We start from the raw sequence: 118351 nt of genomic DNA on the forward strand, positions 1-118351 counted from the left end.
TTGCTGGTGTAGTAGTGATTGGCAGCTCGAACCCTGGGTCCATTTCCCTGAAGAGAGGTCTGAGCTAGAGACATGGCTTTGGAAGTCATCGGTGGATCAGGAGTGTGGTTCAGATTCTCCAGGGACAGCGCAGAGCGGAGACCAGATGTAGGATGGGACCCAAGGGCACTCACCTTTCGGGGCAGGTGAGGAAGGAAGAGGCAGCAAGGAGGACTGAGGAGAGAGAGCCAGAGGAAGTGGCACTGTGTCAGGCAGGGGACGGGTGGGGTGGAGGCCAGACTGTGTAGTGAGGAAAAGCATCAAGGGTGAAGAAATTTAAAAAAAAAAAGGGGGGGGGGGTGAAAAAGGGAGGGTGGTGAAATGGAATTGGGCCGCTGAGACAGTTACCGGGAAGGGACAGCCGGACAGCACAGGTGAGTCGAGGTGAGGCATGACTCCATTTGGGTGGCGGACACTTGAGCAGGCTTTTTGGTTGTGGAGGAGAAGCCAAGGGAGAGAGCCTGAGGGGGTGATGAGTGGAGTAGAGGAAAAAGAACGCAGAGTCGTGCCAGAGGAAGAACCCGCCTTCCCCAGAGCCAGGTAGGGTTAGGAGAGGAGCATGGGAGGAGGTCAGGGAGTCCCCAGACCAGAGCAGTCCAGGGTCAGGATCAGGCCTGGGCCAGGAGCCAGCAAGGGGTTGTACAGTGTCATCAAGGAGCCCTGAACCAAGAGTCCAAAGACCAGGGTTCAGGTTCCCATGCTGCCCACCTAGTAGCTGAATGTCTTTGAGGAAAAGTATATTCTCTGAACCTCAGTCTCACTCTCTGTAAATGAAAACAATAGGCCTCCTCTGCCAGTCTCCAACTGAGGGCTCACGTTTGATAATGGATTCAAAGGAATGGGTGGAAGGCGGGTTACAGGGCTGGTGACCATAAACCTGGTAATAGCTGCCTGCCCTTCCATTGAAGGGGAAAGAGCACCCCCTGGTGGAGAAGGGCAGGAGGGCAGGACTAGAGGGAAGGGCTGAGGAGAGACCTGACTTGTTCTTGTTCCTTTGGCTTTCAGCCCCCAGATCCTCTGCTTGTCCCCTCGAAGCAGCCCATGCCCACCTAAACTTTCATTGCCAAAGCAGGTGGTAGCCCAGTTCAGTCAAGTCCAAAGACATTTACTGAGTGCTGTCTACATGCAAACTGCTGTGTGGGGTAGCGGGGAATGAACCAGGTGATGTGCTTGTCCTCAAAAAGCTCATATTCCAGGGAGGGCAACAAGCACAGCAAAGGATGGCTGGGATGGTGCCATGATGGTGCTACAAGCAGAGCATCAGGCAAAGCAGAAGGGAGCCTTCCATAATGAGAGGAGAAGGCAGGGGCCTTGGGAGGTAGTGTTTGACCTAGACCTTGAAGGCCCTTAACAGGCAGGTGGCAGAGAAAGGAGGCCTGAAGGCTGAGAGCTAGGGAAGGGGTGGGGCCCAGGTCTGGCAGAGCCCCAGGCGTCACAGAGAGGGGACCTCAGACCTCATCAAGCTCCTTGAATGGTGTAGGGTGGGGCAACGGTCCACTCCACTCGAGATCATGCCAGTCTCTACCCTCATCCCTGCTGCCAGGTCCCTGAGGAATCCTGGATAAGAGGGATCCCACCTGAACACACCTCGAGGAGGGAGGTACAGCCCCCTGGCCCGAGGGCTAAGAGGCATTGGCAACCTGCCAAACAGCTGGGGCCCCAGCCCAGCAACCTTTGGACAGCTGACTTGGGGTGGAGAGAGAGGCTGCAGCTTCCTTGGGCTGGCAGCAGGGCAAGCAAGCCACACCCAGTGAAACCCTGGTATCAGGACAGGGGGTGGATGAAAGATGCCCCACCCCTGCCGCGTTCAACTGGCAGCCCCTCAGGGGAATCATGTTGGGGAACGTACGTCACGGTTGGGGAAGAGGAAGAGGTTTGGGGCTGGGGTCTCAGCCCCGAGGGCTCTCCACTATGTGACACCGGGCAGTTGAAGAGCTGGTGGTGAGGACTGTGTGTATATGAGCGTGTGTGCAAGACTAAGAGACGACTTATGACGACCGTGACATCACCTAGCAGGGGCTTGAAAACACCAGGATGGAAGGGAAAGGAATTAAAATGTGTTGAGCACGTACTATGTGCCGAGCTCTTTACAAACATTGCTCCCCATGACAACACTGTAAGGTAGGTGTTATTAGCCTCATTACATAAATGAGGAAACGGGCTCAGAGAGGTTAAGTAATTTTGCTGAAGTCTGACAATAAGCCCTTACTCTTTCTATGAAGCACGACCCCTCTGGGAGGAGCTAGGCCATGTACTCCCTTCCAGCTCCAGGATGCTAAATTCATGATTCTTTGGGAGGGCTTTTAAATTCTGCCAGCAACTGGCCTGCAGCCCTGCTTCTGCCACAGGCCCTCAGACCCTGCCTCGCTCTACCTGGCCCCTGCAAATCCCTGCATGGAGGAGGGGCAGCTCCACTCTCCTCCCTGTCTCCCTGCCCTTCTGGGAGGGTGGGGGTGGGGAGAGGAGGAGAGAAGAGGGGAACCTAGAAGCAGAGCAGAGAAGGAGGGAGGGGAGGAACAGAGGGGAGGGGCGAAAGGAGGAGGGCAGGGGTGGCTCCCACCGCCCCCTGGAAGCTCTGGAAATCCCCAGCAGCTGCTCCCCCCTCCCCCCACCCCCACCCAGCTCCTCTGTCTGGCCCTGAGCCAACCCTGGGAGGGAGTGAGGGGAGTTAAATGGAGAGAAAAGAGGGGCAGGGCACTGACCACAGGGGGGCAAGCCCTTCAGTCTTGGCACCCACCCCGCCCAGCAATTCCAGCCCCTGTGAGAGATTCCAGGCGTGCTCCCCTTTAAGGAAACCCTACATGCCAAAATCCACACATACCAAACAGACACAGCAGGGCAGTCCTTGCACTATAAAAGGATTCTTTGCTTTACAAGAGGGTTGGGCACAAGGGAAACTTAAAATAGGCGCTTCCCCTGGTGTGGTGAAAGAAGCTCTGATTTCAGAAGCACCCCATACACACCATGCTTCCGGCATATCCAGAAAGCTGGCAACACCCGCGGGGCTGGCAGGGCTGCAGCTGCCTTAAGGCGCTGACATCAGCGCGGGCACCTCCAAGGTTGTGCTGATCATCAGAGTCCCCTTGTGGGTTGTGGGGTGTCTCACAGTCCAGGGGACAAGCTGGCTGCTGTGCTTCGCAGCAGAGGTGTCTTAGGACACCTAGAAAGGACTGGAAAGCCACGGCTCAGCACAGCTGGCAGGGATTTCACAGCAGCCCAGAGAGGACAGATGTCCAAGGGCTCCCCGTGTCCCTTTGATGAGGCCACGGCAAGAGCCCAATGTCCTTACTCTCCTCCATGGTCTGTCCTCCCTTCCACGATGCCAGGGCACAGGGGAGCCAGGCTCTGCCTCTGGGAAAGGGGAAGCACCTGACCCCCAGAAGAAGTATGAAAGGCTGATGGAGGAGCAACTCAGGCCATGCTGCAGGCCCAGTGAGATGCGTTCAGGGTCCTCTAGGCAGAAAGTAATAGTGTCCCCTAGCCCTGCCCCTCCTTTTTTAAAAAAATTGAGGTGAAATTCACACAACATAAATTTAACTATTTTAACGTGAGCAATTCAGTGGCTTTCAGTCCTGTCCCCCCAACCCCTGCTTTTTTGTGCTCAGAGTGGAGTTGAGTCAGTAATGACAATAGCAGAGAATGACAAATGGAGTCCCCTTCCCCCTGCCAGGCCTGGTGCTCCAGGGAGCTGCCACTGGCCATTTAAATTAACAGCCAAGATGCCCAGCAGGCCTGGAGACTAGACCAGCCCACAGCTCTCCCCAAACATCACGCCCAGCCCAGGGAAGATGCCCAGAGTGCTTCATGACTCCTCAGAGCCCCTCTTCAACCCCCACAACTTAAGATCACCCCATCCCCTGACTCCACACCCTCTACCCCTCCCCACACCCCTCCTCACCACCATCACAGGGAACACAAGAACCCCTCTGCCACAGAGGGGAGGGTGTCTCAGAGCCCAGGGCCCCAGGCCACCACTTTAAGCAGAGCCTGGGAGTGTGGGTGGACACACACCCAGGAACAGAAAACCCTTCCACTCCAGATCCCACCCCAAGACCTCTCACCGAGTCGGGATTAGGAAGGGAGCAAGGCAGCCCTCCCTTCAGCCCACATCAGGATTCTGTCCATCTTAGAACAGGGGGCTGCAAGTCAGGATAGAGGGCCCCCCACTCACTTAGGGGACCAGCCCCTCTTGTCCAGGATTTGCTAAGCTCTGTGGAGGGAGTGAGGTGCTCTGACCTGAGGGGGCCATCACCCTGACCTCCTCTGATGGATACTGTGTGAAAGACAGCCCTCCCAGAGCCTGGCTGGGGCTGCAGGTCTCTATCTGGGGGGCATGTGAAGAAGCTGCCCAGCCCACCCCATCTTTTCACTGCCATGAAATGGTGGCAGCAGTTGCTGCACCTGCTGTAACTGGGAATGGAGGGGGACCCTGGCTGGGAGAAGCCCCTTGATGTATAGGGGGGAGGGGGATGGTTGTATCTTGAGGTTCCACAGGGTGGGGGCGGTCGGGAGGGTCCGCGGTAGTTTTACGACCACCTTCTGTCACTCCTTCATTATGCAGAGCCTGCTAGGATCCTGGATGGAGCTGGGACCTTACCGAGTGGGGAGGGGGGCTTCTAAATGCTCTCCTTCTGGAGCGGGGATGGGGAGCGAGGCAGCGTGTGAGCCCTCGGTGAGCGCCTCCCTATTTGTCAGTGGTGGGGGAGTACTCGTGTGTGTGTGTGTGTGTGTGTGTGTGTGCGCGCGCGCGCGCGCGCTCACCAGCTCTGTGTCACACCAGCCGTATCCCTTCCCCAGAGCTCCGCCCGGAGCTCCAGGGCCCCAACCCCTCCCAAGGTGGCGGGCCCCCCTCCCTCTCGGCGCACCCACCCTCATCCAGTCCTCACGCCCCCCGCCCTCCCCTCCCCGACACGCACCCGCGCCCGCTGACCTGCTCCATGCTGCCGCCCGCTATGCAGTCCTCGCCGCGTCAGCCCGGAGGGGCGCAGTGGGCGGTGGCCCCTCCATGCGCCCAGTCGGTGCAGCACCCGGCCACCGCCGCGCGCAAGGAGCGCCTGGTGTAGGCAGCCTAGACCCCCACCCGGCCCGCCCCGCTCCGGCCCCGCCCGCAGACCCCGCCCCCGCCCCGCCCCTCCCGCCCCACCCCACCCGCGGGTAGAGGCACAGCGCTCACACACACAGACACACAATGCACACACACTGCTCACACATCCAGGGACGCATCCCTGCCAACACCCACTGTTCTGCCTGTCCTGGGGGCACTGTTAGTCCAGAGAAGATCCCCTCCAAGGGCAGCCCCTTCATTTCTGAGGTTATAAGAGTCGGAAGTGCCCCACACAGCAGCTTGGTGACAGAGTTGACCCCATGGCCCAGGCCACTGTGATTGCCTGAGAGCAGGGCAGAGATACCCACAGCACCTGGACCATAGGGAGACCCTGCCCTGGTGAGCAGGGTTCAGAGCCATGTGACCCCATGAGGACAGGAGCTGGTGTGGAGGGCCACTCCCTGTTGCCAGGATTCAGCCTCTCTTCAAATGTGTTCTGAGGCCCTTGGGTGGGTGTGGGGAGCAGGAATAGAGATTCCTGTCGCCCACCGTGTACCATGCCCCAGGCATGTGCCAAGCAGGAGGAGGAACTGAACTGTTTGTCCACTGCCAGAGAAGGGTCATCTGAAGCTCCAGATACCAGCTGGGGACCTGACTTGTGGGCAGTGGAGCCACCAACTCTGGTGAAAGCCAAGGAGGTGGCAGAAAGACTGCCTCCCCCACTGAGACCCCTCTCCCCCATCAGGGGTGGCTCCTGACTGCCCACTGCCCCTCTGTCCTGCCCATGTCAGGGCAGGGCCACACCGAGGGGGCTATCACATGAGCAGGCATGTGAGAGGAGGGCATGCTGCCCAGGGCAGGAGTATGGAGTCCCGGAGTGTACAGGGGTGGGAATTAACCTGCCCTGAGGCGGGCAGTGGGGTTGGGGCATCGGTGTGCAGGCGCTGGCTGCCCAACACCCCTGGGCCAGTGCCCAGGCGGCATGAAGGGGATTTCACACTTCTCACTGCGCCCTGGCCTCTTTGTTAGGCACCAGAGTGTGAGGGAGCAGGGGGCTGGAAGCTGAGATGGGGAGAGTTAAGCTCCTCAGTGGGCCCAGACAAAGGGGGCTTTATAGGCTGGGTGTAGGGGGCATGCTAGGGGGAGGAATTCAGGAATGCAGACTGGGGAGGCCCTGAGCCCCCCGGGCAGCCCGTTTGGGGCTGAGGTTGGACTCCCCCAGCCCTCCCATGCTTTGGCCCTGCAGAGTATTTGCTGCTTTGCTCCTGGGACTGCAGCCAGGAGTCCCGGTGGCCCTTCATCCCCAGCCGCCCCTCCTCTCAGGGATCTGGGGGGCACTACCCACGCACTCCCAGTCTTCCCCGCCCAGCTGGCTGCAGCCTCTCTTGGCTTCCCTTCCATGCCCTCTCAGCCGCCTCGTGGCCCTGTCTGCTACCAGAGTGAGTGCCCTGCTGGCTGCCAGGGGAAGGGAGGGACAGACTTGGGTAGGGTCACAAGGCTATGGGGTCAATGGGGCCCTTTGTCCCTTCAGACAGAGTCTGTCCTGGGCTAAAGAGATAGGACACAGAGAAGAGTCCTAGCCAGCAAGCACATGCCCCCAACCCTGACCTGGCCTCTCCCAGGCCGTGGTGGAGCTGGACCTTGGGCTGTGGAAGGCAGGCCCGATTCTTCCCGGTTGGTTTCCCTCTGGCTCTCTTTCAGGGCTGAAGCAGCCACTGAAAGTGAAAACAAGGAGGAGGAGGTGGCCCAGCAGCAGCCACCCATGCTGGCCTCTGAAACGGCTGTTGCTTGGCTAGGCCTAAGGTCTGGGCTTGGGCTTTGCAAGGTTGAGAACTGTCTGTCCCCAAAGATGCTGATCTGGCCCTGAAGAGTAAACTCCTACTAGCCAAAGTCATGGTAGCTAGATTGCTAGACCCTGAAGCTATTTTATCAACGCACCCTGAGCACTACAGGAAGCTTCACAAGCAGAGAATCCCAGTGAACGGAAGTGATGGTACTGCCCACCGTCTCTGCCCAAGCCTGCAGGGTCCACATGTGCAACCACCCCAGGCCTCCCTCTTCCCTGGCATGCTGGATCTCCGACAAGCTCCTACTCTGATTCCTGTAGCTACTGTGCATGGGTCAGAACCTTCGACAACAGCAGTACCTCAGAGGAGCAGCAGTAGGGGTGGGGGCAGGGCCCAGCTCAGGTTGTTGGACAGGTGTCTTATTTCATCTCCTTCATAAGATTAAAAAGAGGAAAGTCTTATCTCTTGATGAGCGTCTTGGGCAAAAGTCTCCTTTTAGGGGGTAAAGAAAATGTCCAAGTCTGGTCAGCATTGTACTTTCCATCTCGTTGAGAGGTTTCAAGTAACGGTGGAGGGAGGCCCGGGGTCTGCCGTTTATGGTCTTGGGCAGGTATTCTCACCTCTCTGAGCTCTAGCTTCCTCACTGGTAAACCAGGAATGATAATAGCACCACCTCACAAGGCTGACGAAAGATTAAATGAGATGCGAGTATAAAATGCTTGGTCCAATGAAGGCCCCATAAATGATAAATAAAAGTTAAGTACCGGGCTTCCCTGGTGGAGCAGTGGTTGGGAATCTGCCTGCCAATGCAGGGCACACGGGTTCGAGCCCTGGTCTGGGAAGATCCCACGTGCCGCGGAGCAACTAGGCCCGTGAGCCACAACTACTGAGCCTGCGCGTCTGGAGCCTGTGCTCCGCAACAAGAGAGGCCACGACAGTGAGAGGCCCGCGCACCGCGATGAAGAGTGGCCCCCGCTTGCCACAACTAGAGAAAGTCCTCGCACAGAAACGAAGACCCAACACAGCCAAAAATTAAAAAAAAAAAAAAAAGATAAGTACCTTCTACAAAGAGCTGAATGAATTCATCTTATACTGGTTATTGTTAGCTTTAGTTCAGCAGGTGAAAATTTCCGACCTTGTGCCCAATCGGGGAGACCAGACCCTGGTTACAGCCAGGTGCTCCTTCTGAGGGTGGCACCGGCCTTTAGCTGGGGTCGGGGAACAGAAAAGAAGGGCAGTTTCCAGCCTGGTGCTGATCCCCCCCCACCCCCAGCCTCCTTCTCTTTGCCTCTGTAGCCTCCGGGCCTCCCTGGGGAGCGGGAGGAGTGGAAAGGGAGCTGAGAGCCACCAGGTAAGGAAGAAAACTCCCCCGGTGCCGTGGGCCTGAGAGGAGAGGAAGGAGGAGGAGGACCCAGGAGGGAGTAGAAGGAGATGAGAGGGAAGGGGGGCGGTGGGCAGCGGGCCTCACTCCTCCACCTGCTGCTCTGCAAACAAAGCCAAGAATGATGCAATCCTGGCCTGGTGCAGCTGAGGCTGCAAAGCCCTGAGAGGGAGAACTGGGCACTGGGGGTGGGGAGGGCAGGGGCAGCAGGGCAGACGCAAGGGGCCTGTGGATGCCGGACCCTGGAGTCCCAGCCCAACGTGTGACTTCTTCCTGTGGCTCCTGGCCACCTCCTGAAGCCCCTCACCCTGGGTCAGACCCCGCCCCAAAGAGTCACAGCTGCCTTCGAAGCAGGAGGCAGACATGATGCAACTAGGACATCATTCCACAAGGGGCGGGAGATGATGAGAGACCCAGACATCAAGTTGACTCCGAAGTCCCCATTGGGCCCTTCACCAGTAGGCCTGGGGCTGCAGGCCTCTGTGTCCCCTTCCTCTCATCCTGGAGACAAAAGGCAAAATCCTTCAGAGAAGGTGGGATGGGAAGGCTCAGGAGAAGCTCACCAAGGGCTTGCACAAAGTAGTATATATTTATAGAATTAAATAAAAACCCAAGGCAGACACTGCTCCAGATCTGGGCCCCCAGGAGACCCCGGCATGCCCCTGGGGCAAGTGTACCATTAGCAGCCATCAAGCCAGCAGAGGTGGGGGTGGGGCGGGAAGGTGCCCCCCCGCCCCCCGCAGTGCATCTGCCTCAGTTCCCCACTCTGCCTGGAAGCCAAGAGAACAAAGGCTTCCCCCTCTTCCACCTGGAGAAAGGGGGCTTGTCCCACATGCCAGGGCCATGCGGAGGATGTGTCACGGGCCAGGGTCCCCAAGGGGACAGGGCATTAAATGGGGGCAGCAGAAGAGGACTGCAGATACTGTGTTCAGGAATATTTTAGCCCAACCTCGCCCCACTGCCACCCAGACCCGAGGGGACAGCTGGCTGGTGGCCTAGCCCAGAGGAGCCACTAGGTGGCAGGAAAAGCCCAACAACTCAGCCAGCTCCACCTGCGCCCACCACCGGCCCCAGAGCCCTACCGGCCCGCAACCTCCCCTTCTCCTCCCTCCTCCCTCCAGCCCATCCCTCACTGCGCCTCCCGTGATGGGGCCCCTGAAGTCTTTTCATTCTTCCTTCCGCCTTTGGGAAGGGAAAAAGCTCTCAGTCCTCCTCAAAATGTGTTAATAATGATGATAATAATCAGTGCCCATGGCTGTTTATTGAGTGCTGAAGAGGTTCCAGGCATCTTACATGCATTATCTCACCTGCTCACACATGAGGTAAGTTAAAAAAAACTCTCCCTTTTTTCAAGAAGAGACAGCGAAAGCATAAATAGATTGCTGTCAAACCCAGGGTCCTCGTTTGGGAGTGTGATCAAGTGGGTGTAGGCGTGGGGAGGAGGGGAAGGACCCATCAGATGCATCTGAGTTTTGTCCACCATCCTTACCACCCCCCTCTCCCCTCCCCCACCCCTTGAGAGTCTAGGAGGGTGTCTTAGTCTTGGGGTGAGTGTGAGGTTTGAAAAGGCTACCCAAGTGATTCAGGCTCACAAAAACCCCACCCTGACTGAGAACCACTGCACCCTACCCTGCTGCCTCACCTCCAGGCTCCACAAGGCATTCTGGGTTCTCCCCTTTCCAGCCTCGCTTCCCATGTGAATTTCTATTCCAGTATGGCTGCCCCCCATTCAGGCCCAAAGGTGATTCCAGCCCAGAGGACCTTTCTCCACTTCCAGTTCCACTTCTGGCCTGGCTGTCTTTGACCTCCTGCATGGTTTTCAGCAAACATTCATGGGGGGTATTTCTCCGTGTGCTGGCATACCACTAGGTCGAGGGGGTGGAAGACAAGCCGAAAACGAACAAGACACAGAACCCACTCGCCACGTGCAACAAGAGTTTCACATGTCTAAAGCTGGGCCTACAGTCACTCTGCATATGGTGTCCCATTCAAAGATAGCCCCATATCCAGAAGAAAAGGATACCTATCTCTATAGCTGTTTTCTTCACAGTATCGGGGCATTGGAAAAGGTGGCAGCTGTGGGGAAGGGGCACCAGTAGATGACACCCAATGCACAATGAAACCTTTTTTCTTTGTTTTTTGGCCGCGCTGTGGGGCATGCGGAATCTTAATTCCCCGACCAGGGATCAAACCCCGGGCCCCCTGCATTGGAACCATGGAGTCTTAACCACTGGACCGCCAGGGAAGTCCCACAATGAAACTTCTTGAAATCTTCTTTAACTCTGCCAAATCTCTCACCTAAGATAGCTGTTGCCAGGCTCTCCCGTCCCATTCCAAATCTTCCAAACTCCCCCCAAGCTCAGCTGTTTTACCTTCTCACACTTATTTTTCTCTCCCAGGATAAACCTAGCTATCCTCTCCTATTCTCCTGCCTATCCCATCACCCCTCATGATTTGCAGAAAAAAGGCCCAGAAACAAAGCCATGTTTCTCAGAAGGGGGAAGGGGGAAAGCCAGGGATGAGATGAGAAGCCCATGTGAAGAAGGGCACCTGAGCTGAGCTCTTTTTTTTTTTTTTTTTTAATGCTTCTGTTGATTTTTTTTTTTTTTTTTTTTTTTTTTTTTATGGCTGTGTTGGGTCTTCGTTTCTGTGCGAGGGCTTTCTCTAGTTGCGGCAAGTGGGGGCCACTCTTCATCGCGGTGCGCGGGCCTCTCATTATCGAGAATGACCTCTCGTTGCGGAGCACAGGCTCCAGACGCACAGGCTCAGTAATTGTGGCTCACGGGCCTAGTCGCTCCGCGGCATGTGGGATCTTCCCAGACCAGGGCTCGAACCCGTGTCCCCTGCATTGGCAGGCAGATTCTCAACCACTGCGCCACCAGGGAAGCCCTGAGCTGAGCTCTTTAAATGCAGGGTTTCTGTTAGGTGTGAATTCAGCAGGGGGGCAGTGGGTGGTTCAGTGCAACCTCTGGTCCCTGGACAAAGCCTGCTGACCCTACATCGGTGGCGTCTTCCACCTAAAGGGCAGCATCTTCTCTGTCATTCTCTCTGACGCCACTGGCACCAGAAGGAAGCGGTCCACATGCCCCCTCGGGAATATCTTGAGTTACAGCTATGTCACTTAGTTCATGCTCTTATTCCAGCCATGAAAAGTCCAATCCCTTAAGAAGATTCTGAAGAATCCTGACATTCAGTTGCTAAAAAAACCCACCCATACCTCCAATCGAGTTGTCCTGTGCAAAAGGTGAAAATCCAGGTTCGAGTCTGGCTGACTAGGAAAACAAGGCAGCACTCCAGGGTGGGGGCTGACCTCATCTTTCCTCTACCACCACCACCTTGGCACATCAACTCGACTGTGCCAGCCCTGGGGGCAGGGAGAGAGCTGAATAGGACACAGTTTCTGTCCCTCACAGACCAGAGGTTACAGTCGAGTAACCCGCAGACACATGAACAACTATTTTAACAGAGGAAGGAGCATTTGTCTGGCTGAGATGGGTGGTGAAAATTCCAGAGGTGACCCTGGAGGAAAATCTTGAAGGATGAGCAGTTCTGCAGGTGAAGAAGGTAAGAAGTTAGGGTCCTCCAGGCAGACGGGACAGTATGAGGGAAGGTGGAGTGGCAGGAGAAGGGATGCCATCATCTGGGGACTTCGAGTCAGGCTTTGTGACCAGAGTGCATCCTGTGTGGCCGGCGAAGGAGAAATGGCCTTGAATGTCAAGTTGAGGAGTTAAGGTTTTCTTCTCTAGGTTAAAAGTCATCAATGATTTTAAACTAAGGAAGTGACTTGAGCACATCTTTATTTTGGAAGGACTTTTAGAAGGACTGGAGAGGGGAAAGAGGAAGCAGGAAGGCCAGTTGGGAAGTTGCTGAAATTGTCCAGGTGAAAAAGGGGAGTGCCTAAACTAGGACATGGCAATGGAGGAGGGATGCATGATGAGTCGCAGCTTAAATGGGGATCCGTGCACAGGATAAAATTGCAGTCAAAATTCCTCTTGAGAATCTCTTGGGAAGGAGCTCCATTAGACATCAACGATAACCCAGTAAGTGCTTCTTCAGAACTGGAGTCAACTCTTGCGCCTTTGGCTGAGCACCAGAGGAAAATGGTTGGTCTTCAGAATCCACACGGCACAAACAGGCACTAGAATCCTTATGCACAAGATGCTTGCACTCTAAGAGACTGGAAGGGAATCAAGACAGAAAATTCACTTTTCCCATCTCACCCTCAATCGGGGGACACAAATGAAATGGAGGAGGGAATCTCCTGCACAATTATGATTTGTCATATGCTTATAATTGAATTCAAGTTAGATACATGCATGATAAGACACCACTGAGAGGTGAGATGGAATGAAAAGTGGCAGCTGAAAGTAGACAGGAAACATAGGAGATGAAGGAGGTAGTTTCAGGTTTTGGGGGTGAAGAGTGTGGGAGGGGACCTTTTTATTTATTTTGGGCTTCCTGTTTCCAAAAGAATGCCTTTTCTTCTGTGCGCTTTATCATCCAGGCCAGAGGGGACTAGTACCTCTTTCCTAACAAACCTAACACAGCATCACTAATATGAATGATGCTGATTTGAAATGATGAAAACCTATGTCTCTACTTTCAAGAGATGCCTACTAACACTCTTGACTGTTGGTGTTGGCAAAGATTCTTTATGATCGACGAGCTGTGTCCAAACAGGGGACATTAGAGCATTTGAATTGCTGATTCCAAGTTAAGCATTTTCCTTTGTAATGTTCTTCACACTTCATGGCTTGGAGCATTTCTTCTTCCAAAAGGGAAGAGAACTTTAATCAGGAGTTCATGCCTTCATAGAATGGCTATCAGAATTGATAAGACACTGTTTCATCCTAACGTGGACCTGTGACTTGGGAATGAGCTGAATAGGGCAAGTGGGGATTCCGACACTCCCTCCTGGGGCACTTCTAATCAGTCCTAAGAAAATGCAACTGCTGAGAACTAGGGTTTCATCTCACTCAGCATGCTTTCTACTCTGAGGATGCAGAAAAGCTGCCAAAAATTCTCCAAAATGTGCCAAGGTGGTACATTGGCCCTCTAAGTGGGGAACTTGGAGAGGGATTGGGTGGGAAAGTGAAGAGGGAAGATTCGAGCAGCTCCAAGTACACACAATCAGAGAAACATTTCTGGTCCTTTCCTCTCCGAAGAGGACAGCTCAGGAGGGAAGGGGCTAGAAAGGCAGGAGGGACACAGGTCAAACTTATGAAAAACCTTGACTGCCAGCCTAGGTATATACTAGGAATGACTACTATGGTAAAATATGAACTCTCCCAAAGTAGAGCAAAAAGGCCCCAGAAAGCTCTCTGGAATTCTCCTGCATTTCCTGGGGAAGGAGAAAGCAACTCTGAGCAATGGCCATCAGCCTCAGGAATTTTTCAACATCTCTAATTCCGACAAGACCAGTTCTGGATGTGCTCTGCTTAGCTGACATCACAGGGATTCTCCAATTGCCAGAGGTGGGTCATCTGACCCTAAGTGAGTGGTGATGGTGTGAGGAGTCATACGAGATGAGAGAGGGATTGAAAAACAACCACCCAAATAACATGAAAGAATTTCTAAACATTTTTATTTCAAATCTCTTTGCACCCCTTCCGCAAAAAGACATGGGTCAGTACAGCAATCATAAAAAGGAGATACAAACACAAGAGTCAAATGTCTCCCGCACTGACACTTACAAAAAACCGGGAATTATACATGGGGTTTCCAAACAGGACCTGCAGCAGCTAATAATGTCCCTTTACAAGAGTCAAACATGCCTATGAATACAGTATATACAGACACCCCATTCTGGAACTAATCTACAGGGACATCCCAACACCCTCCCATCTATCCCCAGAAAAATACCAAAACACACCCAAAGTGCATTTGTTTTGTTTATATCAAAACATCTTTCCCTTTCCCCAGCCCACCCTCAGACCCTCCCACCCCATTTAAGATTGGCCTGCAAGTCTATTTTAACCATTTAGTAATTTTTTATCGTTTATGAAAATAAATTATACAGCAACTATTTTAATAAATTAAGCACAAAAAGGTAGAGGAAAGGAGAAAAACTAAATGGGAAGACAAAAGCCAGGCCACGCTTTGGCTTGGAGGAGGGTGGGGTGGCCGAAGAGGACGGAAGTGGTTGCAGGGGCGATGTGGCTCCCCTTCTGGCGAAGAACTGGCAACCACCCCGAGCCCAGAACGACACCCCTCTTCATTGAGTTTCTTAAAAACCACCAAAAACTGTACAGCAGTGGCTGTGGCACGGGCAGCACCAGTTTGGGCCTTCCAACAAGCAGCCTGCCCACGGAGCGGTGCCTGGATTATGCTTGTCCCTTGGAAAAGGTTCTGGGCCTAACAGTGAGGGGCAGGTCCCTGTTCAAGGGAGCACCAGAGATGGAGTAGTCAGACCAGCCTTCCTGCTCCACCTGAGCTGGGTAGGGGGCTTAGGACGAAGCTCGGAGCGGGGCTGTGCGGGTTTCTGATCTCCTGGGTTCTGATCAAGAGTGTCCTAAGTCCACCTGACACTCCATCTCCAGGAGCAACTAGATCGCAGTCCGGCTGCGAGCAGACATTCAGGTCTTCCGCTGCCATGACTGGCTGCTTTTTGCCTGCCCCTCTTGGCATTTTGGAAGAGGGAGTGGGAGGGGGAGGGAGCAATTCCAGGTACCCTCTAAGGAGATGAAATGAGCGTGAAGGCATGTCACAGACTCAGCATGCAGGACTGGCTTCCTGGGAGGTGGATGGGAGTGGGAAGGAATGAGAGAAGGGGCAGAGAGGACAGGATGGGAAACAGGAAGAAACTGGGGGCACCTACCAGGAAGGTCAAGAAGCCATGAAAAGGACAAAGACAATATGGAATCTGTATGTAAAGAAAGGTCTTTCCCTGGCAGATTAGAGAATCAATAATTTAAATACAATTCCTTACTCTATTTTTATAACTGCAGCATCTGAGTCCCCAGTGCCTCTGTCTCTATGCTCCAACCCCCATCTCACACCTCCCAAGGCTTCGCTATCTTTTCAAGGCCTCCTGTCGTTTTGTGCTGAGCATGAAGACTCCAATGTCAAAAGAGGATAGATCACGGGGACTGGCAGACTTGACTTTGCTTTCTTGAGCTTTGTGGCCCAATAATCCTATAGCTATCATGGGGGGAGGGGGGTCACGATTTTCTTTCTTTTTTTTTTTTTTTTTTTTTTTTCTTTTTTAATAAAAAAGGTTTTACTCCCCAGGAGCAAATAAATCATTTTGAACTACTGATAAACACTGCTGCAGTGAAAAGAAAGATGGCTACATGTATGCAATAGCACAAATTCAGTGTAAGAACAGCTGTGTTGACAATTACAGATAAAAATCATTTATCCATTTCCCCCTTTCCCATGAACCAAACCAAGAGGATTCCCATAGGGAAAATGTCTAACTCAAAAGCTCCTCCCTTAGGGACAGGGGGCACGTCATTCTCTTAAAAGTGGACAACAAACGGCAGGTCTCCCCCCAGTGGAGATGCTCTCAACACCCCCACTGGTGGCAAAACTTCTGCAAATGAAAACACACACACACACACACACACACACACACACACACAATGACTTTCAGACCTCCTTCCAGCAACCACAGAGCTATATATGCCAGTGCCTAGGCCTCCAACTTCAGGGCTCAAAGCCAAGGGAGAGGCAGCAGGGCGGGGGGGAATCTAACCTAGAGGACAAGTTTCTCCTATCCCCATTTCCTGCCAGGGCCAAGGGCTTCAAGCAGGCTGTGCTCTTCCAGTCTTCCAGGGCCCGGGGTGAGGGCTGAAAAGGCTGGCACCCGGGGCACCCGGCTTTCCTCCAGTCTCTCACCCCGGATCTGAGAACACTAACCACCCTCCGCCTTGCCAGTGCTTCCTGGATGTGCACCGTAGGGGGGTTGCCGCGCTCTCCACACCTCTCCCAACCTTAATAAGGGGCCTGCGTAATCAGCCCCGGTGACAAGGAGGAAAGGAGGAGGAGGAGGAGGAGAAACCACGGCAGCAAGCTCCCCACCACACCTCCCCCCCTCAGGAGGCTGGGTGCTGCCGCCCAGGGCTGGCCTTCCAGGGTGTCACACTCACTGCACCTAGGCACAGGCAGGCAACCAGGCCAAGATCATCACCAACTGCCCCAAATTCCTAGTCGTCACCCATTTATCTAGTCCCCACAGCAGAGCCCCCACCGCCTTATGCCCTGCAACCACAGCACACGAATTTCAAGTAATAGCAAGTTGTAGCAGTAGCTGTCACTAACTCACAGTGGTTCACGCCTGTCCTGAGGAAGGTTACAGTAGATCAGTCATAAACAAGCGAGGGTTACACAGGCAGGGCCTGAGGATATTGACATCACCCATCCACAACTTAAGACACCGATGATGACGGGTCCCTAGAAGTGAGAACCTTTTCCAGTTTGTGACTTGAAAATACAATGACCAAAAAGCACTGAGTTCCCTCTGTAGACTGCATTTCAATTAGCACTACACAGAATCAGCGGGGGGCAGGGGCCGCAGGCAGGAGAGGTGAAGGGGAGCTGCTGACGAAGGCCAGCTGCCCCTGCCCCTCCCTGTTTACTCTGACCAGGCTGGTGCCCTTCCTCCTCACCTCCTGATGAAGGCTGTTTCCTCCTGCACAACTCTGTCTTAGAGCCCACTCTACTGAGGAAGGACCAGGCTACGGCCTGGGCTGTGACTAATGCACAGACAGATCACGGGCACAGTAAACACTCCCCTTCCCGGGAGGAGAAAGGATGGTGGTGAGGGTGGGTCACGCCTCCTCAGCTGGTTTGGTTTTGTACCTGAGAGTATGGATTCTCCACTGGAAACCCCTGGTACCACAAGGGGTCCAGGGGCTCTGCCTTCCTCACCCAGGCTGTGCTGAGAGCAGTGAGGTCCCTGGCCACAGGCAGGAACCTGGCTGACTTCTGGCTTTGGGCTCCACCTCGCCATCATAACCCCTCAGCATTCAGACCTGCCTGATGACTAGGAAGTTTCGGTCTAGACCACAGCACAGAAAAAGGATTCTTTGATGCCCCTGCTCTAACTTGGGACTGTGCACTGTTCAGTACACACCCTGCAGATTTCTGCTTCCGTGCTCCTGTTCTTGTTTCTCATCTCACTGCCCTGCCCTCACCTAAAAACCAAAGTCTCACAGCACCAGAGCTTTCCTAGACCATCTGATCTACGCTGATCTTACCCACTCTGAATTTCTTTCAAGACAGCCCTTGATTCTCTCTGCCATGCTGAGTCATTCTCCAAATGCTTCATGTGTGGCAGCCACCTAAAAGCTCCCTTAGGCCAGATAATATGTCTTCCGCCTCCTGTGTTTTCCACAGTAGCTAGCCCAGAATCAGGCAAATGAACGCTAAAAAGTAGTTAAAAAAAATAAAGAAAAATGATCCCACGTAGCCGCACAACAGCCACTCGAGGATCTCAATGGATTCCAGACAGCAGGCTCTACAGTTGGGTGGCACTTTCTGCAAGATGGCAAGTTAATTTGTACCTTCAAGAGGCAAGACCCATAGGTTAAGCCAATTCCCGGGATCACAACCTTAACTGGTTGGTAATACTACCACGGCAGCCAAAGAGAGAAGCGGTACCACACGACAAATCAAAGGTGGGTGGGCTGTGTTTACGCTACAAAGCTCATTTTGTGGGCCACCTCTTCACAGCCAGGTAACAATGCAAGTTTCCTCCCTATTCAGCTATAAGGAGGAAGAATGGTCATTCCATGCAGGACGTAAGGCAGAAGGCCAATGCTCCCAGATGAGGCAGTCCTATAAATTACAAGACACTGGGGCCTCACCCCAAACGATCAGGAAACCACAACCTGACAATATTATTTATCTCATGCGATGAGGCAGATATAAGCAATAGGGGAACCAAAAGAGGCAGTCTGTTGGAATACTTACTGCAAAAGAGTAATAACGATCAAACAGCTCAATTTTCACATCTTAATAGCAAACCTCTCCTCAGAGTAACTCTATAGAAAAGCAAACTCATAATGTTATATGATTTGACAATGGCCAAGTTCAGAAAATCACTGGAGTTTTCTCCCTCTTCCTCCACTTCCATCTGGAAAACAGGCAACTCTCAAATCAGTATCTGACAGACTTCCCAATGAAAGGAGGGCAAACAGGATCTAACTCAGGAAAATGTTTGGGTTGCCAGAAAGAACTCAGGAAAATAAAGAAGCCCTTGCTACCTCCTGCTCCAGACAAACCTAAGAACATGAGCTGTAATGCTCTCCTCCCTCCTCATTGATCTCAGACACGCCATTAAGGCTGAGACACTAGGGAGCTTTCTCTAGGAAGAGCACAACAGCTTCGTTTCTCACCTTCCTCCACATTCCCTCTCACTAGCTGACAGACATGTGGAGGTAAGGAACACTGACTAAGTCATGGGTATGGTTTGCCATTAAGAATCTGGAAGCACGCTCCATTAACTTCAGCAGCCCGGGACTGGAGCTCTGAACCGTTCAGGTGATGAGAAAAACTATTGCCTCGACAGACGGTGGAAGCAATAGGAATGATGTTACCATGACCAGAGTGAAAGGTACAGTTATCTCGAGGGAATGGGTTGAGGGTAGAGGAAGAACAGGGCTAACTTGAGGTCACAGAATTTAGGAATTCAGTAAAACAAAACGAACACAGCTGCTATGAGAGGTGATTCTGAAATCAGGTTCCTAAACCTTAAAAGCAAAGTATGCGAGGAGTCACTACTTCCCCCAGCAGAGCTATGTGCCAGTTCTGTCCAGTCATCATCTATTCGAGACTACCCACCCTCCTCTCTTCCCTGCTCCTGCTGAAGCTACCCATGCCTACAGAGAAGCAGATTCTCAGCCCTCAGAAACTCCCGACTTGATTTGCACTTCTGACTCCTTCTTTTCCCTTCTTCAAGGTCAATGGTGGAGACTCGAATTCTGCCTTTGGCACCACCTGAATGACCCTCACTGGCAATGCCCTCTCCTCCTCACCTCTCCTTTGGATATGCTCACCCTTGGCACCACTTCCAATCCAATGCACACAAACCCCAGCTGCCTTTAGGGTGAGTTTTCCATACTGAGAAATGCAAATATCCAGAACAAAACTTCTGAAAAAGGAACAGTGTTGAGACTTCTTCCAGTTTTCCAAGGAGTTCATCCAGTTCCAGTAGCACAGGGCTGGATGTGACAAGGTGGAGCCCCACTCAGAGAGCCTGGTCGTGTGCTTCATCCAAGCCCCAGGGCGGCGAGGGGAACCAAAGTCTTTGCACAGAGGATCCCAACCCTTCCTATTCCTCTTGTTTTCTTCACTCCCCTTTTCATGGTAGCTTCATTTGGTTCTTCGAAACTGGAGCTTGGCAACCAAATGCCTAGGTAAAAAAGGGGAATAATTAGAGTGGCTCAATAGAGTGGAACCAAAATGGAGTGAAAGAACAGCCTCTGGAGGTGGAGAAGTACAGCTCAAAGGGAGAACGGGGCCTGGAGAGCCAAGTGCTTCCACAAACGCTGCAGCTGGCTGGGGATGCAGCAGTGGCCTTTGTCACGGGGACCTGAGCAGCCTACAACCTGGTCGCCAAAAAAAGGTCCTAAAATGACTAATAAAGATGTCCTACACACTGCCTCCCTTCTCTCTTTCCCGTTCCCCTTCAATTTCCACACACTTTCCCCCCCCCCAACTTCTTCCCTAAGGCCCACCTGCTCTAGGCACTGAAAAAAGAACTGAGTCCCTGGAGTAACCCCTGGTGAGCCAAGCTAGAAATAGTTGTAGGCCCTGTGGCTTCTGGCTATTGAAGAGGGCTGACATATAATCACAAAGGCCAGTGCAGCTTCTACCTTCTGATTTAAGAAGGGCACTGTTCCAGCTGTTACCCTAACTGTGCCCTAACTCCAAGTACCCTGGCAAAAAATTCTCCAGGTAAGAGCACACACAGACCAAGTGGCCCACTCGGAACTCTGAAATTAAAACCAGCCTGACCAACAAGAAATCACAATGGCCGAATTTCACACCTGAAAGGCCTTTCCCTTGGGAAGTGTTACTTCCCTTTTTCAAGGGGTCCTAGGAGCAAGTACAGCATGATGCTTATTCTTTGCTACAAGCAACAATCCCAGTGTCACAGCAAAAAGAGGCCCCGGGAGTTCAGTGCAATCCTTTGCCAATACATGACTGCCCCCCCACACTCGTGGCAAATGGCTAGCCCCAGCCTATACCTGATCAGATCAGGGCCTTTGTACTTATAGGATCCCCTGCCTAGAATGCCAGCTTCCAAGATCCTCTCAGGGTTAACTCCTTGATATTCAAATCTCAGCTGAAATGTCACGTCCTCACAGGAGCCTTCCCTGATCATTCAAACTTGAGTAGTACGCTACCATTAACCACTAAACTTCACCCAGTTTTATTTTCCTCATAACATGTACAGTCAACTGAAATTAACCTATTCACTTACTTACATGTTGCTGTCTGTCTCTCCCTACAAGAACTGCAGCTCTGTGAGCACAGGGCCTTTGACTATCTTGCTCAGCACCCTCTTCCCAATTCACACTGGCTACTTTATAGATGTCTGCTGAATGAATAAACAAATGATGGGGAACTCACTAACTCCTGTGGAAAACCATTCCATATTTGGATCTGTTAAAAAGCTTCTTCTAAAGTTGGACAGAAATCTGTTTAAAACTTATACTGTGGTCCTTCTCCTGCCCCTGGAACCACACAGAATAAGTTTAATCACTCTTCCTTAGGAAAATCCATCAAATACTTCTTTTGGCCACCAAGCCCCTCGTACCCTAAAACTTCTCTGGTCCATGATAATCATTTATTCCCCACATGATGAAGTGTGGAGTCCCCCACCATCCTGAACCTTTCTCTGAATGTACCTGTGTTCGTGGGGGCCCCTCCTAAGGCACAGCACCCACAGAAACAGTGCTCTAACTGAAGGGTCCCAATTACTCCTCAACAGCGCAGTTGGGTAGGTGGGCCCCCCTAGTTCCCCACCCTAATCACTGCAAAGCCACCAAGCAGAGAAACCCTCCTAGACGTTAGAGCACTAAGATGTTTTAGGAGACACTTCCAAGGGCACAGAGCTCACCGATACAGGCACACCTCGTTTAACTTGTTTCGCTTCACTGCACTTCACAGATACTGCGTTTTTACAAATTGAAGGTTTGTGGCAATCCCACATCATCAGATGATGGTTAGCATTTTTTAGCAATAAAATATTTTTAAATTAAGTTATGTAGAATTTTTTAGACATAATGCTAGTGCACACTTAACAGACTACCGTATAGTATAAAACTTATATGCTCTGGGAAACCAAAAAAATCATGTGACTTGCTTTATTGCGATATTTGCTCTCTTGCAGTGGTCTGGAAATGAACCCAAGGTATCTCCAAGGTACGCCTGTAACTGAAGACATGACAAAGAAACTGTACATCCAGCCCAGGATCCTTTAAGTTAAAACTCCGCAGCCTCCTGGAGATACCATTCCTTGATCTCTCTTCTTCATTCCTTCTCCCCTTGCTAAACCTGGCTCACATGCTCTCCCCCACAGTAGCACAGGATCAGGGACTACCAGAGCCAAGAGGAGACACACAGCTGGGTTCACCTGAGCCACAAAAAAACCCACAGGACAAAAACACCAGTTGTCATTTTCTCCCATTATGAAGAGAACTGAGAAGGTGGGGAGAATTAAAGCCCCCTTTTCACTCTAAGGCTGTCACTCCTGTGGGTTATTCCCCTTAGTTTGTTTTGTATGGGGGATGGGATTGGGAACACAGGAGGTTAGAAGAGAAGCAGAAGAATTCAGTGCTTAAAAAGGACACTCAGGGGTTTCGCTGGTGGCACAGTGGTTAAGAATCCGCCTGCTAATGCAGGGGACACGGGTTCAAGCGCTGGTCCGGGAAGATCCCACATGACGCGGAGCAACTAAGCCCGTGCACCACAACTACTGAGCCTGCAATCTAGAGTGCATGAGCCACAACTACTGAGCCTGCATGCCGCAGCTACTGAAGCCCGCATGCCTAGAGCCCGTACTCCGCAACAAGAGAAGCCACAACAATGAGAAGCCTGCACACCGCAACGAAGAGTAGCCCCCGCTTGCCACAACTAGAGAAAGCCCGCGCACAGCAACAAAGACCCAACGCAGCCAAAAATAAATAAATAAAATGAATAAATTTTTTTAAAAAAAGGACACTCGGGACTTCCCTGGTGGTCCAGTGGTTAAGAATCTACCTTCCAATGCAGGGGACGCAGGTTCAATCCCTGGTCGGGGAACTAAGATCCCACATGCCGCGGGGAAACTAAGCCTGTGCACCACAACTAGAGAGCTGGCGTGCTGCAATTAGAGAGAAGCCCATGCACCACAACTAGAGAGAAGCCCAAGCGCCGCAACAAAAGATCTCGCATGCCACAACTAAGACCTAACACAGCCAAAGTAATTAATTAATTTATTATTATTATTATTTTTTTTTTTTTTTTAAAAAGGACACTCCTCAGTAAAAGGGGTTGGGGGCGGTCTCTGCATCCCAGCAGTAGATCAGTAGAATGTGAGATCTTGCACATAACCCACACTACCAAAATCACCATTCTCTGGCAATTTTGTTCCCTACTCCCCTCTACCTTTCAATGTTCACATTAGTGCAATTTAAGAGGACTTTTTTTTTTTTTTGGCTGAGCCCTGAGGCATGTGGGATCTTAGTTCCCTGACAAGAAATCGAACCCACGCCCTCGGCACTGAAAGCGCGGAGTCCTAACCACTGGACCGCCAGGGAATTCCCAAGAAGACTAATTAGAATTCATATGTGCAAACCAGTATTCCAAGATATTTTATGGGAAAATAAATGAATACTCAGTGTAGCAATGGGAGAAGAGCCTCTTAGATAAATGAATTCCTTAGTTAATTCATTTATTCTTTTCAACAATTTACTTTTCAGTGGCCCAGATGGAATTCTAAATAGAAGAGCGAGTTGTTTTTTCCTCATCCCCATATTCCAAGCCGTGGGACAGAGTGGAACTCTCACTGAAGTGCATGCCTATTACAATTAAGGGCATTTTGCGTTCCCTTTGATGAAGTTTTCTTCCCCTTTGCTTTCTTGCTTTATATGTCATTTGTGCAATATCAGGGCGATCAGCCAAAGTAGGAGAGAAGGCTGCACACTTAGCTGCGCTTGTGTGTTTTCTTTATATATATTCAGTGATTAACTCGCTTGTTGCTTGGCAAATACTCTTTAAGCCTCTTGTGTCTATCTGCTCTTCTCCCAATTGGGGTATGTGCCTCCCTGGGACTCCATGATCAAATGTGGCGACTCTCTGGACAGATGCCTGGATCAGGGTATACGCATGGGGTGAGAGGAAGGGGGACGAAGCCCAGTGCATGATAACCGCCCAGGAGGAGACTAGGTGAGTGGTGGCATACCCTTGGTGGTGACCAGCATGGGGCCCCTCGCTACGTGGAGGGTTCCAACACCTCTTGCTTCTGTTTGGAAATGAGCTGCGCTTCCTTTAGAGACAGGTATACCTCTTCCTGAGGATCATAGTAGTAGAACTTTCGGATATAAGAGATCAGAGGCCTACGAATAACACAAGAGGGATACACACAAAATGTTATACATAGCTTATAAAAGAAAGACCACCTTTATTCAACCCTCCCTTCTTTTCAATCCCTGTATGGTTGAGACAACACCAAAGACTCTTTGTTGCCCTGACAAAATTCTCACTTTCTCACTTATTATAGTTCTGTCTCCCTCCCTCTTAGCACCTCCACTCTACCCTTCACAGAGTCTGCAGAAGGGAAGCCAACACACACACACACCTTCCTCCTTCCTGGCTGTAATGTGACATTTCTAGGTTAGGTGCTAAGACATAGGAGAAGTGAAAGGACAACGCCTGTGAGTTGCCAGGCTCTGCCTATACACTCAGCTTGCAGGCCTCACTAACACTGTAACTAACCCTCCGCTCCTGCCCCACCTCTAAAGACCCCATTGTACTTAGGCAGTGGGAGATCCGGGATGTGATCTATCCGGACGAGCTGTCGGATTCGGAATCGGCAGAGGTGCTGGAGGGATTTGACATTGCTGAATCGGGACACTGGATAGAGCAGCTGGACTGGAGTTGGTGGCAGTCCTTCAAGAACGAAAACCGAGAGAAATATTCAGATGACACTATACAGCTAACTATAATTTTCCTTATGAAGAGAATCCAGGGAAGGGAAATGGGGCTTCTTTACAGTTCATCTATGTGTTCTGTGCAAAAGCTCCCCTCCACAAAGGACTGCTGATTTCCATACCACCACTACCGTATTTCATACTCAAGGGAATCTATGCTCCCCTGCTGCAGGCCTCCCCAGCTTCACTCTTAACAGCTAAGAGTCTTGCTCTTCAGAACAGCTCAATGAAAAATGCCGAGTTACAGACTTTGCTCGGAGCCAAGTGGCCAATCCCAGGCCCAAGGCTCTCAGTGAAGGGCAAGAATCAAAGGTATCCCTATTGGGAATGGGAGACACTTGTTTAGCATCTAGAGTACCCTGAAGGTGAGGACTCAGAAAGGCTGTTCAGAGGGGTCCCCACCAAATTCCACCTGAGAGGCTGGTAAGCAGAAGGCAACAGCTAGGATCAAATTTTATAAGCCTGTCACTCCTGCCATTTACTTCAAGCCGGGACAGTCAGGTTTAGCTACCTCTTACTCCCCACCAACCCTCTACCCCCACCAACCACCCTCCTTGCTTCTGAAATTTTAGGTTGGGTACAGGAACAGAAAAAAAGAGGATGATGCTTTTAAAAGAAAAGCAACTACAGTAGCTTGGGCAAGCTGGAATTGGTACTACTCCGCGCACAAGTGCCTGCTGACTAATGCCAGCCACGGCTGATGGGAGCCCCACACTCTTATGTTTCATCGCAATATCAGCAGACTCTGTGCTGGGAAATTCCAACCCCCCAGGGGTCAACACCACAGAATGGAGACACCCAGAATGGCAGGGACACTGAAACAGATTCAGGGGAACAAAGAATACCCTGGTTTCAATAAACAAAGGGGCTATGGAAAGTAAACAAGAAAAGTGCTCTCAGAAAGAATCTGAGTTGCAAAACCTTTGAAAGAATTCTTTTCTCAGCCATTGCCATATCAAAAGAAATTCTGTAGACAACTTGTTGGGAAATAAAATATCTAGTATTTTTGGAGTTTAATTTCAAACAGTTTTTAAATTTTGTTTGAAGGCATGAGAAGAAAAAATTAAAGCTTGCAGATTGCCTCCCAAAGCCCTTTCGTGGTCGTTAACAACTGACTTTCTAAAAAAAATTGAAATACATGTTATGCTAAACAAGTAAGCTTATCTTAAAATCATTTAACTCATTTAGTCTTCAAAGCCCTATTCAGACAGATAGCACTATTATCCCCATTTTACAATGAAGAAACTGAGGCCTACTGAGCTTAGAGAATGTGCTCACAGCACAGAACCAACAAAGCTGGCCTTCCTTGAACACTTGCTCTGTCTGAGGAAGAGTTTAGCCCAGGGAACCTCAAAGGAGGGTCCTCCAGGGGTCTCCCCAGAGTGCCTGCCCCTGTGACTGTCTGACAGGGGGGCTGTCCAGACAGTCACAGCTCCTTGATTCAGGACCACCCTCTCTTAGTCCTTGACGTCTCACCCCCATCCCTTCAAATCTAAGGCTTATATTTTGAAGCACTGTAGCCCTCCTCCACCCACACACACCATTAAAAAAAAAAATTCACACATGGATTTTTCTCTTGAATATATTTAAACTCAAGTGGTTTTAAAATGATTGGGGTTCAAATTCCTCTTTGAATTTTACCCTTTCTCTCATGTTTTAAAAATAGTCTTTAGTAAATTAAACTCTGACAAACAGAAAGCTTCCTGGGGGGTTGGTTGTAATACTGCTAAACTCAACAAGACGTTTCAGAGATAAAAGTAATTTATGCACCTAATTATTTATTCCCAAAGAAGGACTATAGGATTTGTGCTTAAAGAGGTCAGGATAATAAGTAGCATACAATTATCTGATTGTTTGCCTACTTGAATTTTAATGACCATATATACTTGCCTATTTAATTGTGTTACTTTTAGCCTTAAGTTCACAAATAGCAATTTGAAACCTGTTAATTCTCTGATATTCCCTGGTGTCAACCTGACCACTTACTGTTTGCCCCCAAACACAGCAAATGATTGAAGCTCTCACATCCAGAGCTTGTTAACAGATGAGGTCAGAAATAGAAATAAATCCAACATAAGACACCAGTGCAGTGAAAGTGAAAGACAAGGTAGAAGAGTGATCATCAAGAACGTTCCTCTGGTCCTCATGCCAGGGTCCTGGGCACAAATCCAGTTTCTAGCCACTTGGCTATTTTCTCTTCCCCCAAAAAGGAGCAGGTTAGGAGTGACAAACTTCTTTCAGGTCTGAGCACCCAAACACCCAGGTCTTCCTCCCACAACAAACTGTTCCCTGAAGGCCAGAATTATCGAGCCCCAAACTTGTCAATAGGGCCGAATTGAGAAATCCTAGGATACAAGGAAGACATAGCCCTAAACAAGTAATCATGGCCTTAATGATGGTTACAAAAGAGGAAGCGACCAATTTCCTTAGAGTTATCCAATTCAAAGTGTGATTAAAAAAACAAAAAGTGTTTTCTCTTTAGGTACTTCACAGATGATGGAGATTCTCCCAACTAAGAAGGACACATTCACTTTGAGTTCTGGCTCTCACAGCAACAGGAGTTTTGTACTAATCCAATCACATTCTCTTTCTGAGATTGCTGCTTGGTGCTAAGGGTTTAGTTTACAACTGTGAAATGGACCAGACTGAGATGTAATCAGCAACCTCAGATTTACCATGACCATGCTCCAGCACTGCCCTGAAAAGAGATAAGGGGCAAACCAAGCTCAGGTGCCATCATTTCTACCAACAATTCCTCCCCCAGATGCGAACTATTCCACTTATTAAATTCCTTCTGCTCCTTACTTGCCACCATCCAGAACTTTCCCATTAGTCCCAGCTTTAAAATTCCCATAATCCCTGACATCCTTTTACAACAGTCTGGATGTGCTGCGACTGCATCCAGCTCTAGATTTGAGCCAGAAAAACGTGACTTTGCATCCTGACTCTGCAACTCACTGCACATCAGTTTCTTAATCTGTATTTAAAAAAAAAAAAAGGGAGACTGTAACATCCCTTCAAGGGATTTTGTAAGGGTTAAATGAAATAATACTAGCCCCTTGTAGGCATTCAGTTATAATCATCCCAAAGTCTAAACAAAAGGGCTCCTTTTAGAATCCACCATGTTATAATCCCTGGTGCAGGCTGACAGAGCTCAACCTACATTCTAATGACTACCACTTCCTCACAGGAATCCTCCCCCCTAATAAAGTCAGCCTCACAGAATGCCTAGACCTCTGTGATAAGCAAAGGAAGGCAGCAAACAATGGTAAAGGAGAACACTGGCCTTGCCTTCTTTGTCCCAATCCTTCAAAGAGAGGTCACTTACGGTCTAGGGGTAAATACTAATTCGCTTTGCCTTGTCAACCTGATTACAGTTTTAAGTGCAAATGGATATCCTACCTGTAGCATTCCTCACAGTTCCTAGAAAGACAGTCTCCACTAATAAACACAATTCTGACTTCTTTATGTCCTCTCCACAAATCCCAGCAAACTCAACCTGCAATTGGCTTACTGCTATTTTTTTCCCATAACAGAGGGTGGGAAATAAAGCATAAGATTTGGAGTTAGTTTGGCCTCAGTTTGAATCTTGGCTTCAGCACTGAGTAACCTTTAGAGTAAGTGGCTTCACCTTTTTTTTCTTCTGAGAAAGTCTTTATTCCTCCTTTATTTTTAGAAGATAATTTTGCTTGATACAAAATTCTAGGAGAGTGGTTTTTTGTTTCAAAACGTTAAATATTTCAATCCACTCTTTTATTTCTTGCATGGTTTCTGAAAAGAAGTCTGATTTAATTCTAATCTTTTTTTTCTTAATAGATCTTTATTGGGGTATAATGGCTTCACAATACTGTGTTAGTTTCTGTTGTACACCAAAGTGAATCAGCCATATGCATACGTATGTCCCCATATACCCTCCCTCTTGAGCCTCCCTCCCACCCTCCCTATCCCACCCCTCTAGGTCATCGCAAAGCACCGAGCTGATCTCCCTGCGCTATGCTGCTGCTTCCCACTAGCTACCTAATTTTACATTCGGTAGTGTGTATATGTTGATGCCCCAGCTTTCCCTTCCCACCGTGTCCTCAAGTCCATTCTCTATGTCTATGTCTTTATTCCTGCCCTGCAACTAGGTTCATCAGTACCATTTTTTTTTTTTTTTTAGATTACATATATATGTGTTAGCATACGGTATTTGTTTTTCTCTTTCTGACTTACTTCACTCTGTATGACAGACTCTAGGTCCATCCACCTCACTACAAATAACTCAATTTTGTTTCTTTTTATGGCTGAGTAATATTCCATTGTATATGTGTGCCACATCTTCTTCATTTTGGGGCCTCACCCTTAAGTTTCCTCACTGACAAAATGAAAATAATCTTTTTTTTTTAAGTAGACCAATCTATTAGCTAACTTTAGGGCTGTTGCAAGAAATTAGAGCTATTGAAATAAAGAACCTGACAAAGTACCTGGCACATGATAGGCACTCAATAAATAGTAGCAATCACTGCAAGCTCTAACCCTTAACAATGTTAAAAATCTTACTTAAAATTTCTGCAGACAGGGCACATTTGTGGAATGAAACGTGCTATACCTGAGGAGTCCAAGATTCCATGAAGTCTCTCAGTACTCTGCAAGTAGATACATGCTCCAGACTTCGGAATCCTCTGAGAGGATTTCCCTGCTTCACCCACAATCAGAGCTCATTACCCACCCCGTCCTTGTCAATCACTGTCATGTCTTGTATTGACTTTAACATGTGCTCTTGCCTTTATCTTCCTACCTGTCCCCTTTTTTAAGCTAAGAGCTCTCTGAGGGTACAGAAGTGGCTTATTTTTGATACTGAGTTTAAAAAATAAATGTTTGTTGATTAAATAAATACCCCCAAAAGCCACAAACTCTAAAGATTGCTAAGCAGAGTCAGTTCCTGTAAGAAAGGATTCTAACATTTTCCTTTTAACCAAGTCAACTGCATGAGACCCAACTGTCTTGACAGCACTGAGGCAAATACTAAATGAAGTGAGAATTAATACAGTTCGCACCCTGTCGTGCCTTATTGAAATCACCAAGATTATAAAACACACTCCTGTAACCTGGTTCAATCCTGTTACTGATGTTCCGCTGGAGGCTTTCCTGTAACTTCTTTTTAGAGCAATTTCTTGGCACCCAGTTTGTTTAAGAATCTTAATTTGATTCAATGGCAAAGAATGAAGTTCTCATTTTAAGTTCTGTTTGTATCTTACAAATTCCTCAGTTAATGTGCTTGCCATTTTACTTTTTTCCAACACTATAAAAGCAGATTCCTGCAAACCATCCCTTCTCCGCCCCTTCAATAGAGATTATATAGCTACCTCCCTACTTGGGCAGAAAGACTACATAACCACACCAGCAAGGATGGGAACTGCCCAGTGCTCCCAAACGGAGACTAGTCTCTGTATTCAATACTGGTAGGGCTACAGGACACAACAAAAAGTATCTACTCTTTGGACTTCCTTGGTGGCGCAATGGTTAAGAATCCACCTGCCAATGCAGGGAACACGGGTTCAAGCCCTGGTCCGGGAAGATCCCACATGCCGTGGAGTAACTAAGCCTGTGAGCCACAACTACTGAGTCTGTGCTCTACAGGCCGCAAGCCACGACTACTGAGCCCGCATGCCACAACTACGGAAGCCCTTGCACCTAGAGCCCGTGCTCCGCAACAAGAGAAGCCACCGCAATGAGAAGCCTGTGCACCACAACGAAGAGTAGCCCCCGCTCGCCACAACTAGAGAAAAGCCCGCATGCAGCAACGAAGACCCAATGCAGCCATAAATAAATAAATAAATAAATAAAAAGTATCTACTCTTTGAAAGTTTCGTACAAATGGACAAAATCTAGAGCAGACTGCTATTAAATTCAGCCTCCTTGACACTCACCATTTCTAGTGAATACTCTTTTACTTTCCCTGTTCCCCAAGGAAATGACCTAAGAGCTCTCTGTTTCACATGTAAGTGTGAGATGCCTGGATCAGGGACAACGAGATACCTCTGCAAGTTAAATATTCACATGACTCCTGGACATCAGTGGTGGGATCAGTTTTTTCATTCATATGATCAAAGAAGCAAAGATTCCTTCTCAATATGTTGAGGGATCAATTCCTTCTCAATACAAGGGCAGGAGATTAGCCACTGGGCTCTAGGAAGAGTGGTTGCTACAAGAGCCAGGAAGAAAAGCTTCAGGTAAAAAAGCTTCAAGTAAGTGTTTTTGGTTTTGGTTTTTTTTTGGGGGGGGGGTGCAGGGGTGGGGGTAGAGATCCTACACTGGTTCGTACCCAAGTCAGTTAAATAATTAATGTAACTATAGCCTTACCTGGAACCCTGGATCTCAAGAAATAGAGAAACTTCCCATTCTTGGAGTGCATGATGGCTCTCTTAATGAACTCCACCACTGATTGACAGCGATCCTCAAACTTGGGATGACACCACAGGCTGAAGGTTCCTGCCATGGAAAGTTAAGGAGAGGTAAAAGTGCAAAACTTACTTCGAAAAGATTTGAGAGGCTGGCTTGAACATTTTAATGATTGTCACTTCTGGGAGGGTAGTTTGTAGTCAAGCTGAGTCAGACAAAGGTCCCTGTTCCTGCTTGTTCCACAACTAATGGAAAGATGTTGCCTTTAATAAGACATAAATTAGGTCTTACAAGGTTTTTGTTAAACAATAATAAATTCAAGTCAGAAAAAGAGATATAAATAGATTTTGTTGGCTATGAACACGAATCTTTAAACCACAGACCATAAAGAAAAGACTGCTATAGCAAAAGAGAGTTTAAATGACATACTCTCAAAAAGATCTAAGTCTTCAAGTATGCATGGAATAGTTCAGAAAAGACAGGAACAGCAGTTTTGTGGGTCTCACTCATTCATATGTGTGTTAGGCACAAAAATCAAATTCTAAGTCTTTTCTTCTGTAACTTCTAAAATCTCATGCTCCAACATGTTACAAAGATCCCACCCCAAACTTTAGAATCCCGAAGGCAAAAGGGAATCTGAACTCCCGTGACTTAAAAAAACAACAACAAAAAACTCCAACAACTATAGCACTAAATCCAAAGGAGTCACAAAAGGGATACTAATCACTCAAGAGAACTGTAGATTTGAGTCTCCCTAGCTACTCTCACAGGATCACTTAAAAAGACGAAGACAAATGTTCCATTGCAAGTTGGCAACTGAAAGGCCCACAGGCTTCTATTAAAAATTCCATTTATTCAAGGAAGAAAAGTCCCTTTGAACAAAAAGTAACTGGAGAACCATTTGAAAACGCCCTCCCATTCCTGGCATCTCACCTATCAGGAACCTAGAGGTCAAGCATTTATTCATCATTTCCATGGCCTAGTCACTTATCATTTTAATAGGTTTATAAAAGCACTTCACTCTGAAATGCTTTGGTTTTTGTTTGTTTGTTTGATTTTTGATTTTAGAAACAGCAGGAAAACAGGCAGCAGTCTACCCCACAGTTCTCTAATTCTCAGGTCTTTGGACTGAAGTTCCTTTCTCTTCATGCATCTCCAAAGCAGAGGTGGAGGGGCTTCCCTGGTGGCGCAGTGGCTAAGAATCTGCCTGCCAATGCAGGAGACACGGGTTTGAGCCCTGGTCTGGGAAGACCCCACATGCCACAGAGCAACTAAGCCTGTGCACCACAACTACTGAGCCTGCGCTCTAGAGCCCACGAGCCACAACTACTGAGCCCGTGTGCCACAACTACTGAAGCCTGTGCACCTAGAGCCTGTGCTCCGCAACAAGAGAAGCCACTGCAATGAGAAGCCCGTGCACCACAATGAAGAGTAGCCCCTGCTCGCTGCAACTAGAGAAAAGCCCCGCGCGCAGCAACGAAGACCCAACGCAGGCAAAAATAAATAAATAAGAAAGCAGAGATGGGGGCAGAGGAAACCATGGACAAAACTATGCTGACCTAAACAGGTACTTCCTGCCTAACAAGAGAAGCAAACCAAATAAATCCCGCAGAACATGGCTGAGAGCAGGAGAGACACAGTGGTGCCTGAGAAGAGCATGAAAGAGCCCCTTACTTGAAATGCAGTATCTAATATAGCTCATTTGAAGTTGATCACATGTGGGAAGAGTATGAGGGATAGTGGGGCAAGTCCCTGAAACTCCCCAGAGTTCTCCACACTTTTTAAATTTGTAGCATATTACAAATTTTTGACAAAGGATGTATTAGCCAGCCCTACCACCAATGACCATCACAAGTTTGTGGCCCAAGTCAAATACAGAATGCCCATCCAGACTGCAGTATTGAACAAGTCAGCTTCTCGACATCACTGGAATATTAAGCACAACCAGACCACAGAGGGGGAAGTACTGCCAGGAAGGAAGATAGATAGTCTAAAGTACGTTGATCCCACAAACTCTCATAGAGTTCTGATGACTATTTCCTATGAGACTACAAAGCTGACCAAAAGAAGACATAATTATCACCATGCTGCCTGGCAAGAAGAGCTGATGTGACTGCCAGGCAAAGAAATTCAGAACAGAACAGTCACAGGATCAACAAAGTCTCCTCTTTGTATATATGATTTAATAGTAAATATCTCTAGATGGTAAGTTTAATTATAAACCAAAGTTTGGAAGAATGTGTCTAATGGTCCTAGGTTATTTCTTCCTTCTACCAAGAGAGTTTTACTGGCTTTGTTCTGTTCTTCAATAGTCTTCTTCAGACTCTCCAATTTAGTAGACAAGATGCTGAGAATACTTTTAAACGGCACCCTTAGGCTCCTCCCAACCCCCACCAACATTTCTTCTACTGATCGAAACCAGTGCCCATATCAATATTCAATTGAGTCTACGAGATTTTCCTCCCCATTCACAGTTCCATTTCTACGAATTCTTCCAATGAAAAAGTCAGATAGCAAAGGTAGGGAAAGGCAAAGGGGGAAGAAGGCTTCCTTCAAATGCCAGCACCTCTCACCTCTGTAGTGCTCCATTCTGGTGTGATGGGTGATACCCTGTGATCGGAAACTGAGGCTCAGGATATAACGAGGATCAGAGCTGTCTCGTACCAGGAAAGAACCATCGGGCTTGCCTTTCAGCTTCATCTCTGCATCTTCCCAATTCATCGGCCCCCAATACCAACCACACTATCAAAGAAGAAGTGGTCAAGTAGTTAACAGAACAGAGAAATGTCAAGGTTTTCAGCACAATTTCTCTTACCACAAGAACCCCGTTTCCAAAACGCTGCAATAGGTAAAAGCTGCTAGGAGTGTCTCAACCATTAGCAATGAACACCAGGTTCATCACACTTTTAGGCCTCCAAAGTAACAGAAAGATAATTTTACAATTCCATTACCAAGGCCCTACAAAGAAGAGAAGAGCAACCTGGGTTAACTACGTAAACATTTCTCCATAACCTTTCTTCATCACGTTCAGATTTTTTTTTTTCAGATTCAATTTTACAACATCTCTTATAGAACTAATAATAGCAACATATTGTTTTGTCACTGTAAATACAGAGGCAAGGAAACTACTCTTCCTCTAAAAATAATAAAAGGGGAGCTGGTACAGAATTAGGAGAATGCAAGAGGAGGCACCACCTACCTTCTCCAGCTCTCGAAGGCTGGCTGCAAAGCTGCTCGAGTCGGGCCGGTAGAGGGGACACTGGAGGGGTGGCAGGGGTTGGCTGTGCAGGGATTCGGCTGCTCGGAGGGGAGCGATCCGGGGAAACGCATCTGCAGGGCAAGAGAGTGGCGGTCACTTGTCGACCCTCATTGTTCCCAACCTCAAGCAGACCCTCCCCCCAAAACAAAGAGGCTAACTGAAGAGGGGCACGGCATTAGAAGATAAGCTGGAAAGGGTGGAAGCCAAAGCAGTGGGGAAGAGCTGGATGGGCTGGGACAAAAAGCTGTGTGGGCTCGTGTAAGCTGTGAAGGATGAGTGGGGGCGTTTAACCCCAGGAAAGGGGTAAGGAGCAGCTCACTAACCTGACTAAGGTGACTACTTCAGGGCCTTCACCAGCCTAGAGCGATTCCAACTTCTCCCACCTCGAGGTGAAGTGCCGGTAAAGCAGCCTTGGAAATAGTGACTCGCTTACTTGCCCGGGAAGAGCAACGATTTTGCCAGGCAAGTAGATTTTGCCAGGCGAGTAGAAAAGAATTCATTTCATTCATTTTATTCCTTGGGTACTGGAGGCTGGCAAAGCAGGTATGGGCTACTGAATGCTTGGTACTTATTTACAAGGCTGCAGTAAATGCTAAAAGCTTAGAAAAACCACAGAACTTTGAAAACCAGCAACATATTAAACCTCCTCCCTCTACTAAAATTAAGGCAGTTTCCTAAGTGATACCGACTCAAAGACTGCAAAACAGTTTCAGCAGCAAAGAGACAAAAAAATCCAATAGTCTTTTATCTCTACCAAAAATCAGATTCACCTCCATAAAGAAAACGGGTTAGAAAAACCAGTTCTTGGCCTCATTTCCAAGGAGTTCTGGTCCAGCCAAGGGGATATGATTAAAGCTTTCTCATAAATTCTGTTATTTCCATAAATAAATTTCTCCCATCCTTCAGAAGCATATCACTTGGTACTCCCCACTCTTGCAAGTCCTGCGTCTAAGCTAAGCTAACCTGGGGCATGAGGTGGAGGAGGCGGAGGTAGGGGGAAAGACTGCAGGGAAGACCCCATCGGAGCCACAAGGACAGATGTAGGCAGCGTCCCACTGATATCATCTAGAAGAGAGAACAAAAGCAAGAGGTTCAGAAATATGGGCACAGAATGAGCAAGGTGAAGGCAGAGGAGAGGGAGAAGGATCATCAGGCTGCCCTCGGGGGCAAGATGGCCTGACCTTCACCCTGTCTTTTTGCACACAGGGCAACAATCATCTTAATCTGGTTGCCTTGGCTTGAAAGCAGGAAAGCAAGGATATCCCTAAAGCTGCCCACTAGCAGTAGATTCACAGCAAGATAAATACCCTTTATAAATAAAGATCGAATCAATATATGGACAGTAGATGTTACAGCATGCAGGTAAGAGACCCATTTAACCACTTCGGGAGAGGACAGGGGTGCTGAGAAAGGGATAAGAAATAATTGGGCCATCATTAGAAACCCAGGAGCTTGTTTGGCTCCTGGCAAAGAACAACAGGTCCATGGAGCTCACCCTCCCACTAGGGCAAGAAGACAGAGAGGGGAAGAAACTATACCTAGGAGGCTGAGGCTTCTTCTTGGAGGAGGAGGGGGAGTTGGAGGGTGTGGAGAGGTCAGGCCCCGCTGAGAGATGTCCACGTCCACAAGTGACACTGTTTCACCTGAGGGATTCATGGAGCAAGCATGTTACAGTAGCACCTTGCCCAAAGCTGAGGCCAGGAAGCAAAGGGAAACAGAGGGCAAGCAAGGGAGGCTAGAGAGGTCCATGGCTCTCAGAAAGCTCAAAATCTAATGCTCCTTGGCTGGAGTCCCACCCCCCACCCAAAAAAAACCACCTGAGAAGTCAATTTTAAATTCCATCATTCCTTTACCCTGTTAAAGATCAAGGATCTTTAAGACAAAAACATGGGATTGACAGTTGAAAAGCCAACTAATCCTGGCTCTGCCACTGAGGATATAACCTTGAATAAGAGGTCTTCTTTATTCAAATAGAACCCACACCATTTATTTATTTATTTATTTATTTTTAAATTTATTTATTTTATTTATTTTTGGCTGCATTGGGTCTTCGTTGTTGCGCACGGGCTTTCTCTAGTTGCGGTGAGCGGGGGCTACTCTTCGTCGCAGTGCGCGGGCTTCTCATTGGGGTGGCTTCTCTTGTTGCAGAGCATGGGCTCTAGGTGCGCAGGCTTCTCATTGGGGTGGCTTCTCTTGTTGCAGAGCATGGGCTCTAGGTGCGCAGGCTTCAGTAGTTGTACCACGTGGGCTCAGTAGTTGTGGCTCGCGGGCTCTAGAGTGCAGGCTCAGTAGGTGTGGCACATGGGCTTAGTTGCTCCATGGCATGTGGGATCTTCCCGGACCAGGGTTCGAACCCGTGTCGCCTGCATTGGCAGGCGGATTCCTAATCACTGCGCCACCAGGGAAGTCCCACCACACCATTTATTTTTTACAGATTTGTATACAAATTTTTGCCTCGGAGAGCAAGGCAAGCAGCTTGTTACAAGCCGAAATGGACATGGAAAGCAAGTGCCATTAAAATGTAAGAACTGTTAAGCTGAATGCAGATAAAGGTGCCAATGTTAGCTCCGACTTCTTCCTAAATGGCTTTCCACATTTAGATTTTCCAGGATATTCACTCATAAGAGAACCAACCATTTCAGATATCCATTAATTCCTAATAGTTGAGGCTGCAAAGGCCGAAAAGTGCATTTACAACCCTAATAATTAACTACTTCTACAGTCAGCCAAAAGTCAGGCACATGGTTTCCTTACTTCCCAGCATGTCACGCAGTTCTGTTCTCTGCCATATACGCTCCTTCTTGCCACCCAACCCCGTCTAACCTCTCTCCACTTGAATCACCAGAGAACGAAGGGTATTTTATCAACAAAAGGTTGACAGCCAAGAATAAGTTTGTTTTGGTAGGTCTGATCCACAAGTCAGAATTTGGGATTTCTGTAATTTGGCCCTTAGGGTGTTATTTCCAACACCTTTTTCTTATTTAGGAAGCTGAATTACCCCTCAGCTAGAATTTTAATGTTTCCCAGTTAAGAAAATGAGGTAACAAATATCTCTAAAAGGCCAGGAGCTGGGTTTTCAGAATCTAATATGGTTTTTTTAACAAAGGTCTTGAACACTAATTAAGATAAGCAGAAAAGCTCTTACAAAAGTCATCAGTGGAAGTTCTAGGAACTCATCACACAGCTTAATGACTGAGGGCCTAGCTGCCCAGAGCAATGCAATGAGCCCAGGTTTCCTGAAGGGTCAGAGAGGTCTAGATTGTAGGCACTTAAAGGATGTAATTCAAGAGAGCTAAGCCTCTTTGAAATAAGAACGTGGAACCTGAAACTACAAATGTGGGTTTCATTACTTTAAAAGGGAAACAACTACTAACTAAAAAGACATTCTGCTACAGGATAAGATCCTTTAATTCTTTGCTTGGGATAAGAACAGAGGGGATATGAACAGAGGACCTCCTTCTCCACCTGTGCCTATTGCAGGCACCAACTCACCTGTCCTGACAGCTCACAGCAGTCTACCCAGTGATGGGGGTTCCACTAGCCTGCTTAACATTTTCCTGGAAATATCCAGTCCCAGGTCATAATTCTTGCAATCATCTTTTTTGAGGGACACAGTATCCAAAAGAGTTTGAAATTGGGATTCGGTTTAAAGGCTTCTCAGCCATGCCCAGTGACGAGCACTCAGTTTCTGAGATTTGAGGCTGTGTGCTCCAGACTTCCTTTTCTACAGCTCATTCAAGCAGGAGCTTCACACCTGACTCACATAACAAAAGGTCTCCCTCTCAGAAAAAGCTCCCCTTTAAAGGAGAAGGCAAAAAGATATTTGACCGTTTTCCTACTTTAGCAACTGTGTTCCCTGCTGCAAGAGGAGAGACTTAAATTAGCTCCAACGAAGAACTCTTTAACAGCTGCAAGAACTGCTAGCCCCTAAAATGGGTAAGACAAGAGTTCATGTGATCCCCTTTGCCCAAAGTCTTTAAAAATAGACCAGATCATCATGGATCATGTTTATTAGATAATCCATGAACTCCCTTGGAAGCAGGGACAGGAACTGTATGACTTTTGGGGAGTCCTTTATGCGCTATGAGGCTATAAATTTGTAATTCCCACTTTTAATTTATATGTGATGACCCTGAACTAAAGCCTGCATAACTGCCAGGGACACCTAATTACCAGCAAGCAGTCTCTACCTCAAACTATAAAGCATCCAAAGTCAAGAATACATTTCACACCATAAAAATAGCCTCACCCCAAACCCAGCAGGCACGAAATGAAGAAAATAACTGCAGACATGCTTGAAGCTCCCTCTGAGATGCATCTGCAAGTGTTTCCTGACTCGTCTAAGAACACTCGTGCTTTCAGATGTCAGAAGAAAAAGAAAGAGATCACCCTTACCTGTGAACAGGGGGCTGAAGGAGACTGGAGAAAAGGCACTTTGAGTTCTTGTCAACCTGGGTTTCCTGAGGGGTGAGAAGCACACAGAGAATGAGGTGCAGAATGAACACACATGCATTTAAATCACTGCAACAACAACAACAACAACAACAACAAATCACTGCAACACTCAATTCCAGATGCACCAAAAAACAAAGCAAACCCTAGTCATTGTCAGCCACACTTTTGTAATAAAGCCTAAAATTTAAAGGGGGAGAATAAAATAATTAAGGCAATTCCTAAATAGATTTGGCTACAGAATTCAGCAGCCTACAAAGCAATAAGAAATCTCTTTGGAGCTTTCCATACCCATCTCATTAAAAGACAAAAACACCTTGAGTGGTAATTAGTAAGTCCATTTCTAGAGGAAGCAAGTCAGACACAGAGTTGATTTTCAAATGGGAGCCAAGAAAAAGGTTCTTGACCTGAACAGGTGCCACCTCAGAGCACCAGCTTTCCCTCTGGGCCTGCTCCTAGGAGCAGGAGGTCCAAAAATGAACCAGGCAAGATTTTTGGACTTGAGAACAGCACTATAGGATACACATGCAATCTTCAACCAGTAAGAACTCTGATTTTTGCAAAATGCCTCCAAGCCATAGGTCAAAGCCAAAGGGGAGCCTCTTCAAGTTAGGAGCTCTGCCTGGCACCCAAAGGAGACGGCCTCTTCCCCTTTCTGAGCTGCCAGTCACAGCACTCCCCCCAGGACCGCTCCTGATACTGCTCCCAAACCAGCTGGAAAACCCAGATCTCCAGTGAAGACACACCAAAGGTCACTTCACTTTGCACCAGTTTCAACTGGCTTTTGGGCGAGAAATGAAAGAAATCCAAAAGACTCTGACAAAGACTTTCTGGCTAGAAATGTGCTGAGCTCAAAAAACTCATTTCAGAATGATTGAATTGACTAAAAGGGAAAGAAGTTGTGGAGGTGATGAGAATATGCTATACCTTGATTGTGGCAGAGGTTATGATTTTGACATTTGCCAAAATTAATAGAACTGAGCAACTTTAAAAAGGTGAATTTTAGGTGGTATATAAATGATATCTCAACAAATCAGCCTTAAAAAAAACATTCTACCACCAAATTAAGTGCTTGACTGACTCCACACCTTGTAGCTGGCTCACTTTCCAAAATTACTCTCACCCAAAGGTTGAAATAAAACTTCAACTTCACCAATAGACAGGGGCAGAAGCAAAGAAAATCCAAAATGAAATCCTATTTTAAAATATTTGACTTTGGAAGATCTTTATTCATTTATGTTTTAACAGAGATGTCTGTGCTTCTCAGAACTCACTTCAAACAGAATTTCAAAACCATACTGTGAAGACCTTACTCAGAAATAGCCAAGATGCCGGATTCCCTCTCCTGACCTATCTCACACGCCCTCTGCAGCCGCCTCCATGCTGAGACTTGAGAAGTCTGATGATGGTGCCCACTGTCAACGCCCCGCCCACAGCACACACAGGAGAGGTGGCTGCATCAGAACAAGACGCAAGCACACACAGTCCCTCTATTTATAAAAGTTGCTCATGGCAGGCTGCAGCTTAGTTGCAACACTCCAGAGGGCTGGAATGGAAAGTTAATTCCACTGGACATTAACTTTAAGACTGAAGAGCTTTCAAGCTGATTTTTATTCAGTAACTTGTGGATACAACATTAAACTCAGCAAGCAGAAACCTAAAGCACTGGCCTTTCGAAGGGTTCACACCTCAGCCATTTGGCGGTTTGCCTCTTTTCAAAGGAAGCTGCGTTACTCTGCCATCTGCCCATACTGGGGACGAGACTCCTCAGTGCCAAGCACTGAAGAACAGCAGTACCCAAATGCACACATCTTGCGGAGGCCTTCTCACTCCAGCTCATCTTCTCCCCGCCCCTGGCATTTTGAAAAAAATCATAGTTTCTAGGATCTAGAAAAAGAAATACATACGACTCTAAACCCAGGCAGAGCCATTTGAGAGCCCTAGGATGGCTTTTTCTGGCAAATAAGGAAGGTTAGAGAAGTAGAAGGTCTAAGAGGCTGAAAGGCTAATAATAAATATGAGTGCTTCCTTCTCTCTTTGGGGAGATATTGTCTAACTGAAAATCCAAAACAGTTTCTGTCTCAACGATCCTGAGAGCATTCTAATGGCAGTCACTCATGAAAAGACCAATCTAGACAACTATAAAAAACAAAGCAAGGGAATGATGAACATAAAATTGAGGATGGTGGTTGGTTACATGGGGGAGGGGGAGGGGGAGATGTAATCAGGAAGTAACACACAGGGGTCTTCAGAGGTACTGATAACATTCTATTTTTTAAGCTTAGTGATGGTTACCTAGGTATACATTTCATTATTATTGTTGTACATACACTTTATACATCTCTTCTTGTATATATGAAACATTTAAAATGATAACCATTCTAAGCTGGATGTGCTGTTTTTTGGAGAGCAACATGAATGACACGGCTCCAGATAACATTTTTAACTAACCCTTCTATACTACATTCTCATATTATTCTATTCCTCCCCAGACCACCTTGACAAGCATTAGGGTACAAAGTTAAGCCACTGTAACTCTGCCAGTGGGTCACTTGCATCTTAGCAGCAGAAAGAGCCGACGGGTGGTGTGGGGTAGGACTTGGTGGGCTGTGCCTCAGCTGGCAGAACAAGACAGGGGCAGCAGAAGACCTTAGGTGAAGGTCTTCTCTGAGACAAGTAGTCCTTTGTGTCAGCTATACACTGCTTGTGCTGCAGGTAACAAAGAGATAGGATGCCTCTGTCCATTTCCACTCTGCAAATTAGTAACTGTATGGCAACAGATCTGTGGGATAAAAGGAGTTCACTAGACTAGACAGGCTGACAACACATTGATATAACCACTGGCCACTTTTCAAATTCCTTGAAGCCTAAAACATAAACAATGAAATAGTAATGCTCTCCCTTTCTTGTCCATAAATCCCCTCTACGGTGTCCTAAGACTTACACATGTCCTTTTCTAACTTCTAAAGTAGGATGTCCAAATATCAGGTTTTGCGGCCACAATTTACCTCTGCCCCTGCTAAAGCACACAGTGCCAAGTCAGCCAGCCTGTGCCATTTCCAACACATCATAAGCCAGTGTCTGTTCATGAGCTACAGGCACAAAAACCACGTGTTCATTTTTAGTTCCAATACACAAACATCTGTGCAACAAGGTCAGATCTGAAACTCCACCATAAACCAACTAAAGAACCTATGGAGGGAACTTCCAGAGAAAAGCCCAGAGGTGTAGCCCAAGGTCTAAAACCTTAGGAATGATGTCAGTGGGCAAAATGTTAAGAAGTAAAAGACACAAGACTCAAATGGACAGAGATTTCTGAAGCCAGGCTGCTCATTCCAAAAGAGAGCTTGTCAACCACAACCACTTCATGGAAAAATAGTTTAAAAGATCAACAGAATATGGACCCAAAACCCAAACATAAAGTCAGACCCTCCTTGGGACTTCCCTGGTGGCACAGTGGTTAAGAATCTGCCTGCCAATTCAGGGGACACGGGTTCGAGCCCTGGTCCTGGGAAGATCCCACATGCTGCCAACTAAGCCCGTGCGCCACAACTACTGAGCCTGCGCACTGAGCTCTGAGAAGCCCGCACACCGCAACGAAGAGTGCCCACTCTCCACAACTAGAGAAAGCCTGCACGCAGCAACGAAGACCCAATACAGCCAATAAATAAATAATTTAAAAAATAAAAACACTTGGAGTTTAAAAAAAAAAAAAATCAGACCCTCCTCACCACACCATAAAATCATTTTGCTCTCAGCATGTCATGCTCTTTCTCAAAAAGACCCCTTAGATCTGAAGACCCAAGAAAACAGAGAAAAGGGTTTCTCATGTCTGCCAGGTCTGTCCACGACAGCAGGGCCCCAAATTGATGCCAAGGGAGCCTGCCTCTCTTTCCAGAATTGAATCTTTTTTCCCAGATAGGAAACCACTACAGAACTGTTCTCCATTTTTCCACCTCACAACTATGAAGACTGCCAGTAATATCCTCAACTGGTAAGTAGGAAAAAAACAAACCTTGAGAAATGAACAAGGTACCCATTTCCAACCAAGTATGTATTATGTGATGATTCAAAAAAGTAGGATCAAATGTTATTTCTCACCAAACACAAAGGAAGACAATCAGCAAAACATATGTGAAACAGACAAGGGAACTTCACTGGTTTTCCTGAAATAGCAATCCTATATAACACTGAAGCCCACGGGCATCAAGCCCAGCTCTCTGAATTCCAACATATGTGTGTTACACGGCCTAGCCCAGTTCTCCAGAACAGAAACCTGATTAGCTGGTGGGCCCATTTCTTCCTTCACTTCAAAAGAGTTCTCTAAGCTAACTCATACTAGACCCAAGACTCTGTATATCCAGGAAGGTCAACTTAGCAGACTCTAAAGCATCTGAAAGGAACTAAAGTTTGCTTAATGTTAAAATATGGAAACTGTTAAGCCTTATTAATGATTGTAGGGGGACTTCCCTGGAGGTCCAGTGGTTAAGACTCAGCGCTCCGGGCTTCCCTGGCAGTGGTTAAGAATCCGCCTGCCAATGCAGGGGACATGGGCTTGAGCCCTGGTCTGGAAAGATCCCACATGCCGTGGAGCAACTAAGCCTGTGCGCCACAACTACTGAGCCTGTGATCTAGAGCCCGCGAGCCACAACTACTGAACCCGTGAGCCACAACTACTGAAGCCCGCACGCCTAGAGCCCATGCTCCGCAACAAGAGAAGCCACCACAATGAGAAGCCCGCGCACCGCAACGAAGAGTAGCCCCCACTTGCTGCAACTAGAGAAAGCCCATGGGCAGCAATGAAGACCCAATGCAGCCAAAAAAAAAAAAAAAGAATCCTCCTGCCAATGCAGGGGACACGGGTTCGAGCCCTGGTCCGGGAAGATCCCACATGCCGCAGAGCAACTAAGCCCATGTGCCACAACTACTGAGCCTGCGTTCTAGAGCCCGTGAGCCACAACTACTGAGCCCGCGTGCCGCAATTACTGAAGCCCGTGTGTCTATAGGCCGTGCTCCGCAACAAGAGAAGCCACTGCAGTGAGAAGCCAGCACACCACAACGAAGAGTAGCCCCCGCTCGCCACAACTAGAGAAAGCCCGCACGCAGCAACGAAGAGCCAGCACAGCCATACATACATACATACATACATACATACATATGTACATACATAAATAAATAAAAAGACTCTGTGCTTCCACCACAGGGGGCGCAGGTTCTAACCCTGGTGAGGGAACTAAGATCCCACATGCCGTGCGGCACGGCCAAAAAAATAAATTAAATTAAATTAAAAAATGATTGTAGGAGGTACTTTCTAGTGATAGCTGTGGGGAAGGTAAATGCTGAGAAGAGCAAAGAGAATCACGTCCAGAGGTTACTGTAAAAGCCCCAAATTATACAGCAAAGACTGCAGAGACTCATAATCAACTCCAACAATAAGAAGGCAGGCATATACCTTCTGGCAAAAGACTGACATTTCTCATGGCTTCCAGGTCCTACCAATCAAAACAAGAGCACAAGCTAAAAATCCAAACTTATCCTTCCTCCCAACAGGGCGGACTTACTAAGGAGGTGCAGATCCATAGAAATCACAACTACCCTGGCCAGACTTATCAAGCTTCTCACAGCTGCGAGGCTGCCAGCAAGACTGGCACATAGTAAGCTGTGGAAAAGCTAACAAGAAAATCTAACAGCACCAAATCCTAAGCACTTAAAAAAAAAAAAATCACCAGTTCAATCTTACTACTTCTCCTCCAAAAGCACAAAATATTCCATCTCAATTTCTCTTGTCTTCACTCTATTCCTATAAGGACAGGAACAAGACAGGAATCACTCCCATTTTACAGATTAAAAAAAGGGGGAAGTATGAAGAAGACAAAATTGGCCCGCATCCCGCAGCTGATGCTGGAGTCCTACGTGGAATCTAAATGTTCACATTCCCTGTACAACATGCTGCCTCCTAACAGCAGTCAACCAAACGTTCATACACGAATACCTAGCTCTTCTCCAATTCATCAGAAAAAGCTCTTGGACCAAAAAATGTAATTCTCCAGTGCCCTGAACTAAGCTTCTTTGCAGAGCTACAGCCCAATTTGCTCTGCAGTAGAAATCTGTATTGTGCTTAGTGTGAGGGTTGGTCACAGAGCAGCCAATGACCATTAAATTCTGCTTCCAAATGCAGAAAACCGTATAATGTTATATGCCTTTTCTTCCTCCTAATCTATTAGACGTAGCAGCTAATTTCACGCCACACCTCTTATTTGGCGTCTCTGGAATCTTAGACCAAGTCCTGGTCAATATGGAACAAAGGCAAGACAAACCACAAGAAAACTAGCAATCTATCCTTTGTCATTACCCACAGCTTCAATCCTGCCCTCCCCCCAGCTGATGAAAATTTCACCTACACTGGTTACGTGGAGCATCGAATGCAGAGCCTACCACAAAAAAGATGCTTCGGCAGCCACACTTTTCCAGACCTGAGCTCCCAGCATGAGTTCACTGGGAGGCAAATGTGGAAACATACATCCACCTGAAGGGGCAACACGCATCAACCTACTGATTTCCTCAGGAAGTCTGGGTTTGGTCTGATCCCCAAGATAAGCCCCTGGCCCAGCTGTTCAGAAAAGGCAACAAAGTCAAACTGACCAAGGGAATTCCCTGGCGGTCCAGTGGTTAGGACTCTGCGCTTCCACTGCAGGGGGCACAGGTTCCATCTCCGGCTAGGGAACTGAGATTTCCCCGTGCCACATGGCAAAAACAAAAAAAAAACCAAAAAAAAAAACTGACCCCATACTTTCCTCTTGAAGTACAAGTTCCTTTGAAAGGATGAGTGGTTTCCAGTCCAGATCACACCTTAGGACCGACTAGGGAGCTTTTTAAAAATTCAAATTCTTGGCCCTCTGATCTTTTCCCAAAGCTCCCCACATGATTCTGGTGAACAGTCGTTCTCAATTTATCTGTTTACCTGTTTTTCAGCCTTGGGTTGTGGCTACCAGTGCATCTCATGAATCCATCACATGAGCTGCACCAAAACCAATTCCAATCTTTCTAAGAAGCCACTCAACAGTGCAAACCACAATGGCAGTTACCACAAGGGAAGTCTCATTTCATTGACACAAAAGTTGACAGCTTTTCTAAACCGATGTACAAATCTAACACTGGATGTCAGAGAGCCGTCCACCCTTCAGAAATGCAGGGAAAAAATGTTTAAGTTTGGAATTTTCATCAATTGGCCTAGAACTCATGTACTAATGTACATGAGTATACCTCATACTTAGACTTCTCATGTGGGTTTGAGAGCAAGGCTATTTTCTATTCTCACAGTGGTCAGCATACAGGCTTGAGATACCAAGTATATCTAAGAAACCAACCAAGAAAACATTAAAACTTTGAACAGAGATGCCCAACTGACTGCTGGCCTACAACTACACAAGTCTGTCACATCATCTGCACGCGTGAGTGTGAAGGGGGTGCTGGTACATAGAAAGAGTAAGCAAGGTGGTCAAACACAACACCAACGTTTTGCCCCAAAGGCTACACCTTTCCAGCAAGCCCCCTGCCAGGGGTAATGGTAGACAGACACCTTGGAAAAACTTTAAAAGCTGGGCCAGGGTGGGCGTGGGGGGGGATGGTTTGGAATCATCGCCCAACTAGAGAGAGGCTAACCAGCTGATAAGTGTCACCGCGGGAGTGAATTCTTAGAGTGAAGGCTGCTCCCACAATCAGCTGTGACCTAATGGGCAATGTCACCACCTTTCGCCCCAAGTCTCCGCCTCCTTATGAAGACCATATCTTAAGAACTGTCAGGATCGTGTTAGCAGTAGAATAAAAGGGACATGAAACAAGAAAAGGAATTCTGTCAGCCAGCCCCACCGCCGCCCAGCCGGTCTCACCTCCCCGCGTCCAGCTCCCGGCCCGCAAAGCCTCCCACGTCTGTCAGGCTCGCAGCTGAAGCAGCCAGCTCTCCGGAAGGCCTCTTGCCGGCCCCATCCCCACCGCCGGAGCCACCGTTGCAGCTCTTCGTGCGGAAGAGGCGACTGAGGCGGATTTTGAGGGAGCTCTTCCGAGAAGGGCCCGCGAGCGGCCGGAGGGGCCCAGGAGGAGGCGGGGGTGGGGGAGCTTGCTGCTGCTCCCCTCTACTCAAGCGCCCTGGAGGGACCAAGTCCTGCACCGGGAAGGGCACCGGGGGTAATTCAGGGCCCGGGGGCTGCAGCAGAAGCCGGCCGCCCCCTCCTCCTCCGCGGCCCGGGCTGCTGAGCTCCTCTTCCGAGCAGCTGTTAGTCTCCAGGCTCTCGGCCTCCGACTCCAAGCCTTCCAGGACCAGCAGCGCGTCGCTCGTTTCCGTGGGGTCCTCCCCGGCCTGCGGGGCGGCAGCAGGCGGCTGGGGCTGCGGAGGGGGCGGCTGCGGGGGGCACGGGCACGGGCAGCAACCCCCGCCGACCGTCTTGACCCCGGGCCCCGCAGGCTGCCCGAGCCCCAGAGCCGCCAACTGCGCCTCTAGTCCAGCCGCCGGGCCCCAGGTCCGCTCGAGCGCCAACCCCGGCGGCAGGGCCTTGGGGTCCAGGGCACAGCGGTGCCGAGGACACAGCAGTTCCGAGGGTCCCGGCTCCCGGGCCGCCTCCGCGTCCTCCTCCTCCGGCGGCCGACCCACGTTGCGGAACACCATCAGCTGAGGCGGCCGGGAGCCCCGCGGGCCCGGCCGCGCGAGGAAGGGTGGCGGCGCGGGGCCATGGCCCGGGGGCGGCGGCGGCGGGCCTGGCTCGGGGGCCGCCTCTCCATAGCCGAGCAGGCGGCTCAGGACGCGGTACGAAGCGGCCGCCGCCGCCGCCTCACCATCCCGGAGCTCGGCCCCCTGCATCGGGGAGAGGGAGGGAGGGCGGGCGGCTGGGAGCCGGGCTGGGGTGGGGACTAGGCCGGGCCCCTCCGGAGCCCCGCCCGCCGCGGGCCCCGGAACGACAGTGCTAACGTCCGCCGCGGCCTCTGCCTCATAGAGAGGGCGGGGGGCGCGCGGAGCCCAGCGCAAGCCCACCCTGCGCGGCGCCGCCGAGCACCGCCCCCGATGCGTCACTTCCGGGTGATGGTGGCCACGCCCTTTCCCCAGGGCGTGCTCGCGCCGGTCTCTCCGAAGAGTGACTTACGCGGGGCCTGGGCCGCTAGTGGCCGTGAGCTGCTTCTCGCCTAGCCTTTAGTCCGGTACCCTGACCCTGGTTTTTCACTTCCCGGGCCCTCAGGCCGAAGCCACCCTTCCGGGTAAGGTGGGGTGGCCCTGGAAAGCTTGGTCTAGTCCTGGAAGAGAGCTGCTGGCCTTGGGAGGACAGTACCTTTGGCTCTGGTCCCGCCTATGCCGCTTGCGATGTGTGACCGTGGCCAAGTCGTTTGTTCATTGACTAACTGTATGCCAACCGCCTTGGCATCCAGTGAATATTTATGGAGTGACCCATGAATAACACGTTCTAGACCCAGTGCTGTGCTGATAAATGTTGAACAGCCGACTGTCGGGAGAAAAGGGGACTGTATGCATATATATAGGTACATAAGGATGTGTAGCACAGAATTTACAAATAATAATGTACATTTGCAGATTCCTTATAACCAATTTTTTCTCACAGAATGCTTTCACTGATTTTTTGCCCAACTGCTGTATGGGTAGCCAACCCGTGGTTTCAGTTGACCGGGGAATGTAATCGCGACATGGATGTTGGTTGATGTCCTCTGTGTCAATGTAAGAGGAAAGTGAATAAAGACGTCTTACCTGTCAATTATGGGAGCAACTTCTTTGCTGAATAGGAAAACAATTTTCAAATACTGAAAGAATATTTCCTCAAGTTTTGTGCTATACAGAATGTAATGGCTACAGACATAACACATTCACTTAAAATCTGAATTATTTACATTTTCTCATCACTTTCTTAAATCTAGATTATCGACAAAACAATAAATCAAGTCCCTATTTGTAGCGCTTGCCGATTTCTATGGTGTAAATCCTCCCACCAAGGCTGATTTCAATCCACCATCTTGACTTTACTGAACACAGAGCATACTATTATGCAGTAGTTTCATACTATTATGTAGCAGATACAATAACACAAATAACCTCAAGAGCACAGGTAAATAATAATAGTAAAATTATTAGGAAGTGATGAGTTTTGAGAATGTATTAGCTTTGTTTTTAATATATTTAATGTTTGTATAATTTAATTTTTAATAGTTGGCTGTGTTTAGCAACTGGCTTGTAGGGAATTCCCTGGTGGTCCAGTAGTTAGGACTCTATGCTCTCACTGCTGAAGGCCAGGGTTCAAGCCAAAAAAAAAAAAAAAAAAAAACCAACTGGCTTGCAAAATTTATTCCACGGCCCCTGCAGTGGGAGTGCAAAGTCTTAACCACTGGACCACCAGGGAAGTCCCAAAATTTCTGAAATTTTAACAGTTGGCTTTCACAAGCCTGTATGAGCCAGTTCCACAGTACCACTAGACCTCAGTTTTCTCATCTGCAAAATAGGGATAAGGATTGCTGCTTTGCTTACTTGCAGGCATGTTGTGAAGATCAAGTAAGTTCAAGCTTGTGTAGAGGAGGTGTGACTGGAGGCAGGGAGACCAGTTAGGAAACCATTGCAATCTTCCCATGAAGAGATGTTGAGGGATGCAAAGGATAAGGAGGAAGGATCAGCCAGCAGAACTTAGCAACTTTAGTACCTGAAGGTGCATTTAGGGGAAGATGATCCAGGGTCTGCTATGAGTTCTACACCCAGAGAGAACTTTAAAAAAAAAAATTTACTTATTTAGCTGCATCGGGTCTTAGTTGCAGCATGTGGGATCCTTAGCCACAGGCATGTGAACTCCTAGTTGCGGCATGTGGGATCCAGTTCCCCGACCAGGGATCAAACTCGGGCCCCCTGCATTGGGAGCACGGAGTCTTAGCCACTGGACCACCAGGGAAGTCCCCAGAGAGAACCTTTTAAAATGAATATTCACCAATAGCCTGTGATTATAACCCTTCACGGTTTCCCACTGTTCTTAGGCTAAAGACAAAACTCCTTAAGGAGGCCTATGGGGTCCTGTGTCATCAGACCCCCGCCTCTCTGGTCTCATCTCCCACCAGGCTCCACCTTGTTTTCTCTGCCCTGCTGTTCCACTAGCCCTGTGTCAGGCTCAAAAACATGGCCATTGCATAAGCGATTCCCTTTTCTTGAAAGGATTTTTCCCTCCCTTTTTGCTTCATAAACTCCTACTCATCCTTCAAATTAAACTTACTTCTCTCTACCTCAGGGAAATAAATCTCCCTGCCTGGGTACTTCCTCCTCACTGAGCTCCAAGACCACTCCTTTGTTGCACTTCATTGCACAGGTGTGACTTGTTATCTATCTGTGAGGTTATTTGATTAAAGTCTGTCTTCCCTATTAAGCTGTTAGCTCTGTGAGGGCAGGGGCCTCGTCTGCTTTTTGCCCATCATGGACTCTCCAATGCCAAGGACTGCCTGGCACGGAGTAGGCCCTTGATACATAAGCATGGAATGGTTGTTCCATGCTTGTAAGAAGCTCCTGATACAAATTCATCTCTAATTCTGCACAACAGAATTAATAATCTCCCTTGCCCATGAAAAAACTGAAGAGTTACTTACCTAAGGTCACACAGTTCAAAAAGGTGAAGTGGGATTCAAAACCAGCTCTGACTCCAAAGATTATATTTTCTACCCTCTCTCCAATACCTTTTAGGTGTTACTTAGGTTTCTGGAGAAAAGAAGAGAAATTGCTATAGGACCATAGCACACCGGAGGCCTAAGAAGACCACCCAAGATCCCTGGCTGTCTCTGGAAAACTCTGGCTCCAGAACAGGTTACCCCCACGAATGCAAGGTCTGTAAGCTCCGCAGCGCCCTCTGCTGTCCAGCTACTTGCCTGGCCCCAGAGGGAGGCAGACCATGTCTGCCACCTGGGGTATCTCCACCTGCCCTGAGCACACAGAGGCACAGGGGGACACACACAGGCTCTTCCTAAGGCAGAGCAAGGAATGCTGCCTTTCTCCATTTCCTGAAATGTCCAGACCTGTAGCCCAGTTCCTGGAAAAAATATTGAAAATTAAGCTCCAAGCAAAGGAAGTGTATCTTTGTATGAGCTGGATTTGTGTGTGTTTGTTGGGTAGGTTTTACATCTACATATACCTGTTTCCTGAGGGCTATATAAGTGGTCCCTGCAATGGTAGAACCCTAGTTTAAAAGGTTTGCAAAGAACAATTCAGAGAATCTAAACCAGTCTTGAGTTCACTCAGTCATTCAGCAATGGGCTAGACTTCAGTGATGAATGAGACAGGCACGGTCTCTGCCCCTCTAGAGCTTGCCATCTAGTTTTGAGTCCTAGTCATGCCATTTCCTGGACATATTACCAAGAGCAAATAATTAAACATCTTTGAACCTGTGTTTCATTTGTAAAAATAGGTCAATAATAATCCCCCCTTGATAGAGCTGTTGTAGGGATTAAATGAAAACTTACACGCAAATGCTACAGCACTATTCGAACATTAGTTATTATTATGAAAAGCTTCTTGGGGGAAAAACAACTGACTATTATGTCTTCACCCAAGGTGTTCTGTTGGCCCTGGACTAACAGTAACCAGTAATAATACCAAGAACGTGGAACGGAGCACTTGCTCACCCCACCCCACCCTCTACCATCCCTCTTTCTGTTGGCACACAGGAATCAGAGAGGCAATGGATGTGTGGATGTGTGATACAGGTCTGACCCCAGACCACTCGCTGGCTTTGTGGCCTTGAGGAGGTCACTTAGCTGACATTCGGTTTTAGTTTTCGTTTCCTTCTCTATTAGAGAAAGGTCTGGGATATAGGCACTCTTAGTTCTGACATCGTAGGGATTCTGTGGAGGTTTGTCCTCTAGCCCCCATCTCTTCCTCCACCCCTTACATTCCCAGTGAAGGTTCCCAAGCAGAACTGTTGTTTGCAGAGGCCACCGGTAAAGCAAGAGAAGTTTTTAGCCACCACCACCCAGCCCTCCCTCCATAAACTCAGAGATCTGGGACATCAGAGGTTTAAGAAGCGGGGATGGGGGCAAAGTGAGAAGGGGAGAAACTAACAGATAGCACATGCACGTGGGGCCAAATCACTGGGTGAGCGATCAGCGATGGGAAAGTGGTGGAAGAGGGAGGGAGAGGAAGGCAGGGGCTTTGTTCCGTGGCTGACTTCAAGAATCCACACCCTTCTGGATCCGAGGAGGCTGCCTCAGACAGTGCTAACTCTGAGTCTTCCAGTTATTGTGTCCGACAGAGGGAAGGATGTGAGGGGTAAGAAGACCTGGAAGAGCAAGAGAGGTTAGCCATGGTTTTCATGAAGAAAGGAAGAAGACAGGGCTTAGAATGACAAAATGAAGGTGGAAGAAGCAGAAGCAAAACTGTTCATTCTCTTCCCCCCTCCCCACCATGACCCCCTTACTCCGGGCAGTGGTTAACTCTGTGATGCAGGAGAAGGCAGGCTTCCCTGGCTGGGGAGGTGGAGACCTGGTGGAGGCTCCTGCTCTGTCAAGAGCAACAGTTTGGTCCTAGGGAAGTCCCTTCACCTCTCCGGGCTATAGTTAGGTCTTCTTGAGGTCTCTAAGGATGAATAACAGGGTGATGGTGGGGGTTTGATGGGGCACTGTAGGGGAATCAGAGCTCTGGGTTTGAGTCTCAACTCAAATGAAGCAGCTATGTGATCCTGGGTGAGTCTCTGAGCCTCACTGTCTGCATCTGTGAAATGGGGATAAGAATATTCAGCATAGGTGGGTTGGGGAAGAGTCATTGAGATAACGCACATGAAAAACACTTTGTAAACTGCCACAGTCTGTACAAATATCAATTATGGTTCTATTGGGCTCTCTTGGGACTTCCCTGGTGGTCCAGTGGTTAAGACTCCGCACTCCCCGTGCAGGGGTCCTGGGTTCAATCCCTGGTCAGGGAATTTGACCCCACGTGCCGCAACTAAGAGGCTGCGTGGCGCAGCTAAGACCTGGCGCAGCCAGATAAATAAATAAATATATATTTTTCAAAAACCCTATACTTATTGGGCTCTCTTGCCCACCCCTCGCCAACCCCAATCTCAAATTCCAGTTCAGCAGCACGGTGTTGGGGGTACAGGCAGCTAGAGCAGATTGCCAGGAGCTGCAGCTTGGCCCTTTATCATGGCCGTCGAAATTGCTGCCAGGAGGCTGAGTGGAGCAGAGGGGTGGAGAGAGGGGCACAGGCTCATCTGCGGTTGCTATGGCGCCCCATCCCGGATTTGCCCATCTCTCCTAATGGAGCAAAGGGCAGAGGCGGGGAGGGAGGAAGAGAGAGAACAACTGGTCCCTTCTGTCTCTCCCTGGAGCATCTGATGTAGGGTGGGGAGTGAGGGGAGGGAGCCTAGATATTGGATAAGAGGGGGAGGGAAGAGTGGTGTGCCAGGATTAAAAGGGTTTGCGATGAGGGGCCACACTGAGAGAGCAGGGAACACAGCCCTCATGCCTACGTCCAGAAGCCAGCTGATGACGTGAAAGAGAAGAAAAAAACAAGCAAGACAGCGGGAGCATGAGAGAGAGGAAGAGAGGAAGAGAGAAAGCAAGGATAGGAGGCGTGCAAGCAGGCAGCCCCAGACTGCGGCCAGCCTCTGCCTGGGATCTCCTGAGCCTCCAATACCCCAGGCAACGTGGACCCCAGGGTCCCTGAGAGCTGCCCCAAGGATGGGCACCAGGGCAGTGGTCATGCCTCCTCCTGTGTGGGGACTGCTGGGCTACTCTTTCCTCTGTGGCTGGGCTCTGGGGGGTCCGAGGCTCCTCCGCTCTCTGCCCGCGCTGTCCTCCCAAGTCAAGCCAGGATCTGTACCCATGTGGGTGCCCCCGGAGGGGGCTGAGGCAGCCCTGGCTTTTCTCTACTCTGGAGATGCCCAACAGCTGTCGGGGGCTAATTGCAGTGAGCGCTATGAAGCCCATGGGGCAGGAGCCAGACCAGGGCTCCCCCCAATCCTATGGAGGGCAGCGGGCACCATTACGCAGGCTGCCAATTTCCTCAACATGCTGCTACAAGCCAACGACATCCGGGAGTCCAGTGTGGAGGAGGATGTGGAGTGGTACCAGGCACTGGTCCGCAGCGTGGCCGAGGCGGACCCAAGGGCATACCGGGTTTTGCTGACCTTTAACCCTCCACTGGGGGCCAGCCACCTGCAGCTGGCCCTGCAGGCCACCAGGATGGGGGAGGAGACCATCCTTCAGGACTTGTCCGGGAGCAGGGTGCAGAAGGAGAGCCCAACCGGGGCCCTGGACACCCCTGACCTGCAGAAGCGGGTGCTGACCAATGACCTAGGGAGCCTTGGCAGCCCCAAGTGGCCACAGGGGGATGGATATGTGGGGGACTTGCAGCACGTGAGGCTGTCTCCTCCCTTCCTGGAATGCCAGGAGGGCCGGCTCCGTCCGGGCTGGCTTATCACACTCTCAGCCGCCTTCTATGGACTCAAGCCAGACCTCAGCCCGGAGATCAGGTAAGTGGGTTTTGTGCAGGATTTGATGCTATTGTGGATTTGTGGGGTGGGGGGCCCAAGTCCAGCCAGCTGTGCGTAGGCCATTTGGTATGCACATGTGTGGGGGACACAGGTGTGTGTATTTGCATTCAGCTGTGTATATCTGCAGTTGACTCTGGGAATCTGCAACTGTGTGTTAACATATACAGGTGTGTGTGTGTACTACATATAAATCACTCCATTTACAAGTAGGTATACACGTGTGTGTGTACAGATGTGTGGACATAGCTGGGCATAGGTCGTGGCCTCCAGGTCTGAGTAGTGGGTACAAGGCAGGAGAGGGCTTGGTGCGGGAGACAGTGACAATCCATGCACTGGCTTCTCAAAGGAGTCAGATGGGCGCTTCGGGAGTGAAATTCGCTGCTCCCTAGCAATCTAGAACTGTAAAAGGAGGCTTCTGCAAGGGAAGGAAAACACTTGGGGGGAGGCTTGGAACCATTGCCTTTTCTGTCCAGGAGTTGGCCAGATCCCCAGGGTCACTCCCAATGGCTATATTCTTATATCAAGTCCTGACCCCAATAGCCTATGATGCTCCTCAAATAACTGACCTCCTCCCTCAGCTGGAGTAAAGAGGTGATTGGGAGCCATGATGGGAAGGAGGGAGCGGATGGATAGTGTACCGCAAGGCATTCAACAATCAGCGTTGTTTTCCCAGCTCTGTGTCCCCATTCGTTGTCCCCGGCAGAGTTCCTCTCCTGGCCACAGGCAGCCTGGCTCCTTGCCAGCTCTCTCCCCATTCAGCCCAGAGCAGGGGTTGAGAGCCCTTGGGCCAGGCAGCTCTGACTCTGGGCCCCTCTATTCCATATCTCCTTTGCTGTGATCAATTCAGACCTGGTTTGGGCAGAGTGAGGGGGTGGTTAACAGCTGCGCTTTGCATGTGTGTGTGTGTGTGTGTGTGTATACATGCAGTGGGGAAGTGTGAATATCCCTTTCAGACAGATCATCAGAGCCGCAGCTCCCATATGTCTCGCCCCCTCCCTTTCCCATTGACAGAAATCAGGAAATGCTAGCATGTTGAAAATCTGAGGGATGGGGGGCGGGGGCAGGGAAAAACCTAAGGGGAGGAGGATTGTTGCAGAGACAGCGAGGGTTAATAGCACTGGAGAAATGGCGTGCGTGTGTGCCCTCTCTCCTGGCACTCTGCAGCCACTGTGCTAAAGTTTGTAGAGCTTGCATTGCCTCATAGTCTGGGGTCCAAGAACACATGTCCACCTTGGCATCCTTCACTGTACCCCTAACTGCCAATTCACTGCCCTAGGGGGCAGGTGCAGATGGACGTAGATCTTCAGAGTGTGGACATCAATCAGTGTGCCAGCGGCCCAGGCTGGTACTCTAACACACACCTGTGTGATCTCAACAGCACCCAGGTAAGGATACAGAGGGTGGGGGTGCTGGTGTCCTGCCTCCCTCCCCTTTCCCATCACTGCCATCAGGAGCAGCTGACAAAGGCACACCAGCCTCTCCGGGCTTCAGGGACGTTCCTACTGATAAGATAGATAGAGATGAGATACCAGGCTTTTTTTTTTTTTTTTTTTGATACCAGGCTTTTTAAGAGTGAGGACACATACAGCCTAGCCCCATCCCCCACCCGAGACAGCCACCTTCATTCCTTTGCATTCTCAGTGTGCTTCCCTGTCTGCTCTCCCTTCTGGTACTGGGTGCTCCAGGATCCCTTCCCAGGACCGCCTCCTGAGCCTCTATTAATCGTCCCCTTTCCTTCTCCTGAACCACATTCTCCATGTCAACAGAGCTCTGGGCTCCTTCTGACCCACAAAGGATGCTCTGTTGGGTGTTTGTTGAAATAAGTAGAATTGCTGGTTGGGGTGTAGGAGGAGACTAACCAGAGAAGGAACTTGAAGAGCTCTGGGACTGGTAAAGGTGATGGAACCCAGGCGAGATGCTGGCAAAATCAAAGCCGTGGATACAGGAGAATCTGGATAATGGAAAGCAATGGTTGGTAATCCTGCAAGCCCAGTACTGGGAAACTGGCAGGTCAGTGAACTAATCCACTCCACAGTTACACTGACTGCATGCTTGTTCCTGAGCTGAACCAAAGCCAAGGGGAGCCCTGCAGGCTGCTGGGAGGTGTGGTGGGTTTGGGCATCTGTTGCTCTTCAGGGCACATGTGTTTGGAGCTATCAGCCCAGGGATGGATAAGGGCTCCCATTGTCCAGTGCACTTTTAAACCCAGCCACATTCGTGTCTCTGGGTATGCATTTGTCTATGGCAGGAACAGAACGTTTTCCAGTGGTCTGAGTAAGAGGGGAAGCTGGGCCACGATTTCAGAAGCACCTTCTAGGGGCTGGATATGTAATCTTCCTTCCTTTGCCCCACTGCTGTCTGTTCCCAGCCACTCCCTACAGCAGGTCTGACCTCATCCACAGGCTCATCTTCCCTGCCTGGCTCTGAGGTCTGCTGTGTCCGCTGCTGGGCAAACATCAATGGGTGGAGGTGGAATAAAGAGCTGGCCTTGGCATCCCACCAGCCTGGCATTAGCCTGGCATTAGGGCTGGGGAGAGCAGTCCTGCGCCAAAGCCAGATGGCCCTGATGGAGGAAGCTGCTCCTCCATGGGGGCCTTTTCAACCCACCTGTGTGCCGAAGAGGGAGGCTGATGGGAACCCTTGAAGCAGGATGTAGGCACACAGGTGTGGTTGAGCTCAGATTTCTCCCTGCTTCCACCTCCCCAGCGCCTTGCTCTAGCATCAGCTGGGCACTGGGAAATGGGACCTGTGAGGCTCCTGTCAGGGCCAGTCTGAATAAAAGGGTGATCCATCTCCATACTCTTTGCTTGGAGGTCTCTTTGAGAAGAGAGGCAATGGTGGGGGCAGAGTAGGGTTTCCAGGGATGGAAGGCTTCCCAAGGGCTGGGGTGGCTTTCTGGTGGGGCTCCCCAGTGTAGACCCAGGGGCCGTGGATAGGAAGGTAGATGCACCCTCCGTCTCTTCCCAGGAGGAAAAACCTCATATAAATACCGATTGTGTTTGTCATCCCCACAGTGTGTCCCCCTGGAGAGTCAGGGCTTTGTCCTTGGCCACTACCTCTGCCGCTGCCAACCCGGCTTCTATGGGGCAAGCAGTTCTGGGGGTATGTAACTATGCGGAGGGCCAGGAAGGTGTTTTACAGGCTGGGCTGATTGGAGGTGGGCATCTGGGGAAGAAAGGCAGGTTGGGGTGAAACACTGGGAGAAAACTCATGGAGCAAGGGAAGAATGTCGAGAGAAGCAGGAGAGGCAGGCAGGGTCCAATCTGGGGGTGTCTGTTCCCTCCGAGAATGAGCTTATAACATGCCAGTCTGATGCAAGCTGACCTCGCAGTGAGTCCTAGCCTGGCATCACCTCTTCCTGTTACCCTGCCTTCCCCTGAAAGTACCTACTTCTTCATTCCTACCCATCCTGATGCTACCCCAGGGGCCACAGACCGTAAGCGGGCAGGGAGAGAGCTGTGGTGACCATTGGGAGAGAAGGCTGGGGTCTCAGGATGTCCCAGCCATGCCCCTCTCCCTGCACCCATCTTGTTCTTTATAGGCTCAGAGGAGGGTGCTGCCCAGCCTACCAGGCAATTCGGGTCCCCTCAAGGCAGCTCCGGGAGGCTGCTGCGGTGCCAACCATGTGCTGAGGGCTGCTCCAGCTGCCTGGATGCCACGCCGTGCCTGGTGGAGGAAGCCCCTGCGCTGCGGGCAGTGGTGCTGGCCTCTCAGACATGCTGCATGCTGGCCGTCTTCCTGAGCATGCTGGTCTCCTATCGCTGCCGCCAGAGCAAGGCAAGGAAGGCCCCACATCTCTCTTCTACGCACGTGTCCTACCCATCCTGAGTCTCTAGCATCAACCGGAGACCAGAGACTACCTAAGACTAGAACTTGAGAGAAATGGGTTCTGGCCCTGATTCTTAGTCTAACTCACTATGTGACATGAGGCAAGTGACCTCACCACCTTAGACCTGTTTCCTCACCTGCTCAATGAAGGCATTGGACTTGATTCAAAACACTGTAGGCACTAGGGGAAGTGATCTGGCCCCTCAGACATGTAAATAAAATGACAGCACAGCAAAACATGGGCCAGGATAGAGGTGTCAGTTGCTGTGGCAGCTCAGAGAGGGGACCCAGTCACCCTGCCTGAGATGGCGTGGGAAGACTTTCTGGAGAACTTGACATTTGAGCCAAAGTTGACGGTCAACTGACAGAGAAGCGAGTTTCTAGACAAGGAGGCAGTCTGACCCAAAGCTTGGAGGAAAGCCTGAGATCCCTTCTAGCTCCAGCAACCTCTGATTCTAGCCCAGGTCTGCAGCAAGGCCCAGGCTGGGACTGGGAGGGGCATGGGCCTGGGGTGGCAGGAGCTATATGAAACCTTTGCCTTAGCCAGGCTTAGTGCCAGTGGAGCTAAGAGCCTGCGGTGAGAGTGGCTGTGGATGGAGAGGGCAGAGCTAATGTTACAGGGTGAAGCTTTAGCCCAAGGCCATGGGGTGACCCCTCAAACAGGCCTGAGACCCTCCTGTACCATCCTCCAGGCTCTGTCCTCTTGCTGCTCTGCTTACATACCTCTCTCTTTCCTGGGTTCACAGAGGATCCGGGCATCTGGAGTGGTACTGCTGGAAACCATCCTTTTTGGATCCCTGCTGCTCTACTTCCCTGTGAGTCTGTGGCCAGAGGCTGACCCCACCTCCCAGGATCCCCCATAGTCCCAACCTGGTACCCTCCAAGCCCCAGAATCCTTCCTCTCTGCCCTGCTGGGGGGATTCAGAGACCTCAAAATCCTCCAACTCATACCCACAAATGACAGGCTAGTCTAGTGAGCTCTGGAACCAAACAGCCAGGCTTAAAAGGAGCTCTATGACCTGCTGTGTGACTTAGGACAAGTTACCTAACCTCTCTGATAACAAAGCTGCTCCTCTGCAGAATGGAGGTGATGATGCCTCTATGACAAGGCGGTTAGGAGGATCAGCAATGTGTTTAGCATAGGCCTGGCACACAGTGGAAGTGCAGTGGAGAGCAACTATTTTTGCCCCCTCCCCACCAGGTCTTCATCCTGTACTTCAAGCCCAGTGTATTCCGCTGCATCGCCCTCCGCTGGGTCCGGCTGCTGGGTTTTGCCATTGTCTACGGCACTATTATACTCAAGCTTTATAGGTAGGGTCTGGGGCAGAGCTTGCTCTCACGCTGCTCACTCCAGGCTACCCCAGCTCATTTATGGAATGAAGTTCTTCACAGCCAGACCCCTACCAGCTCTACTCCTCTGTGCCCCCAAGGCCTGCTCCCATCACTATGGCCCTCCCCTCCGTGTAACTTTTTTGGGGGTAAGAGGAGGCGGTGAACCATGGAAGGGATGGGAGGACAGGGATGTGCGGAGGGAAGGGAAGCAAAGGCCTGCGGCATCTCCCCTCCCTGCATCCACCAGCCACGCTCTAACCCTTGTAGAGTGCTCCAGCTGTTTCTGTCTCGAACGGCCCAGCGGGGCCCCCACCTGAGCAGTGGGCGGCTGCTGCAGCGTCTGGGGCTGCTTCTGCTGCTGGTGCTGGGCTTCCTGGCTGTATGGACAGCGGGGGTCCTGGAGCAAGGCGTTCAGCACACATCCCTGGTGGCGCGAGGCCACACCCACACAGGCCGCCACTTCTACCTCTGCCACCACGACCGCTGGGACTACATCATGGTTGTGGGTGAGCTGCTTCCACTGAGCCCAGCCTCACTCTGGTCCCCCTCCCTGTACCTCCAGGGGTCCTCCTGCCTTGTACCTGGACCCCTGGACTGGGCTCCCCCCAGCACGGCCTGCAGAGAAAGGGGTGCATGGCGGCTGAGGTGGTACCCGGCCCTCCTCATTTCCCCACAGCCGAGATGCTGCTCCTGTGCTGGGGCAGCTTCCTCTGCTACGCCACCCGGGCTGTTCCCTCAGCCTTCCACGAGCCGCGGTACATGGGCATCGCCCTGCACAATGAGCTGCTGCTTTCTGCTGCCTTCCACGCAGCCAGGTGAGGACGGGCCCTCCTACCCACCACGCCTCCCACCCTAATACCACTCCTCACCTCTCCCGGGTGAGGGTACCCCCATCCCACAGCCCTCCTTGCAACACCTACTACGCCTCAGCAAGGTGAGGAGGGCCCCACCTGTAGCTTCTCTCCCTACCCCACAGACACCCTTCCTGTAACCCATGTCTCACCCAACACCGGAGAAGAGGAAGCATGCTCCACTCCTAAATCCTCTCCCATTCCACACGCCCCCCCCCCCAACTCTCCTCCACATACAGGCTCCATTCTCCCTGCCTTCTTCCCCCTCACACCCCAACTGTCCTTGCAGCAGGCCTGCTATGAGTGTCCACAAGGATCTGGCCCTGTGGTGAAGGTAGAATCAACCCACAGGGTGGTCCATAACAGAGTTAAGTGCTATAAGCAGCCAGAGAAGGCAAGCTGGAGTAGTCTGGGAGGGCTTCTCAGAGGTGGAGATTAACGTGAGCCCTGAGGTGGGAGGGCAGGAAGAAGGAAGAGTGCCCTGCTCACTGCACGGAGCACCTCCAGGAGATCAGGGCGGGGGCTGGGGAGGACAGCCACTGAAACAGGTGAAAGAGGCCACTCCCACCTGTAGCTAACCATCCCTTTCCCACCTCACCCTCAGGTTTGTACTGGTTCCCTCCCTGCACCCAGACTGGACGCTCCTCCTCTTCTTCTTTCACACCCACAGCACAGTCACCGCCACGCTGGCTCTGATCTTCATCCCTAAGGTGAGGTCTTCCCCTGGCCTCGATGTGAGGCAGACGCAGCCCCTTTGCCAGGGGCACTGTGATGCTGCTGTGCCCACAGCACCCTCTCCAGGCCAGGGTGAGAATGACACCCTGGGCCCTGAGGGATTTGGGCCCTAAGCAAGGAGCCCACTTAGGAGTCACGGAAGGAATCTCCGTCTCCAATCCCTGGGCAAGGGAAATAAGAGCTAGAGCTGGGACTTCCCCGGTGGCGCAGTGGTTAAGAACCCGCCTGCCAATGCAGGAGACACGGGTTTGAGCCCTGGTCCCGGAGGATCCCACATGCCGCAGAGCAACTAAGCCCGTGTGCCACAACTACTGAGACTGCGCTCTGAGAAGCCCACGCACCGCAAAGAAGAGTAGCACCCGCTCTCCGCAACTAGAGAAAGCCCACATGCAGCAATGAAGACCCAACACAGCCAATAAATAAATCAATAAATAATTTTTTTAAAAAAAATAATAAAAACACTTGGAGTTTAAAAGAAAAAAAAGAGCTAGAGCTGAAGGGAGTCCTTGTAATACAACTGGAAGGTTGGCAGACTCTGAAAATCAACTCAGAAGCAGTTACAGAAAGATAGGTGGGGGGGGGGGAGCTGAAGGACATGGCTAGGAATTGTGGGGGCAGGGCATTGAGACCCCTGGTCTCTGAGCTAGAGAAAATCAGGAAGGAGGGGGAACAATACTCCTTGGACCCCCAGAATTCCAAATCAGAGGGGGGGGGTGAAGATTTATGGAGTAAATACATATGCCACGGGGCAGGGAGCCAAGGTGAGTCTTTTTCCCGATCATGCCCACCATGGCCAGATCCGGAAGCCGGGGGCTCCTCCCCGAGAGGAGATCTTGGATGAGGTGTACGAGGACGAGCTGGACCTGCAGCGCTCAGGCTCCTACCTGAACAGCAGCATCGCCTCAGCCTGGAGCGAGCACAGCCTGGACCCTGGAGACATTCGGGTAGGTGCTGCCCTCCCCGCCTCCTCTTGATGCTACTTAGGGACTGGGCAGGGGGCACAGCTGCCCTGCCACCCGGGCTGTGTGCCACTGCAGGTCCCTTCTCCTCCCCATAGCTTTTCCTCTAAGACCCGCCTCCCTCTCTTCTCCACCATTGCCCTAAGCTGCTTCCCCTGACTCTACTTGAAGGAGGCCACACAGTGGATAAACCCCCCGCCCCCCAAAAACCCCAGAACCCAGATTCCTGAGGCCCACTTGGCAAGGTAGAGGCAGAACCATGAGTGGAGCTCAAATCACCTTTGTCTCCTGTGTCCTCCACTCCCACTCAGCAGGGCCACCATGACGGGCAGCCTAAGAAACCCCTCAGTCCCCAACATACCAGGCAGTTAGTGACCCTAGGGCCATTGGGGCTGGGTAATTCAGGCAGTGAGTGGCTACCAGGGATTTCCACACCAGGATCCCCTTTCCCTGGACCCAGCAGTGTTAGAGAAAGGAAGTTCTTCCTGAGTCTTACATCAGGAGAGCATCCTTACCGTATTTTTCTGCTTAAGAATATCATTATAGTCACAGAAACCCTAATGAGAGGCTCAGAGGGTAGGATATAAAGAGACCTGGCGGTAAAGCCCATTGTCTTGTAGAACCTGCATGTGGGAACAGTCCCAGGAAGCCATTTTGTCCATCCCTCCACCTCCCCTGGGGCCCCCTCCACAACTGACTTGTTTACATCCCCCAATTCCTTCCTTCTCTCAACTGCCTTAGCCTCTCTTTCCTCCGTATCCTCCTCATCCTCTGAGCTCTGCCTGCCCTGCCGCCTGCCCCCTGGGGATAGGCTGAACTGAGACCCCAATCCAGCAGGCAGGCCAAAGAGTGGAGGCACGCTGCCACAGAGACACCATCCTTGACCCTCCAGTATGGGGAGCCCATGTACCTCCCCTATGCTGGCTGCGGGGAGAGATCCGAAGTACCAAAGACTTTCAAAGCCCCATTCCGTCACTTACACCTGAATATGGCAGTTTTCACGCCCACTGGTCCCACCACCAATCTCATATAATCCTCTTAAGAAAGTGAACACTAGGCAGCCAGTTTTCCTTACTTTATTGAAGCAGAGGCTCAGAGAGGGCAAGAAAATAGCCTGGAGGCACATGATGGGTCAGCAGCCTCAAACCCAGGTTTCCTGTCCCCGAAGCTGGAGACTTCCCACCAGACCACAGTGCCCAGAGAAGGCAGTGGTGCGCTGAGGCCTCGGAGCTGAGCGGGTCAGGCTCGGGAACTAGGTTGTTGGCCCTGCAGGACGGAGAGGTGAATTCTGAGTTCTAAAAGCTGGGAAGGGACACAGCTTGGTGGGAGAGAGATCCCCCAGAGAAAATGGTCTGAGCAAGGGCTGAGGGGCAGAGCAGCGCCGCCACGGGATGGAGAGCTTGGCCCTCACCGCCAGCTCTGCTCCCCCGGTCCCCCCGCCCCCAGGACGAGCTGAAGAAGCTCTACGCCCAGCTCGAGGTCCACAAGACCAAGGAAATGGCCGCTAACAACCCGCACCTGCGCAAGAAGCGAGGCAGCTGGCGCCAGGGGCTGGGCCGCTCCTTCATGAGGTACCTGGCCGAGTTCCCCGAGGCCCTGACCCGCCAGCACTCCCGGGACTCGGGCTCCCCGGCCCGCAGCAGCCTGCCCGGGGGCTCCTCCCGCCGCTGGCTGCTCAGCGCCAGGCTGCTCAGCGCCAGCCTCCGGGAGCCCGCTGCGCCGCCGGGTCTGCGCAAGTCCCGCAGCACCTGCGAGCAGGACCGCGATCCCCGCGGGGAGCAGTACCCGCCTCTGCTCGACTCGCTGCTGAGGAGGAAGCTGGCCAGAAAGGGCCCGCAATCCGAGAGCCGCGAGTCGGCGGCAGGGCCGCCCGCGCTGAGCTTCAGGTCGGCCAGCGCCCACAATCTGACGGTGGGAGAGCGGCTGCCCTGCGCCCGGCCCGCCCCGCTGCACAAGTCGCTGAGCGTCGTGGCTGGCTCCAGGGAAAAGGCCCTGCTCGAGGCCAGCCAGGCCTACCTGGAGGAGACCTACCAGCGGGCGAGGGAGCGGGAGGAGAGAAGGAAGGCAGAGGCCGCCCTGGCCAGCCCAGCGCGGAGGCCCTCGGCCTGGAGGCTGGAGCGAGCTCGAGCGACTCCCCTGTCGGCCCCACCTTCCCCGGCCAAGAGGAGCAGCGTGGACACCTCCCACGCCTCCAGAAAGCTGCACGAGGAGGCCGTGAGAAGGCTGCCCCACCGGCCCATCCAGCACCAGATCTCCACACCCATCATGGCCACGTCCGGGGTGGGCCTGGGGGAGCCAGGGATGCTGTCTCCCACCTCCACCTTATCTCTGGCCCTGCTGCCAGCTCCCGCCCCTGCCCTGGCACCCATCCCAGTACCCCAACAAAGCCCCAGCCTACTCACCTACATCTGCCCCTGGGAGAATGCAGAACTGCCATCGAAGAAAGAAAATGTGGCTCAGGAAGGCCCCTCGGGGCCAGAGCGAGGCAACCACTCTCCCGCCCCAGGTCGGGCCAGGCTCTGGAGGGCCCTCTCTATAGCAGTAGAGAAGAGGGGGGCTGGGGAGAACGGGATGGACACAGAGGACAGGTGTCTCCAGGGGGAAGCTGATGAGGATGAGGACAGGCCCAAGGTCTTCTCTAAATCCCACAGCCTCAAGACCCCCGTTCAGCAGGGTTCCATGCGTAGTCTGGGACTGGCTATCAAAGCTCTGACCCGTTCTCGGAGCACATACAGAGAGAAGGAGAGCGGGGAAGGGAGTCCTGAGGAGGAGGAGAAGGGCCGAGCTTTGGGAGAGGGTGTGAGGGCATGTCCCAGATCTCCCAGGTCAGGCCGGCCCAAGGCGGTGAGTAAGCAGGCCGCGCTTGCCCCCTGTGATGACGAGGAGTCCCTCCAGAACCAACAGAACGCTCACACAAGCAGAATGCTCCAAGTCTGTCACCAGGAGGGCAGCAGGGAACAAGAAGACAGAGGCAGGAGGCCATCCCAGGGTCTAGGGGAGGGGAAGGTTGCGAGAGCAGGTAAAACAGGGCCTACCACACTGAGGCCAGTCAGGCAGGGCACAGTTAGGGACAAAAATGTTAAGCAAGCAAAAGCAGCCCCTGGGGGGTGGCGGGAACTGCCCAAAGCTGGCCTCCAGCCCCTGGGCAGTGCTGACCAGAGGGTGACAGATGTATGCCCCTGGGAAGTCACCGAGTCAGAAACGTGTCAGCCTGACAGTAGCAACAAGGCCGAAATCTGCCCCTGGGAGGTGAGTGGAGTCCCCGAGGAGGAGGCACTGAGGCAAGATCTAGATGCCTCCCAAGATGAGAGGGAGAAAGCCTCAGAAAAATCAGAACCCAAAGATGTGGTTGCCATTGCTCAGAAAAAGCCAGAGAGGCTGGTCAGGGGACAGGAGGCAGTGTGTCCCTGGGAGAGTGCCGATCCTGGGGGTCTGTCCCCTCGATCAGCCCCTCAGGACTCTGACAGAACCAAGGGCAGGTCTGAGACAGTGGGCAGTGTGGAGCCTAGAGAGGTAGAGACACGACCGTGGGAAGCCGCTGGCCCAGGAGCTTGTACACCTGACATCACCAAGGCAGAGCTCTGTCCCTGGGAGGCAAGTGAAGGAGGAGAGAATGAGAAGCCGTCCCAGGAGGGAGTAAACAAGCTCCCCCAGGCAAAGCAGAAAACTCCCAAAAAAGCAATCTTCTTGGAAGAACAGAAACTGGGTGAAGGGTTGGAATCTCTTTGTCAGTGGGAAAGGACAGATTTCCGGGGCCCCTCAGCAGTCTCTACTCAGGCCCCGGGAACCCCCGGGTGCTCGGGGAGTTTGGGCAGTAGCGTCGCTGAGGTGTGTCCATGGGAGACAGGAGATGCTCCTGCTATCGGGAAAGCAGAGATTTGTCCCTGGGAGCTGGGTGATGAGGTAGTAGGGAAGGAAATGATGAGTCAGAGGACAGGTGGAGAATCTCTCCAGGAAAAGGGAAAAACCTCCAGAAAAGGGAGCTTTGGAGAGACATGGGAACAAACTGGGAAAGCAGTGCAGAAATTTAGTCAACAGCAGGAGTCAGTGTGTCCCTGGGAGAGCACAACCCCTGGGCACTCCAGCCCACATCTAGAAAACTCCTCATCCAAAGCTGGTGGCCAACTCCTCAGCAAGGGAGGAAGCAGAGCAGCGCAGATATGTCCACGGGAAGATCTCAGGTCAGAGGCAAAGGAAGCAACACCTGCCAAGGCAGAAATCTGTCCCTGGGAGGTGAATGAAAGAACGACAGAGGACTGGACATCGGGACAGGCACCAAAAGGAGAATCTCAAAAGGACAAGGAGAAGATGCCTGGAACATCAGGAATCAAAGATAGCACAACTTGGGAAAAGCCTGAGGGACAGATGCAAAAGCAGGAAGCAGTCTGTCCCTGGGAGAGGGTGGACCCTGGCAGCTTCTCCCCACAACCTGGTCCTCGAGACACAGATAGACCCAAAGCCACTTTCCAGATGTCAGGCAGTATGGGAAGCAAAACTGCTGAGATCTGTCCCTGGGACGCGGAGGAAATCCTGCGTGCTGAGAAGGCAGAGATCTGTCCCTGGGAGGTGAGTGCTGGAGCAGGGGAGAAAAGGGCTTTGGGAATTGAGGCCATTAGGCAATTTCCAAATGATACAGGAAGGGCTTCTGCAGATTTTGGACCTGGAGAGAGAGCTGTTACTGCTCCAAAGAAGCCAGAGAGGCAGGCCCGGGAGCGGGAGGTGGCCTGCCCCTGGGAGAGCGTGGATCCAGGGGGCTCCTCTTGGCATTCAGATACTCTGGGCGCCGACAGACCGAAAGCTGGGCTCCAGGTACTGGACCGTGTGGGGTGCAGGCCAGCTGAGGTGTGTCCCTGGGAAGCAGAGGGAGCGCCTAGCAGTGAAAAAGCCAAGATCTGTCCCTGGGAGGTGGATGAAGGAGCCCCTGGGAAGGAATCGGAACAAGAGATGGGGACTGATTCCATGGGGCAGAGGGAGAAAACTCTAGAAAAGGGGAGACTCACCTCCCTGGGAGAAGACATATCAAAATGGGAGACAACACTGAGTGAAGAGCAGGAAGCTATGTGTCCTTGGGAGAAGGACTTGAGGACACCCTCTGCTCAGGCCCCCGAGGTCTCAGATTTGTCCAGCAGCGGGAGTAGCAGAGTGGCAGAGGGGCACTCCTTGGAAGTGAGTGATGAAGCAGCACAGAAAGGGGACCTGACACAAGACCCAAAGATGGGCTCCTTCCCAGAACAAGCAGAAAAAGCAGAAGTCACTGCTGAAGATGGGGAAAAAGCAAGGAATGAGCTACAACCTATCTGTCTACAGGAGAGCATGGCCCCGGCGGGCTCTTTCTCCCACCCAGACAGTCACTGCCCTGACCAACCTAAAGCCGGTGCTCAGACACTGCTCAGCGTTGGGGGCAGGCTTGCTGAGGTCTGCCTGTGGGGTGCTCCTGCCACGGATGCTCCCAAACCTGACAGCGGCGCCAAAGCTGAGACCTGTCCCTGGGAGGTGACTGAAAGAATCCCTGAGGAAGGGGTGTCAAGACAGGATGGAGAAGGGGAGCCTCAAGAGGAGAAGGAGAAAGCCCCAGAAAAACCAGAGCACAAAGCTGTGGCCGTTCAGGCAAAGTCAGAGAGTGCAGATGGGAAACAGGAGGCTGTGTGTCCCCAGGAGAGTCAAGATGGTGGGGGTCTGTCTCCACAACCAACCCCACAAGCTTCTGACAGAAGCAAAGAAAGTTCCGAGGCAGCAGGCAGCGTGGGGGCCAGAGTAGCAGAAGTGTGTCCATGGGAAGCAGAAGAGGCTCCCTCTGATAAGAAAACAGAAATCTGCCCTTGGGAGGTGAGTCGAGCAGCAGAGAAGGGGGGACTGGAACAAGAGGTGGACAGAGAATCTCAAGGGCAAGGAGAGACGTTCCTGCAAAAGGCGGGATCTGGAGGGACTGAAGAACACTTTTCAGAAGAAGTAAAAGTCAACAGAGAGCGAGAGACGGTCTGTCCTTGGGAAGGCACAAGGTCAGAAGGGCTCTCCCCCCAGCCAGATGCTCCAGACATGGACCAACCCAAAGTCAGTCCCCACAGAGCAAGCAGTACGGGGAGCAGGATGGCAGAGCTGTGTCAACGGGAAGTCACAGATCCAGAAGGAAATAAAATAAAGGGGACCGTGGCAGACATTGATGTATGTCTTTGGGAAGTAACTGGAGCCCCATCTGAGGAATCTGGCCTCCTGGCTTTAACAGAAACTCAGACAGAAAAACTCTGCCCCACAGCCCCTGAGAACCCACCATGCCTTTTAGTCCACAGACCTCTGGGTGGCTTCCTTCCAGAAGGCAAAAGCCCCTGCCCCAAAGTGAGCAAGCCAGCCAGTACTTTTACTCTGGAAGGTGTCAGAGAACTCCAAGTACCTTCAGAACTTGGGCCGAGGACCAGCTTAGTCCCAGAGCCAACTCTCCAGGAAGCTAAGGCTCAGAAGTCTTCCTCCTTAACCGAAGACCAAAGAGAAGTAGCTTCTAAAGCTCAACACGAAGAACTCACCCCTCCAACTGTCTATCCTTGGGACTGGGAGTAACAACTCCATCAGGTGAGGTGAAACATTGGGTGGCTATCTTTTAGAAGCCAAGGTCCTTTCCAAGTCCTAGGTGTTTCAAAAAAACTGAATCAAACACACTTGGCCACTTTCTCTCTCCAAGGTGGCCAGAAGTCAACTCATTCCAAGACAAATTGTACAAAAAGGGTTTAGCTCAGACCCCAAAAGTTAATCCCATCCCCTCTTTACTTCCAACTCTTCTTCCTGCTCCAGAGAACAAGGGCTGGACCTTCTACTTCTAATGAATCCTCCCATCCAGCTAGAATACTCGACACAAGCCGTCTGTGACAGGACACTCACTTGTAAAGCCAATGTTAGTGATAAAAGGAAGTCAGCTGTGCCCAGCCCACATTTTCTCAAAAGGAGACCCATTCTTCTGTGAAGTCTACGAAGGACGTTTTTTGAGAAGAAACTAAACCACGCAAGGCATTGGCAACATAGGGGCTGAGGATTACAGAAGGTTATAAAGGTCACCATAGGAAGCTTAGAAGCCACTTATTCAAGTTCAAAGATAAATCAGGGGGAAAACTTAAATGGCTCAAAAGAGGTGCCTGAAATGCCTTAAAGATCCTGTCATTTTGACTTTGGATCTCCAGGTTCTGCTTTATTCTCTCATACCTGCCCTGCTTGACTGCTGAAATACAGAGAATCAAGCACACTTACGTCAACATCTGGCATCCAAAGCAACATCAGAGACAGAGAGCATAAAGGGAAAGGCAATTGCTCCAGGTCCTTCCCACGCCAGCTTTAACAGTTTAAGCCCAGTTTAAGAAGTATGACTCTTACAAGCCTTTTCAGATGGCCTTCCCTCCTTCCTGCCCCATCTTTTGCCAATCTGCAGAGTTCATCCCACTGCCTCATTCTCTTAGCCTTTCAGTGCTGTCATCAAAGGGACCCCTCTCTGTTGTCAAATGCAACTGGAGCCAGGGGGAATTTCTGGTTCCAATGCAAGAACCACTCCAAATCACTTGCTCAGTAACAAGAGGCCCACATCAGTCTCTTTCCCGAGAAGCCCGAGAAAGAAAGGAGGTCCTGTTTACAGCCAGCACTTTAACTGCCCTCAGAAAGAGTAGTGCTATGAGGCAGGTTAGAGGCCTGAGGGCCAGGGAAAGGGCATCGTGTAAATACAAAGCCTCCTTTCTTAAGGAGCCCTCTCTCGTTCTTAGCTCGGTTCAATTCTCTCAAGTCAATTCAGGCTACCCTTACTTAAGTGGTCCTAGATAAAAGAGTGCTGGAATTAGGTAATACTACCAGAGGGGAATGAGAAAGGAGAAAAACATTGGTCACAGACGTCCCAGGATTGGCAGGGGTGAGGTGGGGGTGGAAATAGGCAAGACTAAACATGGCACAGGGGCCCACCCTCTAACTGGACAGATACTGATGCCATTCACCAGGAGGAGAAAGACAAAAGAAGGGGACCAAATACCCAATGGGGAAAATATCGGTCTGCATGTAAATACTCTGGGCAGCTACAGGGCTTCACAGAAAAAGGAGCAAAGTGCTCCATTTCCAAAAAGAAGAAGGAATGGAGTAACCCACTTTCAGAGACCAGAGGCCCTTGTTCCATATCTAGGCCTTCCCTCTTACCTAGGTCCCCTGCCCTACGCTTCCAGAGCAGTAACTAAAGTGTGTTGTTTTTCTGGGCTCTAGCTAGTCAGCCTCACAGCTTCCGAGCCAATGCAAATTCTGCACCTCAGAACAATCCCACTGGGTCTGGACTAGCTGGGAACAGAAAAGTTGTCCCTCTAACCACAGTTGTGAAATAAACCACGGGGAAAAAAATAAAGAATGCTTTTTCTTGACTATTGCAGTTGTTTCTAGCTTATTCACTATGGTGATTTTATTTTTTCAATGTTTCTAAACATTAATAATAGATAGATAAGGAAAGAACAGTGCCTGCTCTAAAGCCCAAGGTAGCCACATGGCAGCCTTCAGGACCATGGGACTGTCTGGCTAATTCTCAGCCAGTGCCCAGCTACCTGGGTGGCACTGCAGATGGTCTCTGCCCGGCCCTTCAAGCCAATCCTGTACATCTGGGCCATCTGCTCAGCTGGATTTGATCCCAAGGGGAAATGAAAATTGCACTTATCCTCTGGCTCCCTGGTGGCAACTATTGCTCAGCTGCTACTTAGGATTATCTAGAGACCCCTGAGACAGAGATAGGGGAGTGGGGTGAAACAGCTTATTTGAAACACTGTTTTTTAATATATTTAGAGAAATCAAGACGTCGTTTGGCCATTAAGTGTGCTTTGTTTCTGTTTCCCTACCCTCCCAGGATTGCCTCCCCTTACTCCATACTCCCCAGCTGTGGATCCTACGCAAAGCACTTCCCTTCTCATTTTGCCTTAATCCAGGGCTCAGGCAAATAGGATATGATCAAACCTCACTTCGGCAGCAATGCTGGAAACTGATGTACATTTTAAGCCAAAAGGGTTGAAACTAAGTAGCATGATGAGGGTGGCTGCTGTGGATTAACCTACTAGCGCTGCCTCTTCCCTAAGCATACACATCTTGTTTCTATGGTCAGCACTCAGCAGCTGTTATTAAAACATCAGTTTTCCCCAGTGAGGCCTGGTCTGTTTGCTGCTTTGCTGAAATGGTAGCTTTACAGAGACTGAGGAGTCAGGTTATTCTCAACCTGATTCCAGTTTCTTTGGACTCTACTCTCAAGACAAGGTCAGAACAGATTAATCCTTAACCCAAGTGATAAACTCCTTAAAAGAAAATACTAGACTTGAAAAACAGAAACACAAGAATTAAGGTCCTGATTTTTAAGGGGAGCCCTCATAGGCTGATCAAAGTAATAGTACTATAAACCAAGCTTGCTGCTGGGACAGTGATTTCCCTTGTCATACCTCAGATGACCCAGGACACGAGCATGAGAAGTCCCACATCCTCCTCCAGCTGGAGCTAAGGAACAAGAAGGGGCTGGGCTGTTTCACTCTACATAGGTCCATATTCTGGTATCTTTGCCTCCAAATTCGGGCTGGAAAAAAAGTCACCATCTCCAAAAGGTGCTAGAAATCAGGGAACTAAATCTTACTGATGGATTTCCCAAATGTATCCACACTACCATGGCCCCTTCCTCCCCTAACGCTTCCTGGGATCACAACAGGATGCAGCTGATAATTAAGAACAAAATCCAAAGGCTGAGGGCTAAATGATTTCTTTGGATTTACATTCATCTATGAAATACAAATACTGATTCAGTGAGTCAGTGTATGCGAAAAGACCCTCTTAAATGACACCACTTTTATAAACACTAATTATTTTTCCCAAGTCTGGATTTCCTGTAAGTCACATCACTCACAATTAAGATAACTTCCACTTCTGCCCTCTGAAGGCTGGTCTACTTCCATCCTGAACCAGGAGAAATACACAGAACCCACCACATTTGTCCAATACCTGACAGTGTTTTATTTCAAACTCTGATCCTGCCCTGTAATTAGAAAGAAAGTTCCACCAGTTTGCTCCTGACAGTTCTTGCTGCGGGAAAAGCTGGTATCAGATGTTCTCTGAAACATACTGTTTTTCATCTGGACTTAGAAGCTAGATATAAGATTAAAAAAAGAAGAAGTAGGTCCATTGCTGTGCACAGGACCAACCCACTAGGGCCCAACCATCAGTAGTGGTTACTGAGGATGAGACTGCTAAAAAGACCCAAGCAGGGCAAGAGAGAACAAAGTTAGCTCTTTCTACAGCATGAAAAAAATGGATGACTTCACAGCTCCCAGACTCCCGGACTTCACAGCTTTCAGCCACCTCACCACCCATGCTTCACCCGAGGAGTCACTTTTGCCATCACGCTAGCTGAGGCTTATGGGCCTCTCCTTGTGGCTCTTCATACTCTTCCCAAGGTTTCATCTGGGGGCCAGGGATCATCACCGTCTGAAAGAGCAGGATGCTGAGTTATCTACTATCCAAGTCCATGGCTTACCTAAGAGATTCATGCCCGCCTCCATGCCCACCTCCGTGCCCACCGCCAACAAGACGACTCCTCTTCCTGGTGGTGCATCACCCTCTCTGTCCACTAGGTGGAGCCCAACAGGAGTGGCTTAGGATGCCATGTCTTAAACCATGCAAGCTGCTTTACCTTAAGGATAGGCTGCTTAGGGGGTGCCCATGGGGGAATGATCTTGCCATGCATTCTCCAGCTCCCATAGGGGTTCACCAGATGCTTTTCAAAGACAACATACTCCAGGACATCCCTGGGCACATCTTCCTGTCCATACATCAACCGGCCAAACCGATCATAGATGGCCAGAGTCTGCAAGGATGAAAGCACATCTCGTCGGTTAGTCCTCAGAGTTGTTTAATTCTGAATCTAGACTAACAGATCAACCACTGACACTTTACTCTTAGAGGGTTTTTGACTGGGGGGCGGGGTGGTGGAAGGAGGTGGGAGGGAGTCCAGGAAGGGTGGGGAAGAATATCCCCACACCTGTTTTAGTAGAGCTAACATCCAGCAGTGGGAAGGGTGCAGTGACAAGGTAAGAAAGACCATGGTGAACCTTTCCTTAGAACTCACAGTCCCGGGCAGCTGTACCCAGGACTCAGAGGTAGGTGCCCAACCTGAGAGTGAAGAAAGCTGGGAGGAAAGCAGACTGGTGCCTCTACCTGCCGGGTGTGCATGCGGATGGTGACCTGGCCATACGCGTTGCCCTGTTTCAGCAGACTTGAACAGCGAACCTGCACCACCTGGGGTGGCTCTAAAGATTCTACAAAGTTCCAGCGGACGGTCTTGTATTTGATGTCCCAGACCATGTCCTGAGGGCAGAGGAGAATAGTTCAACTGGATTTTTCCCTCCCTGTAGGGAAGTTGGTGCTTATTTCCACGCTTGCTCTTCTTGCAATACCACAGTCAACATGCAACGTTTCCCATCAAATGCTCTCTGGTGCTTATTTTCTCTCACCTTAAGCTACTGCTCAAGCTCACCTCACAACAACTCTCTTTCCATTTCTAAATCACAACTCAAGACCCACCTACCTCCTTGAGGACCCTTCTCCAAATCAATGAAGACCACACTCCAAACTGCCAGCTTACCTAATATACCATTATCCCTCCTACACACTTTCATAATCTGCTCATTATTGCATGCATTTCTGTTGACTGCACATGTTTGGTTTTTTTTCCTCTCACCTTTCGGCAGTGAAAGGTGGGATTTTATAGGAATTTTATAGCCTTTTATAAAGGCTAACCTGCTAAGACTAGGATAGCTATACTTGTCCCTGGGGAGATGAAGCAAAACTGATAGAAACTGAAGTTCTTAATCTTGAACCTCTAACTGAACCACAAAGTCCTCATTGTTAGGGGGTCTCCCAGAGTACCTAGCACCCTTGTTATCACACAATGTAAGCCTCATGAACACTGGTTAAATCCTTTATTGTAGTATAGGTATGTGCAGGGCTGGCCTAATGTGACCATACCCTCACCTCAGGATCTGTAGTCTCAGTACTGCTTGCTGAGGGACTTCCTCTTTCTTCATCTGCATGGCCTTTACCAGAGTCCATATCAAGTCATTATCATTCAGCCAAAAATAATGGAACTTCAGCTTTTGCCTTAAACTTCCTGCACTCTCAAAACTGTTCCTTAAGAAAATCAGAGGTGATATCTAGAATCTGTCTACTCAGGGGTCCCACAGTTCTAAGGAAGATAAGAACCTACCGGAAAACAGTTTTCAGTTACCAAGGTATGAAGCCGGTCATGGTCTGAGCTAAAAAGGAAAGAGATATATATCACTGACTCCTGCTTTCATGATACCGTGTATGAAAGCTGAAAATGGCCCTGAAAATGGAAAACAACTCCCTTCATTTTTATAAACATTTTCTGCACACCTGCTATAAGCCAGATAACATACTAAGTCCCAGTCCTAGTCCAAAGATGAAGAACCACATGATTTACCAGAAAACCGTGAGATCTACGAGCAGTGTAAAGTTACGTTTGAATCTCAGGAGCAGAAAGAAATTTCTCTGAAATTACTACACCTCCTTGAGATGGGCAAGAAACCCTCACTGGGACGTGGGGACTGATTTTTGTTCTAAGCTGGAACAAAATCCAACACAAATAACAATCAAAAGCTCAATTTATCTCCTCTTACCAAGGACACATCATCAATACCAACTGCTTAGCCTTATTTCTTACACATTCATCTTTGAACCTAGCCAAAAGACAACCATCTGTTTTTTCTGGTCTTTTCTACACAAAACTGCCCCCTGCCCCATCTTTGTTGCTGCCAGAGTGACCTAGTTATGCTGATTCTATGCAGTAACAGTAAGAAAATAGTTGGCAAACCCCAGCTCCTGTACATATAAGATTTTAGGAGGGTTCCTAACTGAAGGGCTTCAAATAAACCTAAGACCACAGATTACTTTCTTTCAGATACACATTCATGACTTTTCCCCACAATTTAATACTTTCTGAGCAGTTTAAGTCTTTGCCCTTTGAAAAATTGTGTCTCTAATCCCAGAGTGGGTAATGGATTAGTTCTATCTGCTTCCCTTCCACTTCTATTCCAAACACAAAAGATTCCGAGTCATTTCCCCCACTGTAGCTCTAGACTAGACTAGACTGAGGTGTGGTGACAGCTCCCACAACCACCACGCCTGCCACCTCAGAATAAATTCTTCCTCGTCACTGTCCTGGCCTAGAAATCTTCAGTAGAAATAAATTCCCCTTTTTGAGTTCACTCAGTATTTTGCAATAGAACTTACCCTGAAAAATAAAAGGAGGACATCTGCTTTGGGCAACATAATGGACTGAGCTTATGTGAAACTGCTCCCACTATAAACATCCAGAAAGGTTGGAGAGAATATAATACACACAGACACACACACATTTTAAAATCTCTAGCCTAGTTCACAAGAAAGGAAGGTAAGTCCTTAGATGCCAGAAAGGAAGAGGGAATTAAAAGCAGAATGGAAAGAATACAACCTGATACCACAACAGCACAGAGATGATTTAGGGATTTAGAAATAGGATCTGATGGCTGGAGCTTGACTTTTCCTAAAACCTTGGATGCTGGAAGGACAGGGAGTTGGAACTGAGATCCCTGCATAAAGCTATGACCCTCAAAAAGAGTCCTGTACCTGCAGGAAAGGGAAACTAGAAAATAGTCCACCAACCTAGATATAAAGTTTCCCTCAGTCTAGGGCTTGGGGGTGGGGGTGGGATCTAAAAAACAAATTCAAAAATCTCCCACAAAAAATTAAAGCCCTAAGTCCACATTATACCCAGAGGTGGACACAGAATTTATGGTATCTGTATGATGTAAGAATTCCTAAGCTAAGAAATTAACATAAAAACTGATACCTGGCCAATGATATCCCTAGAGTATCTGGCAGAAACACCCCAAAAACCTCTCTGGGATCATATTCATAACTTAGGTTGTTTGGAATTCTCTCAGAAGAAACACTCTCCATTGCAGATGAGCTCACAGTGAAACATTACAAAACATGTGGAAGCTAACAAAATCAACAGACACAGACATCAAGCAAAATGACAAAGGAGGAAGCACTAGGGTTGGGTCCCTCCATTGAAACAACTGATAAATTAGAAAAAATAACCAGAACCACAATTTCAGAACTCTGGATGTTGACTGGACACCTATAACAACTAGGGGAGTGCTTGACGAAGGGAGAAGCCAGTGATCTCGAATTTAAGAACATGTGCAAACCACCCACCCTCCTCTTTCCCTCAGCCCTGCCATTACTGGTGGGGATAGTGGCCTGTGTTCCTGGAGTGGATGGCTGGCGCAAGGGCAGGCAGTAGGGACCCCTCCCTCCAAAAATTTGAGTTGCACATTTTGGTCAGGCTGGTGGATTGCAGAGAGACCAGAGCAGATGATGTCATGGTTTCAGCCGTGCTGGCTGCAGCAGCTTTTCCCACCAACAGATTTAAAGGGATAAAGGACCAAGAACACCTGTTTTGTTTTTATTCAGCCAGACAATTTAGGAAATCTTTGTCAGGTCACTGGCTGACTGCAGAGATAATGCAACAGAAACTTCAATGACTACCCACAACAAAGAATACACACTTAGCAATACTAGTTTGGAAAAGTCACAAGTGGATGGCAGTGGCACTGATGAGCAAAGTCAGCAATTCCTGAGGAGCAGAGGAATCTGATTTCCAGAGTTACCACATAATAATACTCAGAATGTCCAGTTCTCAACAAAAAAATTACAAAGTATACAAACAAACACGAAAGTATGGCCCATCCACAGGAAAAAAATTTTTGACAGAAACCATCCCTGAGGAAGCCCAGACACTGGAATTATTAGCCAAAGATGTTAAATCAACTATCCTACTTATGCTCACTGAGATAAAGGTAACCATGGACAAAGAACTAAAGGAAATCAGAAAACAATGTACGAATTAAGAACATCAATAGATCCACCAGAGGGCAGACAGCAGAAGCAAGAAGAACTACAATCCTGCAGCCTGTGGAACAAAAACCACATTAACAGAAAGACAGACAAGATGAAAAGGCAGAGGGCTATGTACCAGATGAAGGAACAAGATAAAACCCCAGAAAAACAACTAAATGAAGTGGAGATAGGCAACCTTCCAGAAAAAGAATTCAGAGTAACGATAGTGAAGATGATCCAGGACCTCGGAAAAAGAATGGAGGCAAAGATCAAGAAGATGCAAGAAATGTTTAATAAAGACCTAGAAGAATTAAAGAACAAACAAACAGAGATGAACAATACAATAACTGAAATGAAAACTACACTAGAAGAAATCAATAGCAGAATAACTGAGGCAGAAGAACGGATAAGTGACCTGGAAGACAGAATGGTGGAATTCACTGCTGCGGAACAGAATATAGAAAAAAGAATGAAAAGAAATGAAGACAGCCTAAGAGACCTGTGGGACAACATTAAGCACAACAACATTCGCATTATAGGGGTCCCAGAAGGAGAAGAGACAGAGAAAGCACCCAAGAAAATATTTGAAGAGAGTATAGTCGAAAACTTTCCTAACATGGAAAAGGAAATAGCCACCCACGTCCAGGAAGCGCAGAGAGTCCCATACAGGATAAACCCAAGTAGAAACACGGTGAGACACACAGTAATCAAATTGGCAAAAATTAAAGACAAAGAAAAATTATTGACAGCAGCGAGAGAAAAACACCAAATAACATACAAGGGAACTCCCATAAGGTTAACAGCTGATTTCTCAGCAGAAACTCTACAAGCCAGAAGGGAGTGGCATGACATATTTAAAGTGATGAAAGGGAAGAACCTAAAACCAAGATTACTCTACCCGGCAAGGATCTCATTCAGATTTGATGGAGAAATCAAAAGCTTACAGACAAGCAAAAGCTAAGAGAATTCAGCACCACCCAACCAACTCTACAACAAATGCTAAAGGAACTTCTCTAAGTGGGAAACACAAGAGAAGAAAAGGACCTACAAAAACAAACCCAAAACAATTAAGAAAATGGTAATAGGAACATACATATCAATAATTACCTTAAATGTGAATGGATTAAATGCTCCAACCAAAAGACACAGGTTCGCTGAATGGATACAAAAACAAGACCCATATATATGCTGTCTACAAGAGACCCACTTCAGACCTAGGGACACATACAGACTGAAAGTGAGGGGATGGAAAAAGATATTCCATGCAAATGGAAATCAAAAGAAAGCTGGAGTAGCAATACTCATATCAGATAAGATAGACTTTAAAGTAAAGAATGTTACAAGAGACAAGGAAGGACACTACATAATGATTAAGGGATCAATCCAAGAAGAAGATATAACAATTTTAAATATATATGCACCCAACATAGGAGCACCTCAATACATAAGGCAACTGTTAACAGCTATAAAAGAGGAAATCTACAGTAACACAATAATAGTGGGGGACTTTTAACACCTCACTTACACCAATGGACAGATCATCCAGACAGAAAATTAATAAGGAAACACAAGGTTTAAATGACACAATAGACCAGATAGATTTTATTGATATTTACAGGACATTCCATCCAAAACCAGCAGATTACACTTTCTTCTCAAGCGTGCATGGAACATTCTGCAGGATAGATCACATCTTGGGTCACAAATCAAGCCTCAGTAAATTTAAGAAAACTGAAATCATATCAAGCATCTTTTCTGACCACAACGCTATGAGATTAGAAATCAATTACAGGGAAAAAAACGTAAAAAACACAAACACATGGAGGTTAAACAATACGTTACTAAATAACTGAGAAATCACTAAAGAAATCAAAGAGGAAATCAAAAAATACCTAGAGACAAATGACAATGAAAACACGACGATCCAAAACCTATGGGACGCAGCAAAAGCAGTTCTAAGAGGGAAGTTTACAGCGATACAAGCCTACCTCAAGAAACAAGAAAAAATTCAAACAATCTAACCTTACACCTAAAGGAACTAGAGAAAGAAGAACAAACAAAACCCAAAGTTATCAGAAGGAAAGAAATCATAAAGAACAGAGCAGAAATAAATGAAACAGAAACAAAGAAAACAATAGCAAAGATCAATAAAACTAAAAGCTGGTTCTTTGAGAAGATAAACAAAATTGATAAACCATTAGCCAGACTCATCAAGAAAAAGAGGGAGAGGACTCAAATCAATAAAACTAGACATGAAAAAGGAGAAGTTACAACAGACAATGCAGAAATACAAAGCATTCTAGGAGACTACTACAAGCAACTCTATGCCAATAAAATGGACAACCTGGAAGAAAGGACAAATTCTTAGAAAGGTATAACCTTCCAAGACTGAACAAGGAAGAAACAGAAAATATGAACAGACCAATCACAAGTAATGAAATTGAAACTGTGATTAAAAATCTTCTAACAGGGCTTCCCTGGTGGCGCAGTGGTTGAGAATCTGCCTGCTAATGCAGGGGACACGGGTTCGAGCCCTGGTCTGGGAAGATCCCACATGCCGCGGAGCAACTAGGCCCGTGAGCCACAACTACTGAGCCTGCGCGTCTGGAGCCTGTGCTCCGCAACAAGAGAGGCCGCAATAGTGAAGAGGCCTGCGCACCACGATGAAGAGTGGCCCCCGCTTGCCGCAACTAGAGAAAGCCCTTGCACAGAAACGAAGACCCAACACAGCCAAAAAAAAAAAAAAACTTCTAACAAACAAAAGTCCAGGACCAGATGGCTTCACAGGTGAATTCTATCAAACATTTAGAGAAGAGATAACACCCATCCTTCTCAAACTCTTCCAAAAATTGCAGAGGAAGGAACACTCCCAAACTCATTCTATGAGGCCACCATCACCCTGATACCAAAACCAGACAAAGATACTACAAAAAAAGAAAATTACAGACCAATATCACTGATGAATATAGATGCAAATATCCTCAACAAAATACTAGCAAACAGAATCCAACAACACATTAAAAGGATCATACACCATGATCAAGTGGGATTTATCCCAGGATGCAAGGATTCTTCAATATATGCAAATCAATCAATGTGATACACCATATTAACAAACTGAAGAATAAAACCCATATGATCATCTCAATCGATGCAGAAAAAGCTTTTGACAAAATTCAACACCCATTTATGATAAAAGCTCTCCAGAGAAAGTGGGCATAGAGGGAACCCACCTCAACATAATAAAGCCCATATATGACAAACCCACAGCAAACATCATTCTCAATGGTGAAAAACTGAAAGCATTTCCTCTAAGATCAGGAACAATACAAGGATGTCCACTCTCACCACTATTATTCAACAGAGTTTTGGAAGTCTTAGCCACAGCAGTCAGAGAAAATAAATAAATAAAAGGAATACAAATTGGAAAAGAAGAAGTAAAACTGTCACTGTTTGCAGATGACATGATACTATACATAGAGAATCCTAAAGATGTCACCAGAAAACTACTAGAGCTAATCAATGAATTTGGTAAAGTTGCAGGATACAAAATTAATGCACAGAAATCTCTTGCATTCCTATACACTAATGATGAAAAATCTGAAAGAGAAATTAAGGAAACACTCCCATTTACCACTGCAACAAAAAGAATAAAATACCTAGGAATAAACCTATCTAGGGAGACAAAAGACCCATATGCAGAAAACTATAATACACTGATGAAAGAAATTAAAGATGATACAAACAGATGGAGAGATATACCATGTTCTTGGATTGGAAGAATCAATATTGTGAAAATGACTATACTACTCAAAGCAATCTACAGATTCAATGCAATCCCTATCAAATTACCAGTGGCATTTTTTACAGAACTAGAACAAAAAATCTTAAAATTTGTATGGAGACACAAAAGACCCCGAATAGCCAAAGCAGTCTTGAGGGGAAAAAAACGGAGCTGGAGGAATCAGACTCCCTGACCTCAGACTATACTACAAAGCTACAGTAATCAAGACAATATGGTACTGGCACAAAAACAGAAATATAGATCAATGGAACAGGACAGAAAGCCCAGAGATAAACCCACGCACCTATGGTCAACTAATCTACGACAAAGGAGGCAAGGATATACAATGGAGAAAAGACAGTCTCTTCAATAAGTGGTGCTGGGAAAACTGGACAGCTATGTGTAAAAGAATGACACTAGAACACTCCCTAACACCATACACAAAAATAAACTCAAAGTGGATTAAAGACCTAAATGTAAGACTGGACACTATAAAACTCTTAGAGGAAAACATAGGCAGAACACTCTATGACATAAATCACAGCAAGATCCTTTTTGACCCACCTCCTAGAGAAATGGAAATAAAAACAAAAATAAACAAATGGGACTTAAAGAAACTTAAAAGCTTTTGCACAGCAAAGGAAACCATAAACAAGACGAAAAGGCAGCCTTCAGAATGGGAGAAAATATTTGCAAACGAAGCAACTGACAAAGGATTAATCTCCAAAATTTACAAGCAGCTCATGCAGCTCAATATCAAAAAAAACAAACAACTCAATCCAAAAATGGGCAGAAGACCTAAAGAGACACTTCTCCAAAGAAGACATACAGATGGCCAAGGAGCACATGAAAAGCTGCTCAACATCACTAATTATTAGAGAAATGCAAATCAAAACCACAATGAGGTATCACCTCACACCAGTTAGAATGGGCATCATCAGAAAATCTACAACCAAGAAATGCTGGAGAGGGTGTGGAGAAAAGGGAACCCTCTTGCACTGTTGGTGGGAATGTAAATTGATACAGCCACTATGGAGAACAGTATGGAGGTTCCTTAAAAAAACTAAAAATAGAATTACCATATGACCCAGCAATCCCACTACTGGGCACATACCCAGAGAAAACCATAATTCAAAAAGACACATGCACCCCAATGTTCACTGCAGCACTATTTACAATAGCCAGGTCATGGAAGCAACCTAAATGCCCATCGACAGACGAATGGATAAAGAAGATGTGGTACATATATACAATGGAGTATTAGCCATAAAAAGGAACTAAATCAGGTCATTTGTAGAGACGTGGATGAATGTAGAGACTGTCATACAGAGTGAAGTCAGAAAGAGAAAAACAAATATCATATATTAACGCATATATGTGGAACCTAGAAAAATGGTACAGATGAACTGGTTTGCAGGGCAGAAATTGAGACACAGATGTAGAGAACAAACGTATGGACACCAAGGGGGGAAACTGGTGCGGGGGGGAGGGTGGTAGTGTGATGAACTGGGAGATTGGGATTGACATATAGACACTAATATGTATAAAATGGATAACTAATAAGAACCTGCTGTATAAAAAAATAAAATAAAATTCAAAAATTCAAAAAAAAAAAAAAGAACATCAATAAAGAGACAGAAATTATGAAAAGGAACCAAACAAATTCTGGAGTAGCAAAGTACAGTGACTGAAATTAAAAATTCACTACAGGGGTTGAACAGCAGATCTGAGCAGGCAGAAAAGGATCAGCTAACTTGAGGATATGACAATTGAAATTATCCAGTCTAAGGAGCAAAAAGAAGAAAGAATAAAGAAAAATGAGCAGAGCCTGAGGGACCTGTGGGACACCATCAAGTGCACCAACACACATATCACAGAGTCCCAGAGGAGAAGAAAGAGGTGGCAGAAAAAAACATTTGAAGAAATAATGGCTGAAGGGACTTCCCTGGTGGTCCGATGGTTAAGACTCCATGCTTCCACTGCAGGGGGCACGGGTTCAATCCCTGGTCAGGGAACGTTTTTTTTGGTGTGGCCAAAAAAAAAAAAAAAAGAAAGAAAGAAAGAATGGCTGAGGGCTTCTCTGGTGGCGCAGTGGTTGAGAATCCGCCTGCCAATGCAGGGGACATGGGTTCGAGCCCTGGTCCAGGAAGATCCCACATGCCGCAGAGCAACTAAGCCCGTGCGCCACAACTAGAGCCTGTGCTCTAGGGCCCATGAGCCACAACTACTGAGCCCGCGTGCCACAACTACTGAAGCCCGCGCGCCTAGAGCCCGTGCTCCACAACGAGAGAAGCCACCGCAATGAGAAGCCCGTGCACTGCAATGAAGAGTAGCCCCCGCTCGCCGCAACTAGAGAAAGCCTGTGTGCAGCAACGAAGACCCAACACAGCCAAAAATAAATAAATTAAATTAAAAAATTTATTAAAAAAAGAAAGAAAGAAACAATGGCTGAAAACATCCCAATTTTGATAAAAGACTTGAATATTCACATCTAAGAAGCTCGACAAACTCCAAGCAGAAAGAACTCAAAGAAATCCAGACTGAGACAAAGAGAAAATCTTAAAAGCCGCAAAAGAGAAGTGACTCATCACATACCAGGGATCCTCAAAAAGATTATAGTTGATTTCTTATCAGAAACAATGGAGACCAAAAGACAGTGGGATGATGTATTTAAAGTCCTAAAAGAAAAACTGTCGGGACTTCCCTGGTAGCGCAGTGGTTAAGAATCCGCCTGCCAATGCAGGGGACATGGGTTTGATCCCTGGGCTGGGAAGATCCCACATGCTGCAGAGCAACTAAGCCCGTGTGCCACAACTACTGAGCCCGTGCTCTAGAACCTGCGAGCCGCAACTTCTGAGCCCACGTGCCACAACAACTTAAGCCCACGAGCCTAGAGCCCATGCTCCACAACAAGAGAAGCCACCGCAATGAGGAGTCTGCGCACTACAACGAAGAGTAGCCCCCCCTCGCCGCAACTAGAGAAAGCCCACACGCAGCAAAGAAGACCCAGCGTGGCCAATTAATTAATTAATTAATTAATTAATAGAAGAACTGTCAACCAAGAATTCTACAGTTAGAAAAACTATCCGTTAAGAATAAAGGAGGGACTTCCCTGGTGGTCCAGTGGTAAAGAATATGCCTTACAATGCAGGGGACACGGGTTCAACTCCTTGTCAGGGAACTAGGATCCCACATGCCACGGGGCAACTGGGCCCGCATGCCACAACTACTGAGGTCACGTGCCTCAACTAGAGAGCCTGCATGCCACAAACTACAGAGCCTACAAGCTCTGGAACCTGTGCACCACAACTACAGAGCCCATGTGCCCTGCAGCCTGCGCTCCACAACTAGAGAAGAGAAAACCCGCACGCCACAACTAGAGAAGCCTGCACACTGCAACGAAGATCCCGTGTGCTGCAACTAAGACCCAACGCAGCCAAAAATAAATAAAATAAATAAATAATAAATAAATCTTTAAAAAAATAAATAAATAAAGGAGAGGGGTTCCCTGGTGGTCCAGTGGTTAAGACTCCAGGCTTCTACTGCAGAGCACGTGGGTTTGATCCCTGGTCAGGGAAGTTCTGCATGCTGCAAGTTGCCGCCAAAAAAAAAAAAAAAAAAAAAAAGAATGAAGGAGAACTGTAGATATTTTCAGATAAACAAAAATTGAGAGAGTTCATTTCTAGTAGATCTGCCCTACTAGATATGCTAAACGGAGTTTTTCAGACCTAAATGAAAGGACACTAGACAGTAACTTAAAGCAATAAGAAGAAATAATGAACATTGATAAAGGTTACTATATAGGTAAATATAAAAGCCAGTATTATTGTACTTCTGATCTGTAATTCCTATTTTTTTCCTATATGATTTAAAAGGCAAATGCATAAAACATTAATTACAAACCTATGTTATGGGCACACAACGTATACAGACACAACCTGTGACAATAACAAAGCAAAGGGGACAGGACAGAGACACAGAGACGCAGAATGTTTGTATACTACTGAAACTAAGTTGTTATTTTTCAAACTAGGCTGTTAAGATGTTAATTCTAATCCCCAAAGTAACCACTAAGAAAATAATTTTAAAATATATAAAAAAGGAAAAAAGGGACTCAGAAAGGTACACTATTAAAAAATCAACTAAATACAAAAAAAGGCAGTAATGGAGGAAATGAAGACCAAGAAACACATACAACATACAGAAAATAATAATGGCAGACCTCCTTCCTTATCAGTAACTAGTTTACATGTAAATATATTAAACTCTCTAATTAAAAGGCAGAGATTGGCAGATTCACTAACAAAAAAACCATAATCCTTCTTTATGCCATCTGCAAGAAACTCACTTTAGATAGACACAAGAAGATTGAAAGTAAAAGGATGGAAAAATATCCATACAAATAGTAACCAAAAGACAGTTGGGGTGGCAATATTACTGTTAGACAAAATAGACTTTACGCCAGAAAAAGATTATAAGAGACAACGAAGAACATTATATACTGAGAGAGGGTTCAATCCATCAAAAAGATATAATTATAAACATATACATACCTAACACAAAGTCCCAAAACATATAAAGCAAAAACTGACAAAATTAAGGGAAAAATAAGAGTTTTATAATAATTACAAATTTCAATCCTTCACTTTCAATAATGGAAAGAACAACCAGATAGAAGATTGATGAGGAAATAGAGGACTTAAAATACCAATGAACAGATATATACAGAACACTCCATGCAACAACCGCAGAATATATATTCCTCTCACATGCACATGGAACATTCTCCAAGATAGACCATATGTTCAGCCACAAAACAAGCCTAAATACATGTAAAAGATAGAAATCATGCAAAGTATCTTTCCTGATCACAATGAAACGAAACTAGAAATCAGTAACAGGAGAAAAACTGGAAAATTCACAAATATGTGGAAAATAAACTGCACACTCTTAAATAACAAATGGGTCAAAGAAGAAATCACAAGAGAAATTAGAAAATACCTTGAGACAAATGAGAATGAAAACACAACATACCAAAACTTATGGGATATAGGAAAAGCAGTGCTAAGAGGAAAATTTATAGCTGCAAACACCTACATTAATAAAGAAAGATCTCAAATTAATAACCTAATTATACACTGTAAGGAACTAGAAGAAGAGCAAACTAAACTGAAAGTTAGCAGAAAGAAGGAAATAATAAAGATTAGAGCAGAGAAAAACAAAAAAGAGTCATAAAAACAATAGAGAAAATCAATGAAACCAAAAGTTGGTTCTTTAAAAGATCAACAAAATGGACAAAACTTAGCGAGATTGATTACAAAAAAGAGAGGAGATTCAAAATTTCTAAAATCAGAAATGAAAGTGGGAACGTTACTACTGATTATACAGAAGTAAAAAAGGATTATAAGAGAATACTCTTGTATGCCAAGAAACTGGATAACCTAGATAAAATGGACAAATTCCTAGAAACACACAAGCTACCAAAACTGACTCAAGAGAAAAAAGGAAATCTGAATAAATCTACAACAAGGCAACTGAATCAATAACCAAAAACCTCCCCAAAAAGAAAAGCACAGGACCTGATGGTTTTACTGGTGAATTGTACCAAACATTTCAAGAAGAATTAACATCAAGTGAAGAGGAGGGAACACTTCATAATTCTATGAAGCCAACATTACCCTGTTATCAAAGCCAGATAAAGACACCACAAGAAAAGAAAACTACAGGCCAATATCCCTTACGGATATAAATGTAAAAACCCTCAACAAAATACTAGCAAACCAAATTCAGCATCATACTAAAAGAATTACCCAACATGACTAAGTGAGATTTATCCCTAGAATGCAAGGATGTTTTATTTTATTTTATTTATTTATTTTTGGCTGCATTGGGTCTTTGTTGCTGCGGGCGGGCTTTCTCTAGTTGCGGTGAGCGGGGGCTACTCTTCGTTGTGGTGCGCAGGCTTCTCATTGCAGTGGCTTCTCTTGTTGCGGAGCAAGGGCTCTAGGCGTACAGGCTTCAGTAGTTGTGGTGCATGGGCTCTAGAGCACAGGCTCAGTAGTTGTGGCGCATGGGCTTAGTTGCTCCTCGGCAGGTGGGATCTTCCTGGACCAGGTATTAAACCCGTGTCTCCTGCATTGGGAGGTGGATTCTTAATCACTGCACCACCAGGGAAGTCCCGCAAGGGTGGTTTAACATAGGAAAATCAACGTAATACACCACATTAATAAAATGAAAGAAAAAACCAATGTGAACATCTCAATTGATGCAAGAAAAGCATTTGACAAAATCCAACACATTTTCATGATAAAAACACTCAATGAACTAGGAATAGAAGGAAAGCTCCTCAACACAATAAAGGCCTCATAAGAAAAATCCACAGGGACTTCCTTGGTGGCGCAGTGGTAAAGAATCTGCCTGCCGATGCAGGGTACATGGGTTCGAGCCCTGGTCCGGGAAGATCCCACATGCCACAGAGCAACTAAGCCCATGTGCCACAACTACTGAGCCTGCACTCTAGAGCCTGCGTGCCACAACTACTAAAGCCCATGTGCCTAGAACCTGTGCTCCGCAACAAGAGAAGCCACCGCAATGAGAAGCCCACGCACTGCAACAGAGTAGCCTCCGCTCACCACAACTAGAGAAAGCCTTTACATAGCAACGAAGACCCAATGCAGCCAAAAATAAATAAATAAATTTATTTAAAAAAAAAAGAAAAATCCACAGCTATATCATACCCGACGGTGAAAGAGTGAAAGCTTTTCCCCTAAGATCAGAAACAAAACAAGGATGCCTGCTTTTACTACTTCTATTTAACATAATACCAGAAGTTCTAACCAGAGCAATTAGACAAGAGAAAGAAATAAAAGGCATCCAAATTGGAAAGGAAGATGTAAAAAGTATGTTTGCAGATGACATGATCTTACATGCAGAAAATTCTAAAGGTTCCGCAAAAAAGTATTACAGCTAATAAAAAAATTCAACCAAGTTGCAGGATAAAAAATCAACATACAAAAATCAGTTTTATTTCTATATACTAGCAATGAATACCAGAAAAGGAAATTAAGAAAACAATTCCATTACAGTGTGGTCCTGGCATAAGGATAGACACATAGACCAATGGAATAGAATGAAGAGCCCAGAAACAAACCTTCACATATATGATCAACTGATTTTCAACAAGGCTGTAAGACCATTCCCTGGGAAACGACAGTCCCTTCAACAAACGGTACTGGGAAAACTGGGTATCTATATACAAAAGAATGAAGTTGGACCCTTACTTGACATCGTATGCAAAATTAACTCAAAATGGATCAAAGACCTAAATGTGAGAGCCAAATCTCAAAACTCTTAGAAGAAAACAGGGGAAAAATTCCATGACACTGGATTTGGCAATGATTTGTAGGATTTGACACTAAAAACACAGGCAACAATAGAAAAAACATATAAATTGGACTTCATCAAAATTAAAAACCTTTGTGCATTAAAGTACACCACCAAGAGAGTGAAAAGACAACACACAAAATGGGAGAAAACATTTGCAAAGCATATATCTGATATGGGATTAATATCCAGAGCACATAAAGAGCTCCTGCAACTCTGTAACAAAATACTAACCCAATTGAAAAATGGACAAAGAACTTTAGACCTTTCTTCAAAGAAGATATACTATTAAAAAAAAAAAAAAAAAAAAAAGAAGATATACTAAATAGTCAACTAGCACATGAAAAGATGCTCAACATCACTAGCCATTAGGGAAATGCAGAGCAAAACCACAATGAGATACCATTTCATACTCATTAGGATGGCTATTATCCAAAAAATGGAAAATAAAATGTTGGTAACAAGGTGGAGAAACTGGAACCTGTGTGCATTGGTGGTGGGAATGTAAAATGGCGAAGCTACCACTGAAGACAGTGGTTCCTCAAAAAATTAAACACAGAATTACCACATGATCCAGCAATTCCACTCCTAGGTATATACTCAAAAGACTCAAACCTGTACACCAGTGTTTGTAAAAGTATTATTCACAATAATGAAAAGGTGGAAACAACCCAAATGTCCACCAACAGATGTAGGGATACAAAATGTGGTATATACATAAAATGGAATATTGTTCAGCTTTAAAAAGGAAGGAAATTCTGATACATGCTACAACATGGGTGGGCTTTGAAGACATTATGCCAAGTGAGATAAACCAGTCACAAAAGGACAAATACTGTAAGATTCCACTTATATGGGGTACTTAAAATAGGCAAATCCATAGAGACAGAAAGTAGAATATGTTACCAGGAGCTGGGAGGAAAGAGCAATGGAGAATTATTGCTTAATGGGTACAGAGTTTCTGCTTGGGATGATGAACAATTTCAGGAAACAGATGGTGGTGATGATTGTATAACGTTGTGAATGTACTTAAGGGCCACTGAATTATACTCTAAAATGGTAAATTTTATATTATACATATTTTTACTACCATCAATAAAAGCCCTTTTGAAACTGATAATTTTTAAATAAATGGTTATATTTTTAATTTTTTAAAAATATCTATTGTAGGGACTTTCCTGGTGGTGTAGCGGTTAAGAATTCGCCTGCCAATGTGGGGGACACGGGTTCGATCCCTGGTCCAGGAAGATCCCACATGCCGCAGAGTAACTAAGCCCATGCGCCACAACTACTGAGCCTGTGCTCTAGAGCCCCTGTGCCGCAACTACTGAGCCCGTGTGCTGCAACTACTGAAGCTCACGCGCCTAGAGCCCGTGCTCTGCAACAAGAGAAGCCACCGCAATGAGAAGCCCACGCACTGCAACGAAGAGTAGCCCCTGCTCTCCGCAACTAGAGAAAGCCCGCATGCAGCAATGAAGACCCAACACAGCCAAAAAATAAATAAAAATTTAAATAAAATATCTATTGTAAAAAAAAATGCAGGCATATAAAAAGGTAAGAACTAACCAAAACCAAAAGAAAACAAAAATAAACAGCCCTATAGAAGATACAGATTTTATCAGACACAGACTTTAAAATAATTAGTATGTTCAAGAAATTAGATGACAGAATGGAGAATTTTAGCAAAGAACTGGACACACACACACACACAAAATCAAAAGTGAAAAGTACAAAATTAAGAACCCAACAGATAGGCTTAACAGCAGAGTTGATACAACTGAAGAGAGGACAGGAAGAAAGATCAGAAAACATCGAGAATGAAGCTGGAGGGGAAAAAAAAAAGACTGGAAAATAAAAGAGCCTTAAGAGACATCTGGCACACTGAAAATATCTAATGTATGTGTATTCAGAGCAACACAAGGAGACAGGAAAGTAGAGCGGAAGAAACATTTGAAGAGATGTTCTAAATGTTTTCAACACTAACCAAAAAAGCACCCAAATTTAAAAAGCAATAGGAACCTGGAGCAAGATAAAGATACACACACACTCACACACACACACACACGCAGGGACATCACAGTAAACTGCTAAACACTGAAGGCAGAGGAAAAAAAAACCTAGAAGCAGCCAGAGAAAAAAGAAATTTTAACTTCAAAGGAACAAGAAAAAATAGCTAACTTCTCAACAGAATCAACAGAAACCAAAAGATGACATCTTCAAAATGCTGACAGAGGGCTTCCCTGGTGGCGCACTGGTTGAGAATCTGCCTGCTAATGCAGGGGACACGGGTTCGCGCCCTGGTCTGGGAAGATCCCACGTGCCGCGGAGCAACTAGACCCGTGAGCCACAACTACTGAGCCTGTGCGTCTGGAGCCTGTGCTCCGCAACAAGAGAGGCCACGATAGTGAGAGGCCCGCGCACCGCGATGAAGAGTGGCCCCCGCTTGCCACAACTAGAGAAAGCCCTAGCACAGAAACGAAGACCCAACATAGCAATCAAGCAATCAATCAATAAAACTTTAAAAAAAAAAAAAAAAAAATGCTGACAGAGGGGCTTCCCTGGTGGCACAGTGGTTGAGAATCCGCCTGCCAATGCAGGGGACACGGGTTCAAGCCCTGCTCTGGGAAGATCCCACATGCTGCAGAGCAACCAAGCCTGTGCGCCAGAACTACTGAGCCTGCGCTCTAGAGCCCGCGAGCCACAACTACTGAGCCCACGCGCCACAACTACTGAAGCCCACGCGCCTAGAGCTCGTGCTCCACAACAAGAGAAGCCACTGCAATGAGAAGCCCGTGCACCGCAACAAAGAGTGGCTCCCGCTCGCCGCAACTAGAGAAAGCCCGCGCGCAACGAAGCAACGAAGACCCAATGTAGCCAAAAAATAAATAAATAAATAAATTTATTTAAAAAAAAAAAATGCTGACAGAAGCTACCAACCAACCTAGAATTCTCCACCCAATGAAAGCATCCTTTAAAAATGAAGTGGGGGAGGGACTTCCCTGGTGGTCCAGTGGTTAAGAATCTGCCTTCCAATGCAGGGGACGTGGGTTTGATCCCCGGTCGGGGAACTAACATCCCACATGCTGCGGGGCAACTAAACCCTCGTGTCGCAACTACTGAGCATGTGAGTCACAACTAGAGAAGCCTGCACACTGCAACAAAAGATCCCGCATGCCACAACGAAGATCCCGTGTGCCTCAACTAAGGCCCAATGCAGCCAAAAATAAAATAAATAAATATTTTAAATAAATAAACAAAAATGAAGTGGGGGGACTTCCCTGGTGGTCCAGTGGTTAAGACTCCACGCTCCCAATGCAGGAAGCCCAGGTTCGATCCCTGGTCAGATCCTGCATGCTGCAACTAAAGATCCCACTCAGATGTAGAGAACAAATGTATGGACACCAAGGGGGGAAAGTGGCAGGGGTGGTGGTGGTGGTGGTGGTGGGATGAATTGGGAGATTGGGATTGACATATATATACCAATATGTATAAAATAGATAACTAATAAGAACCTGCTGTATAAAAAAATAAATAAAATTCAAAAATTCAAAAATAAATAAATAAATAAAGATCCCACGTGCAGCGACGAAGATCCTGCATGCTGCAACTAAGATCCAGAGCGGCCAAATAAATAAATAAATAAATATTTAAAAAAAAAAAAAAAATGAAGTGGTGAATTCCCTGGCAGTCCAGTGGTTAAGACGCCACGCTTCCACTGCAGGGGGCGTGGGTTTGATCCCTGGTCATGCCACATGGCATGATCAAAAAAATATATGTATTGAATATTTCAAAAAAATAAAAATAAAAAAATGAAGTGGAGGGAAGAAAACAAAAATAAAAAATGCAAGTGAAATAACAACAAGGTAGAACTAAAAAAACTAAATAACAATAACACAGGAGATGTATGAGGCAGTGACTGAAATTCAAGTGTTTGAAGCTTCCTGTGATATTGTCAACAATACATGCTAAACATTTTAACAATAACTATTATAAGAACAGAAGTAGGATGTAATAGTTCCAAACAAGTGGAAGGAATAAAAAAGTTAGAAGGAAATTATATCAATACCACAAATGAAAGGAAAAAAAGAAACAAAGAAAAATCATGGTAACTAGAATGCAAAAAATAATGTGGTAGGAAAAAAATATCAAATATAAAAAAAACTACACTGAACAATAAACACAGCAGGTTTCAAAAAAATACATCATTCATGTAAATTTTCACAACACATTAAACAATACTGTACATTGTTTATACACATGTACATGTGGTGAAAGTATAAAAATGTGCATGAGAGTAATAGGGAAGATAGTGGTTCTTTCTAGGAAGGAAAAGAATGGGGAGATGGGGCTTTAGCTGTATCTATAATGCTTTATCCCTGTCTCTTCCCCCAGTTAGGCATTCAGAAGCAAACACGGCAAAATGTAAACATCTATTACCTTGCAAGGTATTTTTTTATATGTTTGAAATATTTCACAATCAAAAACTTTTTTTAAACAAATAAAAGTAAAAAGAAATAATGAATGGATTTGAGAGTATAGGTTTGGGATCCTACCTGAAGCCTAGCCACAGCAAGCCACAGTTCAAAGAATGTCAGTAACAGTCCAAGGACTAGTACTTAAGATTATTCCAGGCCCCTCATGTTGATTTTTCATCTACCTAGCAGCCCTGACTTTTCTCCCCTGGTTGAATCAAGAAAAAGTTGGAAATTTTTAAAAGAAACTTATTCAAAATAATTAAGGAAAGGAAATGTACATATATAAGACAAACACACAAAAAGGGTCAGGAGGAATTAGGGATCAGGCGGGTGAAAATAGCCGTTCAGCAGAGTCTCAACACTTGCCAGTGGAGCTGAGCCAGACCAAATGGTGAAAACGCCCAGAAGCAGTAAGAGGAGTCAAGGACAGCTCCAGGCTCCAATTATTTCCCACAGAGGAACATCTCCCACTCTAGAACTCTTACCTAAAGGAAAAAAAAAAACCTGTGCCTAGAATAATAGCTGCTGAGAACATAATGGGTATAAGACAGGGAGTTCACGTACTTGTTTAGACACAGGTGAGCTTCAGTGAAGATGTCCTGGGCTTTTTCAGGGAAGTCCTTTATTTTAAAATTAGGATCACTTTCTCTTATCCTCCGGATTCTGTAAAATTAAGCATGAGAATCATTTCTAAAGAAGACTTCACACAATTTCCATAACTTACAGCTTACTTTACGTCCATTAATGTCTGTCCATTTATTCAAAAATTGTTTTTTGAATGTGCCAAGTCCCGTAATTCAACCTTCTAACTCACACTTAAATCAATCATTCTAAAGAAAGGCCAAAGCTGGGACTTCCTGGTGGTGTAGTGGTTAAGAACCCACCTGCCGATGCAGGGGACACGGGTTCGATCCCTGGTCCGGGAAGATCCCACAAGCCACGGAAAAACTAAGCCCATGTGCCACAACTACTGAGCCTGCACGCCACAACTACTGAAACCCGTGTGCCCTAGGGCCCACGCGCCACAACTACCGAAGCCCACGCACTCTAGGGCCCGAGTGCCGCAACTACTGAGCCCGCATGCTGCAACTACTGAAGCCCATGCGCCTAGAGCCCGTGCTCCGCAACAAGAGAAGCCACCCCTATGAGAAGCCCGCACACCACAACGAAGAGTAGCCCCCACTCACTGCAACTAGAGATAGCCAGCACGCTTTCTCAACAAAACAAAGACACAATGCAGCCAAATATTAAAATTTAAATTTTAAAAAAATAAATAAATAAAAATAAAAAATAAGGACCAAAGCTTCTCATAGTGAAATTTCAGAATTTTGGCATCGAAGAAAACATCCTATAAGCACTAAGAAAGAAAAAACAGGGCTTCCCTGGTGGCGCAGTGGTTGAGAATCTGCCTGCCAATGCAGGGGACACGGGTTCGAGCCCTGGTCTGGGAAGATCCCACATGCCGCGGAGCAACTGGGCCCGTGCGCCACAACTGCTGAGCCTGCGCGTCTGGAGCCTGTGCTCCGCAACAAGAGAGGCCACGATAGTGAGAGGCCCATGCACCGCGATGAAGAGTGGCCCCCGCTTGCCACAACTAGAGAAAGCCCTCACACAGAAACGAAGACCCAAAACAGCCAAAAATAAAATAACTAAATAAAAAAAAAAAAAAAAAGAAAAAACAGGTTTCATACAGAGGCTCAAGAGTCAGAAAGACATTGGGGGCTTCCCTGGTGGCGCAGTGGTTGAGAATCTGCCTGCCAATGCAGGGCACACGGGTTCGCGCCCTGGTCTGGGAAGATCCCACATGCCGCGGAGCAACTGGCCCCGTGAGCCGCAACTACTGAGCTTGCGCGTCTGGAGCCTGTGCTCCGCAACAAGAGAGGCCGCGACAGTGAGAGGCCCGTGCACCGCGATGAAATGTGGCCCCGCTCGCCACAACTAGAGAAAGCCCTTGCACAGAAACGAACACCCAACACAGCCAAAAATAAATAAATAAATAAATAAAATTTATTTAAAAAAAAAAAAAAAAAGACAGACATTTGGCTTCTAACTAGCAACATTAGAAGTTAAAGATGGGACTTCCCTGGTGGTCCAGTGGTTAAAACTCTGCGCTCCCAATGCGGGGGGGCCCGGGTTCGATCCCTGGTTGGGGAACTAGATCCCGCATGCCGCAACTAAGAGCCCGCATGCTGCGACTAAAAGAGCCCACATGCCGCAACTAAAGATCCTGCATGCCGCAACAAAGATCCCTCGTGCTGCAACTAATACCCGCCACAGCCAAATAAACATTAAAAAAAAAAAGGAAGTTAGAAAGACAATGGAGCAGTGCTTTTAATTGAGAAAAAAATGACTCCCAGCCCAGAATTCTATACCTGGGAAAATTATAAATGAAGTGGGAGACTAAAAAAAAGACTTTTCCTTAGCCTTGCAAGATCTCATTTATCTACCATCCACCCTTTCTGCTGGGGAAGCTGCTGGGGAATGTGTGCCACCAAAATAACTGAATGAACCATGAAAGAGAGAGATGTAAAATCCACAAAACAGGGAATACATATAAGAGCAAGGCAAAAGGAGTAGCAGGATGATGATAAAAGTAGATCCCACGATGTACAGTGAGCCTAAAGAGTGACCAATCCAGACTGAAATAGGTAAGAAGGCTCCAGAAGGGCTTTCTTCTTGAAGATGGGATTGATAAAATACTTAATGTTTTCTGTGTACTGAGAGAAAATGAACACAACCAGGGGTTCCATAAGCAAACGAGAAAAAAAGACACGACACCAGAAAAAGAAACTATTATGCAGGAAAGGAAATGTAATAATAATCTACTGCATGACTCTGCTGTCAATAGCGTTTTCGTAGTTATAATGTAAACAGGGAATTCTGATGTAATCAAAGTGTTACTATAACTATATTAACAGGATGGGGGATACCATAACCCAGTGGAATTTATCCCAGGAATGCAGGAATGGTTTAACACTAAAAAAATCAATTAATGCAATATACCATATCAATAGAATAAAGGACAAATATCACATGATCATCTCAACAATCAGAGAAAAAGCATTTGATAAAATCCACTCCTTTGCACTTTTCACCTCAGAGCCTTGCTTGTACTGTTTTGTCTCCCTAGAATGCTATTCCTCACTATACCCCTCTACTCAGCTAACTCCAAGCAACCCTTTAGGTCCCAGCTTTAAATATCATTTCCTTAGGGAAGCCTACCTTTAACTCCCAGACCAAGTTATCTTTCCCTGCCATATGTTCCCACAGCACTCATACTTCACCATATCTATAATTATTTGTGTACAATCAGTATTTAATAACTGGTTTCCTCCCCTAGATAATAACTCCATAATAAAATCACCTATGCTCTGTTCATCATCATCATGAACCCTTCCACCAAACAGCTCTTAGGCCAGGAGAGAAATACATGAGAGGAAATCATCGCAACACAGAGTTATCAGAAGTAGTAAGAACATGCGTACAGTTACAATTATAACAAAGGCAGCTCCAAAAAGAGTCAGGGAAGGCTTAAAAGCAGACCTAGAGATTATCATACTTAGCGAAGTAAGTCAGAAAGAGAAAGACAAATACCATATGATATCACTTATATGTGGAATCTAAAATACAACACAGGGACTTCCCTGGCGGTCCAGTGGTTAAGACTTTGCGCTCCCACTGCAGGGGGCACAGGTTTGATCCCTGGTCAGCAAACTCAGATCCCACATGCCGCGCAGTGTAGTCAAAAAAAAAAAAAAAAAAACACACACACACAAATGAACATATCTATGAAAGAGAAACAGACTCACAGACATAGAGAACAGACTCGTGGTTGCCAAAGGGGGTGGGGGAGGGAAGGATTGGAGTTTCATTATTAAAAAAAAAAAGCGGGACTTCCCTGGTGGCGCAGTGGTTAAGAATCCACCTGCCAATGCAGGGGACATGGGTTCGAGCCCTGGTCCGGGAAGATCCCACATGCCATAGAGCAACTAAGCCCGTGCACCGCAACTACTGAGCCCACGTGCCACAACTACTGAAGCCCGCACGCTTAGAGCCCGTGCTCCGCAACGAGAAGCAACCACAATGAGAAGCCCCCGCACCGCAATGAAGAGTAGCCCCTGCTCACCGCAACTAGAGAAAGCCCGCGCATAGCAACAAAGACCCAAAACAGCCAAAAATAAAAATTAATTAATTAAAAAAAAAAAAAAAAAAAGCAGACACAATGCTTGAGAGAAAGAGACATTTTTCAGGCAAAGGAAAGGATGTGCAAAGAGACACAGCACAACATTTGTCAAGGAACTGGCAATTAGTTTGGAAATGTTAAAAGTTTAGGATGAGAAAAATGGAATAAGGAGATGATGGTGGAGAGGAAGGCAAGAGCCAAATTATAAAAAGCCCTGAATACCACTGAAGAAATCTGGATTTCATTCTTCAGATAACAGGGAGCCACAAAGGAGTCTGAGACAGAAAAGTTGATGTGATAAGATCTGTATTTAGAGAAACAGGTTATGGCCACATGAAGAATTAACACTGATTCAGTACACTTGTGCATAGAAATCTATATATGACCCTAAGAACCTATCATTTAGATACAGTTAGAGCTAGAGTGAGATACTGAAAGTCTCTTTAAGAAGAAAGTTTTGGCTCTGCTCCTTAACTAAAGCCCAGTTAGCTCCCTAGAACACGTCTGTCTTTTTAAGCCTTTTTGGCTTTTCTTACTCTCTTAAGCTTAAACTCTAAGGTATTTCTCATAAATATATGCTCTCTCTTATTATTACTTTAAATTTTAAAATATGTGATCAAGAAAGCGTCCTACAAAATTCAATGTGAACTTCCTAAATGATATGACAAAAACGACCAATCAAGGTTGAGATGCTACGATTCAGAATGCCCATATCATACATTAGCTCTATTACAGAGAAAGAATATACTGTCCAGTTATCAAGGGAGTTACAGCCAACGCAATTAACCCAAGATGGCCTCTCTGGATTAAGCAGCAACAAGAAATTTTTATTCTAGTACTGACTCCCAGCTGTCTCAGACACCTACGATAATTGTGATGCCACATTCTTCTTCAATCGCTCAGTTCTCTGTGCCAGTCCTTCCTTAGAAAGAGATGACACTCGGGCATCACCCTCAGGAGGAACATAGGCGTCAAAGATACCAGCTGTAAAGAGAGACGGAGAAAACTAAAAAAGCATTGAAAGATTGAGAAAAAGTCATCCTGAGGTCATAAAAAATTGGGAGGGCTCCTGGATACAAAATAGACTAACAAAATAGACTTCCATGTAAAGGGAATCGTCTTGCATTAGAAAAAGTAGAATAAGATCATTTCAGTCTTCTCTTAGAGCCTCAGCTTCTTCTTGTACAAAATGGAGAAATTTTACCCTGGTCTTCTAGGAATAGTGTGAAAACAAGATCAAAGATGACCTCACGAAATATAACGTATACAAATTATTGAGACTGAACCGATTTTGTAGTTAATTAAATGCTATCATTCGTACTCCAAATCATTCCACTTTCCAAGAAGATCTCTGACAGAAGGGAATTGGGTCAGGGTCTCAGAAATACCATGTCTCACCTGTACAGGCCAGATGTATGGGACGCTCCAAATGTTCTGGAGGAATGACCAGTCCTGCTTTCCGGGCATATTCTACGAACTCCTTTTCTGATTTATATTTGGGTTGATAAGTAGGGGGTGTGAAACGTTTTTTAGTTCTCACTGGAAATACTGCTGTGGACTGAGTCACCAGGACTGGCTGGAGGATGGTAGAAAAAGGTTAGGTAACCTGGAAAAAATCAATCTTGTACAAACTGTAAGCAAAGATAGAATGGGCACATCCAAAGAATGACTTAGGAACAATTACAAAGCCACATATCACGGGGGAAAATGCACAACTATCTTAACAATTATGCGTGTCTCTTACTAAAAGCCAGTAAGCAACTTTTACTAACACCATTCAACGTTTACTAAAGGCTTTCCTTTATTTAGTACTTTCCATAGTATAGGACTGTGCCAACTCCTAGAGACGCAGAGTGGATGAAAGCAAGGCTTCTGCTTTCAAAGAACGCTCAGTCTGATGGGGAACTTAAACACCAACCCAATACTGAAATGAACAGGAGAAAAGTCCTCTTCTTGGCATCTCCTCTACATTTACTCAGATTCCATTCTGCTCATTCTATTGGGAGCCTCAATGTAAATTTTATTCTGTCGTTCTAGCTCCCAACTGATCAATAAGCTCTTCAAAGTCCAGGTCTCTTTCCTCTCTGACCATGAGGTTTGTTCAGGCAGGTACGAGACTCCCTTCTTTACAGCTACTGTTCAATTAAGGACATTTATAAAAATCAACGGGAAGCGAACCCACCTTCCAACCATTACTTCTTCCCCTTTAACACCCTCAGGCGAGTCAGACCCAGACCAAACCGGAGAAACTTAATCCCCGAGAACTTGCCCGCTCTCATGGCCCTACCGAGGCTCTCCCCACTCCGCCACATAGTTAAGTAGTTATGTCTCGTCTACCTCAACTCTTCCCTAGCCTAAGTACGACCTGTAACGTCCAAGTTCACCAAGGACAACTGCAAAGCGAGTATTTCCCTCCACTCTGTTCCGCTCCAGCCCCTAGACTCCTATCTACCCCGTCCCTACCCACCTGCTGAGACCACCATCCTAAAGCCCTGGATAAGCGAGACAAACCCCGCGGCACGGGGACTGCCATTTTGCTCACGCAAAGGCAGCCGGGATGGAGACAGTAAAAAGCCTGGGGCCGGAAAGGAGGTGTATAGGGCGGAGCTAGCTCGGGAGTGGAATTTTCCAGGGCACGCGCCCGCCGCCGAAGTGTGAGCGGCGCGAACGCGCACGTACGCGTCCGGGTGGGTGGTGGTGGTGGTGGAGGAGTTGGGCTGCACATGCGCAGTAAAACGGCGTTGGGGGTAGGGTGGAAGCACGGTTGTCACGCGCCAGGCGGAGAGCGTGCAGCCGAAGCTGCGCCTGCGCGCCGGTCTTCCTGGCTGCCAGGAGTTACTGCATTCGAGAAAGACTGGGACAGTGTTGCACCTTGTGAACGGAAAGATGTTTCCCTTCTGAGATGACTATTTTTCTTCAGTGCCTTCTTGGATCCTAGAAAGGGCAAAAATGACTAGATTCTGGGTCTGTATCCGACCTCGATATTCTGGGTAACCTTAATCCGGAGCTCTAGTTTTCCCAATCTGCACCGTATGAAGAATATTCTTTCTTACTAGCAAATTAAGGAAATTAATGACTGCTATGTTTATTGAAGCAAAAGACACGTGGACTGACAAAAGCATTTATCTGTTTGCCATTTTGGGACAGAGGCATAATAATATGAGGCACAATAATATTTATATTAACAAAAAATAGCTTATACTTAGAAATTGTTTACCGGGTGCCAGGCATCTTTCTAAACTTTTTACATATATTAACTCAGTCTTCACCACAAACGAGCAATATGCTCCTTTTACATATGATGTTGCATAGATATTAAGTACGTAATTTATTTAAGGTCGCACGGCTAATAACTGGCAGAACTGGGATTCAAATTCAAGCAAACTCCAGAACCCATGCACTGACTACTACGCTGTATTGCTTCACATTAAGTGGTTAAAGGATTCATGTTGTTGGGGTCATCCTGGAAAATCCAGTGCTGTAGTCATCGTTGAATGACAAACACTTTTCATACTTACCCTTGGGTTTTTTCTCATTCTGTCAATTAACGTTTATTGAGCATTTACCTATGGTATTTTGCAGTGAGTTGGGAGCTATGGGCTGTACAGGGTTGAAATAGAATTGCTACAAAGGTCCAAGTAAGATGCTAAGGACTATCAAAGGAAAGAGAGAGAACTTTTGAGTTTGGGGATCTCATGTCTTAAATCTTGACTTTTTAACCATACTGTGTGTATGTATATATATATATATACACACATACACACACATTGATTTTTTTTTTTTTCCTTTTTTTTTTGGCTGAGCAGGGCATCATGTGGGATCTTAATTCCCCAACCGAGGATTGAACCTGCACCCCCTGTAGTGGGGGCACAGAGTCTTAACCACTGGACTGCCAGGGAAGTCCCTGTATATTCTTCAAGGGTAAGAATTCCCCCACAAGTCCTAGCCACAGCATAGAACCTATAGCATGATACATTAATAGTGACATGAAATTAGGTATTATACGTATGTGATAATTAAAGAATATATATTAAGCATTTAAATGAGGTATATCTAATTATTTCTCTTTTTTTTAATTTTTACTTTTTTAACATTTTCTTGGCCACCCTGTGCGGCATGGGCGATCTTAGTTCCCCAACCGGGGATTGAACCCCGTGCCCTTTGCATTGCAAGTGCAAAATCTTCACTGCTGGACCACCAGGGAAGTCCCAAGATGTATCTAATTATTTCTTAACAGAGTCCTGTCAATCTACTCTATGCCCCAGAAAATAAAACATGAACTTTTTTTTTTTAACTGGTTTTCCTGACAAAGTGGGGAAACCCCAATCCATGATGAGTGGTTATTAATACAGAACATTAATATAGTCTTTCTGGGATTATCTGCTTCACTGTTGGGTTTTATGTTTGCCTCACATGGTAGCCAACACATCCCAGATCATCTCTGCCTGCCTTCTGGTCAGTTTCTCAGGGAATGCAAACTTGTTCCATATCAACCTGGATGAAATAATAAGGGAAGTCAATCTTGTTTAATTCATTCTGAGATGAATTATAAGTGGGTTTTATTAGCTGCTGTTTTGGAAAATTCGTATTATCTTCCTATCTCATTAACTGCATGGAAAATTGGGAGTTGTCTGCCTGGGGAAGTTAACACGAAAAGGATATTTCGTAATCCTACAACCCAAGTAGTTCACATTTCAGAAAAAGCAAAGTGAGAGCAAGAGAAGGAAACTTATTGTGTAATTAGAGGAAGGAATAAGGTGGTTAGGGGCTTAGCCTTGCAAAAAACAGTCTTGCACATAGTAGACACTCAAATATTTATTCAATAAGTGATCATGGGGGAAAAAAAATAAGTGGATCAGTAGAATCCCAGATAAAATATGATGAGGCAGAGGGCAAAGTTGATTTCCTGTTTCCCCAAATACGGGGGTTTCCTGGAATCACTCGTCTTACTGAAATTTCTAAATGGATCCAAAGAAGATGGGATATCCCATGAGCAGTGGGATATGTACTGTATTTGGATTTTTTTCCCTCTTAGTGGCAGATGATATCAAATATTGGAACTTCTAAAATTCTGCCTGGTAGTCTACATTCTAGGAGAAGCACTGTTGATTTGAACACGGAAGATCCTTCTGGAGAATTGGAAGAATCTGATTACAGTATGTTTATTGATTACCGTAAACAATATGATACTTGGATTGAAGCGAGTGATAGGCTTGCCACATGTTTATGTTGTACTTCCCTCCCTTGAGAGAGCGCGTGAAGAGCAAAGGAAGTGAAGTGAATTGTCCAAGATAAGGTGACATAGAAGAAACCAAGAATTCTGACATTCTAAGAAATGTTCTCAACTGATCTTTAGCTAACAATGTTAGCAGAGCTTCTTTGTCACTAGGAGAGTTGACTATCTATGACTCTCACATAGTGGTGCCTGAGTGTACATCTTAGCTCCACTTCTTTTCCTCACCATAGAAAACGGGAAATTGAGTACCTAACTCATAGAATTGTTACTAAGTCATTAAATGAGTTAATACATGTTCCCACTCTGGTTAGTTATGGTAACTGCTTCCAAGCCCCATGATAGCCGTGGAAGGGATATATGGAGCCTAGCAGAGTCCTAGTAAGTGTCTGCTCTTTATGCTGGACACAGATAACAGCGGCAGTCCCAGAGTCCACCCCAGTGCAGTGTTCCTAGAGCAAAAGAGCCCATAACCTGGATATGAATTGGAAATCCTCAGGAAGTCCTATGTGTGTTAGCTCTTTTCCTCTAGGGAGCAGTCCTCAGCTCTGTTAAAGTTAAAACCATTGAAATGAAGGTTGTTTCCATGCCCAAAAGTGATTCCTTATTTCTTTCTTTCTTTATGACTGTGTTGGGTCTTCGTTTCTGTGCGAGGACTTTCTCCAGTTGCGGCAAGCAGGGGCCACTCTTCATCGCGGTGCGCCGGCCTCTCACTATCGCGGCCTCTCTTGTTGCGGAGCACAGGCTCCAGACGCGCAGGCTCAGTAATTGTGGCTCACAGGCCCAGTTGCTCCGTGGCATGTGGGATCTTCGCAGACCAGGGCTCGAACCAGTGTCCCCTGCATTGGCAGGCAGATTCTCAACCACTGTGCCACCGGGGAAGCCTGTGATTCCTTATTTCTGTGCTGCATAACTTTCTTCTCCTAGCTGCTCTTCTGTCTCATCCATCCTTCCATTCATCCCTGCTGCTGAAGACAAAGGCTTTTTCCTTTATCCTTTGCTGCCTGCCTCAGCCTCTTTATTTCTAAAGGTACGTTAAGGAAGAGATATTGCTCATCCTGGCTCAGCCAGAGAAGAAGCCCATGCATCCCGCTGTTCAAGCAAGGTCTAGAACTAATCCCTCCCCTCTTCTTGCTCCACTTTCCCCCCAGCTGGCTAAATCAAGTGATAATCCTAAAAGGGAATTTCATGCTATTTGTGACTTCCCCTCTCCCTCACCCCGGGCCCTCCCCCACCCCGCCACGTTCAGGGAGGAGAGAACAAAGCCCCTGGATCAGAGTAATCTGTTTCTAACCCACTTCCATTCCCAGGGATTACCTCTGCGGGAGGAGGGAGACAGAAATAAATCTGACATCTTGGCACTGGGAACTTGGGGCAGAAGCTCCAGGAATGCCTGCAGGGTTGTAGGCATAAGATTCAGGAGCCTGGGAGCTTGTTCTCATAGGCTGGGTTCCCAAAAAATGGGAAGTGTGATACAATGGGAAGAACTCTGGTTTGGGAGGCAGGAGACATGGGTTCTGGTCTCACCATTGCTGACATTGACTTCCTTGTGGCCTTGGGAGTCACTTTGCATCTCTGATCACTAATTTCCCCCATTAAAAAAAAAATTACTCTCTTGAGCCCTAAAAACCTACAGCCCCCATTGATGTGTATTGAGCTCCTATTAATAATGCACAAAGGCCTAACAAGGACTCCCTTTGGGGACCCTTGTGAACCAATGGCTCAGCACACCTTCCCTCTGATCTGTATTCTTTCCTCTACCCTCCATGGACCCTGACATACAAACATGTATCTTCCAGTTGGCCATTCTTTGGGGATGCTCTCCAGTGGCTGGGTGAGGGCTTCCTTTCCAGCTCTTCACGGTTGAAGCCAGGAAAGCTGTGTGAATGCAGGAAACTTCCACTAGAGGGTACCAAGGTTTCACTGGGATCTCAGATTGCATAGAGGCCTATGCAAACCCAGCAATTCCAGGGTTTTTAAGTACCTACGTTCAGAGATTTAGAGGTCTCCATTCATTGTTCCTTACCTGGTCTGCTCCTTACTGTTCCTGGAAGGCTTAAGAAGTCTCTGCTATTTTGACATTATTTTGATTTGATTTGACTTCAAATCAAAGGCAGCTTGGTATAGGGGAATCCAACTGGCCAGGTCCAAACTCTATGGGCAAATTCCTTAAATCTTTTGAGGCCCAGTGTACCCATCTGTGAAATGGGGATAATAAAACTTACCTTGTAGGACTGTTGTGAGCACTAAGTGAAATCCTATGTGAAAACATATGACTGGTACATGGTAGGTGCCTAAAATTGTTTTTTCACTAGGGGAGACTTCTTTCTCAGAATTGCCACAAACTGGGAATGGTGTTGACGGATTTGTGAGAACTGAGTACCTCCAAACAAGAAATGTGACTTTTTGCCATTTTGCTCTTGAGTCTTACAGGATTCCAGGCTAGTGCTGCTTGGTCCTGCTCAGCCTTAGCCCTTGGTCCTATTCTCTGTGTCAGCCCAGCCATGGCACTCTTCTGCCCTTCTCTTATCCTGGTTTCCTCGGTGGTAAGTTTAGTTTCTACTTCCTCGTCACCTCCTTGACAAAAAGTCCTTTGTATTTTGCCCTGCGTTTTCTTTTTTTTTTTTTGAATTTAATTTTTTTGTACAGCAGGTTCTTATTAGTTATCCATTTTATACATATTAGTGTATACATGTCAATCCCAATCTTCCGATTCATCCCACCCCCACCCCCCTGGCTTTTCCCCCTTGGTGTCCATACGTTAGTTCTCTGCATCTGTGTCTCTATTTCTGCCCTGCAAACCAGTTCATCTGTACCATTTTTCTAGATTCAACATATACGTGTTAATATACGATATTTGTTTTTCTCCTTCTGACTTACTTCACCCTGTATGACAGTTCTGAGACTGAGCAGAAGTTTGGGAAAGGGGGAGGACGAGCGTGTCAGGGCTTGCGTGTCAGCAGACACGTTACAGCTGCAGGGCAAACCAGGGTGAAACCACGAGTCAGAGGCCCCAGGGCAGGCTGCTGTGAGGCCCGCCCCTCGGCTCCTCTCTCATCTCTGTCTCACCCCAGAGGTTTCCTGGCAGGAGTGGGAGAGGTTGGTATCGAGTCCTTGAGCCCTGACTCATTCCCTGACTTAGCTGGGTGTTACCCAGTTATCTCCCAGATCTCTCTCCAGAGGCCTTTACTACATAACAGTGTCATCCCAAAAGACAGAAGAGGCAGAAGAGGCAAGCAGACCACTTATTTATTCCATGCCCATGTGAGGATCCCAACAACAAATAAGAAGTTTGCCATCTTCATGGCTTTATATATCACCCAGGAGGTTACATTGGTTATAAAATGAACAAAATCATCTCATAATGCTGCCCTAAGAGATCGGCTATTTTCCAGATTGCTTTATAGAAACAATCATGTTTAACTTTCTCAAGAAAGAATAAAGTTGTGATTTTATTTTTCTTGGGCAGGGAAAGGGGCCGGGGAAAGGGTGGACGGGCACTGGAACACTGAGCCAGGAAGTGACCAGCCTTTATCACATAGTGAGTCAGGGGCCTATCTAGGGACTAACTCAGGTTACCTAACCCCACCCCAAATTCCATTCTCTTTGCCTCAGTCTAGTTACTTATGGACTATAGTAATGTTCCGAGTTTTCTGGACCTCACAAAAGTTCTTAAAATCTCCAGGTTCCTGAGGGCTCCATAGGAAGTCAATTGTATTATGCTTCGAGACCTCATACATGTCCCTTTCACTGTTTGTCCTGTGAAAATGTGAGCTGCATGTCTGTTGCCTCCCCGACAGATTGTTGAAAACACTTTAGGGTTATTTAAGATTCAAAGAAGCCCAATGTAGTAGTCTGTGTGAGCTTAGATCGTAGAGACAGGAGATTCCATTTTTAAATCATTTGTTGGTGTTCACATCCTACTATCCTTGTGTGTCACCGTACTAGTGGATGCTGAAAATTATTTTCTTATCTCCCCTTTACGCAAAGGTCCTAATTGCTCCCTAACTAGGGTCATGCTTCCTAAAGACGTGAGCTGGTTTCCAAGAAAGCAGATTTTAGCTTTATCCCTTGGCAGAGAGAATGGAGTCATTGCACACAGGCCAAAACATTCTTTCTGCCAGAGCTTCCCATCTGGAAGAAAAGAGAAAAAGAGTTTCAGAGTTTCCATAAGGGCTGCCTAAAAATGGGAGGGAGGAATAGTGAGCCATAGGGAGGGGAGAAGAAAGCTACAGAGCTGGAACCCCAAGCTCCATTGTCTGGAAAGAATGTCAGATTCCACAGGCCTAAAACCCTGGCCTAGCAGCACCTACCTTTCCCTTCCTCCTAACCCTTAGCCAGGATTTATTTTGTTCCCCATTCCTTTACCTTCCACATGTATTTATCTGTCCTGCCTATCCCATCTCAGAATTTTCCCTCTATTCTTTGTTCTTTACGTACCTCCCTTCCAATTTTGTGCTTTCTGTATGGACAACTCCGAAATGTTCCTAGACTACTTTAATGCGTCTCACAAAAATAAGATTGCAGCATTAGAAGGAACTTTCTCATAACCTGTGATGTACAGAAGGACTTCAGTGGGTCCAGGAAGCCTCTGAAATTGAATGTCAGTTTAGTCCATATATGCATCTTTCTGGCAAGAAGGCCTGTAGCTTCTGTCAAGTTCTCATATCTTCCGTTCAAATCCCTGCTGTTGACCCTGTAGTTCAGTGTGTTTTGGTGTAAGGCTGGGAACCCGAGTTAATTTTGGAACCTAGATCATGACTTCCATTTTTTTAAATGAATAAAATAGAAAATGTCAATGTGGGACTTTCCTGGTGGCACAGTGGTTAAGAATCCGCCTGCCAGTGCAGGGGACATGGGTTCGAGCCCTGGTCCGGGAAGATCCCACATGCCGCGGAGCAACTAAGCCCGTGCGCCACAACTACTGAGCCAGCGCTCTAGAGCCCGCGAGCCACAATTACTGAGCCCATGTGCCACAACTACTGAAGCCCGCGCGCCTAGAGCCTGTGCTTCGCAACAGGAGAAGCCACTGCAATGAGAAGCCCGCGCACCGCCACGAAGAGTAGCCCCCGCTAGCTGCAACTAGAGAAAGCCCACGTGCAGCAACGAAGACCCAATGAAGCCAAAAATAAATAACTGAATAAATAAATTTATTAAAAAGAAAATATCAATGTGTATCACACATAGTAAGGACGTTAGTTTTGATTAACATTTGATTCAAAATGCATATGTATAATAATTTTTATTTTATGTATATATGTATATAAAATCAAAACATCCAACCTCATTCATTTAGTGAATATTTATTGAGTATCCAAAGACATTGCTCTAATCACTGGGAACATGGAAGATGAAAGAGACATGTTTCTGGCCCACAAGCAGCTCACATTTAGTAGGAAAGAGAGAAGTTCACAAAACATTTGCAAAAGAACAAGTCCCACTGTAGAAGTAAGCACAAGGTACAAGGTATAAAAGAGAGTATGACACACCATTTAGAGTTCAGGTGGGGCCACACTTGAGTTGCATCTGGAAAGATGAGTAGGAATTTGCAGGGTACATAGCAAGGAGATGTGCAATTCTAGGCAAGGGACTGACATGCACAAAGACACAGCAGTGTGAGACAACACAGGATGGCCAGGGTGGCTGTGACAGTGGTCTTGTGTGTTGTCTCTGTACTGTAGAGAGGTTGGATGCTCAGGTCAGATCATGGAGAGTCTCCCACTTGAATGCAGAAAATGCTAAATATTCCTAACAGACTGTCACCCAGCTCTGCTTGGGCTCTCTCAATGAGACAGAACCTAGAACTTTGTGAGGCTGCTCATTCTGTTCTTGAGCATCTGATTGTGACAGATTCCTTCCTGTGCTGATGTAATATTTGCTTCCCGCTTTCAACCATTGATTCTCATTTGCCCTCTGCAGCATTACAAAAGGAGTTGACATCGTCTTCTATTCGGTTGACCCAAATGAAATTACATTTTTGTAGATCAAGATGGTTGGATACTAAGTTACTTTAATTAATCTCATGAAAGATTGTCTATTTGGCAAGATTTGTATTGATTTGTTTGAATTTTTGTGTCGCTGCAGGAAAGGTGGATGGGGAGGAATATGACCGTGGAACTGATTTTATAAGTCATCCGTTCCCCAGAGGGTAGTTCTGAATTATGAGGACCTAAGTTTGGGGATGGATATTTGGATCACACATCCCCTTATAATCCTCAGATTCTTTCTGTATTTCATGTTGCCAGTTAGGTGATAGAATCAAGGGCTGAAGTGTGTTTGTCTTGCGTATGTTTATCATAGAGTACTATGCAAGGAGAGTTATTAATAAATACTTGTTGAATGGAAAAAAAAAAAAAAGATGGTTGGATACTGACAATTTCGTGTTGTTGGCCCGTACTTAAAAAAAAACAACAGCTAATTGAGGATAGCAATTATTTATTCACCTTAGTCTTTTCTTCCCAATATTTAATATCTTTAAACTCCATCAAATTATTCCTCACGTAAGTTACTGGATCCTTTTCCAACCTGATCTCTCCCTGGGCATACACTGGTTCATCAATATCTTTTTAAATATGAGGTACCCAGTGGATGGACCTAGAGTCTGTCATACAGAGTGAAGTAAGTCAGAAAGAGAAAAAAAAATACCATATGCTAACACATATATATGGAATCTTAAAAAAAAAAAAAATGGTTATGAAGAACCTAGGGGCAGGACAGGAATAAAGACGCAGATGTAGAGAATGGACTTGACACGGAGAGGGGGAAGGGTAAGCTGGGACGAAGTGAGAGAGTGGCATGGACTTATATATACTACCAAATGGAAAATAGATAGCTAGTGGGAAGCAGCCGCATAGCACAGGGAAATCAGCTCGGTGCTTTGTGTCCACCTAGAGGGGTGGGATAGGGAGGGTGGGAGGGAGACGCAAGAGGGAGGAGATATGGGGATATATGTATATGTATAGCTGATTCACTTTGTTGTAAAGGAGAAACTAACACACCATTGTAAAGCAATTATACTCCAATAAAGATGTTAAAAAAAAACACCTAAAATTAAAAATTTTCTCCACTCAAAAAAAATAAAGAAAAAGGTGTTCATTAGAAGAAAATAATAAATTATAGTATTTGTCAAATAAATAAATATAAGGTACCCAGAACTGGTCAGTTTAAAGCACAGTGACACTATTATCTCTTTTGATCTGACCTTGTGTCTTTTCATGAAACTGTGACTGCATTGGGTTTGGTGAGTCCTAAACCTTTTTCATGTAAAATGCTGTCAAGCCAGACCCATGCCTTCCTTGTACAATTGATTTTTTTTTTTTAACCTAAATGTGAGTCTTTACTTTATCCCTGTCAAATTTCATCATGTTGATTTTTGGCACTTTGTTCTAATCTGTCATGATGATTTTATTCTTTATTTATTTATTTATTTTTTATTGAAGGATAGTTGATTTACAATGTTTCAGGTGTACAGCAATGATTCAGTTATACATATATATATATTCTTTTTCAGATTCTTTTCCATTATAGGTTATTACAAGATATTGAATATAGCTCCCTGTGCCATACAGTAGGTCCTTGTTGTTTATCTATTTTATATATAGTAGTGTGTATCTGTTAATCCCACATTCCCAATTTATCCGTCCCCCATTTCCCCTTTAGTAACCATAAGTTTGTTTTCTACGTCTGTGAGTCTATTTCTATTTTGTAAATAAGTTCACTTGTATCTTTTTTTTTAGATTCCACATATAAGTAATGTCATATGATATTTGTCTTTCTCTGTCTAAGATGATTTTAAATCTTGCTTCTATCATCATCTAAGCTACTGATTTTAAAAATATCTAATACAACAGTGAGGCCCCTCTCTTTATTGATATCAACTTTTTAAATCAATATCCTTTGAGGTCAGTTGGAAAGCTAGTTAAAAATCTACATAACTGTGATTATCCATCCACAACTCCCCAGGCTCATTTTCTTAGCCCCATCTACCTGCTCCTTTACTACCTTGCTCTGATCTGTCCCTGGTCCATTAAGCAAACCAGACCCAGGCATCACACAACTACCGATTTCTGTATGGGACCTACAAACACCAGCTGCTTTTAAAGGAATCATCAACGACCGTCCCGCTTGCTAATTCCCCACCTGCTCTCATGTTGATCTTCCCTCCGTGCAACTCTGCAGAGGCTTTGTGATTCCCAACTCTCATTACTCCCACCAGCCGCTCCAGGCGTGATGTCTCTATTCTTCTAGGATGTAGACTCCAGCTTGGACTTTGGCATTGCTCCTCCAGTTGGCTCTTGGTGCTCTCCCTCTGCCTACGATAGAACTCTCTTCTTTTTAGCTTGGCTATTAACCATAAATAATATGTATAACTTTGCCTCAATCTTTTTAATGGCTACATAGTATTCCATTGCATAGATAGACTATGCTGATGGACACTTAGGTGGTTCCCAAAATTTTGGCATTACAAAGAGGCCATGAGTCTGTTTGCAAGTACCAAGGTAGGATAAATTCCTGGAAATAGAATTGAAGGATCAAAAGATATGTACCTTTTTATTTTGATAGTGCCAAACTGCTCTCCAAGTTGTACCATTTTACTTTAGTGGTGGTTTAGAGCTCAGCAACATAAATAATTTCAAATTAAATATACCTGTTCTTAAAAGGTATCTTGCTGTTATACTATTGGAAATTTGAAATGGCTTTTAATTTTTCCCTTCTCCCTCATTTCTTCTCCTTACTCTCTCCTCTGATTTCTACCCCACCCTGAACTCCAAATTCTTCTCATTCATTTGTACAAAGTAATTCCACTGTCTCCAGACCCTAATGATTAACTCTCCCCATCCCTGCATTTGCACATACAAACCTCAGCATATTAAACCTGCTGCCATCCAAAGCCATCCTCTTTAGTAATAACAATATTGAGCACGAACATGTATTAACTGATTTAATTCTTTTAACAACCTTGTCACGCAGGTACTATTATTATCCCTACTTCATGGGTGAGGAAATTGAGGTACAGAGAGGTGAAGTAGCTTGTCCAAGGTCACAGTTTAAAAACTGCACAAATACTATTTGAACCTAGATAGCAGGTCTCTAGAGATCACACTCTTAACCCCTACAGACAGATATCTCTCTTCAGAGATTAGTCTACTTAGGTTCTTATCAAATTCTAACCTAACTTTCTTAGTGCTTCCTATGATATAATTCAGGCTATGGTCTCTACCCTGATCCCTATCTAGCCCACAGCATGTTCTATTAGTAGCTCTGCCCCACAAACGTGTCTGGAAAAAACAAGTTTCAGGATGGCTGTATTTACAGAGGAAAAAGTGTGGGGTGGGATCACAGGCAGAGGGGGACATCAGTCAAGCCCTCTCTCTCCCTCCGCAGAGGTGCGGCCTCCTGTTCTGGTCTCTGGGTGGGTCTCCCCAGACAGGAAGGGAGCAGTTGGCTTAGTCAGTCCAATTTTCCCTAGAGCTCAGCACACTGTGAAATTCAGGAGGTGCCTGAGGCCAATTTAGGCAAGTTCTATTCAACCAACATTCATTGAGTCCCAACAATGGGCCAGGCCCTGTGCTGTGTAAGGGTGCAACATGAATAAGTCACAAGCTCTAGGGTGAAGATAAGCACTTCAATTACCAGTTACCTACAGTGTGATAAGTGTCTAATAGTTAGAACCTTGACGGCATTGTTTGGAGTGGGGGAGGGCAAGAGGAGAAAGGGAAAAGGGAAAGTATGGATGAAGTGCATATCCCTGGGTGTTTTAATTTTAAGGAAACGATCCAGATTAGGGAAAGAAATCATAACTCAGTCTAAGTAAGGATTTCTGACAGAAGGGCAGTAACTTCTCAAGTACTGAGGTCTTCAAATGCAGGTGAGGTCAAATACCTTGCCTGTTTATCTGGATTGGTGTGGGAAGGAAGGTATGAGGGCAAAGAGTAGTCAGGAAAAGTTCCAAGATCCATAATGGTGGGGGGAGGGGGACCTGTGAAATGCTAATTCCTACTTTTTCTTGGCAGCTTTTCTGGAAACTGTGATGACAGCTGGTGGTGGGAAAAATCACTGAAATCACCAGTGACCACAACAATTTCCCTGCCTCTAAGTGGCTGGCTATCACCTGAGCCATTCCAGATGATGGCAGGCTGCTATGGATCCTTTCTTTTCTTCCTTCCTTTCTTTATTCCTTCCTTTCTCCCTCCCTCCTTTCTTTCTTTCTCTTTCTTTCTTTCCTTTTTTTTTTCCTGCAGTGCAGCTGACAGGATCTTAGTTCCCTGACCAGGGATCGAATCCAGGCCCTGGCAGTGAAAGTGCCGAGTCCTAACCACTGGACTGCCAGGGAACTCCTCTTTCTTTCTTCCTTTCTCCCTGCCCCTCCTTCCTTCCTTTCCTTCTTTCTTTCTTTCAGGGAGGAACAGAAAAAGAGGTTCATTTTCCAAGAGCAATGAATAAGCAAGCCACATCTTCTACATTAACTAGACAGCTTCTTGTAGGATAAAAAGGCCTGGCCAAGAGACTCAGTCAGCAGAGAGACCCAGTCTCTGGCTTCAGATCTGGTCCAACTTAATGAGAACTTTGGAAATTCACAACCTAGCTGTACATCCATTTCTCATTTGTGCTGTGGGAATAACAAGTTCTTGTCCCTCAATGATATTGCAAAATAAGGAAAGAAAGGAATAATAGATAAACATTTAAAGGCCTCAGGAAGGGCTTCCCTGGTGGTGCAGTGGTTAAAAATCTGCCTGCCAATGCAGGAGACACGGATTCAAGCCCTGGTCCGGGAAGATCCCACATGCCGCGGAGCACCTAAGCCCGTGGGCCACAACTGCTGAGCCTGCACTCTAGAGCCCATGAGCCACAACTACTGAAGCTTGTGTGCCTAGAGCCCATGCTCCACAACAAGAGAAGCCACAGCAATAAGCCCGTGCACCACAAGGAAGAGTAGCCCCCGCTCGCCGCAACTAGAGAAAAGCCCGCGTGCAGCAACGAAGACCCAATGCAGCCAAAAATAAATAAAATAAATAAATATTTATTAAAAAATAAAATAAAATAAAAAATAAAGGCCTCAGGAAATAATACTCAATAGGGATATTTTTTATTGTTTTTAATAATTTCACGGATTGTTTCAGTAAAGTAAAAAGGCCATGGTTGATGTGCTGTTTTATTAAATGGGTGCTGAGTGTTGCTAAGGGGCCTCTCTTGCGTAACTTCCTCTTCTTAATTGGGACAGAAATTCTGGCTGTGGATAGAAACATAGAAGGGCCAAAATAAAACTCAACTGTTCTACAACTTCTGTTTCTCAATAGACTCCACTTAAGCATTTTGTTCTATTTCAAAGCTAAGTCATTAAAACAGGGGCCAGTTCTAATGAAGAGCATACTTATGAAGAAATATGGATAACACAAAGAGAAAGGAAAGGCAAGAAAAAAAATTCACTAATGAACTACAAGTGGCCATAAATCTGGAAACGTGGGTGAATATACTTAAAAGATTTATGAATATTACAATACGAAACATGCTATGTTCAGTAACGTTACACGATATGTTCCTCACTAGGGATGCCTAGTTCTATGCGATGGGCCAACAACCCACAGTACATGCAGTGCTAATGCAGTTTCTATCATTCCTTGCAAATGAGTCTGTGATACCTTGTCTCGTATAATTTCTTTGATTTTCATTTTCACTGAATAAACATACATACCCCAGAAGAAGTAATCAAGGGGGTTCAATCTGTAAAAATATAAACTGTTATCTATGTTTCCAGACTTTATGGCTATCTTGTAACTTCTACAGAGATGAACACAGAAAATAGATGCAAAGAGAATGGTGAAGGGTCTAGAGAAAAAGAGTCTAGGGTTAAAGTAGAAACATACAGAGTGTGACCATGGAAACAAAACTGGGGGGGAAATATCCAAATCCAGGCAGGGAGAGACAGAGACAGAGAACAGAGACATAGAGATCCTTTGGAAAATAAGGCAACATATCAAGGGGACAGGACAGTGAGAAGGACAGAAAAGCAGGTCAAAAAGGAAAAAAGCATTCTTAAAAGGAATTTCCTAAACTTCACAAACTGTCAAATGCAGCCTTCATTAGCCACAGCTGATGGATAGAAGTATACTTTTTCCACAGAAAATTACAAAAATATAATTTAAGAACTAGAAAGAAATTAAAAGTTTATCTAGTCCAACACCTAATTTTACAAATGAAGAAATTAAGGCACTGAGAGATTCTAGAGACAGATTTGGGTGGCCCTGTTGAAAAGGTGGGAGAGTCTGATGACCATCAAGAGAAAATAATGTCTTTTCACAGTTCTCAATATTCATTTATTTTTATTTTTATTTTTTATTTATTTTTACTTTTTTATTGCAGTATAGTTGATTTACAATGTTGTGGCAATCTCTGCTGAACAGCAAAGTGACTCAGTTTTACACATATACACATTCTTTTTTAAATATTCTTTTCCATTATGGTTTATCACAGGAGATTGTGTATAGTTCCCTGTGCTATACAGTAGGACCTTGGTGTTTATCCATTCTAAGTGTAATAGTTTGCATCTACCAACGCCAAATTCCCACTCCATCCCTCTCCTTCCCCCCACCCCCTGGCAACCATAAATCTGATCTCTATGTCTGTTTTGTAGATAGGTTCATTTGTGCCATATTTTAGATTCCACATGAGAGTGATATCATATGGTATTTGTCTTTCTCTTTCTGACTTACTTCACTTAGTATGATAATCTCTCGTTGCATCCATGTTACTGCAAATGTTATTATTTTGTTCTTTTTTATGGCTGAGTAGTATTCCATTGTATATATGCACCACATCTTTATCCATTCATCTGTCGCTGGACATTTAGGTTGTTTCCATGTTTTGGCTATTGTGAATATTGCTGCTATGCACGGTTCTCAATATTTAAATGAAACAGGTGATGGAAACTCATCTACTCTTTTTTTAAAATTAATTAATTAATTTATTATTTGGTTGCGCCGGGTCTTAGTTGCAGCTGGCAGGCTCCTTAGTTGCAGCTCGCGGGCTCCTTAGTTGCGGCAGGCAAACTCTTAGTTGCGGCATGCATGTGGGATCTAGTTCCCTGGCCAGGGATCGAACCCGGGCCCCCTGCATTGGGAGTGTGGCGTCTTAACCACTGTGCCACCTGGGAAGTCCCCTCATCTGCTCTTGAGTGGGCCAATTTATGCACCATCTGTTAGGGAAGAACTAAATGGGAACTCAAGCTCTAGACTTGTCTTGTTCCAGCCATTCTTTAGGTTAAATTACATCAGCCCTGGAGTTTATGGAAAGAGATCACGGGAAGACTGAGCGTTGAGGTGGAAAGAGTGCCTGTCCTGTGTCAGGTTAACCTGGGTTCTCGCACTGGCACTGCCAGTTACTAGCCACTGAGATCCCAGGCAAGTCAATTAATTCATGCATTTCTCAGTTTTCCAAAATGAGAATAATACCATGTGCTTCATGTGGTACTTGAGGAGGTAAGTGAAAGAATACATAGTATAAAGTGCATAGCAATTCACCAAAGCAATAAAAGTGGCCAATGTTAAAAAAAAAGTTCTTCCTAACTAGGAATCAAAGAAATGCAAATAAAGAGCAACGGGATACCACTTTCGCCTACCAAACTGACAAAGATTAAAAGAAAACAAAGCTAATAACATGATGCTGGAGTTTGTGGAAGCAGATATTCTCATATTTTGCTCAAAAGAATGTAAATTTGTACATTTCTGGAGATCAGTTTGGCAACATTTTTAAGAGCCTTAAAAATGTTCATGCTGGGACTTCCTCGTGGCGCAGTGGTTAAGAATCCGCCTGCCAATGCAGGGGACACGGGTTCGATCCCTAGTCCGGGAAGATCCCACATGCCGCTGAGCAACAAAGCCTGTGAGCCACAACTACTGAGTCTGTGCTCTAGAGCCTGCAAGCCATAACTACTGAGCCCGCTACCAAAGCCCTCGCGCCTAGAGTAGCTTAGAGCTACTGAAGACCTCACGCCTAGAGCTCGTGCTCCACAACAAGAGAAGCCACCGCGATGAGAAGCCCACGCACTGCAAGGAAGAGTAGCCCCCGCTCGCTGCAACTAGAGAAAGCCTGCACGCAGCAACGAAGACACAATGCAACCAAAAATAAATAAACAAATTTAAATGTGGCATGTTTAAAAAACAAAAAAAGAGTACATAACTGGAGGGATTATATTTGCAGAAGAGAAAGTAAATATTATAAAAAATACTGTTCACTCTCTTTGATCCCTGATTTTACTTCTAGATATTGAGCCTAAGGAAATAATCACATGTAGGAGGAAAAAGGTATTGTATATTTATATCTATAAGTTTGTTCATATAAGTTCTTTATATCAGGGGTCCCCAACCCTGGGGCCACGGTCCATGGCCTATTAGGAACCGAGCTGCACAGCAGGAGATGAGCGGCAGGTGAGCAAAACTTCATCTGCCGTTCCCCATCACTTGCATTACTGCCTGAACCATCCCCACTCCCCTTCTCCGTGGAAAAATTGTCTTCCACGAAACCGGTCCCTGGTGCCAATAAGGTTGGGGACCACTCCTTTATATGACAGAAAAAAATATGGTAAGTATGAATTTCACAACCATCCTCTCTCCCACAAGGCAAAAAGAATGTTTTGCTGCTCAATTGGTAAAATGAGGGTATTGGGTCTTGGAGAAAATGCAATAGAGCTTCAATTTAATTTACATTGAAAAAGGCAGATATTTATAGGAAAGTGGGAAGAATTTTATCAGACTGTTTGGGGTCAGGGACCAAAGAGATGATGGGAAAAGGAAGGAAGGGAATGGAGAAACCAGGAAAAGCAGAGCTAGTTGGGAGGAAGTTTCAAACAACTGTCCTCTGCATGAAGTATTAAGAGAAAGAGGGAGAAGAGAAGAGAGGATTTTGAGAAGCTTTGCTATGTCTTATTAATGGAATCTCCCTTTGGTGTGTTTTTTTAAAAAATATATTTATTTATTTATTTATTTTTGGCTGCATTGGGTCTTCGTTGCTGCGTGCGGGCTTTCTCTAGTTACGGCGAGTGGGGCCTACTCTTCATTGTCGTGCGCAGGCTTCTCATTCTGGTGGCTTCTCTTGTTGCGGAGCACAGGCTCTAGGCGCGCAGGCTTCAGTAGTTGTGGCGCACGGACTCAGTAGTTGTGGCACATGGGCTTAGTTGCTCCGCGGCATGTGGGATCTTCCCGGACCAGGGCTCGAACCGTTATCCCCTGCATTGGCAGGCAGATTCTCAACCACTGCACCACCAGGGAAGCCCCTCCCTTTGGTTTTATCTTGAGAAAGTAAAGATTTACTTTTCTTTTTCTTTTCTTTATTCTCATTCTCCTCCTCTTTTTCCTTGATTCTTTCTTTTATTTTTAAATGCTGGAATGATGTTTCTGTAAAATCTTAGCTTGGGCTACCCGTCAGCTTGGTTTTATAGGGGTTATATTTAAAACAGTAAACATAATTAGACACACTCTGAATATCCAAGAATAGGAAATTAGTTAAATAAATTAACTAGTTTAAGTTAAATAAGTTAGTGCATATCTATAGCCATCGACATTGAATATTTAATAACATGAATACCTGAATAATATATTAAGTGAAATAGGTCATGATCCCAACATGGTGGGTGTGTGTGTGTGTGTATGTGTTATGTATCATCAAAAAAGACAGGAGGTCAGTATACTAATTATTAACAGTGATATGTTTAGAATTACTGATTATTTTTATTTTCTTAATGCTCATCTAAATTTTCTGAATTCCCTACATTGATCAAGTAATACTTTTATAATCAGAAACCTCCTTACCTTAAACCTTATTTTTTAAAGTGAGTAGCACAAGAACCATACAGCTTCTAGATAAAGTACAGAAGAGTATCTTTGTGACCTTGAAGGAGGCAAAGATTTCTCAGCAGGACACAAAAAGCACTAGCCATAAAAGAAAAAATTGAAAACTTGGACTTCATCAAAATTATAAATATTTACTCATCACAAGACATCACTGGGACTTCCCTGGTGGCACAGTGGTTAAGAGTCTGCCTGCCAATGCAGGGGACACGGGTTCGATCCCTGGTCTGGGAAGATCCCACATGTCACGGAGCAACTAAGCCCGTGCACCACAACTACTGAGCCTGTGCTCTAGAGCCCGCGAGCCACAACTACTGAAGCCCGCGCACCCTAAAGCTGTGCTCCACAACAAGAGAAGCCACCGCAATGAGAAGGCCGTGCACCACAATGAAGAGTAGCCCCCACTCGCCGCAACTAGAGACAGCCCGGGCGCAGCAGTAAAGACCCAACGCAGCCAAAAAAAAAAAAAAAAAAAAGACATCACTAAGAAAATGAGTAGACAAATGACAGACTGGGAAAACAGTTTTCATTTTACATATACATGACCAAGGATTCATATCCAGATAATTTAAGGAGTGCCTATAAATTAACAACAAAAAGTTGAGCTACCCAATTAAAAAATGGGCGAAAGACTTGAAAAGATGCCTCACAAAAAAAGAGATATAAATGGCCAATAAGCCATGAAAAGTGCTTGTAGTAAATGCTATGATGTGCCACTCTGATTCTCCTTTTGGAATGAAGGACTTACTCCTCAGCTGTTGGAAAGGCTGCCAGCAGACAGCTTTCAATCAGTCCACTTCAGTGATTGCCTCTGCCGA

General features: G+C 46.8%; 3 protein-coding genes across 4 annotated transcripts; 1 reads left to right on the forward strand and 2 right to left on the reverse strand.

The window, feature by feature from the left end:
- Nucleotides 1–14199: 14199 nt before the first annotated feature.
- SOCS7 (suppressor of cytokine signaling 7) lies at nucleotides 14200–47524 on the reverse strand. 2 transcript variants are annotated; one of them, XM_061175228.1, is made up of 10 exons: nucleotides 46375–47524; nucleotides 38429–38493; nucleotides 35572–35676; nucleotides 34997–35098; nucleotides 33974–34104; nucleotides 33348–33516; nucleotides 30736–30864; nucleotides 24217–24352; nucleotides 23646–23799; nucleotides 14200–19607 (listed from the first exon to the last, which is right to left on the reverse strand). In XM_061175228.1, exons 1-9 carry the CDS (start codon nucleotides 47337–47339, stop codon nucleotides 23676–23678), a joined length of 1926 nt encoding a protein of 641 aa, XP_061031211.1. In that variant the 5' UTR covers nucleotides 47340–47524; the 3' UTR covers nucleotides 14200–19607; nucleotides 23646–23675. The 2 variants fall into 2 exon arrangements, with proteins under 2 accessions (XP_061031211.1, XP_061031210.1); XM_061175227.1 differs by lacking the exon at nucleotides 34997–35098.
- Nucleotides 47525–53179: 5655 nt separating this feature from the next.
- Nucleotides 53180–68251, forward strand: GPR179 (G protein-coupled receptor 179). The gene is made up of 11 exons (XM_061175226.1): nucleotides 53180–53973; nucleotides 55271–55379; nucleotides 57009–57096; nucleotides 57536–57771; nucleotides 58569–58637; nucleotides 59024–59133; nucleotides 59422–59660; nucleotides 59831–59969; nucleotides 60610–60715; nucleotides 61538–61684; nucleotides 63146–68251. The coding sequence occupies exons 1-11, from the start codon at nucleotides 53180–53182 to the stop codon at nucleotides 68249–68251; spliced, it is 7143 nt and encodes a 2380-aa protein (XP_061031209.1).
- A 3411-nt stretch (nucleotides 68252–71662) lies between these two features.
- On the reverse strand, nucleotides 71663–99053 carry MRPL45 (mitochondrial ribosomal protein L45). Its single transcript, XM_061175577.1, has 8 exons — nucleotides 98926–99053; nucleotides 97857–98034; nucleotides 97325–97442; nucleotides 92840–92938; nucleotides 73935–73983; nucleotides 72887–73036; nucleotides 72363–72536; nucleotides 71663–72157 (listed from the first exon to the last, which is right to left on the reverse strand). Exons 1-8 carry the CDS (start codon nucleotides 98989–98991, stop codon nucleotides 72071–72073), a joined length of 921 nt encoding a protein of 306 aa, XP_061031560.1. The 5' UTR covers nucleotides 98992–99053; the 3' UTR covers nucleotides 71663–72070.
- Between the last annotated feature and the right edge of the window lie 19298 nt (nucleotides 99054–118351).

The sequence above is a fragment of the Eubalaena glacialis genome, chromosome 19, assembly GCF_028564815.1.
Source record: "Eubalaena glacialis isolate mEubGla1 chromosome 19, mEubGla1.1.hap2.+ XY, whole genome shotgun sequence".
NCBI classification, from domain to species: Eukaryota; Metazoa; Chordata; class Mammalia; order Artiodactyla; family Balaenidae; genus Eubalaena; species Eubalaena glacialis.

Bases quoted from the DNA above. Each gene is read 5' to 3' on its own strand.
- SOCS7 (XM_061175228.1), bottom strand. From the start codon at position 47,339: ATGCAGGGGGCCGAGCTCCGGGATGGTGAGGCGGCGGCGGCGGCCGCT. The intron at 35,677-38,428 runs GTAAGGGTGATC...TGAATCCCTCAG, and splicing joins CTTCAGCCCCCTGTTCACAG to GTGAAACAGTGTCACTTGTG. The intron at 24,353-30,735 runs GTAAGGCTATAG...TCGTTCTTGAAG, and splicing joins CTTGAGATCCAGGGTTCCAG to GACTGCCACCAACTCCAGTC.
- GPR179 (XM_061175226.1), top strand. From the start codon at position 53,180: ATGGGCACCAGGGCAGTGGTCATGCCTCCTCCTGTGTGGGGACTGCTG. The intron at 57,097-57,535 runs GTATGTAACTAT...TGTTCTTTATAG, and splicing joins TGGGGCAAGCAGTTCTGGGG to GCTCAGAGGAGGGTGCTGCC. The intron at 58,638-59,023 runs GTGAGTCTGTGG...CCTCCCCACCAG, and splicing joins CCCTGCTGCTCTACTTCCCT to GTCTTCATCCTGTACTTCAA.
- MRPL45 (XM_061175577.1), bottom strand. From the start codon at position 98,991: ATGGCAGTCCCCGTGCCGCGGGGTTTGTCTCGCTTATCCAGGGCTTTA. The intron at 97,443-97,856 runs GTGAGACATGGT...CTCTCTTTACAG, and splicing joins CATACATCTGGCCTGTACAG to CTGGTATCTTTGACGCCTAT. The intron at 73,037-73,934 runs GTAGGTTCTTAT...CTCTGCCCTCAG, and splicing joins TAACTGAAAACTGTTTTCCG to GACATGGTCTGGGACATCAA.